This window comes from Euprymna scolopes, chromosome 21 (assembly GCF_053919585.1).
Source record: "Euprymna scolopes isolate OS-2025 chromosome 21, ASM5391958v1, whole genome shotgun sequence".
In the NCBI taxonomy this organism is placed as follows: Eukaryota; Metazoa; Mollusca; class Cephalopoda; order Sepiida; family Sepiolidae; genus Euprymna; species Euprymna scolopes.
The window spans coordinates 87,028,579-87,172,757 of record NC_136502.1 but is presented as its reverse complement, the minus strand read 5'-3'; the positions used below and the strand labels follow the sequence as shown (position 1 = coordinate 87,172,757).

The 144,179-nt window shown below is 33.4% G+C and overlaps 2 protein-coding genes and 1 long non-coding RNA gene across 3 annotated transcripts in view; all 3 read left to right on the top strand.

Moving 5' to 3' along the window:
- Window positions 1-33,224, top strand: part of LOC145242551 (uncharacterized) — a 34,376-nt gene extending 1,152 nt beyond the window's left edge. The window contains exon 2 of the long non-coding RNA XR_013862764.1: window positions 32,709-33,224. This is a non-coding gene — a long non-coding RNA (uncharacterized LOC145242551). The remainder of the gene's footprint in view (window positions 1-32,708) is intronic.
- Window positions 33,225-36,801: 3,577 nt separating this feature from the next.
- On the top strand, window positions 36,802-45,551 carry LOC145242549 (uncharacterized). Its single transcript, XM_080105634.1, has one exon. It carries the CDS (start codon window positions 38,195-38,197, stop codon window positions 40,856-40,858), a length of 2,664 nt encoding a protein of 887 aa, XP_079961760.1. The 5' UTR covers window positions 36,802-38,194; the 3' UTR covers window positions 40,859-45,551.
- Window positions 45,552-67,338: 21,787 nt separating this feature from the next.
- LOC145242543 (uncharacterized) lies at window positions 67,339-119,030 on the top strand. The gene is made up of 3 exons (XM_080105629.1): window positions 67,339-67,462; window positions 113,268-113,335; window positions 113,822-119,030. Exon 3 carries the CDS (start codon window positions 114,050-114,052, stop codon window positions 115,751-115,753), a length of 1,704 nt encoding a protein of 567 aa, XP_079961755.1. The 5' UTR covers window positions 67,339-67,462; window positions 113,268-113,335; window positions 113,822-114,049; the 3' UTR covers window positions 115,754-119,030.
- The last annotated feature ends 25,149 nt before the right edge of the window (window positions 119,031-144,179 follow it).

Below are 144,179 nucleotides of genomic sequence, written 5' to 3'. Positions count from 1 at the left end.
ATATATATATATATATATATATATATATATATATATATATATATATATATATATATATATATATATATATATATATATATATATATATGTATCTTTTTCCAGCTGACGAATCTGGAACGCACACAATAAACTACCTTACTCATCCCCCTGCCTCTCCCAAATTTAGCCGTACATCTTTTTTGTAGCCGTCTTCTTCCTCCTCCTTCCACTCCCACCAATCTTTTTAACCGTTGAACCAAAATGAGGGTCAAATATCTGGAGAACAAAAAATATATGGCACTGGTTTCTTAAAATGCAAAAATCAAACCCAACTTTCAAAGGTCAACCACCCTGTATAATTGGACGCTGGGTGTTCTGTTGGGTCGGGAATTATTCCTGACGTTTGAAATTATTTTTTTTTAATTATTTTTTCCTTTTCTTTTTTTTTTTTCCTTTTTTTCTTTTTAACTTGACCTGACCATTGTTTCTACCAGGCATTGCCCAATGCCCCACCTTCCTTTAAAACAGCTATGTGACATACCTCCACTTGTGGGGAGGAGACAGAGCAAATATAGCATGGGAATTTCTTCAGACAGTTATAATAATCGACCTCCAGGATAAAAGGATTTTTTTTCTTTTTTCTTTTTATTCTGGTTTCCTTCTTCATTTTTTATTTGTCTTCTTTTCTTTATTTCTTATTTTACCAACGCTATTTTTAATCATTTCTTTACAACCACCCTCCCTCTCTTCCCGTCCTTCATTCCCATTCTTCTCCTTTCTTTCTTCCCTGTTTTCTTTTCTCTTTTCTTCCTTCCCTCTTCCTTCCTTCTTTCCTTCCTTCCTTTATCCCCTCTTTCCTTTCTTCCTTCCCTTTCTTTCTTCTCCCCTTCCTTCTTTTTTTCTCTCTTTTTCATTTTTTTCTCCCTTCCTTATTCCTTCCTCTATTCCTTACTTATTTCTTTACTTTCTTTCTTTCTTTCTTTCTTTCTCCTAAAACCGGATATTTCCTCTTTGATTATTTCTAGTTATAATATTCTTTGAATTTATATACCAGTTTCCATCGGCGAAAATCGCTGGGAATCAAGTGGCAACAAGTCCGTTCAGTTTCAATGTATTTTTTAGCTAAACAGCTATTTTATGGTGTTATTTGTAATAATAGCATTTACAATATCATTATCACTAGTAGTATTTCATACTTTAAACAATAGTCTTATCAATAACTAGTGAGATCTGTGGAAATTCCACAGTGATATCCTTCATCTATTGTATATTGCTGCCGAGTTAAAAACTATTCCCTTTCTACAAATATCCAGTGCAAATGCAGACCCCACGATATTATAGTACCATTTTTGTTCAAACTGAAACATACTTATGTAAGTACTCTGGTTGATATAGTTTAAGAACGTTTCTGAATTTTTGAGATGAGGATTGGTTATCCATATTATTTGAATTCTTCGAACTACTGTTCTCATATTAAGTATCATTTTCACAACATTTCTCAGTCAATGCAACCTCTGACCTTCTACGAGTGTATCTTGTTGAACTCGTGAATTTGGACAGAATTTCGAACAGAACCCTTTATTTACTTCATGGGAGTACCATGTTCTCATTCCATCAGCCATAATTGGATAGATGTTATAAATGATTAACAATTGTATTTTTTGGTCGCACACTGAGAATTGAACCTTCAACTTTCAGGAGAATATCACTTTTACAATCTAACCACTACACTACGAGTTCTTGAAAAAACATTCCCGAATTTGACAAGATACATCTGAAGGTCAGAGGTTACATCGACTGAAACGTTGTGAAAATGACACTCAAGATTATTACAGTAGTCTGAAGAATCCAAAAAATACAAATACTTTCAGAGTAAATTTGGTTATGGGATTCTATCTCCAAAACTTATGACATGTTTTGATTCTATGAATATCCAACATGAATGCAAACCTCACGATATTAGCGTACCATCTTTGAACAGGAGAGATACTACACTTTGAGGCAGATGCACTAAATCATGGCATGAGCCTATTGCAAGAAAAAAACATTCTAAGTAGGCATTAAAAATTTTTGTTTTTGTTTTTGTTAAATATTATTACATGACGAATCTTTCTGAGTTAAAATCTTGTGAAGAATACACATTTTGTATTGAGAAATCACACCTTAATTATGTAAACATTAGCTAAAGAATAACAAATTATTCAAAATGGCCGTCCATTTGGGCCATATTGGATAACTTTAGTTAATGCTTACGGGGTTCCTTCAATAAGTTTCCAGACTTTTTTTTTTTTTTTTTTGTATGGGTACTTTTATTGATAGCACACACACGAAACTAGTCCTTTTTGAAGTAATTTCCTTCAGCTGCAATGCAGTTGTACCATTCCAACAATGTCTGAAAGGCCTCATCATAGAAGTCATCTTGTGTGAGTGTGTCAATGACCCACGGTCCTGGACATGACCTTAAATTATATTCGATAATGAGGCCCAGCTTGCAGGCTTTGGAGAGTGTGGAGCCACCCTTTAATTGCCATTGCTCCCAGGTCCACTCTGACTGGGAGTGGTAGTACCTGTTAGTGTCCCAACTATGGGTTAAATAGAAACTGACTTGAAAAAAAAATATATTCTATTAATCATTTTTCTTCAAAATCACTGGATTCGGCATTAAATAACCTGAAAAGGGTTGATATGCCATAAAACAAAAACAACCAACCAACCAAAATCAACGCCACAAACTCTTTCATCTACCCAAGTGTCTTATAATGACAGCTTGTAAGGTTTTCCTTGAGCTTAGAGAATAATTAAAAGTCACAGAGAGCAAGGTCTGAACTGTACGGAAGGTGACAAACTATCTTGGTCAAATAGTTTGTGACAAGGATGGAGTTGTGGTCTGCACCCTTGGGACAAACTTTGCATAAATCTTCCGCATCTTCAGTTCCTCATGAATAATTGTGTGTACAGTTCCCACACTGACATCAAACTTTGCACTTATTGTCTCTATAGACACATGACGGCCATTATCCATAAAATTCTTTATTTAGCCAATCAACTCTGATGCTCTGACTTTCTTACTCCTCCCATACCTCTCATTACCCTTCATAGACTTCCTGCCTTCCTGAAATCTATCTGTTATGCCACTCAAAAACTGATGTTCGATTCATGCAAGATGGTCCAAAAGCAGTCTGAAGCATTCCATACATTTCTGTGGTATTTTTTCCAAGTTTAAAACAGAAAGTATATCTTAGTTTGAGTTATGACACAAGAGTGACATCAGATTAAATAGTTAAAAGAATTAACATTTTGTATTAAATCTTCAGCAATTGGACGATGCCATCTTTTAAAAAAGGGGTGGAGGGTGATGACGTAGATACAAGCATGAAATTGCTTTAGAATATTATGATATAGATTTTAACAATAAAATGTGAGGTATGCGTGTGTTAAAAAGATCATCAAATAATAACTTAAGTCAACATGGAATTGCATCCATTGGTGGGTGCTTTAGGGAGTGTGGAGTCATCCCTTAGTTGTCCTTAGTCTCAGGTTCATTCTGACCTGATCCAGAGTCATGGTTGCCTGTCATAGTCTCATCTATAGGTTAAATAGAATCTATCATTTACTATTTATTAAAGAAACCTATGCCTATAAAACAAATTAAACTATAACTCTGCAATAAAATTTTGTTCATTCTATTCATCGTTTTCAATCTTCTCATAATATTCTTCATGATTTAACTTGGAGCACAGTTGAAAAAGACACCAACCAAGTATGAACTGATTGTCAGGATCAAACTGGTGTTCAAGCATTTCTCTAAGGGCATTGTGAAGTCAGTGTGTTTCAGGTTAAAGTCCTACTTGGAGACAGCAGCAGTTTTTTTTTTATTGAATGAGCTGTTTCTGGCAAAAGTACCACCTACAACACCAAGGACGATCTGATTGTCAGGATCAAACTGGTGTTCCGGCGTTTCTTGACACCATAAAATGTTGTGTGCTTCCCATTCACATCCCACTTGAGGGTCGTGGGAAAGCTTAGGTCAGCTTCTTCAAGTGAGCTCTATTTGGCAAACGATCTTCTAAGAGATGCACTTTGATTTGTGAAAATGTATCAATTATTGGCCAAGATATGACGCGTTTCCTTTCCTCGCTAAAGTCTCTGATTTGTCATGAACATTATGTTGAATTTTTTTTTTTTAGGTGAAGATTCATAATTTCAATAATTAGGCTTATTCTTGGATCTTATTCTCTTAAAGTTCTGGCCAATTTATATCTCCAATCTTCTTCTGGTGCATTTCATCATACACTAAGAATAGGTTTAAGGTTGCCAGCTTTTTTGAAGGAGCTTTATTTCGCAAAAGATTCAGTTTTTCTTCGTTATTGTTGCAAAATTTGAAAATTGAAATATTGAATTTCAAGTGAAACCAATGGTATCTATTGCACTATCATGCCATAGTAATGAACATATCGAAAAATTACGAAAAACGATAAGATAGAAAATTAATTATTAATGGAAACAATTTTCAAAAACAATTAGCAAAAATTGAGTTTTGCTTAAAAAAAATAAACAGGAGAGTTTGAATCGTAACAAAAGGGAGGTAAATCTTTTCTGAAACCTGAAAATCTTTGGCCAATTTAGCAAAACTTAATTTTCACTAATATTGTAGATACCATTAACTTCACTTGACACTCAATATTTCAATTTTGCTAAATTGCTACAATAACAAAGAAAAACCAAAGATCCTGAAAAAAATGTAGTTTGAATTTTGAGAAGGCATCATTTATTGCCACAGATCCAACGTTTTTTTTTCTTTACTTTCTAAAGGATAATTGTGCTCAAAATAACACCAATTCGGGAGCTTTGAGGAGTATGGAATCATCCCTTAGTTTTTGTTATTCTTAGATTCACTACGACCTGTTAGTCCTATTTCTCTAATCTATCATTATTTCTATGGAAAGTGGTCGACTGAGCTTCAATCTCGGATTCCTCCTTATGAAACATTCAATACAAGAACTCGACTTACTACCAACATTGCAAAGAACTTTCCTTTATTTCTTTTATCAAACAGAATTTCCATGAACAAAGTTACTTTCCAAGAACTTCCCATTTGTGGAACACGTTGCCACAAGATTGCTTCCGTGAGGGATGCAACATGTTTAGCTTCAAATTCAGTGTCAATAAACGTTTGTCAATAAACGACCTTGTAAGTCATAAATTATTTTTCTGTCCATTATTTTTGATCCTCTCGTAATATTCATCATCATTCAACTTTCTAATCTATCTATCTCATTAATGATTATACTCGAGTGGTTTTTAGCCTTGATAAGTTGTGAATCACTAGTAAACAAAAATAAATAAATAAATAGAATCCACCCTGAATCTGACCTCAAGCTACATCCATCAATTTACATATTAATTTATATTATGAATAGTTATGAAGGCTTTTTATCAAAACAATTGAATTAAAAAAAAAAAAGGTTTATATGCCATGAAATAAAAACGCCTCATGCAAAATGAAAGAATTGTTTGAAAAAAAAAATTAAGTACATACAATAATATCCTTTATTATTTGTACTACTGTTCGCATTTTGGACAATGTTTCGGCTAATGTAACCTCTGGCCTTTTGTAAAAGTAAAGATTGATGATTTAAACAGAATGCTGAGGCACCCCTACCAGGTAATGCTGACGGGGCTATCCAGGCATATTTTGGTCAGCCAGAATTTTCTTCCTCTAGTACACTACTTTTTAATTTCCACTTTTCTAAACTTGTGCCTGATCTTCCCCACTATGGGAGGGAGATAAATAAAATAAAATGTTTTGGTACTTGTGCAGTTTAATCAAGACATTAAAAAATGAAAATATCAAAAAAAGTTTAAACTGTGCGTATCTGTTATGGAATGAAGTTCTCCGAAAAAAAATTTCACTTAATTTCATCAAGTAGTTTTTTTTACACCGAAAAAAACAATTTGTTATGATAGCGAGCAAAAGGTTCAATTTTTAGGAAGAAAAGCTAGTATTAAAGATGGGGAGGGAGTGTCGGCGCTTTAACTGGAGTTATCTCCCCATGGCGTCTTCTATTATTCAAACAAAAATTAAAACAAAATCCTTCAACGCGCTTTCATAAAAACGTGTTTTTCCGCTGTAAAAAAAAAAAAAACTACTTGATAAAATTAAGTGAAATTTTTTCGGACATCTTCAGTTCAAAATGGATACGTACAATTTAAACTTTTTTTCGATATTTTCATTTTTTAATGTCTTGATTAAACTGTACAAGTACCAAAATTTTAATGAAATTGCTATAGTGTTGGCATTTGTCTGTCTAAAATTAGGTTGTTGACGAATTACAACATCTGCTGTAATTGTGCAAACCTATCCTGCATCGACAGGTTCTGTTGCAGATCCTACAGATGTGGTGGTGTCTGGTAGTGAGAGCTCCGTTTCAACCCGCTTCCGTCTCTGCTCTCTCTTCACTAAAATTACTAATTTTAACATTAAATAGCAAAAAAAGGGAGTCGATGTGCAATAAAAGAAAAAGAAATCATAATAATAAATGAAACACTTTTTTCAAATGACTTTCTAAATTATATTTCAAGTTTTCTATTTACATTATATTAAAATTTTTCTTAGTTATGCTTAAAGTTTTCTAAATTATATTCAAAGTTTTCTACATTTTATTAAAAATTTTCTAAGTTATATTTAAAGATTTTTACATTAAATTTGAAATTTTCTAAATTATATTTAAAATTTTCCAAATTATTTTTTAAATTTTCGAAATTATATTCGAAGTTTTTTACATTATATTAAAAATTTTCTAATTTATATTAAAAATTTTCTAAATTAAATTTAAAGTTTTCTACATTTTAAAAAAGTTTCGAAATTATATTTAAAATTTTCTAATCTACATTAAAACTTTTCTACATAATATTAAAAATTTTCTAAATCATATTTACATTTCTTCATTGTATCAAAAATTTTCTAAATTTTATTTCTAATTTTCTATATTAAAATTTTTCTAAAACATATTTCAAATTTTCTACATTTTAATAAAAATTTTCTAAATTATATTTCAAATTTTCTATATTATATTAAAAATTATCTAAATCATATTAAAATTTTTTAAAATTATATTAAAATTTTCTAAATTACATTGAAAATTTTCTAAATTATATTAAAAATTTTCTAAATTACATTGAAAATTTTCTAAATTATATTTAAAATTTTTTTACATTATATTAAAAATTATCTAAATTATATTTCAAATTTTCTAAATTATATTAACAATTTTATAAATTACATTGGAATTTTTCTAAATTATATTCAGAATTTTCTAAATTAAATCTAAAATTTTCTAAATTATATCAAAAATTTTCTAAATTATATTAAACATTTTCTAAATAATAATAAAAAAAATTATCCAATAATTGAAATGAGGTGATTTCACAATTTGTTTAATATATGTTATGTCATTGAGAATCGATAGTATTATTTGATATTTTCCTATTGGCTCATCCTTGTCCGTCTTTGTTGTTATTCTCATATCCCTAAATGATAAATAAATTATCCAACAATTTTTCAAATGATACTCTAAAATTTTCTAAAATCATTTCAAAATTATTTGGACACTTCATAATACTGTTCTCATCTAGAGTGTTATATTCAGAACATTTTGGTTGATGTAATCTCTGACTTTTTTGGGTTTTTTTACATGGAGGTCACCATTTATCAAGGCCCGGAAGCCATTCGGGGATAAGGATTATTGCGCATACAGTAATCAATGGGATAGTATCGTAGTAATCATTAGTATTGGAGATTTGATAGAGTGTCTTACTTAAGAGGGCGGTTTGTCAGGAATTTTTTTATGTTGGATTTGAAGACATCCAAGTTGTAGTCAGGTGGGAAACAGGCAAACGAATGTGTCATACTCAGGTGTATTCTGTCAAACTCAGAAATCTGCACGGAATTTTGAATGGAGCTCTTTATTTAATCCATTAAAAAAAAAAATTCATACTAGAATTGTCTGCAAGGACCCATGTCATAGTAGGTAAAGTTCTTGGTAAAATTCAGTTGTAAGTTACACTTTTCTGGAGGTTGAAGGTTCAATCCTCAGTGCAGACGACACTCAAAATATAATTGCGAATTACTTAGGACTTCTATCCAAGCATAGTTAACAGAAAAAAGCATGTTACCCTCATTAATTAAGTAAAGGGTTCCATGCAGATTCTCAAGTTCTACAGAAAAATTCCTTAAGTTCAACACGCTACACCTGAAGGAGGTAGGAGGTGACATCAACGGAAATGTTGTGAAGATAACTCAAGATGAGAACAGTAGTCCAAAGAATTCAAACAATATGAATAGTCAATCTTCATCTCAAAAATTAGAAACATAATTTCAAAATGTTTTAAATTATAAAAGAAAATATCAAGATGGAGTACTTCTACCACATCTGGAGATATACCACATAGATTACTCTTCTTTTTTTTTTTTTTTTACAAAGAAGTCACCACTCATCAAGGCCCAGAGGCCACTCGAGGATAAGGGTTACTCTTTCTTCTCCTGACAAAATATAAAATGGACTTTGAAATCTAGTGGGGTGTGAGCTCTTCCAACAGAAAAGACTTTGCTAGTCTATCATTATTTCCATCAAAAGTACTCGACTGAGCTCCAATCTCTGATTCTGTTTTATAAGGCATTCACAGCAAAAACTTACCTTCCTACAACAATGGAAGATTCTCTTCCTTTCTTGCTCCATGTGCCTAGCGCCAGACGTAATTTTCACAAATAGTGTTTCTTTCCCAGGGTTCACCCCCCCCACTGTGGAACAGATTACCACGTTACTGCTCCCCTGCTAACTACAACTTGGCCATCTTCAAATGCAATGTCAACAAATACTTGTTGTAAACTGTCCTAAGTATTCAAACTTTGTTCATTCTATCAATCATTTTCAATCCTCTCATAATAGTTTTCATCATTCAACTGACAGTGCACCATCTCATTAATCCTTATTCTCGTGTGGATTTGAGTCTTGATAAGTGGAGATCCGTTAGAAAAAACAGTTTTTAAAATAAATAAAATCAGTTGATTACATGATCTGTCTGTTATGTGTTCTCTAATTGCAGATCGATTGAGTTGTCAATCAATCAGACTCGATCATGTCATTCATGCATAAACAGACACTCTCCTATGATGTACTAGCAGGACTACCCAGTATTGCCTAGGACAAAAGTGTAACATATTTCAAGAATATACAAACTTGTGGCTGTTTGTTTTGTAGTTTAGGACTTTTAGCTGGACATAAAGTTGAATATCAAAAGGTAACAAAATACCAAGGTCTTATGTACGACAAGAAAAGAAACTGGAATCTTAGGAAGATCTCTATCCTTCCAGTTATTATAGGAGTTACTGGACTCATGAAAAAGAATTTCAAAAACAACCTGGCAAATATACCCAGTGAACCAAGTGTAAGAGAGATTCAAACAATTGGACTTGGGACGGTCAGAATCTTAAAACAATCTTTCGTTTGGAATACCTGAGTTAGAGGGTGAATGTTTGGCATCTGGTAGGATGCCCCATCCTCAGCTTGAACAAACTGATATGAAAATTAAAAAAAAACAACAACAACAACTTGAATGCCTACTAGACACTATCCTCGACTGTCTAAGGTCTCTGTCTGGACAACCTGGCATAATTAGAATACTTTTCCCTATAAGTAAACGCTGACTAAATATTCAAAATCACATAGTATTTGCACAAGTCCTCTGTATGACTACTGAACACTGGCTTTTACAAGGAATAGTGTCCCTTCTCTAAGTGATGTTACCTCAAGTAACAGCACGAAGCTGGATCCTCCACCAGACTAGATAAATTCTTGCCCTGGAATCCAGTAAAACCAAGAGACCACAAGAAATGTATACTATAACATATTTAAATGGTTAATTGCGGAGAGGAAAATTATGTTCCAACTTTTTATTAACTCAGTGTTTGAGATGTATAGAAATATTCGAATATCTATGTATCTCATATAGAGATCCAGTGTTAGCCCCCAAAAGGGGCCCCTTGATTTTTGAGAACTTTGACTGAAGTAAAATGAAACAAAGAGAGAATACACAGGCAACTACCATTTATATAATAGCCTGGGTGCCTGGCGTTGCCCAGGAGTTTGGAGGTGTGTGTTGAGCAAAAAAAAAAAAAAAAAAAAAGTGGCTGTAGGCAGGCAGGCTTAAACCTCAAAGTGCGCAGTTAAGGATGAAGGAATTAATGTTTTTAGCCAATTTTTCGATATTTGTCGTCTGAAGGGTCAAGCTTCAAAATGATACTGGTTTTGTGAAAATCCGTCACCTCTGTCGAAAGTTTTAGGCAAACATACAATCGTACAGACATACATACATACATACATACATTTAAACAGACAGGTGAGATTTATATTATAGACTAGCCTGGGTGCCTGGCGTTGCCCGGGTGTTTGGAGGTGTGTTGAGCATAAAAAAAAATGGTAGTAGGGAGGCAGGCAGGCTCGAACTTGTACTGCGAAAGAGGAAAAGAATGTGAAAAAAAAAATGAAGTCTTTGCCGTTGCGCCCATCGCCCAACCAGAAGTGACAAAGGTTGAAGTTAAGACAAGTCAATCAAAAAGTAGGGATGATTTTTAAAAATATCAGCGAAAAAAGCAATCCCTCCCTGTAGAAAAGTGCTTAGTTGAGGATGAAGGAATAAATGTTTTTAGCCAATTTTTCGATATTTTTTGTCCGAAGGTTTGTGCTTCAAAACGATATCTATCTTGTGAAAATCCGTCGCCTCTGTGGAAAGTTTTAGGCAAACATACATATATACATACATGAATACATACATGCATGCATTTAAACAGACAGGTGAGATTTATATTATAGACTAGTCTGGGTGCCTGGTGTTGCCCGGGTGTTTGGACGTGTATGTTGAGCAAAAAAAAAAGTTGTAGTAGGCAGGCAAGCTCGAACCCGTGACGTGAAGGCAGAAAAGAAAGTGGAGGTGTGTGTAAGGGTGTTGGTTGAGCAAAGAAAAAGGGACATTGTGAGCCAAAAAAAAAATATGAGTAATAAGTAAGCTCAAACCCGTAACACGCCAGAGGAAAAAGAGGTGAAAATGTGCCTACTGTGATTGTGACGTCACAGGCGAACAAAATAATGCCTTTTAAGTGACGTTGTGAACGTGAGGGTTGAATGATTTGCAAAAAATGTTAGAAAGAAAATCGACCCTCCCTGTGGAAAACTGCCCAGTTGAGGGTGAAGGGATAATGTTTTTGGCCAATTTTTCGATATTTGTCGTCTGAAGGGTCAAGCTTCAAAATGATACTGATCTCGTGAAAATCCATTGCCTCTGTCAAAAGTTTTAGGCAGACATACATACGTACATACATACATTTAAACAAACAGGTGAGATTTATATTATAGATTACATATAACTTAGTAGTCATGTGCTTTTGAAGTTAAATGTAGATATCTACGATGTTTGGAAAACCGATGGCATGACTTCAGGATCATGTTCTCCATGTGTAAAGGAGCCTCTTTGTATGGAGGTTGTAATAGCACTTCATTCATTAATTCATCATCAGCAGCAGCAGTATCATATTTCATTTAACGTCTGTTTTGCATATTTGCATGACTTTTAAGAAATTGACTTTTAAACTAATATATCTCTGGCCTCTTTCTCTCTAGTTCATTTTTTTAGAACTCCTTTTCAGAATGGAATTTTCTTAGAGCAATAAGAGTGAAGAGTTAGCAGATAAAAAGATTTCTGATGACTGGAAATCTTGCATCCAATAAAAGATGCCAATGCTATATCTATCAGTCTGTGATTGGTTGACAAAATAGGCAGAGTACATTTTAGTAAGACAGTAGTTTTTACAATGTTAATATCAATATTTTACAATGTTTTAATCTCTAATGTAAGTCTAGAGGATTTTGGTAAAACTTGCGGAGTACGCTCCATTTTACAGTTGTTTATAAAAATGGAATGGAAATTTAAATTTCGTTCCGGTGCATTATTACATTGTGTCCAACTCACCGTTCACATTCAACATGTCAACTTTTATAGATTTTCGGGTATGCTGACAAGGTTGGGGATGTCTATTCCAAAAGCCATTCTTAACATGGGAAGGTTGGGTATGTCTGTTCTGAAAGCCGTTCTTAACATGGGAAGGTTGGGATTATCTATTCCAAAAGCCGTTCTTAACATGGGGAGGTTGGGTATGTCTGTTCCAAAAACCGTTCTTAACATGGGAAGGTTGGGATTATCTATTCCAAAAGCCGTTCTTAACATGGGGAGGTTGGGGATGTCTGTTCCAAAAGCCGTTCTTAATATGGGAAGGTTGGGATTATCTATTCCAAAAGCCGTTCTTGACATGGGGAGGTTGGGGTGTGTCTATTCTGAAAGCCGTTCCTAACATAGGGAGGTTGGGAGTGCTTATTATATAGTTGCGCCACAAGTCTAAGCATATTAAATAAATGATTCAGTTAGAAATTTTGTATATATTCCCAAGTTTGACATAAAGATTTTGCTGTATCAGGAACATCATGATGTATGGCAATAAACGCTGGGGCCTCGCCCAATCCTGTCTCACCTGACTGCAGCACAATGACAGATCCATGATTAGATGAATCTGCAATTTAAAATCTGACCAAATCCAACAAATTGTGTCAGAGGATTTACTAAATGCGCTACGTTTTCCCAGCATCGAGGTTATCCTAAAGATGAAATCAATTACGTTGGCATAGTCATGTGGGATGTTCATCCTCCTTGATAAACTATTGCAGAAGCATGGATGTCTTAAATCACAGGCAAGTTGGCTGACCAAGGAAACTTTATGAGCAAGTGATCAGACAATACCATACAGAATTTGGAAGCAGCTAATCCACTGAACCGTAAGAATTGGAGAGTGGGCTTCTATTACTGTATTTGATCAGTGAATCAGTTAAAGGTATATCATTTTAAGGGTGTGTCACTTTTAAACTGATTTGTACAGTTCATTCTGGGCTGGAAGGTAATGTCTCGTATTATAGATATGAGCTTGACCTATTACAATTGAAGAACTTCCAGCCAGTGCATCATCAAAATGTCTGGGATAAAAAACACTAACCTAAGTTGGTTAATGATAAGAGAAAGAAGCAGCTCTTTGATATTGTGTTTGACAGACAAGCAGTTCTTGGAAAGAAACTCTGCACATGGAAGTTCTGTTTAGTTTTAGCTACACAGGGAGAAAAGGAAAACTGTTTACAGTGGTTGTAGCTAGACTAGTTTTTGTTGTGAATGTTTCATGGACCATAGACTGGAGCTCAGTCGAGCACCTTCCATGAAAATGTAACATAGTGCGGATGCACATATGCAAATGCATTCGAAGTTATGTCACCGGTAAAGAAAAAAAAGACGATAAAAAGTAGGAAGAAGATGATCACGTTAGAGACGTGAATAATGTTCAAGATCACGTGGGTGACGTCACGTCCATAACAATAAGAAAATAAATTTAGTTACAAAGAAAAAATGAATTGAAGTTCTTTCCTATTCTTTCATTACTCTGCGACTGAGGATACAACGTGTTGGTTCCGGGACAGCGTGACAAAAATAACGATAGTGTAGAGAAAGATTAGCGACCTCTCTTCTGTGAGAAAGAGGCTGCAGGGAAGAGACAAGGACATCCACGACTCGATTTCAAAATCAGTTTTGTACAGTGCCAAGATAGGAAAGGGTGCTCTAATAAGCACTTCCTCAAATATGGCAACTTGACTTTTAGGGGTAAATCATGACACATTCAAATATCTAATTTTTTTCAAGGACTTCACAAAGAAACAGGCATTCATTCACGAATATTGAACAACTTAGAACAGGGCCCTTGATTTTACACTTCATAAAATCACTGAAGAATGTCAGAAAACTATAAATTACAAACACAAAAACATGAATTGAAGCAAAAAATAGTTTTTGATGTAAGCTGTTTATGTTAAAATAGAATTTCTATTCAGCAGAATTTCTATCTATCTATATATCCATAAAAGTGAAAGTGTGTGTGTGTGTGTGTCTGTCTGTGTAAACTTCCCTACCAAATAACTCTGTCAATTTTTAGTCTAGACTCGAGATTTGACATAAGGGGTATTGAGATTTGGGAAAATCTTTTAAATAAGTTTTCAGTCAGAAATTTGGCTGTCAAGGAGTGAAAGTTCAACGATTTGACATTTGAAAACTATCAAACTCCTCCACCAATTTTGGGTCTAAACACTTGAAATTTTAGACATAGGTTACTTGGACATGGATCTAACTTTATAATTTGATTTAAGCCCAAAACAATAAATGTTAAGGGGTCATAATTGGGGTCAAATTTTTTTTTAAAAATTGGATTCTGCGGTCTCTACCAAATTACTCAGCCAATTTCTGGTCTAAATTTTTGAAATTTTACATAAAGTGTATTTAGACATAGGGTAAGCCTTTTAATCGTTTTTATTGCTGAAAATTTGGCTTCCAAGGGGTCAAAGTTCAAAAGATTTTACCTTTGCGGTCTCTAGCAAACTATTCAGCCAATTTGGGGTCTAAGCATTTGAAATTTTACAAAAAGGTTATGTAGACATGCAGCTAGCTTTTTAACCAGTTGTTGGGCGAAAATTTGGCTGTCAAGATATCAAAGTTGAAAGAGTTGATCTTTGCAGACTCTACCAAACTCCTCCACCAATTTTGGGTCTAAACACTTGAAATTTTAGATGTAGGTTACCTTGACATGAGTCAAACTTTTTAATATATATATACATATGCACATAAAGTAATAAAAGCCGTGCTGAACTGCTAGTTGAAAAAAAAAAGAATTCTTTCAAAATAAATCTGCATTTAGATTGCTTTTCATTTTATATATTTTTCAATGATAACAGTTGGTTTCTTTGTGGATATTTTTTTTTTCACGAGGGAATACCAGTTATCAAGTCATGAAGGCCACTCAAGGATAAGGGTTAAAGAGTTGCCGGTGGGCATTGGTACAACAGCATAGTAATCGTTAGTGGTGAAAACTGAGTATAATTTGATTATTTAAGGGGAGTGCTCAAGAACTTGTTTATATTGGGCTTGAAGACGACCATGCTGTAGTCAGCCAGAAAGTAGCCCAGTGGAACAAAGTTCCACAGGGGGGGGCAGCTCTAGGAAAGAAGCTTTATATATGATTCAAATTATCCAATGCAGTATCAAACTGAAAATATGTTTAACTACTTAAATATGTGTAAGGATTTAAATTCTGGGTTCTTACTGAGAAAACAGATTTAGAATCTGAATGAAACTGAGATTTAAAAATAATAATAATAATAATAATAAAGGTCAAGGATGATGAAAAAACCGAAGAGAGAGCACTGACCAGACCTCCACTGGACAAGTGCGAAGAGAACTGAGACCTGGGGGGGGGCTTATTGCCACTCAAATTTCAGTGGAGACCAATGGCCGCTGCTTACGAGAGATTGATGGTAGGTGGCTGTTGTGATAATGCAAATCCATTTGCAAATGTTATCAGAAGAGATGGAGAGCACTGAAAAACTGAGAAGACTTGTTGTCACTTAGCTTCCAGAGAACACCACCGGCTATTTTCAAGGAGAGATCCTTTATGACCTGTGTGAAAGCTCCTTGTGAGCCAATAATAATAATCATAAATTTTTATCCAAACTCTTTCTTGCCAACTCTCGATTTCAACTGTAATCGTCACCGACCGTTCTCACTGTCTCTATCTCTGTCTGTCTGTCTGTCTCTGTCTCTCTGTCTCTCTCTCTCTCTTTCTCTCTCTCTCTCTTTCTCTCTCTCTCTCTCTCTCTCTATCTCTCTCTCTCTCTCTCTCTCTCTCTTTCAGCTGTCCAAAAAAAAAAAGATTACCCTGTGCTTTCCCCTTCATTCTTTTTCACAGTAATCATTGTCCTCATATGCAAATTAATGCCATATGTATATTAATAAACCGTCTAAAGACGAAAATTTTTCCTTTCTCTTTCCTTCCTTGATTCCATTACCCAACAAGGATAGACTGGCCCTGTCGGTGGGGCATTAGAATACGCCGACTGCCCCCCTGCAGAAGGTAAAAGTCCCTCAATGGGGGTCCTGGATATGACCTTAAACTATATCCAGTGGTGAGGCCCCAGCTTGTGGGCTTTGGGGAGTGTGGAGCCACCCTTTAATTACCATTGCTCCCAGGTCCACTCTGACTCGGAGTGGTAGTACCTGTTAGGGTCCCAACTATGGGTTAAATAGAAAGCAATGTGAAAACAACAAATATATTCTATTAAAAAAAATTTCTTCAAAATCTTTGGATTCGGCATTAAATAACCCGAAAAGGGTTGATATGCCATAAAACAAAAACAACCAACCAACCAACCAACCAACAAGGATAGACAGAGGCACCATCGCTTGTGTTAATCACATTTTGCATTACTTTTGCCACAGAATCTTCTTCCCATATTTTAATAAGGTGTTACAGATAGAAATGAAAAAGCAAAACACTATAAACGCAATAAAAAAAATGAAGCAATAAAAAAATAAAGCAAAACACTATAAACGCCATTTTCCAAATTACGAAACTATCACTAAAAAAAGTGTTGCATTTCAACACTGAACCATAACCACAAATCATGTTTTATATAATACTAGCAAGGGTGCTCAGCATTGCCCGGGTTTTTGTAGGTGTAAAAAAAAAAAAAAGTTTGAGTAGGGAGGTAGGCTCAAACCTGAAGCCTTGAGGCTAAGGCAAAAAAAAGTGTGACACATTACCGCGACGCTAAGCGGGCAGAGAAGTGAGAATGGGTGAAATTAAACGTTTAAAAATGCAGGTGGTTAAACGAATGTCAACCTCTGGTTTTCTCAGTCAAATATCACGCCATAGAGAAATGAAATCACAGTGCGAATTTTGTATTTTGTAACATAGAAGTCGCTGAAATAAATGATAGAGATGACCTTGTTTTGTAAATCGGAGATATTATAATCTAAGGAGTATATAAAAAGTTCTAAGAAACAGTGCCCCCCCCCCGAGCGCCCTTCCTCTGAAAAAACCTTTGGCGGATATACAAAAAGAATTGCACAAACACACACACATTTTTACTTTTATGTAATAGATGATACTAACATAATTTAGTCAATGTCTAGATTTTATATATTTCTTCTTTCATGGTTGAAGATCCTACTTTAAACTAATTGGATTTATTGCATTTCGCATTCGAACTATTTATATATAACAATAAAAACATGGCCCATCGTTGTGCTCAGAATTTATGAACCAGATAAGAAAGCTTTGGATTTCCTGAAAATTGGAATGATAACACTTTTATAAAAAAAAAGCATTCATTTCAATATTTCTTGTTATAAGATTCTATCTATCTGGTCGGGCTCCTTGCCTAGATCAATGTGACTCTCTCTCCAGACTTCCCTGTCTTCCATTAGCTGGCTCAGACCTTCAGGATCACAATTAGGATCATGTGCAATTTGTTGGATAAACATAGATATAGGTCGTCCTATGCTCGTGCTCACCAGCTCTTGTTGCTCCTTTCGCACTCACCGGCAAATTGTAGGCGTTGTATAAGATTAAAATTTTACAAGACATGTTCTATGTTAGCCAAGTTGTCGATTACCCTAACGCATAAAGTGTAGTTACCTCTTATGAACTTTATTTGCCTTATAAATTAAGGACCAGCTCTGCTATCTGTCCTGTAGTAGCAATATCTTTGATGGTTTGGACATACGTCTCATTACACGGAGGGTGAGCTTATTTATAATGTAATCCTCCCTACCCCTCTTTCTGGGTGGCGCAAGCATGTTATTGGACAGCAAAGGATATCGATAACAACTATCAAGGAGGACAAATGAACTCTCAGGTTTACAGGTGGTCAGAATTGTAAGTGGCTAGCTAGCTAGCCTCTTACAATTCTGACCAATTCTAGCTAGCTCAACCACCCTTGCTGGGTTGCGATGATTCGATATGTAATACAGGTTAGGGGAAAAGCCGGCTCAACTTGATCAGGGTGAATACCGTCGCAACAACAACCAGACAAGAGAGACAGGAAAACTGTGAATTATAATTGAAATTCGATTTATTTCAACATGTATTTATGATGCTTGACACGTTAAAAAGTGATGTAATGATGTAATGTTCCTTGTGGAAAGATAATTGAGGTTATATTCTAGTTCTCCAAGCTAATGTCTACGCAACCATAGATAACTTAAAGTTGGCTTTAATTTTCGCAGAACACTAATCTTCCATGAAACTGCGATGTCCTCTTTGTTGAGGCATTCATTTGTTGATGGTCACCACAAGAACACCCCACTATTCTTTGTAAGTAAAGAAAAGAGAGACTTTTGTTCAAGGTTTACTCCTCTAGATCTGCCGTGTTCTATCTATACTCACGCATGTTGACAGGTTAACCTCATGAAGGATACAACTCTTCACTATGCATTAGGGATTGGACAATTCTAATATTTTCCCAATTCCAATGCAATTACCGATTTCGTACTAAAATTACTGATTCCAATACAATTACTGATTCTGATTCTTTATAAATCTCTAAATATTTAACTAAAAAGTTGTTATTTTTTCCCAATTACCGTGAAAACACGTTAAATGTGCAGATGTTTTCTCAAATGTAAAACACACTCGTGGAGGGGGGTGGGGGTGATCTAGGGATTTTAGCTTTATTGGTAATTTAAAATCAATAATTATTTATCATTTTATCAGTATTGCCAGCAAAATAAAATAAATAAAGATTGTTTTTTGCACTGGAAAATAAGCGCAAATTTTTCTTCCGATTTCAATTAATCGTCCAAATACTACTATGCATGGATGGTCATTCATTGTTGAGAGTGCTGGTATACATGGAGACAAATTGACAATACCATGAATAGGCAATCTCAGAAAGGAACTACTCCTATACAAACTATTAAGTCTTAAGCTGTTGCTTCCAGAAAGCAGTAACAAGTATAAGACCCTGAGTTATAACACTTCAATAACTCCTGTGCATGACAGATGATTCCACTAATAAAAAAATAATTTTTGATTTTTATAAAGTACTAACCTTCAAATGATATGTATAACTTTGAACTCAGTCGGATTATTAGTTTACAAATCCCAGTTATTTAAATAAAGCTATTGTTGTAAATTTTTAAAACAATGGAAAATATGAATTTTGGGTTTTGATGAAGCATTGTTTTCCAACGTAAAAATATACTACTAAAGCAAAGTAATGGTTTGATAAATGTTATTTGGACTCTGCTCTGTCAGAACTGATGATTAAAAGATGGTAAGCTGATTTTAAACGCAGTCGTACAGATACAAATGATGCTGATAACTTAAGTTGCCAAAATTCAACAGTTGTCCTGGAAAAAAAAAATTAAAAAGTCCACAAATTCAATTTGTAATGTTATGTTACATGGCGTTACACTTTGCTTTAGTAATTCATAAAAATAAAACTGGAAAGAAATGAATAAAAATCCGAGTCGGTACTTTTTTCTGTTTTAGGCATTTATTACAATTACTTTCCAAACAATGACGGCTTCTTTTTTTTTTTTAACTGTTCATTTCGTCCGCCATGAGATTAACAAAACCCTGCCGTCTCCTGATCACACACTGGTCGTAGCCAGCCATTTTTCGTTTCCGACTTTATACATTCATCTGCTGCGGTGTGGACTTTTCTTCTCCCCCCCCCCTGACCACATGGAGTATTTTTTCTTTTTCTTGCTGATGCAAGTCCGTGCGCACTTTCTAATTTGCATATGTGCTCAAACACTGACGCTGCTGCTAATACCTTCAAAGCCAGCTCTCCTGCAGCTCCTGCTTATATTTTCCCACATGCACATACGCACTCTGTTATAATTTGGCTTATCGTGAATTGAAGTTATGTGAGATAGCAGAGGAATTGGAGATATCAGAAGGCGGTGTATTCACCATTCTGGTATGAACATTTGTCAATGAGAAAGCTGTGTTCAAAGTGAGTATCGCATTTGCTCAAAGTCGATCAACAACAACAACGTACTGACAATCCAAAGTGTTGTTTGCAAGTGTTGCAACACAAGAAAAAAGAAGTTCTTGCATCAATATGTGACAATGGACGAAACATGGATCTATAATTTTATTTACTGCCATCTCGAAAGACGGTTGCCCTCAATTCCAACGTAAACATGCTATTGATGAGCCGTCCCCTTAGGTAATCCAATTTACTAATTTTCCACTACCAACAATTACTATGATATTGTCCCATTGACTACTGTACAGTCATTAACCCTTATCCTCAAGTGGCTTCCGGGCCTTGATAAGTGCTGACTCCTTTGTAAAATTATATATATATATATATATGTATATATAACTACTTCATTTACTCACATAAAATTAATATACGAAAGTATAGATTTATGTGTAAACTTTAAGTATTTACTTCAAAAGTGCTCACTTACGTAGGTAGAGCTAGTTAGTAAGTTATAAAATATATATGGCGATTAAGCTACACTGAATATTCGGCGTTTCATCCACTCTAGGATTCGTCAGGCTTATGCACGAATTCGCGAGTGGATGAAACGCCGAATATTCAGTGTAGCTTAATCGCCATATATATTTTATATATATATATATATATATATATATATATATATATATGAATAAAAAAGAATGCGAAAAGTATAAAAGCTTATAACTTTTCTTTATTCGTTTTTAATTGGTGACGTGCAGGAATACAAAATATATATATAATTTTACAAAGGAGTCAGCACTTATCAAAGCCCGGAAAATGATAAGTGCTGACTCCTTTGTAAAATTATATATATATATATATAATTTTACAAAGGAGTATATATATATATATAATTTTACAAAGGAGTCCGCACTTATCAAGGCCCGGAAGCGACTTGAGGATAAGGGTTAATGACTGTACAGTAGTCAATGGAACTATATATATATATATATATATATATATATATATATATATATATATATATATATATATATATATATATATATATATATATAGAAAGGGAGTGAAATTATCAATCAAGTTTTCATAGGCGGAAACATAACAAAATCATATTTATATGTATGATCATTTCGATGGTTTTATTTGTAAATATCTAACAAATAAAAGTATATCGTTTCCGGAACGATCGTACGTATAAATATGATTTTGTTATGTTCCCACCTATGAAAACTTGATTGATAATTTCACACACTTTCTATATATAGTTCTAGGTAATTACACATATTGAGCTTATCATTACTGCAATACTCAGAGCACAACACCTTTAAATATATTTTACTGAGACTTTGCTCATTTAGACCCTGTCTATTACACTCTAATATATATGTATATCTATAAAAACACAGAAAATAATTAAAAATTGCATAAGAATCCAATTTTTCACAAATGTTTACAAACTTTTGGGACAACTTGATAATATTTCTTTATTATTTTTTCTTCCCCACTTCATGTGGAAGAAACTTTATCTAAATTTATCTGGATTCAATCCTCACAGTATATGACATAATTACGTTGACACACCAGTTCTTGTTAGATCACCAAAGTTAAGCAATGTTGAGCCTGGTCATGTATGAACATTTGTCAATGAGGAAGCTGTGTTCGCAGAGAATGGCATGTTTGTTCACAGACTATTCAAACTAACAACACGATTTAGAGCATTGCTGCAACTGTTTCAATGCAACAAATAATTTTTTGTGTCAATGGGTAACAATGGATGAAACATAGATCACCATTACATTCCAAGGTCAGATCATAAGGGGACAGCAGAAAGAGAAAGTTATCCAAAGTGACCAAAAACGCAACCATCATTGATTATCTTGCGAAACTGAAGAACAATTAATAGGATAGCATGTGTGTTATTTATTTTGTGTGTCATGCTTACATCCGAGTGACTGTCGTTTAATTGTTATGGATTTTCATTTCCTGCAATAAATAATTTTACCAAAAATTCCTCATAAGTTTTGGTTTCGTTTATGATTATAGCTGATGGCACTTAAGTCATCTAATTTTTTTATGAATAATTTTACCAAGAATTCTACATAAGTTTTGGTTTCGGTTATAACTATAGCTGATGGCACTCCAGTAATCTATTTTTTTTATAAATAATTTTACCAAGAATTCTTCATAAGTTTTGATTTCAGTTGGTAGCTGATAGCACTTAAGTCATCTAATTTTTTTCTAAATAATTTTACCAAAAATTCCTCATAAGTTTTGGTTTCGTTTATGATTATAGCTGATGGCACTTAAGTCATCTAATTTTTTTATGAATAATTTTACCAAGAATTCTACATAAGTTTTGGTTTCGGTTATAACTATAGCTGATGGCACTCCAGTAATCTATTTTTTTTATAAATAATTTTACCAAGAATTCTATATAAGTTTTGGTTTTGGTTTCGATTATAGCGGATCATACTCTAGTCATTTATTTTTTTATAATTTAGTTTTATTATTATTATTATTATTATTATTATTATTATTATTATTATTATTATTGTTGTTGTTATTTTAATAATTACAATACTTAGTACATCAATACTGAATATTATATAACATTATTGTTGCATAGAAAATATCTACAAATGGAGAACAATAAAGTGCTCTCACACCAAGACAATGCACCATGTCACAAGTCGATCACAACAATAGCAAAATTACATGAATTGCACTTTAGATTGCTTCTGCATCCACTCAGTTCTCTAGACAATGACTACTGGCTGTTTACAGAACTCCAAAAAATGCCCCAGGCAAAGAGATTTGGCTCCAATGAAGAAGTGATATCGGAAACTGAAACATATTTTGAAGCCAAAGGCAAATCGTTCTGTAACGTGGCCGTTTCACTCCATCCATGTTGTTACATTTCAACCATTCAGACCCACATACTGTCTGATTCTTCCTGTGACGTCAGCGCATGCACACTTGCTTAATTTGCATATGTGCTAAGATGGCTGCTAATATTTTCGCTAGTCAGCTATCATACGGCTGCTGCTGATTTTCTCACATGTACACATACGTGCTATGTTACCATAAGAGCGCACCACTTCATTTCAGCTCTACAATCAGCATATGACTCCTGAAGGAGACTACGTTGATGAATAATGTCGAATTTTGTCTGATTTTGATCATTTAGGCTGAGGTGATTGGTCATTCTTGCCCCTTTTGAGTAGAGAGGATGAGTTGTATGGAAGCACATCTCCGATCTCACTCGTTGAACATTGTGTCACTTTCAGACATGAGAGAAGGCTTCTATTGCTCTTGGGATTTGTACACAACTGGCCTACTATTAGATGGACTACAACAAATAAAGAAAATAATTGTTTTTCATCAAATGAAAATGGAATCATGTCGTCTTTTCTAGGGCGATAATTTTATTGTTCCACCCTGTACAGTAATTTTACTGAATAATCAAAATAAGCAGTACTTATGCAGCATAACGACCATGCTATCATTAGAATCGTCCAGGTGATTTACAGAAAAACTCTGGAAGGTGCCGAAACATTGAGTGCCTTAACTTTAATGCAAGAAATCATAAAAAAATATTTGTTTGCTATCATTAGTCTCTTATATACTAGCAGGGCCCGTTTCTCGGCATTGCTGAGGAGATATAAGAAAATGTTAGGTAAAAAAATATTATTAAGTATTCTTTTTGAATTGCTAAGTACCTGTGGTGTCTTAGGTATTTATTAATCAGAGCATGTAATTTTCGAAAAATAGATGACAATTATCAACGGAATTGTTTTGCTGAAACAACTAAAAACAAATGGAAATGTGATTATATGGCACAAACAAAATAAAATCATAAAAATAAAATTATCATACAAAACATGTAATTTTCGAAAAATAGATGACAATTATCAATGGAATTGTTTTGCTGAATCACCTAAAAACAAATGGAAATAATGATTATATGGCACAAACAAACGTATGTATTTCTGAAAGATAGCTATTCTTAAGCTGCTTTATAATTATCATTAATGAAAAGTGTTTAGATAATATAAATCTGATGATAATCTGATATTATAGAGAATGTATTCTTGAATAGTAGATCTGAAAGGCATATATATAGAATGTGTGAAAAAATCTATCTTAATTTGAGCAAAAAAAATCATAAAAATAAAATTATCATAAAAATAAAATTATCATAAAAATAAAATTATCATAAAAATAAAAGTATCATGAAAATAAAATTATCATAAAATAAAATTAACATAAAAATAAAATTATCATAAAAATAAAATTATCATAAAAATAAAATTAACATAAAATAAAATTAACATAAAAATTAAATTATCATAAAATAAAATTAACATAAAAATAAAATTAACATAAAATAAAATTATCATAAAAATAAAATCGTCATAAAAATAAAATTATCATAAAAATAAAATTAACATAAAATAAAATTAACATAAAAATAAAATTATCATAAAAATAAAATTAACATAAAAATAAAATTATCATAAAAATAAAATTATCATAAAAATAAAATTAACATAAAAATAAAATTATCATAAAAATAAAATTAACATAAAAATAAAATTATCATAAAAATAAAATTATCATAAAAATAAAATTAACATAAAATAAAATTAACATAAAAATAAAATTATCATACAAATAAAATTAACATAAAAATAAAATTATCATATAAAACTTTTTCAAATTTGTATGCTATCAGTTGTTTGTTATTCAAAAAATAAATTTTATTCATGAAACTTACCTTATAATGAATAAGACATCAGGTAGTTATGGAAGGGACAGCAAGAAAGTTGCAAACATCCCAAGTGAAAGTGATTTTTGTGGAATGAACTAGATTCGAACCTGGGACACCCAGGTCGTCAGTCTGTGTCATTAACCACTAGATCACCGTCACCTTCTAACAATAACAAATTAACCGTGACGGGATAGGACTGCTGAGTGTTGTAACTGAATCCCCAGTAATTACTGCCTTCCATAGTTGTTGTTGTCTCACTACGTTTTGGTCACCTAATCATCTGGCCTGCTTGGGTAGGATTGAAACCGCTATCTCCAGACAATACTCACCTGGAATCATACGGATTCAACACCTCTATCTACTATGCCATTGGCCCTGAAGGGCGATCAAGGTTGGGTTTTTTATGGTGTTATAAATTCAATTTTGTGTTCTCATCTGGTTTTCCATTATCGGGTCTGTACTAAAAAGCATTATATAATTTTTGGGGTGGGGGGGTGGGATTCTTTGAGACAAGGTTTTGTAATTTGTGTATTCATTTTTTGCGGACTGTTATCCTCCATCTTCATAGTTGTTGTTTCGGCAGAGGTATATTTGGATAGCAAAGTTATTGAGGTTATCAAGTTTTGTTACATTAGTGATACCATTACAGCATAGGTAGAAGCTAATGCTAGTGTGATTACAAGAATTAGAAGTGAATGAATAAGTTCCTCCTCAAAGTTAAGGACACCGTCTGAATCCAAAATCAAGTGGCGCCCTACCCAAACAAATGGGACAAAACTGGGGTTGTGATAAAAGTTTGTCAATTCCATCAATACGTCATACGAGTTGACAGTTTAATACTTAGAAACAGGCTGTTCCTTTGATACATGCCAGTAGAGGAGAAGGGCCCAATCATCTCGTCTCCTGGCCCTCTCTCACTGCCCTACCTCAACCCAGCTGGTCCTGCATCCCAACATAAACCTACACCAGCTCCGCAAGGCAACCCAATTTAGGCTTGCTCGTCGCCACAGCACGTGACAACCCCAACACCCACTCAGCCACATAATAAGGGTCATCTTCTCTCTGGCTCTCCAGTGATATCACCAGATATCCTCACGGAAGAGGGCATTACATCGGAGAAGGAAACCCCCAAGAAACTCCCTCGGTCTTTGGCCAGGTTACTTCCCCATAAAAAGGCTGATCACAAAGAACTTCAACTCCTTTGTCCTCGATGGCGTGACCCGATCATGTGACTTTTAAAGATAGATTGTCTGTTGCACTATGTTTCCATATTGAAAAGTGATTAGTTTATCAAAGACTGTAACTTCAGTTATTTGTGAAGTACATTCACATGTGTGACAGCCATGATAATCTCTCACACACTGGACAATGACTGTAAATTTGCACCAGTGATTTTCATGCATTTATTTTTCTCCATCCAGTCTTCACCATTTGCAGTACCAAAGATTTAGGGGGGAGGGACGTAAAGGACTATTATTCATTTTGTTGTAATACTTGTAATGTTTCTTGCTATATGTATCTTCACTATGTATGAAAAACACGCTCTTGTATTTCTTATTCAGGTATCCAATAAACCCTTGGTCATTGCGACATGCCAAAAAGTAAACTGTACTTATCTAATTTGATACAAATAAACTTCAGTTTATGTCTGAACCAAGTTTTAATCCTTAATGTTCAGCAGTCTTTATTTTATCATGATTCAATGATAAGGAGGGGACATTTTAGTGATTGAGAGAATAATTGAACAGCAATCTTTCACAAAAAACACCCGTCTAGCTGAATCCACTGTGAAAAATTTCCCCCACTCTATATCTGTGCCTAAATCAAAACGCGGATTCCATGAACAAAACTTCTTTCTTAGAACTGCACGCCTGTGGAACTCTGTTCTGTCTGACTGCTTCCCACCGGACTACAACTTGGATGTCTTCAAGTCCAATGTTAACAAATTCCTAATGAACCGCCCCCTTAAGTAAACACTTCATCAAATCTCCACACTAACGTAATGTACTTGCAATAACCCTTATCCCTGAGTGGCTTCCGGGCCTTGATAAGTGGTGATCACTGTGTAAAAAAAAAAAAAAAAAAAGAAGTCAAACAAGCATAGATGAAACACAGTTTGGTTTCATGCTATATTTAAATCCACAAAATATAAAACTTTTCTAAGGTTATGACTTTAACTGTGTTAGTTCTATTTTCACATACACCTTAGCATTGCAGTATATCCTTTCATTACATTAAAGTAATTTGTGGTCTGATCTCTTGACATTCATTAAAGGGTTCAAGGTTGTTTCAATACAGGATGATCCTTCCCTCCCCCAAAAATAAATGCCACCCATGGAATCATTAATTCACAATCTGTTCTACAATCTAACCATAGTTGATATAAACTTCAATCTATGCCTGACTTGTACATGAAATTTTAATTATGAATGTCTAACAGTCTTTGTTTTATAATCATTCAATGATGATGACGATGACGATGATGATGATGTTCGTCCATCATTTGCAAAGATGACTGTGATCATGCAATTGTTCTGTGAGTTCAAAGATGGCTTGTTAGACCGATTTCAGCTCTGAAGTATCTCTCGCATGTTGGACACCTGTGGGATAATTCTGTATCAGATGTGTTCACTTCTCTGTCTTTTCTAATGTCATGTTTTCTTTTGCGTTCTTCATTGCGAGCGAATTCAGTAATAGTAGCTCCTTTATGAGTTGTGGCACACCGGGAACATCTGTCTTGGGTTAGTTTTTCCCATGAGTTAGAATACAAACCAAACTGTTTTAGGGAGACCTTCAGATTGTTCTTGGACCGTTTCTGCTATCCTCCTGTGGGTCTTTTTCCTTTGGACAGTTCACCATAAAGAAACTGTTTTGGTAGCCTTGAATCAGGCATGCGGCATATATGACCATATAATCAGTAGAAGGTGTGATCCTGAATGGAATTCATATTCATCGGAACTAACCTCCCTTCTCCAGATTTTTATGTGTGGAGTCATAACCCTGGCACTACTGTAACAAACAAACAAACCTGGCACTACTGTAACAAACAAACAAACCTGGCACTACTGTAACATGGTGTGTACTGACAAGGTTTGACTGGGCTAAAACCTCTGTGTACTGGTATCTTGTCTTGCCACTTGATTTTCAACAATCTACAGAGGCTGGTTATATAGAAATGGTTCAGTTTCTTGAAGTTTGGTCTACAGTTTGGTCTATGCTGATCACTGAATGGTCTTTGGACCATTCAGTAGTTCATTGGACAAAATGTGCAAAATTGTCAATAACTCTGGCATATATTTCTCTTGTCGTTGCCCGGATTTGGTCTGTGATGAAACACTTCAGTTTAGACATAGTCTGGTGATGGTGGTGATTTTGATAAGCATTATCTTTGAGATGACTTCACACATAAAAATCTAGAGAAGGGAGGTTAGTTCTGATAAGTGTGAATTCCATTCAAGATCACACCTTCTATTGATTAGACAATCATCAAAGTGTCTTGGTGTTGTATATTGGTATCCCGGAAAATGCTGGATTACCTAAATGAAGTGAAAATAGGCGATTATTAGTGTTATAAAATACAAAATATTCAGAGAGAATGTTTCAATAACAAAAAAAAAAGAAAGAAGAAAAATGTTATTGAAATGGATTAGGTATATTAGAATAATAAAATATTATGTTAAATATTTATATAATTTCTTTGGAAGTTTAGAAACACAAACAAATAGAATCTAATTATCAAAATAATGACCAATGGAATAAAAACTGATTTGGTTATGTGACATTAGAGAGTCAACTAACAAAGGAGAGTTATAGACTGATTTAGCCAGATGGAGTTTTAAGCTCCCAGTTTGGTTTCTTGATGCACTGAGAAGTTAATGGAGGCAAGATAGCAAAATGTAGACAGTAAGAAGCATTACATTCTCGGAAAAGGATCCAGGCCAATAAACATTTATGAGACTATTCAAGTCTCCATGAACAAGTTTTTCTCACGTGAAGCCAAAATTATTTTCTGGTACCCTTCACAAGCACAGACCTAGGCAATAAGTTTAGCTTTCAAAATCATATAGGGTTTACCTACTTCTAACTTATATTTTTGGAGCTAGAGCACCATTTGTGTGAAAAATTAACAAAAAAATGGGCCTAAATTTGTGACAAAAAATTTTTAAGGCCGTCAGAAAAAAAGTCATATTTCAAATTTCACTTAGCCAAGACACAATAAGGCATTCAAGCAAGAAAGTACCATATGTAGATTGAATTCAGCAAAAAAAAAAAAAAAACTAGACCAAAAATGCTTATTGGGGATTTGCCATGCAAGAATGCGCATTTTCGTCTGTGATAATTTTTGTTCAATTTTTTTCCAAATTTGACATTTTTTTAGCTTTAAAGGCCCACAGAGTCTGTAATGCATACATGAAGTGTGAAATATTAGCAATTTCAATACAACATACAATCCACTGAGCAGAAAATCCAGTTTTATTAAAATCTGATCCAAACAAGAAAAGTTACGACTAATTTTGTAGAAAACATTGGCTTTTGAAGCTGAAAATAATTTTTTTTTTGATAAATTAAATCACAGGCTCTAAATAAGTCTAAATAAAAAATCCAACTCATAGAAAAAATTTCTTACCGGTATTTATGAGAATATGTATGAGCCAGTTTTTTTGTTTTTTTTGTTAGTATTGAAATTCAGACTGCACATTGATTTATCATCAAGGTCAAATTTTCAAAGTGCACTTTTCATGGTGTGTATGCTAGGAAAATGCTGGAATACCCATGAATTATATCCCAAAACAATTTACCCAAAGTATACAATCACAGAATTGAAGCTCTGGAAAATTCACACAGTATATACTACTTAGACATATTCTACATTTGTTATGATAATGACGTTAGATTGTTTAAAGGAACTGTTTTGGGAGCCTTGAATCAGGCATGCGGCATATATGACCTGCCCAACAAACCTGGCACTGCTACAACATGGTGTTTAATGACGGAAGGTTTGACTGGGCTAAAACCTCTGTGTCTGGTATCTTGTTTTGCCACTATTTACAACAATCTACAGTTTTACTAAATTGAACACAAGAGTTGAATTGTTGTTCCCTTTACTTCATGCTGTTGTGGTACAACATTATCAAAAAGCCATTTTGATGGTAGTTCACATTCAAATATCGTATGCAGTTCAATGGGATCAATTAAGTGGCACTTACAACAATGCTTCTTTGGGTAGAGAGATAAACTGATTGCGAAATGGGTTGGCAAGGACAACTACAATCAGAAACCTGTTCATCATATCCAGGAACTCGGTGAAAATTTAAGTGATGCTGCACTGGCTTCAAAATCGCAGCATATCATGCAACAGTATAACATTGCCTTAGGGATGAAATTGTCATACACTGCTTGATTAACGGTTTTTCTTTGCAAAGTGACTTATTTTGTTTGCCATCTGTATGATCTTACATATTATTTCTGAATTTAATAATTAGTAATAAATTAGCCTCTTTAAAAACGTATCTTATTTTCAATTTCAATTTTAGGTTCCAGTACAATGACTATGGTTTTATTATGTTTGGGAAAACGGTCAAAATACTAATTTTCAATTTAGCCATCTGACACACTTTGAAAATGTTAGAATATCTATAAAACTAGGTCAGATTTTGTATTTTTGGCAGTTTTTTTTTTTTAATTCCCCATTAAATTTTGATCCGGAAAAATGGTATGATAAGCCATATAACCTTACTTTAAAAAATGACCTAAATTGGTCTTCATGGGAAAAACTTCTTCATGGAGACTTGAATAGTGTCCTATATATAAAAAAAAATACAATTTGAGTCTTAATGTTTTCCTTTTGGAGAGAAGAATTCCAGCAACTCAAAGGGGAAAGAAAAGGAAACAAGGTATGTGTCTTATCTCAGTACCTTGAACCAAGAATATATGTATACGTTTTGTTAAAAGAACTGTCCCGCATTAAATGAACTGCATTTTATGTGTATACACTGACATCCGTGCATTATACATACATGAGTTCACACTAGACGATCACAGATACACTGTTATAAATATATATATTAGTGATGGGATGATGCCAATATTTTTTCTGATTCCGATTCAATTACCACTCCCTAACTAAATTCATTCCAATACAATTACCGATTCCAAATGTTTTTTTATAAATCTCTAAATATTTAACTATATAGTTCTTATTTTTCTCTGATTATCATAAAAACACACGTTAAATGCGCAGATATATTTTCAAGTGTATAAATACACTTGTGGCGAGCGATCTATAGCTTTTAGTTTTACTGGTTGTTTAAAATCAATAAATATTTATTATTTCATCGTTACTACTATGGTTGGAAAATTTTGCTTTAAACAAAATCAAGTTAAAAAGAAAATTAAAAGAATCGTTTTTGGCATTGGAAAATCGGCACAAATTTTTCCGATTCTAATATCGATTCTGACACCCCCAAAAGTTCTAATTTTTCTAATTCCTGATTCTGATTACTCATCCCAACACTAGTATATATATATATATACTAGGTTTCGCAAAAGTCTTCAATTTTAAAACAGAATTTAACTACATAAGGATGAAAAGAGAAAACCTTAACTAAAATTTTGATATATATATATATATATATATATATATATATATATATATATATATCCAAAGCAGCTACATAGTAAGCAGCTGATGATCCCCGTTTTCTATTTTCAAAATTTTAGTTAAGGTTTTCTCTTTTCACCCTTATGTAGTTAAATTCTGTTTTAAAATTGAAGACTTTTGCGAAACCGGCTTATGTAAGTGCTAAGTCTATTTCCATTTAACAATTTTAGTTAATGCCTTGTTTTCTTTTTCTTTTCTTTTTTTTCATCCTTATATAAATGAATTCTCTTTTGTCATTATATACTTTTTAGAAGTCGGATTATGTAGATGCTAAGTCTGCGATAGGTTAAAGTATTTTTTTTTTTTAACTGCATTCTTTATTTTTATTTTTGCACTTTTTTTATTCAAAGTTTCTTTAGACTATATATATATATAGTCTAAAGAAGCTTTGTATAAAAAAAAATGTAAAAATAAAAAAAGGAGGCAGTTTAAATTCCCGGTAAAAAAAAAAAAAAAAAAAATAAATTTAACTTATTGCAGACTTAGCATCTACATGATCTGACTTCTAAAAAATTTATAATCATGAAAGAAAATTAAGCTATATAAGGATTAAAAAGAAAAAGCCTTAACTAAAATTGTTAAATAGAAATAGACTTATGACTTGCATAAGCCGACTTCTCAAAAGTCTACAATTATAAAAAAGAATTCAACGATATAAGATTGAAAAAAAAAAAAAACCCTAACTAAAATTTTCGGGTTTGTATTACTGTACACATAGATTCGAAAAAGTTGTCAAAAAAACAAATATATAACAAATAAATGTTATCAAAGGCAAGATGAGTTACTTTTCTACCTAACTGGATATATTTTTTGTGTTTTTATTCAGTGTAACATGTTTATTCAGCTCGAAAAACATGCAGTGTTTACCGATGTATTGGAAAATTCAAAATGGCGCCCGACTCTCTCTCGGAGAGGGTAAGTTTGGGAAAAGGTATTATAAATAATAAACTAGACAAAATACTGTTAGAAATTCGCTCAATATATGTTACCGTGACATAAGTTGGCATATATTCGGTTGTTTTTTAATAGTATTTTGTCTAGTTTATTATTTAATACAAACCCAAATTTTCAATTAGAAATCGGGGATCCTCAGCTGCCTACCATGTAGCTGTTTTGGAGATTTAAAAACAGGACAGCTGTAAATGTATGTATGTATATATATATATATATATATATATATATATATATATACACATGCATTATATAGACATGTATATATACATATATAGTCGTTATATAGACGATACACACAATTACATAAACAGATGCATCATTTATACCCACGGCTATATAAGATCGGCATGATTTTTGTACAAGGTTTTTTTGTTTTTTTACACCGTTCCCATCATAGCAATAATGCATCACTTTTTTTTTTTATTTACAGATCACCACTGCTGGATTTGAACCTGAATGTCTTCCACTGAACCTACTAAATGCATTGATAAGAATGAAAGCAAAAATTGCACAACCATCACAGAAACAGAAGAATTACAAGAAAAGGAGCCTGATTAGAAGATTCTTTATAGTTTTGGCTTCATCATCCTAATTGCCTATCATCATCTGTGATGTGTATGCAACAAGGAAAGGCCCGAGTTGAATTAGAGATCAACTTTGATTTTATTTTACTCCACAGTATTATTTTTGTTCTTTTGCAGTGTGATTCTCAATTTGTAAAATTTGTGACTCTTTAAAATTTTTCATGTTTTCCTTATTGCAGGAAAACTTTTTCTCGTATAAGGACAGGATCAAAGTTGGAAAACAAGTTGTTTATAACTGAATGATCAGGTCAAAATTCATGAAATAGTTTTCGACTTGAATCACTTTGCCACTGATAGAAACCTGAAATGGTGATCAAAGAATAAGAAGACGGTGAAAATCTACACAAAACAAAAAAGAAAAATTGGATACCGAAGTGAGGGTAAACATTGACATTTACAAAGCAAACTATTGAATTCATGAAAACAAGTCTCCTGTTTGATGAACTAAGACAACAAAACGTCGGCCATTTTTTTTTTTAAATTTCTTATCAACATTGTTCTGAATGACTGCTATGAGTTTTTCTTTGTTATTTAAAACTTTAAGATTTTTAATTTTTTAATTGGTCATAGATGCCCAATCACAAAAATATCTGAAAATTAACCTAATAATTTTTATCTTACTCACTAGAAATTTCCACACCAGTTATTAGCACTGATTGTTCACTGAAAATAATCAGTGGTGTTTTCTGGAGTTTAAGTGACAACAAGTCTCCCTAGATGTCCAACAATCTCTGCCTTGTGCATTGCAAATCATTTTGCATTATCACAACAGTCATTTACTATTGATTTTTCTGCTGGCGCCGGCTGTTCATCTTCTTTGGAATTTGAGTCGTGACAAGTCAAATAAAGAGTTATATTATTTTTGTAATTAATTTAAATATGTTTGTGGTGTACGCAGACACACATCTAAATTAGATGACTCATTCTTTCTCTAAGAGACATTAAGAAATATTAGAGAGTAGTTGGATCTATATAGTTGAGTAAAAAAATAAATACATAGATAGCTAAGAGAAAGATGAATGACTTACTCAGTTAATTATAATTTGATTAACCAAAACAACAAAACGTCGGCCATTTTGTTTTCCTATCAACGTTGTTCTGAATGATTGCACTGATTTTTTTCTTTGTTATTTAAAAACTTCAAGACTTACAATTTTTTTAGCCGCTCATAGATGCACAATCACAGAAATATCTAAAAATTAACCTAATAATTTCTATCTTATATTATAATAAACGCTGGAATTTATTTCAGACAGATTTTCGCAAAACCTGAGCGATGATCTATTTGTACAAATTCAGCCTTCACTGATCGTTGAGCTCGTTAGCCTAGTGGTTAAAACACCACCAGCAAAAGGTGGTCTCGCTTTCTTGAGGCACCGGCTCGAATCTTGTTTGAATCTCACTTTTCTCTTTGTGATTTTCTTTGTTTACTCCCAGCTCTGTGGATTAAATAAACCATTTATTTAAATGTATTACCTATACAGAGTGCCTACAAAACTGCAGCAAAAAAACATAATATATTATACTTTTTTATTATTATTGCTAGATATGGCTTAGATTTTATTCAGTTTTTACTGCTTATGATTAATTAAATAATGATTCCATTTCTTTAAATTATTTCATCAAAATTCACAACCCGAGATCTGCAAACTTGTTTGTGCTTCCTCTTCTTACGTGCTATATAGGTCCAACTTTTAAAATCAGACCGATTTAACTTTATATAATAGATAAGAGAAAAATCGCTTTTCTTAAATAGGCTTCAAAACACATTATTATGTACAAGAAGATGAATAACGAAAAGAAATTCTAAAAACTAAACTAAACGGCAAGAAGTCTAGAATTGTCTAGCATATTTTTAAGTGTTAATATAATATTAAATATAAAATATTAATCCCGCAAATTAAATTAACTTTTTATTTTATTTTGTATTTGAGATTAATGATAAAAAATAAACTTTATTCAATTTATAAATTTACATTTATTTCATGTATTCATGATTACATATATTCATGATCTATAAGTTGATTGGCTTATGAGAGAGGAGTTCCATTATTTAAAGATTTTATTCAGTTAAATATATATTTTTTAATCAAATATTATTTAAAGTAATTAATAATAATAATAATAATAATAATAATAATAATAATAATAATAATAATAATAATAATAATAAAATTTATCTCATTTTATACCTCTTATAACCTTTGACCGACATTCAATGTTCTACTTTTACTAAGTTATTTTCGGCTAAATTTGCTTGAACAACTTTTTAAATAAAACTTCTTCTCTTGGATCAGCCTCATTCTGAAATCAGAACTGCATAGTTTTTATAGCGCACACATTTAAATATTTAAAAAAAAGTATAAAAAGTCATTTATAATATCTTTAAAAGCTTGTTCATTTTATATTTTCACTTCTGATAATAAATAAATTTAAAAAGTATATAGAATATTTTATACAATTTAATACATTAACAGTGTTAAAACATTATTTGAATATTTTATTAGTGGTTAGAATACGGAGTATATTATAAAATTTAATACATTAACAGTGGTTTAATTATTTACACATTATTCTAACAGAAAACTATTGTTAAGAGTACTTAAAACATTTATCAAAGTTAATACTTTCATAGTGTTTTGAACATTTAAAATATTACTTTAATACAATATTAGTGAGTAAAATACTAACAACGTTATTAATTTTATACATTTATAGTGTTTTAAACACTTAAGCTATTACTTTCATATATTATTAGTGTTTAAAATATGAAAAACGTTATTAATTTTATACATTCATAGTGTTTTGAACACTTAAGTCATTACATTAATACATTATTAGTGTTTAAAATACTAAAAACGTTCTTAATTTTATAAATTCATAGCATTTTGAACACTTAAGTCATTACGTTAATACATTATTGGTGTTTAAAATACGAAAAACGTTATTAATTTTATAAATTCATAGCATTTTAAACACTTAAGTCATTACGTTAATACATTATTAATGTTTAAAATACGAAAAACGTTCTTAATTTTATAAATTCATAGCATTTTGAACACTTAAGTCATTACATTAATACATTAGTAGTGTTTAAAATACGAAAAACGTTTCTCATTCTCGAAAATTTTCTCATTATTAGTGTTTAGAACACTTAATACATAATAAATTCAATTAACATTTAAAACATTAGTTGAATACATTTTTTAGTGTTTAAAATACTTAGGACACTATGAAATTTGATACATTAATAGTGTTTTTAACACTTAATGCGTTATTCATTTGAATAAATTATTAGTATTTAGAACACTTACTACGTTATCTACAACATTAATTGTTTTTAGACAATTTATTTATATATATATATATATGTATATATATATATGTATGAGTAATTGAAGAATTTAAAACACATTGAAATTGTTTTTTTAATAAAATGAAACAAAAAATATAACATAAATTTCAGATTTGTTAATAGACATTATATTTAAATATTTACATATCAAATATATATATACAAAGTATATGCATATTGTATGTAAATAAATATATATAAATATATATATATATATATATATATACAGTCAATACATATTTAGAAAAGTACATAAATGTGAGAGTATAATTATGTTAACTCCTAATTTAATACAAATAAAACATATGTATGTATAATACTTATCTCTCAGATAAATATAAATAAATATATAAAAACAGTACGTTTATTTGCCTGTTGTACGAAAATGAACACTTCAAGTTAATAATTTAAAAATAAATTCATAAGAATCATTTCCTTATAAGGAATTTAATGGCATCGTTTGTTTTATGTTAATTAGTTTTGTTATAATAAACTTCACCAAACATTAATTAAGCAAAGACAACGTTTAAAAGATATACAAACACATCTATCTATCTATCTATCTATCTATCTATCTATCTATCCTCATCTCTTACTATCTATCTATCTATCAATTTATATATCCTAATCTTTTACTATCTATCTATCTATCTATCTATCTAATCTAGTATTTTACTATATATCTATATATCTGTCTATCTATCTAATCTAGTCTTTTACTATCTATCTATCTATCTATCTATCTATCTATCTATCTATCGTTCTATCCTAGTCTCTTAGTATCTATCATAAAATAACTTTGTAATAGATTCCTGAAAAAAAGAAGAGAAAAAAACTAAGCTATGATATGTGATAAAAAATTACCTATTCTAGTCTCTTAATATCTATCTATCTATCTATCTATCTATCTATCTATCTATCTATCTATCTCTAGTCTTTTGCTATCTATCTATCTATCTATCTATCTATCTATATCTTTGTAATTGTCCGTCTCTCTCTCAAACGTTTCTTGATCAGTTCACTATATGAAAGGAAATACTGGAAGTTATGTCATAAAATAACTTCATAATAAATTCCTGAAAGAAAAAAAAAAAAGAAAAAAAACTAAACTAAGATATGTGATAAAAAATTACCTATCAATTTCGAAGTTATCATTACCATGTAACGTTGGGTATATTACCTAGTACATTTAACTATATATGTGACAGTGGCTAAGTTGTTAACGGCACGAACTGTAAACCTGGGGGTGCAAAATTCGAATTCAATTCAATTCATTCCACAGAAATACTTTCATAAAACTCATGCTTGACCTTGTGTCTAACCTTCTTTCAAGGAGGTTAATAAAATAATTAATATATGTATAAACATTAAATTTCAACAGATATTTTTAGGTGCTATCAACCCAAACGAATATATACTTATATACTTTATATATGAAGTAAAGTAATGACCGAAATAGCTTATTAAATAAAAGTTAAGTAAAAAAAATCTCATTCATCATTCCTTTTGGGCATCTATTGTTTTGTGTTCTAAACAAGAATTTTTAAAAAAATTTTTCAATCGATTAAAAAGATAGATTTAATAATGCATAATGTAAGTATATAACATATGAAATAAATCAATAGATATATATCATATAGAGGAACACTAAATTTTAACATATATTTCTTAGATATTATCAACTGAAATCAATATACAAACATTACCTAAATATATAATATATAATATAAATGTATATAAATATATTTGGAGGGTTAATATTTACACGGAAAGACTTTAAGCCACATTATATCTCATAAATTCAGTGAAGTTTTAGACACAATTTTTTTTTTTTTTTTTTTCAAAATCAGGGTATAACAATTTGTTTCCACTCATAAAGACAACAAGGAAATATGTACGCAGGTATTACTCATTGTCGTGAACATACAAAATTAACCACTTTGGTCCACAAGTATAATTAGCCAACAACTTCATACCATGTATCCAATGAAATCAATGTACCCGATGGGGGGTCAGTTTAACTTTGACCTTCACAACCCAGCGGGCATGTTCTATCCGACGGACCACCATTTCAAGTTTCATGAAAATAGTAAAGGCAGCAGCGAGGGTCCGGCTGTGGGTCACACGGGAACCAAATCCTGCAAATGCGATCTCTGTCACAAGGGATACATCCTTCCCCCACTCCCCACACCACCACCACTACCACCACCACCACCCCAGCATCAACAAAGACTCACCCCTAACAATAACAGCAGCAGCAACACCAACAACAACATAATGAACTCTCACCACGGACCACCTGCCAGTCATCATCCTTCTTCCCTTAGCTCTTCCCCTTTACCGAACCCCGCTGCTGCCTCTCCAGGTTCTGCTGCAGGCATACATTCTTCACCAAGTCATACCAATTTGGGAAACAGCAGCGGAGGTGGGAAAACAGGCAGCAGCAGTGGTAACAGTTCTGCTGTCTCTCCACTGCTCGTTCCGACAGCTCCGATTTCAGCAAAGTGTTTTTTCTGCACGTTTTGTAAAAAGGCCTTCAGCCAACAGATCCACTTAAAGAACCACGAGCTAACGCATACAGCGGGGGGAGAAGGCGAGGGCCCGAATAAGCCCTACTCGTGCGAAGTCTGCAACAAGGGTTTCACGTTGCAGGTCAACCTGAAGAACCACCAGCGGACCCATTCGGGCGAGAGGCCCTTTGCCTGCGTGGAATGCGGGAAGGCGTTTAGCCAGCAGGGGAACCTGAAGATCCATATGAGGACTCACACAGGGGAAAAACCATACCAATGCGAAGTCTGCCCGAAGGCATTCAGCCAGCGCACGAACCTCGACAACCACCGGCGAATACACACAGGCAACCTGTTCACGTGTTCAACATGCTCAAAGACATTCACTCTACAAATAAATCTCCGAAATCATGAAAGGATTCATACTGGGGAAAAGCCATATCTTTGCGGCTTCTGTCCAAAAGCGTTCAGCCAACAGACAGCACTCAAAAATCACCGAAGGACCCATACGGGTGAAAAGCCATATGTTTGTATGACATGTGGGCGTGCATTCAGCCAGCAGGGCAACCTGAAACTGCACATGCGAAACCACACGGGCGAGCGTCCCTTCGCCTGCGAGACGTGCGGGAAGGCGTTCAGCCAGCGCGTCAACCTCGAGGACCACAAGCGGCTGCACACGGGGGACATGTTCTACTGCCGCTTCTGCAAGAAAGCGTTCGCAAACGCATTCTTTCTACAGAACCACGAGCGTATACATACTGGTGAGAAACCGTTTAAATGTTCGTTCTGTCCGAAGGCGTTCAGCCTGCAGATCAACCTGAAGAACCACCAGAGGACCCACACTGGGGAACGTCCCTTTAAGTGCATGACGTGCGGGAAGGCTTTCAGCCAGCAGGGAAACTTGAAGCTGCACACCAGGACACACACAGGAGAAAAACCATATCGATGTGAGCTCTGCCCGAAGGCGTTCAGCCAAAAGACAAACCTGGACAACCACCTGCGTGTGCACAACGGCAACCTGTTCAAATGCTCGATGTGTTCGAAGGCGTTCACACTTCAGATTAGTCTGCAGAACCACGAGCGCATACACACAGGGGAGAAACCCTATTATTGCTCAGTGTGCAACAAGACGTTCGCCCAACGGGGCAATCTGAAGACGCATCTCCGCGTCCACACAGGGGAAAAGCCCTTCCAGTGTGATGTGTGCGGCAAGAGTTTCTCGCAGAGGGCCAACTTGAATAATCACAAACGTACTCGGACTGGCTGTGAGCTCTTCTCAAAGCCGACTATGGTAGCATCATCATCGTCGGCGTCAGCGGGATCATCATCATCATTAATAATAGAGTCCAAAGAGGGGATAGACAAGTCAAAGATCCTCTCACCAAATAGTCCCCCGCCACTACCTTTTAGCTGTTGCAACATGGACAGGGATTCGCCGTCGATGAAGGATTATGTGTTGAAAGGCGAAGACTGTGTCCCGCATTCGCAAGGTAGCAGCGGTAACGGCGGCGGTGGAAGTAGCAGTGGTGGTGCTGATGGGAGTGGAGGAGGAGGAGCTGCGGATGGCCAACAGCATCATCATCAGCAGCAGCAGCATCATCATCATAACTCGTCCCAGCAGCAACATCACCACCACCACCACCACCACCATCACCATCATCATCACCACCACCGCCCATCTTCTCCAGGGTATCAGAACCACCTGCAACCACCAATGCACCACCATCAACAACACAACACCAATAGCCAACATCATAACAGCAACAACAACAACAGCATTAACAACAGTATTAGCAACAGTAACAACAGCAATAGCAATAACAGTACCAATAATGGTTCTCATAGCCACACCCTAAACAGCAACTTGCATTCAAACTACCAAAGGGACACGAAAACTCCCAATATGAGACTTCAGACGTCAACCATGCCGTCTAGCTGGATGCCCCCACCATATCTCCATGAGATGCCATCGAACTGGGAGAACAATTATTTGTGGTCAAGGGGTTTCCACATGCCTCCGATTCTAGGCACCGGCTGGGCAAACCTACCGAACGTGTCGAGTCCCATATCAAACGGTCATAAACAGCCGTATCCAACTCATGAACAATCGCTTAAGTTGAAAGACATGAGTTAACTATTCTCTCTCAGATCTATCTCTTGAACTATCTATGTTGAGTCAATTATGGCCCTTGATTCTCAATAGGGGTAAATAGTTAAACAACAGCAAATCCAGATGCTTGTAAAAGCATAAATATATGACCATGTTGTCTTGGTTTCGGCTGTATTTTCCTGTTTGGTAAGAATTCTTTTCGGAAAGGGTGTTTTTCTGTTTCTGTTCCTGCAAATATCTTTTCTGGTGGTTACACACAATTCTAAAAAACAAAATGAAATGAACTTTTTTTTGCAAAAAAAAAAAAGAAAAAGAAAAGAAAAATTAACAAATATATTTAAACTACAATTCTTTCTTTCTTTTTTCAAAACCTAACTTTCATCCCCAAAATATGAATAAAGAATTTGAAGTTATGAAAGATGACAAGTTACAAACAGGGCCGGTGTTACCCACTAGGTAATCGCCTGGACATCCCATAAATCCAAGACAAACTTTGATAGAATTTACATAAATAAATGAAAAAAAATATGTAATTGAGAATCAGAGCAAGATGTTAGAAAGGGGATGAAATGGAGCAGTGCTAGGTAAAAAACTATATAATTATTGTTATTATACATACATTAGCTTGTTATAAACTTCCAAATGGGTGCACATCTAAAGGTTTGCCCAGAGGATCAAATTCACTTGTACCGGCCTTGGTTACAAATGTTTTTTGTTTTTTTTTTTGTAATAGAAACTTTGGACCCAGAATAGAAATCAAAATAGAAAAAAATATTCAATTGAAAACTCAAAGAAACCAATTCCATAGTAGTGACGAAAGAGAATTTTGAATTAGAATTGGGAACAACAGTTTCCCAAAAACCATAAGAAGAAAAAAATATATTCAGCCTGACCAAAAGTCAATTCTGCACCTTGTGAATTCAAGTTGGTCATTCTCTGTCCTTTTGGGTTTATTCAGGATCCATCTTCCAAAATATCATCTCCCTTGATAACTGAAATTAATATTTTTCAATGTCAATCCAAGATGAATAAAACCCGAAGGTTCTTACAGGAAAACTCCTTTAGTCGGACACTCACACTTGCAGCTGTTAACCATGAAGTCAAGAAAAATGCTGCAAATTTCTTATGAAATGTGAAGGAATTTAATCATTCAGAAGTCAACAATTATATCTTCCAAATTATCAGGAACATTCTACCCACTCCATCTTTTTCTCTTGTGTGTTCTCAGTTAAACTCTTGCTCATATACCAGAAATGTTATACCAGAAATCAAACTTATGGATCGCAAATTAGTGATATAATAATTTACTAAAAAAAAATAAATAAATAAATAAACAGATAGACTCATGATCTCAAAACTGTTTCCTTCCTCCAGGAATCTAAAACGATGCCAATACGAAAATTATATTTTATTCCAAGAGTTATTCAGATTTGTATCCTCATTTTTGTCGTTTGTACTCCGATGTTTAAATCAATGTGTTCTTCAGTCTTCCTCAGGGGAAAATTAATTTGGTAATCGTTTGGCATTGAGATCTATCAAAAAAAAAGAAAATGATCTGCAGTGGACAGAGCATGGAAAAGTAAAGGATGCTGGTTATATGAGCTTTGATAAAGGATGAGATAAGCAGATGCAAGATGAACTCTCATGCTAAGTTGGACACTCAAATAAATAAGGTCAACCATAGTTGAGAAGAGATATTGTTTATCTTTTACATGTTTATTGAGAAAACTAACATACATTTTTTTTATATATATTGCTGAACGCATAGATGGAATTTAACGGGATTTTGATATCTGTTAAATGGATACTGGAAATCTATTATTTGGACAGCACCTCTTCTGAAACGTACAGGTACTTTTGACCAAAACAAGCCTTTGCTTTGTATCTATCATTTGTGGCTACACAAAACAAATATTTCTTCCACCTTTGGACAAGCATGGAATAATCCCAAACGGAAGAGGAGGCTAGTCATCCATTATGCAGTACCTCCCCAATGTGCAAAGCAATGTATATCCTGATGTCAGAAGCTCATAATAAGGAGATTAGGTATTTGTTGTACCTATCCTACGTCAAAGATATTGTGTGCCATATTTTGAATCGAATGTCATACCAAATAAATACCATAACTTACTTTTATCCCCCCCCCCAAAAAAAAATCCCCGCTAGTCATACTCAGCTAAAAAACAAAAACAAAAAAAGTCTGAAAGCTTATCTGTGACCCTGAAGAAGAATGAAGAACACATTGAGTAAAATAACAAAAACCAAAATAACAAAAATGAGGATACTCTTCTATGGATAACTTTTGGAATAATGAGAACCCTTTATCAGAACTTTCAGACGATATTGAAATTTGTGTAATAGATTCTTTGAGGAATGACTAAGATGAAAATGCTTACATTACAAAGAGAAATATATTTTTTTATAAAATGGCTGAAAAGGCAACTCACTTAAAGTGTAACTAGCCTTCATTGGAAGCAACCCATAAGGGTTCTGCATATTCTGGTTGTGCAAAGATATGGACTTTATCTGACATTACTAGTCCAGGCAGAGTTGGCTAGTATCAAAAACGAATTAATATGCTCAGATAAGACATAAATAATATTTGGAATAAACTGCACCAAAGAATGAAATTTCTCTTATAGAAAAAAAAATGGAAAATTCTACTGTGACAGAAACTTTTCGGAAACTTGGATTCCATGAGGGGAAATAAAAAGAAGGTTAGTGAACTTAACCGGAAGACCATTACTGGTTTGTGGTATCTTTCACAATCACTACATGCTCAACACTTAGTGACCTTGAGCCAAACATGTTGCCGTCATACTATTGCGCCCAATAACCATGCAAAGGATATTTATCGTGGGATTTATTTGTACGCACCTTCCAAAGAATTTCTCAATGGAACTAGAAATGATTTTTGAGCTTTGAACTTTTATTGCTGTGAAAGTGGAAATGTGGACCGTGTTCAGAAAGAAAGATTTTGCTGAAGAAAAAAAACCCAACAAAAAAAAATAGACTCTTAAAAACAAAAACAAAAAAAACAAAAAAAAAAAACAGACAAAATGGTCAAATGACAGATTTGGGTCAATTCTAGCCCTCTATACTCCACCCCATTATCTTTTATTTTGTACAAAAATTTCGAAAGCTTTTTTTTTAGAAAAAAAAAAGAAAAAAAAACACAAAAACTGTATATATCTTTCTCTCTATATATGTATATGTGTGTGTGTGTATATGTATGCATGTGTTTACAGATATATGTATATATTTAAATATATGTATGTGTATATATACATATGTATATAGCTTATGTGTGTATAAATACTTGTCTTACTATCTATCTACATATGTTTGTGCATATATATTATAAACAAATTTTGTTGGATGATGTCAAACCAAAAAATAATTATTTCTAACAGAAATAATGTGTTTTTGTAATTATTTCTTTGAGTCAATTGGCAGTATTAAAAAAAATCTCCCCCTACTCTCTCGTGTGTGTGTGTATGTGCGTGCGTGCGTGCGTGCGTGTGTGTGTGTGTGTGTGTCAGTGGCAACTCCAGCAGTACAACTATTTGGGTTGAACTCTATTTCTAAAAAAAATTGACTGGGAATGACATATTCGCCCAACTACTCAAGAATAAAACAATCCAAAATAAAATTAATTATACTTTCTTCTTAAAATATAAACGATTTGATCCCAACTTCATGACTTAAAGTGTTGAGTCAAATGTTTGATCTTAGTGTCTATAATAATATTGAAGAAAAATTCATACTGCTATCTAGGTTGGATGAACAAAGGTTTGCATAATGTAACAAACACTTTTAGTAAATATGGTATGCTAAATTAAACACCTACTATGTTTTTTTGTTAAGCTCAACCAAGATTTATTAGCAAGTAAAACTTTTGTCTTTGGCTGGCAGGTTGATCAGATTCAGATGTCTTTTTAGAAGCTCTATCTCCGTCCCCCATCCAGGGAAGCAGTATATATTACGCTATGTGCTTCATCCTACTGCAAATTCCACCAAACATCCTATTCCAAATAATTTCATAGAAGCTTATGTGTGTATAAATACTTGTTTGTGAAAATGAAGTGGCATATAAGTCATTTTTCCAAAGTGTCAGGTACTGGTAATATTTTTTAAATATCAATTTATACCAGAAAGAATATATATTTTATTATTAGCAAGTAAAACTTTTCTCTTTGGCTGACAGGTTCAGAAGTCTTTTTAGAAGCTCTATCACTGTATCCCATCCATATTTTTATATGAATTTATACCACAGACATATATATATATATATATATATATATATATAGAGAGAGAGAGAGAGAGAGAGAGAGTCTTGGAAGTTTTTTAACCTTTAAAACTATACAAAAACTATTTGATTTTTATTTTTTATCATTCGTTCAAAAACTATTTAGTCAGCAAGTCATTTAATAACCTGCAATCACTGCATCAACTTGCTCTCTCGAATTCACTATAGTACTAATGGTAATGTAAGGGATCATCAGTTGTTTACCATGAAACACTGTTTAGTTATTAAAAATTAAATTAAATTTTGAAAAAAACATAAACCTGTAAAGAAGGTATATAGAATTTTTAATTATCCGACAAGAAGTACAAATAAACTTGAAAGACCTTATTCCACACACACACACACACACACACACACACACACACACACACACACACACACACACACACACACACACACACATACACACACATACATACACACACATACACACACATACATACACACATACACACAGGTTGAGTAATGTATTTAAAAACAGATTTATGTATATTCAAAAATAACAAGATAAAAAATGTCTTTTTACTAAAAAAATAAACGTTTTTGAGGATAAGAATAAATATATTGTTTTGTAATTAGATCTATTAAATTCTCCTTCAGCTTTGATAATGTCTTTTACATGAGGCACGAATTGCATACATGCTAGAATCAAGTGATCCTTGTCCATACAAGATATTACTTTATTTATGGAAATTTGGGGGGGATTATTTAGTGTTATGCCAGTGCTCATTAACCAATTACGTCCCATTTATCATTGTCCAAAAGATTCGGATCTGGTGAGCTATATGGTCAAATGTTAGGGGTCATGTGATCATGAAAATATTCTGCCATTATCCGTTTCTGCATTCTGGAAACTTTTAGGGACTATTATTATGAAGATGCTCATGAACCTCTTTCTCAACTACGTTCCATATATAGTAATTCATATTGAGATCTTGGGAGCTAAGAGGTCAAATGTTAAGGGTCAGATAAGGATGAAAATGTTCTGCCATTCATTTCTGCATTCCATGAGTTTTGTATGAAAGTTTCTAAACTGACTTTTACTCATCACATAAGACCTGTATCAGATGTTCTTGCGGATAACATTTCAGACTGTGCCTTATGACAAACAATGTTCTTTTGTAATTGCCCTTATGGATCTTCTAGGATTACCACCAATGATGTGCTGTATTTGCCCAATAAATTCTGGTTTTATAATATTATCAGTCTCTCTAGACTATCTCTTACATTTTGATAATAGAGACACTTTCCATCTTTAGCCTTTAACTATTTGAAGATTAAGTAACTCTTAGAAATGGTTGCATTTATAAATAGCAAATTAGCATCAACCTTCATAGTTACAATAACTTTATGCGCCTCTTCATTTGTTGTGTGATTATAGATATTGCAATCGGTAATTGTGACATATAGAAACTATGATCTCAAATACTATTTCTACAGCAGTAAAAATAACTTATGTCCTCAAATATCTTCCGCACCCTGTGTGTTTCTTTAACTATTTTTCTTGTATATATCTATGTAGAAAATATAAAGTCGGATAATACTTTCGAAATAGTAAAACTAGTGCACCCTCAAATATCTTCCATTGTGTGTGTGTGTGTGTGTGTGTGTGTGTGTGTGTGCGCGTGTGCGTGTGTGCGCACGCGCGTGTTTCTTTCTTTCTTTCTTTCTTTCTTTCTTGAAACTTCAAAAACCTGGTCGGAGAATATTTTATCTTAATAACTGATGAGGCATGTAGCGGGCAGTCTTGTTCTCTTCAAATAATGGTAGAGGAGGAAGATCTGAGGAAGAGGATGAGGATGTATTTCTCTCTAGGTATAAACACATGCATATTGTTTCCATTTATCTGCCTCCCCAAGAGGGAACGTTAGACACAACGCCAGTTTTTTAATATGGGGCATATCCAGCTCCCCAAAAGAGGGCATTCTGGGTTGAGAAAGAAGAAAAAAATAGCTCAGTTAAGGAGAATCTTCTTCTATGACAAAATACAGGGCAGATACTACACATTGTCTTCTTTAATGTGTTTATGGTAATAAGGCGAGTGTATTCATTTAGTCATGAGTTCTATTGCACTTCATTATTCATTTGATAAGTGCTTCTGATATATATATATATATATATATATATATATATATATATATATATATATATATATATATATATATATATATATATATTTTTTTTATTACATTTTCACCCCAAACAAGGCACATTGCCACTCAGGTGTAGGGGGCTACTATCAGGGTCAGCAACTACGGGGGCACTATGTAGGGATTTGGGCAGCAAGATGTCGGTTCACGTTGCACTTGAACCTCTGCATGTCAGTACAGTTAGGGAAGCATGATCCTGGAATGGAATTCCAGAGTCTAGCGGTTCTGGGGAAGAAACTACTGGAGTAGAAGGATCTTTTGCATCTAGGGATCTCTACTGTGTGGGGGTGGGATTTAGCTGCCTGTCGGGTTTGTCGAGGGTGTCTGCGACGTGGGGGCACAAGTGTCTGCAGTTCGTCAAAGCACTCACCATTAAAATACTTGTAGAACAAGCAGAGGGATGCAACGTTTCGTCGATGGGACAGAGGCTGAAGCTTAGATGCCAGTTCAGGGCCTATCAGATTGGCAACTCTTTTTTGAACCTTGTCTAGGAGCGAGAGACTAGTAGTAGACGCACCAGCCCAGATGTGACAACAATACTCCATACATGGGCGAATGGTGGCCTTATAGAGGTACAGGATACTTTCAGGTGTCAGTAGTTTTCTAGCACGGTAGAGAGAGCCTACCTTTTTTGCAGCGGCCCTAGCAATGTTTTCAATATAATTGTTCCAGCTCATGTTTCCTCATATATTGCTGGTTATGTGAAAATTTTCAAACGCCATAATGCTTGAAATTGTCCGACTGGTATGGAAACAGTTCTAACTTAAAAGGAAATACATTTCTGTTGATATCAATTCATTTTTTGAAGTCTTAGTTTTGTTAATACAGTATATTAATGCTCAATCATGAAATATGATAATTTTGTAGCTTACTTTTTAAGTCATCTCTCTTTGGCTTAAAACTTATTGGTTTATGAAAATTTACTGAATTATACAATCCCAGTAAAACTCAGTATATTACAAACAACTCTCTCTCTCTCTCTCTCTCTCTCTCTCTCTCATATATATATATATATATATATATATATATATATATATATATATATCATAATTTAGGAATTGAAAATTTGTGATTTGAAAAAGTTACATTTCAAATACAGCAATTTTATCGTATGCAAGACAAAGAATACAGTATAGTAAAATATATTTCCTTAACCCATGAGTTTTCGATATTTATACATCCTCTCGGAGGAAAATATTAGCAAATATTATAAAAGGTTTGTACCTAATTTGCTAAAGGTAATAAACATAGAAAATTAAATTAAATGTTTTTAAATTAAATGTTATATATATATATATATATATATATATATATATATATATATATATATATATATATATATATATATATATATATATATATATATATATATATATATAAATTAGATTTTGCAAGTGCTGAGTCTATTTCTATTTAACAATTTTAGTTAAAGCTTTTTTTTTCTCTCCTCTCCTTATATAAATGAATTCTTTTTTGTAATTATAAACTTTTTAGAAGTCGAATTATGTAGATGCTAATCTGCGGTAGGTTAAAGTTAGTTTCTTTATTTCCGGAAATTTAAACTGCATTCTTTAATTAGTTTTTTTTTTTTTTTATTCAACGCTTCTTTAGAATATATATATATATATATATATATATATATATATATATATATATATATATATATATATATATATATATATATATATATATATATATACTAGCTGTACCTACTTGAGGTTGTTCGGGAAAAGAACAAATAACTGAATTTTTAAATGAAAAAAAATGAAAAACGTGTTTTTAGATATTTATTTTTGCAGAAGTCAGGACTAATAAATCATGGCATGCATAAGAAATTTAATGCATAATGCATTGAGAAAGAAAATGAAAAATTATATATTAATACCAATAACATAGTGGAAAGAAAGAAAATGAAAGAAACAAATTCGAATCAAGTGTTGATATGTTAGATGATTTACTATTCAAAAGTCTGACATTCTGACATATATATATATATATATATATATATATATATATATATATATATATATATATATATATATATATAAGAAGAAGTAGTTAATATAAAACATGTTAAAAAACACTTTGAAAAAGAGTTAAAAACATATTTAATTTTAAAAAGGAAACACTTATGACTTGTAGTTTCATTTAATACTTTTGCAAGCAAAACACAATCCCACATTTTGCTAAATCCTACCCTCTGATGAGAAGGAAAGTATTTCTTTGAAACTCCGCGGATTATCCATTTATTTAGTCTTTCCTTTTAAGATTAAATATGTTTTTAACTCTTTTTCAAAGAGTTTTTAACATGTTTTATTAACTACTAGTTCTTATTATAAGCTCTATCTCCTATTTGGTTTTATTGAGCTTTTACATCTGGTTGAGATTACTTTATAAATATTAATTCTTTAATATTTATAATTTACTTTAGTTTTGCCATCTGGGATCATTTTGGTAACCTTAACTGTAATTCTTATTTTATATATATATATATATATATATATATATATATATATATATATATATATATATATATATATATATATATATATATATATATATAATATAAAGCTGAACGTTTGTGTGTGTATCTGGTCACGAATAGGGTCCTATATGGTTGACTATTATAGAAAACTGATCGCATATAATGATAGATGTATCGAGACACAGGAATGGGCATGTTTGATCTGGCATAATGATGATTCATTAAAATTGTGAGGTCTGCTGCGTACGCGCCTGGTCCACAAAGTATGGAAATAAAAAATTTAAAAATTAAAAAAAATCGTTTACAAGTGTTTTTGATATAGATGTACATAATAATACTTTGATAAGTATGTTTTAACTTAAATAGGGATGGTATAATAAAATTGTGGGGTCTGCGTTCGCGCCTAGCCTCCATAGAATGGAAATAGGCACAAACTTTAATAAAGACTTTTCATATCTATCTGCGTAAGTATACTTTGATAATTATGTTTCAGTTTGAAGAAATGTGGTATAATAAAATTATGGAATGTTCGTTCGCACCTGACCTCCATAGAATGGAAATATGTCACAAAGTTTAACAAGGTTTTTTAATATAGATCCACAGAATATTGTGATAAGTGTTTCAGTATGAACAGGTATGATATAATAAATTATGGGGTTTATCTATTTTATTTTACTTTCATCATATTTTGCTTTAGTTTTGATACCCCCAAATTCGAAGTTATCTCTTTACAACCCTTCCTTTTCATAACCTATCATACTTTCATAAATCAGAGTCCATTTTCTGTAGGCTGTTTTTGAACCCAGTCAACGACGGGTACTTTTGCTAGTATATATATATATATATATATATATATATATATATATATATATATATATCTCGGAAAAACCTCTGAAGAAAGAAATGTAGGTAGATCTTTTATCACATAGTTTTCCTTAAAAAGGAAATGGATTCCATATTGTTTATTAAAAAAGTGTTTTTTCATACCTCTGATGAGAGGCTGTTCTTGTGAATATTTAGAAACGAAATTAACATTTGTAACGAACAATGAAAATACGCTACTATCGCTATCAATCCAACTTTTGTTATCTTGTTTTTGTGAAAATAATATATATATATATATATATATATATATATATATATATATATATATATATATATATATATATATATATATATATATATATATATATATATATAGGGGATGATGTAGGTCCACAGCACATACTGCTGAGTTGCCACTGTCTAGAACTGAAGGCGTTAAAATATTGAGTCTACACGTAAAATATAAAGAATGGATTATTTTATTTGAATATTATGTGGTATGTATAAAGAAAATATCCTCCTCACTTGATCCCAAAATCGAATGTTTGTTGTTGTAAGAATGTGTGCTTTTTAATTTTTCACTGTCGTACAATCATCTTATATTTGTTTTAGTTTCTTTTTGACAAAAATCTTTTGTTTATTTTTGGAAAATTTTCCTGACAATTCAGTTTTTTTTTTTCAAAGAATATTTTTTTGAATTTTGTGAAATGTTTTCACCCAAAAATATTGAAAAAGTTCTTTCTTTTAATCAGTTATTTGCACTAGAAGTAGATTGTGTTCCACACAACTCACAAAACAAAAATGACAAAGATAAATTTGTTCTTCACATTATATCCCCCATAAAAAAAAAATATTCACATTATATCCTCCATGAAAACACAGATAAACAAAACCTTCACATTATATTCTCCATGAAAACCAAAAAACAATAGCTTCACATTACATCTTTTACGAAAACCAAAGAAAAAAACAAATTCTTTTCATTATGTACTCAATGAAAATATGCAAAAACAAATTCTTCAAATCATATCCTTCACAGAAACCAAAACAACAAATTCTTTACATTGTATACTCCATAAAAACATGATACAAACAGATATTTCGCTGTATTATTTTAACCTTAGTAAAATAAAAGAAATTTAAAAAAGTATAGCATGAAAACGTTGTTTTTGTTTTGATTATAAGCATGATAATGATGAATGTCGAAAAAAGTGATTTCACATTGGAAGATCTTTCTAACTTGTGGCATTGTTTGGGGTCATTAAATACCGTTTATGAAATATCCATATTTACCTGCATAATCACACAATTGTACTCAAATTTTATTTAATCGTCCAAAACACTATATTTAACTAGTAATTGATGTTAGAGCGCTAGTGCGCATGCGCACCAGATGTTTACAAATAGAACGAAATTGGCGCCTTTTCCCAGCTTAGTCGTTCGTTACCGACCATGTTGTTGTACCTGCTGAATTTTATGTTGAATAAAACCTTCCTAATATCTTAAAAGGTCTTTATTTTTCATTACAATTTATTCAACATAAAATTAAAAATTAACAGCAACAATGGATGCTATACTGAGACCTGGTAAATTCGAAGGATCGTCAGATACAACCGCTGACGAATGGAATCATTAGTATCGTACCCTCATCAACTGCATCGACTCTCTCACAGTCGCTCATCCTCAAAATCCTCCGAATAAGTTAAGTATTCTGATTAATTTCATCTAACCGAAGGTCTATTCTCTTATATCTCACTGTTCAACATTCGAGAGGGCTATTAGCATCCTTCAAACAACCTATGTAAAACCGGTAAATTCTGTGTTTGCTCGTCACCTTCTCGCCACTAGGAAACAAAATCAAGGTCAATCTATTGATCAGTTTCTCCTAAAACTAAAGAATGTTACTGCCTCTCAACATGCGGAGCTAGCGATACGTGACACATTTATCACAGGTCTCACTTCCTCAACTATTAGGCAGAGATTACTTGAAAGTTTTGAAATTAACCTAGATCATGCCGTAGCAACTGCACGAAGTCTAGAAATGACCTAACATAATGCAGCAGCTTATGACACATCAATTGTAGCAAAGGCATCTATTCATGCAGATGAATCTGAAAATAACTCTAGTTTGGAACTAACTAATGAATGTGCTGCTGTTTCCAGAAATAATCAGGCGACTCACTTCGCCAGATGCCAATTCTGTGGACGAGAAAATCATTCTCGAAATATTTGCCCAGCTCGGAATGCTGACTGCCTTAAATGCGGAAAGAGGGGCCACTTCTCTAAAGTCTGCCGATCTAAAATAAAACAAACAACTTATAATACCAGGACTAGTTCTGCATATATTGCCCTCACTGCGTCATCCCAATGCACTCCATGCACACAATATTCTGTAGTAAATGCAACAATTAATAGTACCTGTTTGAAAGCTATGGTAGACAGTGGAAGCACTCATAACTTTATACGAATGAACATCGTGAGATCACTCGGCCTTAGTATATTACCTTCTAATGATACGGTAAGCATGGCTTCCTCGAATCTCACAAGCAAAACCTTAGGACACTGTGTTGCGTCCATCGCTGTTAATGGACAAATTTACACTAATATGCATCTATCTATCCTTCTCAACTTGTGTGCTCCAATTATACTAGGACAAGAGTTCATGCAATTGCATAACCGGGTGGAATTCCGTTATAACGGAAAGATACCATCTTTACAGATTTGTAACGTCACTCAGATGAAAATCGAGCCACTGTCTCTTTTTGCTAATTTAGCAAAGAATTGTAAACCCATCGCAACAAAAAGCAGAAACTACTCAGCATCGGACTGCGAATTTATCCGGAATAAAAAAATTATTAAAAGAAGGTATCATAATCAAATCGAATTCCCCATGGAGAGCCCAAGTACTAGTAACTAGAAATGAAAGACATAAGCGTCGCATGGTCGTTGACTATTCTGCAACTATAAATCGGTTTACACTTTTGGATGCTTTTCCGCTTCCCAAAATTTCGAATATCATACGCCAACTATCACAGTACAAAATTTTCAATAAGTTGGACCTGAAGTCTGCATATTATCAATGCCCTATATGTAGAGACGAGAGACGAGTTTTCTAGGTTACCTTTTGGGCTAACGAACTCAGTAGCTGTGTTTCAACGTATTATGCATAATCTGATTCAAGAACATGAACTCCAAGGTACATTTGCCTACATTGATGACATTGTCATCGGAGGAAGAAATTTGAAAACGCCCTTCTTCGAGTCAGATTGTTGCTGCTGCTCTTCTATTTCTAAACACTTTGTTTTGTTGACTGAAGAGAAAGACTCTCCATTTGGTGAGGTATTATTCTTTGGGGTTTCCTGTTGATCAATCAACTCTGGTTCGCGGATGTTTGATGGGGTAGTAGAATCTGGTGATGTACCATGATGAGGGGAGACAGGAGATTCCAAGTTTGTAGAGGAGGGGTCAGTGACAGGAGTGGGGGCTAGGTCTTCTGTTGAGACTGTTGACTGACGGCCGTCAGGGAAATGAATTCTGGCAAAGTTGGGAGTTGCAGACATTATATCTACTGGTTCCACTAGGAGATCTGACTTGTGTTGGCGGACAAACTTCCTAAGGAGGGCCGGTCCTCCTTGCAGCCACTCAGGTAAGGTATATCCGGTGCCCGACCTTCTGGAAAAGTTAAACATTCTCTCGTGTGGGGTTGAGTTAGTTGCTGTACAAAGTAGCGATCGAATAGAGTGCAAAGCTATGTCAAGTACTTCATGCCAGTGATTATTACAGTAATTATGTCCCTTGCTTCTTGGAACTCGCCACACAACAAAGGAAAATTAACTTTTTATATGACAACCCCCTAAAACACCATTAACATCAAAGAATCTGATAGAAAATAAAAAGGAGGGTAAGTACAGGGTAAACTTTTAAACTAATGAATGGATAATTATGAATTTTGGGATATATATTCTAGGCAACATGGGCACTTTATTTTTTTTTATAAGAGTTTATATACAGGAAGTACATATATATGAATTTTTTATGTTTTATTTTTTTTTTTTTATAAACGGATTATTATGAATTTTGAAATATATATAGTCTCAACAACCCAGTGAGTAAGAGTATATTTGTTTTTGTATATTTGTTTTTTAAATTGTCGGTTGGGGTCAGGCACCTACTCAAACTTGAACCTCTAAGAAAACCTTCGAAATAAGTTAGATATGAAGTAATTATATCCTTTGCTTGCCAAAACTCTTCACACAGCAAAGGGAAGTTAACTTTTTATTTGACAACCCCTGAAGGATCTTTAACAACCAAAACTCTTAAAGAAAACCTTCAAAATAAGTTATATATGAAGTAATTATGTCCCTTACTTGCCAGAACTCTTCACACAGCAAAGGAAAATAAACTTTATATATGAAAACCCCTAAAGGATCTTTAACAACCAGAACTCTTAAAGAAAACCTTTAAAATAAGTTAGATATGAATAAAGTAAGTAGAACCAAGAATTGTTCTACATGAAACTGAGTTACATTACGTAATATATATTTGAAAGAATGTAGAAATTTTATTTTCTACCTTCTGTCTTTCCTTCTCTCTCCCTCCCCTTCTTTACCTCCCCCTTTCTTGGTGTATCTTGTGCTGCTACTGCTTGTTATATCATGTGTTGAATTCGTGCCTTTCGATTGGTCAAAGGAGATGTGTGCACCATTTTGTTCCAAGTTTGAACAAGAGAAAGAGAAGTCGACTTGCTATCCTGCATCAAGAGAAAAGACGTTAAAAATCGCAAGTTTGAACAAGAGAAAGAGAAGTTGGCTCGCTATTCTGCATCAAGATAAAAGACATTAAAATCGCAAGTTTAAACAAGAGAAACCAGCGATTTGGTTTCTTTTTCTACAATTGAGATATGTCAAGGAAGACAACACAGAATTAGCCAGAAAAGACTGTTTAAAAAAATCAGAGTTGTAAACGAAATTACAATGACCTCTTCACCGAGGAAGAAAGAACTATTTTAAGGCCTAGAATTGGTCTTGTAAAAAAAAGAACACTAACTCCAGTGAGGCGTTAGAATTCACAAGTCAAAAGGAATCAAGAAATCTTCAATAGACATACATTACACCACAGAAGATTTGGATTATTTTCTTGGATTACAGAACCAAGAGGCTTGGAATTTTCTCGAATGAGAACATTTAAGTTAATGGCGCAAGGGGGATAATTTACATACACCCTCTTTTAAAAGGGTTAAGTGTTGACGTGTTTTATTTAAGTTCTTTGACACGCAGTAAGTCCTGACTACACTTATATTCTTATCCCTACTATCCCTTACAATATTGTTAATGGAGTTCTTTGAGAACCACCAGAGAGACTAATTTGGTAGACACTGTTATTGGTGAACATAAAACTGACTATACCTTTCTTTCCCTATTTACCTTCAAATGTATTAAAAAGAAGAAAAAAAATTCTTGTTTATCGTGGTATTCTTTCGTGTTTTTCCTTCTTGTTGTGCAATGGGATAACCTTCATTGGACGTCATGATAAAATTCCCGTTACTCTGCCAAATTAGTTGAATGATACTACATGTCTTCATGGATTAGTAGTATTCGTACCCTGAATGGTCTTTTACTCCGGTCTTTAACTAAGATTTGCGTAATGCCATTTTCGACTCAAAGTTAGGAGTTGTCTCTTTAAATATTTCTCTTTTTCACAAAATTATTTCACACAAAATCTTTAAATAGCACTGATATTATGTTCATCTGGCTGTTGCTGTTTTGTCCCTCTATTTTAGTTTACCCCTTTGCCTTCTTGAGTCGCCATCCTATCTTGTTCAGTTTTGGCAGGCTTTTGAAAAGCTATCTTATCGTTTAAAAAGGGGTCCCTGTTTCTGGTCTTTCTTCCTGAACAAATCGCTATTCTATTGTTTGGTCATTGTTCTGCTTAGATTTAGTGCACTAACATGGCTTCAGTAGATGTCTTGTTGAAGAAAATGAAGTATACCTGGGAGAGAATATTATTGATATTTGAGTCTCTAGGAGACTCAAAGGAAATAGAGGAATCCAAGTAGTCATTGCATGAGACCATAGTTAATGAACAATTGGTGTGTCTGGACCTTCTTGAAGAGAAGTTGGTCGATGCCTACTTCGGAGAAAATATCGAGGATGAGATAGCGGAAGCTTTCAACAAAGGAGAGCACAGTATTTAAAATACAGACTTTACAAAAATTAGCAGGACTTTCTCCTATTAAGTTGAATAGTGACACCGGTCTTAAGTCTTTGAAAAAGGACTAAGGGATTAATTTAACCCCGACAATAGAATGCCCTAAATTTAATGATAAGGATCTAGAATCAAATAAGTTAGCCTTCTTGAGCTTCCATTGGGAGTTCTTGAATTGTGTATCTAATTTAGACAACGATGCCTTGAAGTTGGTAGTTTTAAAGAACCATTTATCCGGGTATGCATTCCAACTGATAAAACATTTATCTGTTTCTGATGAAAATTATTCTGTGGCTATAGATCTACTATGCAAAGAATTTCTAGATGAAAACTGTATAGTAGAGTCTATATTCTCTTCCTAGTTAGACGTGAACTGTCTGTATGGCAGTTCTGCAGTGAAGAAATACTTGAATGATGTGAAAACCCAAGTGTATGAATTGAAAAATTCTTTCCGAATGAATTTTCTAGAGGGTGGTTCACCAGGAAATCGTTTGTTGAGTTTTATCATATTTAACAAGCTCCCTACTTCGTTTAAATCTGAGTTGAGTCATAAATTGGATACTAACAATCCCACCCTTATACCAATTTCGGATAATAGTACCGATATCCTTAGAACTCTGGAGTTTTGTAGGGACGACTCCAAAAATCGTAAGGTGGTGGATTGTTCTAGAAGAAAATCCTATCCTAAGTTTAATCCTCCCTTACAAAATAAGAGGCCCTCTACTTTGGAAAATTTTCCCGTTAGTGCGCCTAAAATTAAATATGGATACTGTTTCTGTCAATCTAATAATCACAGGGCTTGTACATGCAACTCTTATCCTACTTATACCGACAAGTTAAGAAGATGTAAGAATTGAACATTTGTTCTAGGTGTACTAGTACTGTACACATGGATAATGTCTGTCCTTTTAAGGAAAAGGAATCTGAGTTCTGCTGGTCGTGTAATGGGCCTGGGCATCTTAGTGTTACATGTCTTGGATCGATTAAACCTATCATCTCTTCTAATGCAAGCTGGTTGACTAGCGGTTTGTCTCTATTACCTGTAGTTAACATTTCAGTAGATCTGTATGGCAAAGAATTTACATTTACCTGCCTGTTAGATACAGATAGTGAAAAATCTTACTTGTGTAAGGAATTGTTGCATGATTTTTTGATAAGAGACTCCCCTTGAAAAATCGTAAATTTAATGTTAAAACATTCCTAGGTAATGAGACAAAATCTTTAAGGAGATAAATCTCAACGTCAGTTTTCCAGATAAGTCAAGATCAGTGCCTGGAGCTGTCCTTTCAGATTGAAGGACTCAGTAAAATGGCCGCTGACTTGGAAAATCACAATGTAAAGTTGACCACAGATTTTTCTGGCATCAAAGATAACGTTCTTCCAGTGCATGGTCTGGTGGGTATTGATATCATGAAATATATGGGACCCATGCAGATAATTAAATTTAGGGACGGATTTACGTTTGAGTTATCTCAATGAATAATCTTGTTTGGTGACATTGATAACTTTAGACTCTGTCGGTCAGTGCAAAAACAACCAGAGCTGAATTATAGTCGTATTGTGGGAGAATTTTCTTCCTGTGACATCACGCACATCTACTTTGTCATGAATGCGAAGTCCGAATATGTTGATCCTTGGAACTGTTTTGACAAAGCTGCGGTAGAAAGAAACGTCGATAAGATGTTTAGCTTGGAAACCTTAGGTATAATCGACGAAGTAATCAGCGATTACGATAAGGCAAAAATCGAGACATTTCGTTCTTCAATTGAATACCCGGATAACTGTTATTACATTAGTTTGCCTTGGAATTTGGACAAACTTAGCTTAGTTTCTTTTAATTATCAGGTGTCCTTGGCTGTTTTGGATAGAGTTGTGCACAAGTTATCAGGCAGAGGATTGTATATGGATTACTGCCAAGAGTTCTTAGAACAAGAAAAAGAAAGTATTATAGAGAGAATCAATGAATCCCCGATAGACTTTAGTAAATATACATGGATACCTCATCGTCCTGTATTTAAAAATAAGTTACAAAATACGACTAAAATAAGGACTGTCATCAATTGTTCGCTGAAAATGGGAGGGCAGCCATCCCTGAATGATAGTGCATATTCGGGCATGAATCTCTATACTGATATATTAGAGATCTTGTTCAAATTTAGAACAAACCGTTTTATCCTCTTAGCTGACATTAGGAAAACGTTTCTGATGATCAAGCTGAAGAAATAAAAAATGCCCAGTCTGTTAAATCCAAAGTAGCTGATCAGCGGCTTGGTTCTCACCAGTTTTGGCAAATAACAAATAGGATCCTGAACAGAAGTGCGCGTTCTATCCCAACCATTATCAATGGACCAGAAGTCATCTTGTCAGCATCAGACAAGGCCAAACTATTTGCAAAGAACTTTGCAGCTAATTCTACCCTATGCGACGAAGGCCATCAACTCCCCATATTTCCTCCTATAACACAGAACATGCTAGGTAACATACAAATATCTGTGAATGAGGTCGCCAAGCTAATCAAGAACCTTGATTCCAGTAAAGCAACTGGCCATGATGGCATCCCAATTATAGTGTTAAAAAAGCTTCAACCAGAACTTGCTCCCATACTTACAAAACTGTTTAAGCGTTGCCTTAACGAGAAGTGCTTTCTAACTCCCTGGAAGACCTCATTAGTATGCCCTGTACTTAAGAATTCAGGTGATAAGTCATCTCCCTCTCAGTACAAACCAATAAGTCTCCTGTGTGTTATGAGTAAGTTGCTGGAATCCATATTAAATAGAGAAATAGTCAACCACCTCAGACGAAATAACCTTCTTAGTGACACACAATATGGTTTCCGTTCTGCAAGATGTGCTAATGTGGTTATATCTCACAGGATTAGTGAATCTCTTGACAAAGGCTTCCTTTCTAGGGCAATTGCTCTTGACATATCAAAGGCCTTCAACAACTTATGGCATAAGGGCCTACTTCACACGATTTCCAGCTACGGTATAACTGGAAATGTTTTCTCAATCATTAAATCATTTCTCTCCGATAGACTCATAAGAGTATTGGTCGATAGACAAAAATCAGAGGCCTGCAGTATTAATGCTGGAGTCCCTCAAGGGTCAATCCTGGGCCCAACTCTCTTCCTGATCTACATCAATGATCTCCCTAAACACATACTTAAATCATTCGTTGACATCTATGCTGATGACACGACCATCTACGGCAACACATCAAAGGCTGTAAATGACAAAGTTCTCAAGGATTCTCTCTCCTCTGATCTCGAGCGTGTGGTTCAGTGGGGGAAGATGTGGCTGGTTACCTTTAATGCATCCAAAACCAAACTCCTATCCTTACATCATCAACGCTCTGATCCCCATCTGGCATCAATTGTGATGGATGGCTCTCATCTAGGAGAAGCCCCATGTTTTGATAAGCTTCTGGGTTTGTACTTTACTCCTGATCTGAAATGGAACACGTACATCAAGTCTGTTGCCAAGGTCGCTGGAAAGATGGTGGGATCCTTCTATCGCTCCAGAAGATATCTCACTACTGATGCAATTCTCTATCTATATAAAAGCCAAGTACGTCCAAGGATGGAATACTGCTGCCATATCTGGGCAGGAGCTGCTAAAAACAGCCTATCCTGCCTTGACAAAGTACAAAATAGACTTTGTGGCTTAGTGGGGGATGCCCTTTTCTCTTCCCTGTAACCTCTCTCCCACAGAAGAGACGTTGCGAGCCTATCCTTATTTTATCGTTATTTCCATGGCAGGGGCTCGTCTGAACTCCAATCTCTTGTCCCCCCTCGCCAATCTTTCACGAAAAACACCCGTCTAGCTGAATACACTGTGAAAAATTTTCCCCACTCTTTATCTGTGCCTAAATCAAAACGTAGATTCCATGAACAAAGCTTATTTCTTAGAACTACATGCCTGTAGAACTCTGTTCCATCTTCCTGCTTCCCACCTGACTACAACCTGGATGTCTTCAAGTCCAACGTAAACAAATTCCTGATGAACAGCCCCCTTAAGTGAACACTTCATTAAATCTCCACACTAATGTACTGTACTTGCAATAACCCTTATCCCTGAGTAATCAAAGTCTTTGCACTTACAGGTTTCTTTTGTTTTCCCTTTTTCTTTTCTTTTTTTTTTCTTTTGCTGGTATGTTTCATAACTCGACAATGACGCAGTTAATCCAAGATATTTCCTTCGGCGTGGAAAAAGTTCACATAGCCATCTCACGTGTTTTCTTTTTTTGCTCGCACATCTCTTTCGTGAGGGATAAGATATCACATTGTGCATTCGGCACATCCATATCTCTTTCGCATGATGGGAAAAAGCCATTGTCTATTTCGTGAGGAAGTAAATTCATCGCATTCTCTCGCATGACTGGAGATGATCGCGTTGTTCATGCCTCGTGTATCGGTATCTCCTTTTCGCATGAGGGGAAGAGGTCGTCCCCCTCCTCCTCTCACGAGGAGAAAGATCTCTCAACAGGTCGGCGGCCCAAGCCGAAAAGAGCGACTTGCGCTAGTGTCCTGTTAAAAAAAGGGAAAAGGGGAAGTGATAACTCTTCCGGTCTCCTCTCTTCCTCTCTGCTTCACAATCCAGTCTAAAAATAGACTTAACAAAATCTCCAGCCGATAAAGTCTCTACAAGTTTTAAAGGGGTGGGGGGTACATTAGTAGACTCTTGCTCAGTTTCAAAACGACTACTGCACTAGCCTATTTTGTGGGAATCCTGTTTTATTTTATCCCGGTGACGAAATATGAAAAACAACAACGATATATCTTGTCAGCCTAAAATTAAGTATTTAAATTTTGATTTAAATACATAGTCCAATTTAAAGATCATGTCACAATATATATATATATATATATATATATATATATATATATAATGATTAGTTTTTTTGGAAAAAGAATTCCAGCAGAGTGCTCAATTAAAAGGAAAATCCAATTTTTTAAGAGCGTACTTATATTTTGTGTACAGAAAGTTGTTAGTTGAGACAGTTCATTGGTACCGTCGGTTTCAAGCCCGATAATAAGGCCCGTTTAAGGTATCCTTATCGAGCTCTCTTCAGCCAATATTCGTCGACGAATATTGGCTGAAGAGAGCTCGATAAGGATACCTTAAACGGGCCTTATTATCGGGCTTGAAACCGACGGTACCAATGACCTGTCTCAACTAACAACTTTCTGTACACAAAATATATATATATATATATATACTAGACTACCTGTGACCCATTGGGTCAGTATGTTATATCAGCTATGGAATTAATGTATGAGTGTGACACTTGTGACATAAAGAAAATAGTTTTTTGTGGCATAGCACAAACATTTTTATGAAAAAGTATATTAAAATGAAAAAAGAATATAGATAGATTTCTATGAGTCGTTCTGTTTATAATTGTTTATTTTTAAAAAAAAAACAAATTTACAGCCATTGAATTATAAGTGGTTTGCCATACTTATTGGTAAATGTGTACTGAACAGATACCATAATAATTAAAGTTAAATTCAAATTTTGATATATCTCTTAATTTATATGCAAAAAATAACAAAAAAAACAAACAATTGGGACGCTGAATACGTACACAGTAAAACAATACGTTTTATTGTCGCGTTGATTATTTATTTGTAACACACTTAAAAAAACATGTCTTTGGGGTTATTTATGTTGGTAGTGTAGAAGAAAATGCATGAATGTTTTTTAAGAAATGTGTATAAAAAATGGAGAATAAATTAAAAAGAAAGGGAAGGTAATGGTTAAATCGCCATTGTAAAATGCTCTTATGGTTGTCAATGGGTTAAAGTAGATTTATTTGTAAAACAATTGTGTTAAAATAACTTAAATGTAATACAGAAATGAACGATGTAAAAAAAATGCAGAAAGTATTAACAATTGTTTATTTGGATAATTTAAACATGAAAAAAACAAAAACAATTGGGACGCTGAAAACGTTCACAATAAAACAATACGTTTTATTGTCACATTGATTATTTGTTTATGTACGCATACGCAACCAGAAGTCGTAAACCAGATGTTGGGTTACAACACCCGTTACAAGGTCATTTGAGTTTTATTTATATATATATATATATATATATATATATATATATATATATATATATATATATATATATATATATATATATATATATATATATAAAATAAAATAAAATAAACTTTGCGGATTAAGGACTATCCACTTATTAAGTGTTTCCTTTTCAGATTAAATATGTTTTTAACTCTTTTTCAAAGTGTTTTTTAACATGTTTTATTAACTATTTGCTCATATATATATATATATATATATATATATATATATATATATATATATATATATTAGGTTAGTGCAAAAATTAAGTTCTTTTTTTGACGCTCAAATTCGTGTCAAAAAACAACATCATTTTTGCAAGATTTGTTAAGGCATTTATTCAAAAGTTTGGAGAGAACTTGAGCAACCTCAGTGGAGCATTTTTTAATAGTACAGCGGAGATGAGATTAGGTGCACATGCTTTTGAGGTGTCTGGGTTTTTTATGATATCATGCACGTGAGAAGAGGTGATTTTCAGATCATCTAGTCTGGTTTCTGCCCCCCCCCTCAAAAAAAAAATCAGGGAGGGAGTGGTTTGCTGGGTTCAAAGTAGAGTTTGAAGCAAAACGACAGGCAAACATGTTAGCTCTCTCGGTTGCCGTGCAAAAACAACCTGATGATTGTTCTATAATTAGGGTATTGTTGATTGCCCATTATTTACTACACTGTTGTAGATATATATATATATATATATATATATATATATATATATATATATATTTGTTTCACATAAGCATTTATATATCACTACACATTCATGAACATGTTTCAGTCAGCCAATTACAAGCAACTAGACACCTCTTCAGGCGATGCTGCTTATACAGTTGTAGAAACTTTATTATGTAATTATGGTTTCTACCATTCTATAAGCAACATCACCTGAAGATGTCACTAGTTACTTGTAACTGGCTGACCGAAACATGCTCATGAATGTGTAGCGACATATAAATGCTCATGCAAGATAAACAAAAAGTATATTTTGTTGTTCTTTGGTATTGAGCACTCTTGTATGAACTTTGTTAAAAATTCATTGGTTGTTTCATCTCTGGAAAATATTAGCCTGGAATAATAATTATATAAGCGAAGCCCACTATTTATTTGTTTGTGAACATGAGATATTTGCATGCGGGTATTGTGTTCTTTTTTTAAAAAAAGTTCACTTCTTGTAAGTAAAAAAAAAAATACTCGAGTTAAGATCGAAACGAAACCCTAAAGACAGTGAGTCAAGTACGATAACCATTAGACCAGCTTGATACGACTTTAAAAAGTGTTTTCAAACCTACTTATTCTTAACATAAGTAATCCGTCATATGAACGATTCACACATGTGCATTCATGAAACAGTTAGCAAACAGATAAAAATCTGATGATCCCCCCCCACCCCAAGAACCAATTTTTTAATTTTGACCCCATAGCACTCCTTTTTTCAGGATGAACACCAACTAAAAAGTTTTCCACAAGTCTGAAACCCTATATACCAAATTTTAAGTCTGTAGATCAAAAATTCGTTGAGTATATAGGTTGAGAAGTGTTCTCAGACACACATTCTCACTTTTATAGGTATATAGATAAGCCAATGCTTGTGTCCTTAGCAATCACCAAAACAACATGGACAGTGGGATTTGCAAATTACGTTGTTGTAATGACTAAACCTATGCATTCATGACCTGAAATTTCCTTCGCTCCGTTGCAGATATTGATGGTGTGAGAATCTAAGAAAGAGACCTCTTTCTCATGGATGTATGTTGCATCAGAATAGATCGTCATTGTATGCCTTGCAAATGTGCATTGAGAATGGTGGTGGCTATGTTGAAAAATAAATTGCGAAGCACAGAAGATGAAGGAGACAAAAACCATGGCATACAAACATTGGGAGTGCAACAAGTTGAAGGAAGCGGCTTAGATAACCTTGCTAAACCACATGTGTTGACAACAAAACAAAAAAACAATTAACCCCATAACTATGATGGCAAAATTTTGTTCTCAAGCATATGGGAAAGCTTTCCGGAGTATAGGCAAAAAGAATTAGTCTTTTAGTGAATTCTGTAAAAATAAAATATTGCAACCAACATCTTTTTTGCTTTGTTCTAGCCTTTTTCCATCCTAACCATTTAAATTAAGTAAATTAGGGAACGGACATTTGCATTTTGCCAGAACTGTAACATTCCACATGTTTTATACATGTTTTAAGTTGTTAATGCGTAGAAACCCAACACGTTGTAGACTCCATCACAAGGAACATAAGAAAAGAATAACTCAACTCCTTTTCTTCCTTAGTGAAACAACTGATATTTATAGGCATCAGCCACCATACATAACACATCTATCTCTGTCCTTCTCTGATGTGATTCTTGAATACCTCTCGAATACTGCTTCCATCTCTGACGTGATTCCTGGTCTGTGCACATGTTCTTCATTTTATAATCTTTTTCCTTTTATCTGGCTGTGATCTCATCTTGCACCCAGCTTGGTCATTTGCATACAGCTGCCATATATATGTCTGCACTCTGTTAGTGAATAAAATGTGTTTAGGGTAATTTAAAACTTTTTTTTTCTATTGCAGGCGTAATACTAACTTGATTTTAATGCCAATACATTAAACATATCATAATCTTTAAAAAAAATACAATTTTTGACCTATCACTTCAGATAAAGTTACATGGGCTGGAAGACAGCATACTTACCTTATTAAAATACATCTCTAGGAAAGTGTTGCTTAAAGTATATGATAATAATGGAGATATTGCTGTGGGCAGGATAAGAAACTACTGCTGGTACCTGAGGACAGGATCACTGCTACTAGTTGTAGATAAGAAACGAGAGATGAAGATGGCAGTATTGAAATGGCACTATCTTGAAATGGATTAAGAATTTGTTTATTGCAAAGCATGATAATAATGATTCATGGTATTCACCTTTCTCCCACAGTGAAAGGATACGACACAAGGTCGGAAGGTGGGATAAGGGAGCCAGCACCCCTAAAGAAGAGACACTCTGTTCCTGCAAAAATAAATCTGAGTAGACCTGTCTGCATTCGCCGGTGAGGGCATCTCAGACAACGAATGATAAACTTGTTCCTCCCTGAAAGTCAGGGAGAAAGGCCTGAGTGGGTGGACTTCCTCGGGCTAGCCAGAACATTTGTCTCCGTCAGACAGCTAAAAGGTCACCAAAATGGCCCAGTTTCTGTCAGACTGATTGTCGTAGCCGGAACCTCAACTGATGAGCCACTAATTTGATGGTAATAATTCATTGACTGCTAGCGCGGTACCTATTAGATTTGAGTTTCTGTTTAAGACCATGTCTAAGAGGCAGAAATTATAAGAAGAAAATCGTCTGTTCCTTTTCTTTATATTAAAAAGCGACACGTGTGCATTTTAATATTAGCGTGCAAATTTAGAAAGCTATTCTTAATATGAGAGGATAGGAGACTTTATTAACTCTACCTTCCTAAATCTAATTAGTAGTAACACGAATTTTACAAAAAAATTCTCAAAGGTAATAATTTTCTGAAAAAAAAAAAAAAAAAAAAAAATTTTTATTTTCATTTTTATTTTGCATGCAACTGTTCTTGGATTAATACCGGACATTAATAATATATGGATGAGGTGAATTAATGATTAATAAATTTGAAATATTGGATATATGAAGCTTGGTAAAAACTGAGAAATAAAACCCAGAACTTTTCCCTTTGTGTGTGCTGCGGGGAGAACAATAGGTGGAAAACCGGTCCTTTCGGTGAAAAGTCCCAAGAGATAAAAGTTCCAATTAGACTTTCTATGATATATATATATTTTTTTTTTTCGTTAAATATTTATCTAACATAAAATATTATTTTGGAAAACAATTCATATTTCTTGTGAAATTATGGTTTGTTTATTATTTTATGACAAAAGTCATTAATTAGTATATTTGAATTCTTCCCCTTGTTTCGTTCAATGACGAAAAACGTGCTGTTTTTGTCTTTATTCTGCCACTGAACGAGTTGGGTTAATAGGGTTTTTCAAATATTTTAAAACTATTAATTGCTTTATAGTGATTTGAAGCCGATGTTTTATGAGCGTGTTTATTTTTAATGCTCGTGAAATAATAAATCAGTAATTATATTGCATTAAAAAAAAAAAAGAAAGAAAGAAATTCGTATCGACCCGCGCAAAAGTCCGTAATGAATAGTTTTGTTTTGTTTTTTTATATTTTCGCGGTTCTTACGAATCTGATTTTTTCAGAAATAAACTCAAGATAAATTAAATTACTTTATATATACAAAATAGATTTATATACTATGATTATTGACTTTGATTGGTGTTTTCCTTGCTTTTATTTATTTTAATTTTATATGTAGATATATATTTAAAAAAAAAAAAAAAAAAACAAGAAAGAAAGAAAAAAAAAAAAGATTTTTTTTTTTTTTTTACGCTAATTTTCTTTCCTGCCCGCTGTTTCTCTCGTCACTCACTTTACGCGTTGTTTATTGGGAAAAGGGAGTTCATATTTTTTTAAGTGGGGGACCAAAAATTAAAAACAAAAATTGGCCTAAAATCGTCAGAATAAATGATAATAATAGTAAGGTAAGTAAACTTTTATTTACTTATTTGACACTTTTATTTAAAAGTTGCATGAATCGAATAAGTTTTTTTGTTTGTTTGGAAGGCGCATTTTAGGAACTCTGCATTATTATTTCATTAAAAATATATACATATATAATTATTTATTTTAATACTTTTATTTACATCACTTTAAGTATTAATGTTTATTTTAAACACCGCTAAGAATTGTTTACTTTTAATTTTAGTGTTATGTTTTTAAAAAGGTGTTCTTAATTTTTTATTTTTAAACATTTAATATGCCTCCGTTTAAATGCGTTTTGTTTACTTTAATAAAAAAAGGTGCTTATATGTTTTAAAATAAAATTTTGTGAAAGAAAAATTCAATTAATATGTTGCATCTACATATTTTTCTCTTAATTGAAACAATAAGTTTATTATTTAAATAAATCGTTAAGATTTTGTATTTAATTATTTTTCAAGTACATTAACTCTTTAAGATCGTCAAATTTCTAAGATGTGTGTTGTAAATAATGAGTTTCTACAAAAAGAAAGAAAGATAAGCAAAACAAAATGAATTTTATTTATATTAAAATTCAAAACCCCCAACAGATCCCTAAATTCGAACCCTTTTTTTTTCAGCGCTGAAAAACGGGAGAATGTCTGATTTTAAAACCGTTTGTGAATTTACGACTTTCTTTAAAATCTAATTTAAAATGTTCTAGCGATTATTGAACAAATAAACAAAAAACAGAAAAAAAAAAGTTATTAAATTTCTAAGGGAAGGAAAATAATCTAAAAACTAATGTCTTGTTCATCATCGAGTTGTTTTTCCATATGAATCATCATAAAATCCGTTTCATTCCATCTTTTTTGCATTACTCCAAATTTCGGGATCCCTTTTTTTGTTTTTTTCCGAAATGTCCTTTTTTTTTAATTTTTTTTTTTTTGCGTGTTATCCCCCCCCCCCCAACAATTTATAACTTTTGATCGAAAATTTATTTTATTTTGAAAATAAATAAGCTAAGTCGAAAAAAAAATGTTTATTTTTTCTTTTTTTTTCCGATAAAAATGAATCAATGAGTTTAACATTTTAAAAGCATAAAATCGTTCGCAATCGATAGTTCAAACATAAAAAATAAAATTGATCTATAAAAAAAAACTCAAAAAAAGCGAATATATCGAGAATATTATTACTGTTATATTTTTATTTTAAAATAATTTCTTGTATAAAAGAAACGGAATTATCTGAAAGTTCGTTATTTTCCATCGGAAATGGAATGATGCTGACCCATATTTCCGATCCTTAAACAATCACGAATCTCTTACAAACTGAAGCTGAGTTGGTTATCAGTTTTGGGACGTCATCCCCCAGGCATTATCTCCTCATTCGGGAGGAGATTGGTTTATCTCATCTGAACCCCTTCCCACCGGGGAATCCCGACAGGTCTGATCAAGATAAATTTTACACTGATCCAAAGTGCCCCCCCCCCTTTTTTTTTTAGGGGAAGGGATGATCTGGATTCCCCAGTTGGGGGAGGGTAAAACTGATTTCCCCACTATAAATCGACCTCATGTCTAATTTTCCTCGCAGCGGGATGCAAGTTAAAGTAAACTGAAGCTGAAAGCAAATATTTATTTACTCTCGTTTGACACGAGGTCTGTCAATATGCAATAAACTAACCACAACAAGGATAGGGTAATAACTGAGAGACAAAACACGACCATGCTTGGTGTTTGTTTACATTGGTGATGATTTTTTTAAGCGTTTGTGCACTTTTGCCACCGCGCTACTTTTAAATAGTTTTATCAGGTTAAATTCAAGCTTCACAATATCTTTTTTTTTTTTTTAATTGTTAGATGGAAGCACAGAATAGTTACAAAACACCCTCCCCTCTCCATGTCAAGAATGGCTTTCTAAATATTATTTCAGCACGGTGGCAAAAGTGCGCAAGTACCCTTTTTTTTTTTTTTTTTTTTAATAAACGCATTTCAGATGAAAACATTACGTATTTACGTGTCATGTTGAAATTAGTATAAATTCCAAAAATTGCGAATAATGATCAAGTAGAAAAAATAATTACAAGTAAAATTAAAATTTATCGATCGAATTATAGAGTTTTAAAGTCGTGCCGTGCGTGCACACTGCAACTGCACATCTACTACTGGGTCATTTTTTTGTGTAATTTATACTAATTTCGCCGTGACACTTAAGTACGTAATAATGTTTTCACCTGAAATGCGTTGGTTTAAAAGATCACCGGTGTAAATAAGCACTCCAGACCATATATAAGTTATGCCATTTATTTAGTCCGAACGCTTTCGAACATTATGACTATTAATGAAAAAGCCATGCTTGCGTTCACGTGACTAAACACACCTCCCAGACCATGTGTGTGTGTGTGTTTTTAAACACATTTTAATCGTTTAAAGAGATTTTTTAAAAAGTTTAATTGACCAGAATCATTCTACCGTAAAAAAATAAAAAATAAAAGCGTTTCTTTTTTCGACATGGAAAAGAGAAAGAAAGACAGATCATTTTTTGTTAAGGTTACAAAGTGCATTTGCATTTTAAGAACTAGAAATGATGTTAAAAATAGAAACAGTCCCATACCTAAAATTTCCCCTCAACATCTTTAAAAGAGCTTGTACCCCAGTCGGCAGTCCCCAATATTAAAAAAAAAAAAAAAGAATGAACTTATTTATATATTATTTTGAAAATTGGGTGCTAATGCAGAGAGTGATCCGCGCTATTTTTTAAATCATATTTCCACATTTAATTAAAGTTTTATATGTTTGTTTTTTTATTCAATTGTAAGGTTAAAGTACAGAATAGGTACAAAACACCTCCCCTCCCCTCCCCATGTTAAGGATGGCCTTTTAAATAATAACGTTATTATTTCAGCACGGATCACTCTCTGCATGAGTACCGAAAATTGTTTAATAAAATTCTAATTTACTTATATGGTGAGAATTTAACTTTAATTTCAATGAAATTATTTCATCATTTAATCGGTAAATTTTTTACGACGTGCCCCTGCCCTGCCCCTGCCCCACTGTATTATAAACACTCCAATCTCTCCATGTTAAGAACGGCTTTCGGAATAGACATCCTTAACCTCGAAAGCCGTTCTTAACACGAGGAGGTTGGGGAGGGGGTTATTCCGAAAGCCGTTCTTAACATTACTACGCTGAGGCATTCGTAAAAAATACCATTTAATCTCTGGAGACCATTGATTATTATTTTATTTTATTTTTTTCCACTAAAAATATTTTGTACTTATGCAGATTACGAACCGTGCTGAAATAATACCGTTATTATTTAGAAACCTGTTCTTATTATGAGAGCGTTTTATAACTATGCTATACTTTCACCTAACAATTTAATAAACAAAAAGATACCGTATAGATTGAAGTTGGCTTAAAATCCTATCGTAAAAAAAAAGAAGCAATATTCTGTTTAAGAACCAAATATTTTTACTTGTTTAAAATTTTTGTACTTTTGCAGAATTTGAACCAAATTTTCGTGACCCTGAACTAAGTTTTTGGTTCAGTTCGGGAAAAGTCGGTTTGATTCGATTCGATTCAAATTCTGTAGCAGCACCATTATTTTATTTTTATTACACTCACAGATACGAAAACAATGTGTTATGTAAACAATATTGAATTTTTGATTTGAAAGAAGGATACTAGTTCATATGGAAAATTGATTTATATTCAACAATTGAAATAGACAAAATATTTCCCTTTTTTTTCTTTTTCTTTTTTTTTCTTAACATGGAGGTCACCACTTATCAAGGCCCAGAAGCCACTCGGGGATAAGGGTTATTGTGTGCACAATAATCAATGGGATAGTATCGTAGTAATAGTTAGTATTGGAGATTTGATAAAGTGTCATTACTTAAGGGGGTGGTTCATCAAGAATTTGTTTGTGTTGGACTTGAAGACATCCAAGTTGAAATCGGGAGGGAAACAGGCAAGCAGCACTGCAGCAGTGTTCCACAGGCGTGCAGTTCTAAGAAAGAAGCTTTGTTCATGGAATCTGCGTTTTGATTTAGGAACAGATAAAGAGTGGGGAAAATTATTGACAGTGGTTTCAGCTTGTCGGGTGTTTTTCGTGAAAGATTGGCGAGGGGGGGGGACCAGAGAATGGAGCTCAGACGAGCACTTGCCATGGAAATAACGATAAAACAGAGACAGGCTTGCAACGTCTCTTCTGTGGGAGAGAAGTTGCAGGAAAGAGAAAAGGGCATCCACCACCAAGCCACGGAGTCTATTTTGTACTCTGTCAAGGCAGGATAGGCTGTTTTTTGCAGCTCCTGCCCAGATGTGGACGTACTTGGCTTTTATATAGATAGAGAATTGCATCATTAGTGAGATATCTTCTGGAGCGGTAGAAGGATCCCACCATTTTCCCAGCTACCTTGGTCACAGACTTGGTGTATGTGTTCCATTTCAGATCAGGAGTAAAAGTCAAACCCAGAAGCTTATCAAAACATGGAGCCTCCCCTAGTGAGAGCCATTCATTTCAATTGATGCCAGATGGGAATCAGAGCGTTTATGATGTAATGATAGGAGCTTGGTCTTAGATGCATTAAAAGTAACCAGCTACCTCTTCCCCCACTCTGCCACGCACTCAAGATCTGAGGAGAGAGAATCAGAGAGAACATTGTCATTTACGGCCTTTGATGTGTTGCCATAGATAGTTGTGTCATCAGCATAGGTGTCAACGAATGATTTTAGTATGTGTTTTGGGAGATCATTGATGTAGATCAAGAAGAGAGTTGGGCCCAGGATTGACCCCTGAGAGACTCCAGCATTAATACTGTGGGCCTCTGATTTCTGCCCATCAACCACTACTCTTATGAGCCTATCAGAGAGAAATGATTTAATGAGTGAGAAAACATTTCCAGTTATACCGTAGCTGGAAATCGTGTGAAGTAGGCCTTTATGCCATACCTTATCGAAGGCCTTTGATATGTCAAGAGCAATTGCCCTAATTGAACCAGAAATCAAAAAAAAAAAAAACCCATTCCAAATTTAAGGTAAATTTTTACTTTGTTTCCACCTTAACAAGCATCCTTAAAATCACAACTTTTAAGTTTTCGGATATGTTGAAAACGAATATTGCATTTAAATTTGGTGCAAACAAGTAATTTGTTCGGATATTAAGCAATGTAGTTTCTCATGTTATCACTGGTGGCCATTTTGTATGCATGATGTTTTTGACGCTTAATATCCAGAAAAACTATGTGTTTGCGCCAAATTTAAATGTGATATTCGTTTTCAGCATACCCGAAAACCTTTAAAAGTCGTCATTTTAAAGGTAATTGTTAAAGTGGAAAGAAAGTAAAAATTTACCATAAATAATAATGATAATAAAGTTGCTTTGTTTGGTTTAAAGTGTGAAAAATTTAATCTCACACAAAACTAGAATTAACTGGCAGAGAAGAAATTGACACAACGAATTAAAGGCAAACTTACCCGGTATTATAAAACCAGTCGTCTTTCTTCTAAGTTGCAAAATCATTGCATCATTTTGTATCTCGGATGAGTCTGGTAAGTGATGCTTCATAAGAAGTGTTAGTTAAATCTCTACTGAGTAGAGTTTGAAAGTTCTTGGTAAAAGATCCATTTAATTATGATTCCAATAGAGTAGGCGGTTAGTTCTGTTGAATAGTTAATTATGATATCAACAATATTAGCTGATTTAAAGGAGACTATATTACATCAAGGGATGAAACCTAATTAGTTGGGTAGAAGTCTCTCAGAGGAGAGAAAAAAGGGCCCCAATCGCCCTTAAATTAAATAGTCCATAAATTCAAGGAGGAGAGATGCAAATCTGGTCCATCCTCTAGAAAATATATGCATGAGCTAAAGTTTTTCGGCCATTATATTGGCATAGCACAAGTAATTGTTGTGCCATATCTTTAGGAATTTTTCAATATATCTACACTTGTGCCCGATATTATTCATACCCCTCGGATCTTTGAGATTTCTATAAGAATATTGCTCAAACCAGAAGGTAGACAATATTAAAGGGATTTCAGACAATAAATCAAGCATAGGCATTTAATTTAAACTCAACAAATAAATAAATTATGCAAGTTTGAAACATTATACAAAGAAAAACAATAATGGCACTAGTTCAAAATTATTCATACCTCTCTTACTAATAGTCAATAGCATGCCCTTTATTCTTAATAACTGCCTGTAACCGTTTTGGATATTTATCAACAAGGTTTTTACAAGCATCAACACTGATTTTTGACCATTCTTCAATGCAGTAGTTCTCCAAATCCCTCAAATTTCTAGGTTTCTGCTTTTTAACCTCAGTTTTCAATATGTGCCAGAGGTTTTCGATAGGGTTCAGGTCGGGACTCTGGCAAGGCCATTCCAAAACATTAATTTGATTATCCTCAAACCATTTCTTGACTATTTTGGCAGTATGTTTTGGATCATTATCCTGTTGAAGGACCCAGTTTGGTCCTAAATGGAGATTCTCCACATCCTGTCTAATGTTTTTCTGGAGTATCTCCAAATATTGCTCCTTCTTCATGGTTCCATCTATCTTGACCAAACTACCTGGACCACTAGCCGAAAAGGAGCCCCAAAACATTAGGCTACCACCACCATGTTTCATCGTGGGTATGGTGTTCTTTGGGTTGTAAGCTTCTCCTTTCTTCCTCCAAACGTAAGAAGCATCCATATGGCCAAACAATTCAATTTTTGTTTCGTCAGTCCACAAAATACTTGAGAAAACGGACTCTGGAGAATTCACATGGGTCCTAGCAAACTTTAGACGTGCTGCAAGGTGTTTTCCGGTGTGCAATGGAGTCCTTCTTGGTTTTCTTCCTTTCAGACCATTTTCATGCAGAGTCCTTTGCAATGTTTGCCTTGATATTGTTATGCCAGAAGACTCCAGATTTTCTAAAATGTCCTTAGTAGTGGTGGTTGGATTTGCATTAACACTTCTTACAATATTCCTGGTGGCTCTAGCAGACAGTTTCCTTTTCCTTCCTCTACCAATCAAGTTGTTTGTTGTGTGGTGGCTCTGGAATTTTTTGATGATGCTCTGTACTGTTGCTGTAGGGACCTCAAATTTCTTGGAAATTGACTTGTAACCTAAACCATCCTTATGTGAATTCGCAATTTTAGTCCTAAGATCATTACTAAGCTCTTTTTTCTTCCCCATTCTAATAATTTTTATTCTTTTATTGGTTTTCAGTTGATATGATTTTAATTTCTGAAAAATGCAAAAAACGAAATGAAATTAATCAAAGGTTGTATAAAAGCATTCAAAATAAGAATCAAACAGGAAACAAACAGTCAGAAATTCGATTAATACTGAAAAAATAAGGGGGTATGATTATTTTTGAACATTGCAGATTTTATAAATAGCTGTATATTTCTTTTATTACAAGTATCCCGAGATTTTAAAATGATGAAAATGATCAGAAGAGGTTTATTAAGAATATGTATCAATATGGACGTAAACAATAAATTCTTACAAAGTTACACATAATAAACTCAATTTTCAAGGTGGGGTATGAATAATATCGGGCACAAGTGTATGTCTCAATTCCAGAGACTGCAAAAGTTTAGCACGACTGAGAGGATCAGGACACAAATCGTCTGATCCATAATTATTTATCAACAAACAAGGATTGGTAGTATTTGCGACCCAGTTTGTAGAAAATGATTAGGGGTTAAAATATTGACCCCCCCTCCCTTTCAGAAGCAGTAATATTGGTTAGCGGTCGATCATTTTCACATCGGTAAGGATAGTTAAGAAGTCGAAATAGCAGATTTTCTTTTTACCTATTAATTTCTTTAAACATTGTTTGATTGTCTTTATCATCCTCTCCCATGCTCCTCCTTGCACAACCGAATAAAGAGGAATGGTGAGATGACTAATGGAAGTCGACCTGAAATTTTCTTAGATTTCGTCTGAAACGAATATTTTGGATAACAAGATACCAGACGCCAAGAAGGTCTTTACATTGTCCAAATAAATATGTGTAGGGACACCAAACAGATTGGTACACCTAATAACCACTAATATAAAGGATCTAGTACTCATATCCGGTAAAAGCTCCAGATGTACGGCACGCAGAACAATAAGATGAACAATAAGACGTACATTTTTACATCATCGTTATTGTGCTTTACCAAAAAATGACTAGTAAAGTCAACACCCACTTGTTGAAAAGGGTGGAAAAAATTAGCAGTTGAGAACCCGAGGAGGTCTTATATGGCATCGAATTAATTTTTCTAGAAATAATGCAATTGTATAGAATTTTCTTCACTGATTACCTCCCTTAGGGAATCCAAAATCCAGATAACCTCAACTTTGAAAGAGTTGAATTGGTTTCTAGATGGCAAAAATTTAAGTGTCCCTCTTTGATTACTAATTTGGTCAAACGATGATGTTTCCTTAAAAGTATAGGGAATTTAACATTTAAGGGGTGGATGTTAGAATTCTGAATACTACACTTTGTTTGCATCAGACCGTCCTTATCGATAAACAAGCCAAGAGCAGATACCCTTGGAAGAACAGCCTTATTAGTTGGTTGACTCAAGTATTCCAATTCATAAGGAAATTCTTCCCTCTGCATATAAGAAAAGAGCAATAATTTAGCTCTATGATTGATGTCTGTGTTTCGGTGCTTCAACTTATCTCACAACCTTAACACCTGCTCGAGGACATTAATCATCCTGGTCAAAGAAGAACATTCAGTGATATTTATGGGTAAGCTGTGCTCATCAGTACAGGGACTATCGAAGAACATACATGATATGATTTTTTTGTTCACGTCATTAAAATAAGGCAAAGGAGACACTGGCCAGTCAATGGTATGTCGATTTAACCAATCGGGGCCGTGTACCTAAAAACTGAATAATTGTTCAAACTTAGAGGTCGTAAGGCCTCTAGTTAACAAATCTGCAGGGTTTTTGGACGAAGGAACATATTTGAATTGAGGGTGGATTTTGAATTCTAGATTGAAATCATCTACCATTTTTTTACATGTTTTTTTTAGTCCCTTTTCTATTTAAAACCCGAGATAGGGCCACTTGGGAATCAGATACAAAAAAATGGAATGAATATTGATTTACCCCAAAGCCTTTAGCACATTAAGGGCAACTTTAAGAGCCAGATAAATAACCATAAGTTCTAAGGTAAGAAGGGTCTTACGTTTAATGGGAGCCACCTTCGCTTTAGCAAATAAGGGGAGCATTTTGTTCTTTATTTACATAAAGGGAAAAACGGTTTGCAAATTTAGATGCATCACAGAAGCATATAAACTCCGCCGGGAAGTCGTCTATCATCACACGTCTGAGGAACTTGAAGTCACATAATTTGTTTAACTCTTTGACAAGAGTTTGCCAAACTGTAGTAAAATTTTTAGGAATCTCCTTATTCCAGATTCCAGGACAGGCTGCTCTTTCATAGTTGGCTAACCAGGATCTTGCCCTGAATAGTAATGGGGAGCAGTAAAGATAAAGGATCATAGATACTCGAAATTTGAGAAAGAAATCCACATTTCATGTTGACTTCTGTGTCTATCACGGTAAGAGCCAGTCTAACTGTGTCTAGACTAGAGGAATAACGATACTCCAGGACCTTTTCAAAGGTAGGAAGAGGGGAAGTGATAGACTCATCTTCTATCATTTTGTTCTGCAGTTCTGTGCAGTTGGGATTACAGGACTGAAGATCGAACCCTGCATACTTTAATCTTTCACATACTGTATTATACACCGCAAGGAGGGATTCATAATCATGCCCAGTGGTGACCAAATTATCCACATAAAAATTGGTCACTACGGAAGAAAACTTATCAGTCATATTTCTCAGTATGACGTTTGAGTATGGAACTCAAGATGAAGGGACTGGCATTGAAGCCAAAACTGATTGAATTGCACCTATAGGTGCACAATTTCTCATTTATTTGGAGAAAAAAAACAATTTACTTTTATTCTGCTCAGTACACAGGCGAATTTGTAAGAAAGCCTTACGGAGGTCACTCAAAATGACAGTTATTTTTTCTGAAGGTCAATAATAAGTCAACCAGCTGTGCTATTAAGTTCACACCAGTGTATGCTGCATTGTTAATTGAACCCTCCCTCCCTGTTTTTTTAAAGAACAATTCAAAACAGGACAGCTTTTAGTGGTAACCCAAAGGCCCTCCTTAAAAATGGGTCTATGAGGAATCCAACAGCATTTATCATACTCATCAAGAGTAACAGAAAGGTTCAATGATACGTTATTTCCATGGCAGGTGCTCGTCTGAACTCCAATTTCTGGTCCCCCCTCGCCAATCTTTCACGAAAAACACCCGTCTAGCTGAATCAACTGTGAAAAATTTCCCCCACTCTGTATCTGTGCCGAAATCAAAACGCGGATTCCATGAATAAAGCTTCTTTCTTAGAACTGCACGCCTGTGGAACTCTGTTCCGTCTGCCTGCTTCCCACCGGACTACAACTTGGATGTGTTCAAGTCCAACGTTAACAAATTCCTAATGAACCGCCCCCTTAAGTAAACACTTCATCAAATCTCCACACTAACGTAATGTACTTGCAATAACCCTTATCCCTGAGTGGCTTCCGGGCCTTGATAAGTGGTGATCACTATGTAAAAAAAAAAAAAAATACCTATTTGTTCATAATCTTCGAACATTTGTAAATATTCGTTGTATAAACCTTGTTTCTCTAAAGAAACGCCCACACTCTGCATAATCTTCAGGGAAGGCACGTAATTAGAGTCTACGCAAGCAAACTTTTCATAGTCCCAGGGCAGATCCACATAATATTTTCTATCTTTTAGTGCGATGGTTATTTTTAATTCAGCTATTTTCGCTTCATCATATGAAGACAGTTTAGCATTTTCATTGATTCCAATAGAATCTAGGGAAAGAAAACTTTCTGTTTCACGTTCTATGGAAGATTCTTAAAAAAAAATGGACTAAGAGTGTCCGAATAAGAGGGGATAGGATTTAATACACCTTCCACCAAATATGAAGAACAAGCAAGTAATGATTGGGAAACTTGATGAAAGGGAGGCAACTCATTCTGATTTCCCTTATTTGATTTGGGTTTCAAAAAATTATGCTCATCCCCAAAGGGGATAACTATTTGAAATTTTCCAGACGGTCCCATAATGCTGATAATCTGGAGCTCTTTCATTTGACATATTTTGCTGAACTATGTATATCTCATTCTAAGCCTGTATATTTCAATTGTAAGCTTTTGTTTAGAAGTTAAGTAACTCTGTTTTCAGTGGTCAATTGCTATTAGCTTAACTCTCTCTTGTCTTTCTTTTGAAAAGCAGACCATCAGTAAAGAAAAGTGATTTTCCTTTTATATATATTACAATTTGTGTATTATTAAAATTACATATTATCTATATAATTATAAAACTCAAATGACCTTGTAACAATGTATGTAACCCACTTTCCGGTTTACAACATTCGGTTGCGCATGCATGCATGACCTGCGCACTGAAATATTAATGCTATTATTTCGAAATTATTATTTAACATGGGAAGAGTAGGGTTTAAAATAAACAAAAAACAAAAAAATTGGGACGCTGAAATATTAACGTTATTATTTTGAAATTATTATTTAACATGGGAAGAGTAGGGTTTAAAATAAACAAAAACCAAAAGAACAATTGGGACGCTGAAATATTAACGCTATTATTTCGAAATTATTATTTAACATGGGAAAAGTAGGGTTTAAAATAAACAAAAAACAAAAAAATTGGGACGCTGAAATATTAACGTTATTATTTCGACATTATTATTTAACATGGGAAGAGTAGGGTTTAAAATAAACAAAAACCAAAAGAACAATTGGGACGCTGAAATATTAACGCTATTATTTTGAAATTATTATTTAACATGGGAAGAGTAGGGTTTAAAATAAACAAAAAAACAAAAAAATTGGGACGCTGAAATATTAACGCTATTATTTCGAAATTATTAGTTAACATGGGAAGAGTAGGGTTTAAAATAAACAAAAAACAAAAAAATTGGGACGCTGAAATATTAACGTTATTATTTCAAAATTATTATTTAACATGGGAAGAGTGGGGTTTAAAATAACTTAAGCGTAATACAGAAATGAACGATGTAAAAAAAAAAAAGAAGCAGATATATCAAAATTTGAATTTAACTATAATAAGTATTATGGTATCTGTTCAGTGCACATTTACCTATAAGTATCGCCAACCACTTATAATTCAGTAACTGTAAATTTTTTTTTCAAAAATAATCAATTATAATAAACAGAACGACTCATAGAAATCTATCTATATTTTTCATTTTAATATACTTTCATACAAATGTTTCTGTTATGTCAAAAAAAAAAACTATTTTCTTTATGTCACAAGTGTCATGCTCAGACATGAATTCCATAACTAATACAACATACTGACCCAACGGGTCACGGGTAGTCTAGTTATATTATAAAACTCAAATCGTCTTGCTTGGGCATCGAAACCGTTCATCTGGTTTACAGCTTCTGGCTTGAAAATTTCTGCACATGCGTAATTAAATAAAAACAAAGCCCTGAAAGTTTTTTTTAATCGACAATTTTTTTGTGTTTAAAATATGAAAATAAAAACAAAACTGTAAAATCTCTTTTTTTTTCTTTTTTTTTTTCTTTTACATCGGTATTTTATGAATTTTATTTGTATTTTTAATGGCAAGTTGGAATAGTTCTCAAACAAAAACAAAAACAAATATGTTTACGATTTAAAGTCTTTTATATATTCTGTAACTGACGGTTTAAAGATGTTAAAATTACTCAGATCAGCATTGAAACCTTGTTAATAAAAAGAAATTACTTAACTATCAACGCATGATAACATCTAACTTTTTTTTTTTTATAAATGGAACATAACAAAAAATAGTACAATAGGTGACTGTTACCAAAGGCAATAAAAGTAACATCTCATAGTTAACTGGTTGGTTAAGAAAAAAACGAAGAAATTAAAATCATTTAACCGGTAAATGTAATAAGTCCCCAGATTTACCTCTCCATCGTACAGTATATCGATACACTAAGGCTGACTAGGATAGCTTCTGTACATTTATATCGGATCTACCTCTGCGTTCCATGTTTAAAAAGGATGTGTCCTCTATAGTATCAGACCTGACGGAATGGTTAATTGTAGGTATAGACCGTTTCATACCCTCGAAAAAGTTCCAGCAAAAACCTAACAGCCAGCCATGGTTCTCTCCAGAATGTGCTGCTGCCATTGCGCACAGAAATCACTTTTTCCACTGCTTCCAACGTAATAGATGTATGGAAACTAAAGCCGCTTTCAGGACTACCAGCAACCATTGTAAGAAAGTAATAAAGAACGCAAGATAGTTGTATGCTCAGTCCGTCAAGTCCAAAGTAGCTGAGCAGCGGCTTGGTTCCCACCAGTTTTGGCAAATAGCAAACAGAATCCTGAACAGAAGCGTGTGCTCTATCCCAACTATCATCAATGGACCTGAGGTAATCTTGTCAGCATTAGACAAAGCCAAACTCTTTGCCAAGAACTTTGCAGCTAATTCTACCCTTTGCGACCAAGGCCGTCAACCCCCAATATTTCCTCCTGTATCAGAAAACACGCTATGTGATATACATATATCTGTACGTGATGTTGCCAAGCTAATCAAAAACCTTGATTCCAATAAAGCAACTGGCCCTGACGGTATTCCAATTATAGTACTCAAAAAACTTCAACCAGGACTAGCGCCCATACTTACAAAACTGTTTAAACGTTGTCTTAAGGAGAATAGCTTCCCATTACCCTGGAAAATCTCATCAGTATGCCCTGTATTTAAGAATTCAGGTGATCGCTCATCCCCTTCTCAGTACAGACCAATAAGTCTCCTGTGCGTCATGAGTAAGTTGCTGGAATCTGTGTTAAATACAGAAGTAATCAACCATCTCAACAAAAATAACCTTCTTAGTGACACTCAATATGGTTTCCGTTCACTAGATCTACAGCAGATGTGATTACAGTTATATCTCATAGGATTAGCAAATCTCTCGACGAAGGCAACCTTTCTAGGGCAATTGCTCTTGACATATCCAAGGCCTTTGACAGGGTATGGCATAAAGGTTTACTTCACAAGATCTCTAGCTATGGTATAGCTGGAAATGTCTTCTCAATTATTAAATCATTTCTTTCTGATAGGTTCATAAGAGTAGTAGTTGAGGGGTAAAAATCAGAAGCTCACAGTATTAATGCTGGAGTCCCTCAGGGGTCCATCCTGGGCCCAACTCTTTTCCTGATCTACATTAATGATCTTCCAAATCACATCCTTACATCATTTGTAGACATTTATGCTGATGACTACCATTTATGGTAGCACATCTAAGACAGTAAACAACCAAGTTCTCTCCGATTCTCTCTCCTCTGGTCTTGAGTACGTGGTACAATGGGGAAAGGAGTGGCTGGTTACTTTTAATGCATCTAAAATCAAGCTTTTCTCTTTGCATCATCAACATTCTGATCCACATCTGGCATCAATTGAAATGAATGGCTCTTGTCTTCAGGAGGCCTCAAGTTTTGACAAGATTCTGGGCTTGACCGTTACTCCTGATCTTAAATGGAACATGTACATCAAATCTTTTGCCAAGGCCGCTGGAAAAATGGTGGGATCTTTCTATTGATCCAGTAGATATCTACCTACTGATGCAATTCTCTACCTATATAATAGCCAAGTACGTCCAAGGATGGAATATTGTTGCCACATCTGGGCAGGAGCTGCTAGAAAGGACTTGTCCTGCCTTGATAGAGTTCAAAATAGACTTTGTAGACTTGTAGGAGATGTCCTTTTCTCTCACCTGCAACGTCTATCTCACAGAAGAGATGTTGCGAGTTTGTCTTTGATGTATCGTTATTTTCATGGAAAGTGTTCGACTGAGCTTCAGTCTATGATCCCCCCCTCGCCAAACTTTCACAAGAAACACTCGTCTAGCTGAAAACACTATCAATAATTCTCCCCACTCTTTATCTGTGCCTAAACCTAAACGTAGATTCCATGAACAAAGCTTCTTTCTTAGAACTGCACGCCTGTGGAATTGTCTTCCGTTTTCCTGCTTTCCAGCTGACTACAATATATGTAACATGTGTCTTCAAGTCTAACGTAAACAAGTTCTTGATGAGCCGTTCCATATAAGTTAACAAATTTACTGAATGTCCATTACTAATGATTGCTATATTGCCCAATTTCTACTGTACACTCTTTAACCCTTATCCTCGAGTGGTCTCTTGGCCTTGATAATGTGATTCTTGTGTAAAAAAAAAAAAAAATCCTTTTTCTCACTGTAACTGTAACCAAATGCAATAGCAGTTACTATTTTATGTATTTGCTTTACTTTTTGATTTAAACTATTAAGTCTTCTTTATTGCATTAGATTCCCTAATTGGCAGTTTAAAGACATTAAAATTACTTGCAAATGTTTATTATTACTTTGAAGATTATGTAAACAAGACATTTTAGTTTGTTAAAAACAGGTAAAAGGTATAGCTGTTGATTTATGATAAGTGACTCGTGTCATACTGGTTTTCGTTAAGAGTTGCACTTCTTTGTTTATAACATCATTCTAATGTAAACAAAACGATACAAAACCAAAGAAAATTAAAATCATGTACGTTTTTTAGCGTCCATGATTTTTTTCAACGATTATTTTGATTATAATTTCATTGCAAGTTGGATTCGTTTCCAAACAATAAAACAAATGTTTTTCTAATGTAAAAACAAAACGAAACTACTTGATCAGTTTAAAAAAAAATATTTGGTATTTTTTTACGACCTAACCCAGCATAGTTTACCTCCGAAAAAGAAATCAAAATCTACTTTCTTTCTGGCTAATACGTTTCAACGGCCTTTAAAGATAATATAAAAGAAAGAATTTTACAAAAATAATTAAAATTTAACATCTTAGAATGGGAGATCACTTTCCTATATAAATTTAAAGTGAAATGAGTACCCACTTCTTGGCCACGTAGTGGTAAACGAAACATGTAATAATTAGCATTTTTTCAAGTTTGGTGGCGGCGGAGGGGCGGAAAGAGGGAACGAGGATAGGGGATATGAGTTTGAAACATTTTAAAAATGCATAGAAACACTTCAAAATGCATGTGTATGGGATGGGGACTTTTAATTTTTTTTTTTTTTTTTTTTAAGATTTGCTTTAAACAGGTCTCACTGTTAAATATTAATCAATTATTATTTCCTGATATTTTTAAGGCTGTTAACATGCAAAATAAAACTAGGGTGGACTTGTACAATGCACACTCCCTCGTTCTATTTATTTTTATTTTTTGTCTTTTTTCAATTTTTTCTACGGATTACTACACTCCTCTTATATAAAGGATTTTTCATTTAATTAAAGGGCAATGATGGTAAGACCTTTATTATCCAATTTATTCTGTATTTTCGCTGACCACCATGTTTTTTTTTGTGCATGCATTCAATTTTTTGCGCGTTTATACATTAATTCTGTATACTCACTATTCTATAGCTAGCTATAACATATACTGACCCAACGGGTCACGAGTGGTCTAGTATTTATTAAAAATAAATGATAATAAAAAATGTATTAATTTTTATTTTTAATCCTATTGAAGTCGATACCAATGACGCTGATGCATACAAAGCCTGTCTCTTCAAAAATGAAATATCCATTGGATTAAATATGAAAATCAGTAAAAATCGATCAAAAATTTATTGATGTAGCGTGTTAGGTAATGATTTCAACAATCACTTGATTACTGAGGTAAATGCCTACTAGACAATATCCTTGAGTGTCTAAGATTTATCAAGACAACCTGGTATAAGAATACTTTTCCCTACAAAAAAATCCTACCAAATATTGAAAATCAAATAGTATTCGCAGCCATATCTGGACAGGAGCTGCTAAAAACCACCTATCCTTCCTTGACAGAGTACAAAATAGACTTCGTGGCTTAGTGGGGGATGCCCTTTTCTCTACCCTGCAACCTCTCTCCCACAGAAGAGACGTTGCGAGCCTGTTTCTGTTTTATCGTTATTTCCATGGCAGGTGCTCGTCTGAACTCCAATCTCTTGTCCCCTCTCGCGAATCTTTCATGAAAAACACCCGTCTAGCTGAATCCACTGTGAAAAATTTCCCCCACTCTTTATCTGTGCCGAAATCAAAATGTAGATTCCATGAACAAAGCTTCTTTCTTAGAACTGCGCGCCTGTGGAACTCTGTTCCGTCTGCCTGCTTCCCACCTGATTACAACTTGGATGTCTTCAAGTCCAACGTTAACAAATTCCTAATGGACCACCCTCTTAAGTAAACACTTCATTAAATCTCCACATTAACGTACTGTACTTGCAATAACCCTTATCCCTGAGTGGCTTCCGGGCCTTGATAAGTGGTGGTCACCGTGTAAAAAAAAAAAAAAAAACCCAAATAAAATTTATTTGGTTTGGATAACCGACACTGGCTTTTATGAGGAACTAGCGGGGGTGTCCGGTGTTGCCTGAATGTGGAGATAATGGTATTGAGTAACCCAGCCTGGAAAAAAAAAATACCTACAAAACAAAAAAAACTTTGCTGCAGTAGCCAGGCTCAAAAATGTAACGCTAAAGGAAAAGGAGGTGAGAAAAGCAAACGGTTTAGTCGTCTCGCCCACGCGACTTGTGACGTCATGGGCCTTCAAAATAACGTCTTTTATATGGACGTCGAGATTGCGAGGTGTGAATGCCTTAGCAAAAATGTTGACGCAAAAACTGACCTCTCCTCGGAAAATACGGCCCAGTTGACGGTCAAAGAATTAATGTTTTTTGGCCAATTTTTGGATATTTGTCATCCGAGAGATGGATCTTCCGAACAATACCAATTTTGTCAGTGTTCGTTGCGTATGTCGAAAGTTTTTGGGAGACATGCAAACATACACACACACACACGCATACACACACATTTTACCCTGGTGCACCTTCTCCAAGTGATGTTACCTCGAATAATAGCACACAGCTGGATACTCCACCAGACGAGATAAATTCTTGTTCTGGAATTCAGTTAGACCAAGAGAACATAAGAATGATATGCTATTATTACATATTTAAATGGTCATCTGAGAACTTCAGCTGAAATAAAATGAAACAAAAAATAAATTTCAGTGGAGATATAGACTTTTTTTACATTAATGCCTATTATGAGTTCACTGTGCGGCATTGCTCAGGATTGGAGAGGAACCCTATGTCTGCTTGTTTTTTTTTTTTTTTTGTTTTTTTTTAGAACTACTACTTTTCCATAGCTAACAAATTAGTTTTATTGCACAACTGTTTTTCCACTTAATTGAGCACTTTGTCTTCATTGTGTGTGTGTGTGTGTGTGTGTGTGTGTGTGTGCATTTAGGTAGCATTTTTTATAAGCAAACATTGTTAAAAATAACAAAGTTTCTGTTTAATTATATTAATTAATAAAAACTGATTAGTATATATTGACCAATAATACTTTAAAATGCTTAGCATCATACAATTGTATCTTGTGACACTAATTCTGGCATCACAGAATTTAAATTGTCGGCAACTTTCCTGGAACAGTGTGAAAACGTTCTCCTGATGTCTAACTGACTTCTCAGCCACCTTTTGAAATTCTCTTTTCTCCAGCTTTGTTTTTTTTTTTTTGTTCATTTGCTTTTTTACCTGATGATAATTCGACAAAGAATCGAAAACGTTCATGATTCATACGGAGATTCTGTTATTTTTTTTTTAAATTCAAATAGAAAACATTATCATAATAAAAATTGAACAAATAAGAAAAGTTATGATTAAGCAGAAGCTTTCTGTTATTTTTAAGAATGTTTGTATTTAAAGAGTTCTCTCTTTCTCGCTCCTAACACCTGATAGGGTTCGATGTTATCATGGCATGTTTTAGTTCTGACTCCAGTTGAAAAATTCTTCCTTATTTTATAACACCGAGAATTCGCTTATGCAAAACAATAATCATTTGCATAAGCCCACTCTTGTCATAGCCTAAAAAGTAAAAATTCTCTCTTGTAAGCAGTCTGCTCTAGATTAAATCCTGAGTCTCTCCCCAATGAACGACACACCGCGTGGCCTTATTACTCTGTTCTTATGAACCCACAGGATAGCTATAAAAGTATTATTAAAAATTTTTCTAACAAGGCTTAAAAGTCTAGTATTTTTTATTCTATTTATAGCTAGGAGGGAGGAAGCAAAGGGTTCATACCTTTCTCAAAAGTATTGCTGAAAATAATTTAATCTTAGAATTTAAACGGGGGCATGCCAAGTCCACCGTCCAAATTATTTCCACTTCCTGTTTTTGAGTTAAAACTAAATAAAAAAGGAATCGATCATTCAGTCCCTTGAAACTGCCGCAGCTGCAAATTAATCAATAAAGGAATCAATATTCAGCTAATGAAGAATGAAGTCTTTCGTATTGATCAGCATTTTTTTTTTTTTTTTTTTTTTTTTTTTTTTTTTTGATGCATTTTTCTGTCGTTAACGATTCCTCTACATTATGCTGGAAAGTGTGAATTGGCCCAATGGTTAGTGATTTAAAATTTCAGTAAGGTTCGGAGTAGAGGTTGGAGGTCAAAACTGACAATTTTTGCAAGAGTGGTGGTGGGGTTGGATTTGTTGGTTTTTAAAAATGACTTTGGAATTAAAAATTGATTTATTTTCTGCTGACATTTTTTTCTCTACCTTGTTAAATTGTTAAAAATTGCGCATTTTAACTCTTTGTACAAGTTACTTAATGTGATTGAATCAGTACAATACCCCCCCCCCTCATCTCCACTCTCTGTGGGTTAGTTATATTTTTAAAAATAACTTTGTTAAGGATTAAACATGACACTTTTTTGGATTCTCTGGACTACAAACCTTGAATGTTATTTTCACCTATCAATCAATGTAACCTCCAATCTTCTTCAGGTGTATCTTATCGAACTCTGGGATCTTTCTGTTGGACTCTGGAATCTTTATCTCGAATTCTGGAATCTGCACCAAATTTCAAATTGAACCCTTTATTTAATCCATGCTTTTGTTCAGAAGAGTATAACTTATAACCGAGTTTTATCAAGTACTTTATTTTTCAGACAACTTGAATATGAATTTTAGGAGCCTTAAACCTATCGAATTACTTAGTTATGGCTGACAGAACGAGAGCATGTATTAAATAAAGAGTTCTGTTCTAAATTCCATGTAGATTGCTGACTCCGACAAAAAGATTCCCAAATTCAACAAGATACACCTGAAAAAGGTCGGAGGCTACATCAATTGAAACGTGAAAATCACACTTAAGATGAGAAGATTAGTCCGAAGAATCCAAATGATTCGAATAAACATTGAATTGTTAAAGAAGCATTGACATCAGTGTATCATCTGAAAAGGAGACTAAAAGTTGAATGAAATCGATTTTGACTATAATTTGCTGTTTTATTAGTTAGATCGGAAATTTTTTTTTTTTTATGACTTTTAATGCTGATGTTAAAAATTTTTAACAAATCGACTAAGTCTGTTTATTATAAAAAACATTATTGGTTACATATGTGCATACATGTTTCAGTGGAGTCCCAATTCAGGGACAACACTTCAGACAAAAAAAGAATTGATATTGAAATGGGTGTTAAGATTACTTCAGAAGTACCCCACAAAAATTTATTATATATATATAATACATTTTTGTGTGGGGTACAATTTTTTACAATGCCGACTACATGGGTCGACTGACGTAGAGATTGGATAGAAAGGCCAACAACACCTACCTGGAAGAATGGCAGGAATGGTATCTACCTACCAACGGACGTTCTTAGTAACACATCTGGGTCTTCAATAGCTGATCATTTGCTTAAAAACCCGTCATGTGCTACAAATATCGTTATTTCCATGGCAGGTGCTCGTCTGAACTCCAATCTCTGGTCCCCCTCGCCAATCTTTCACGAAAGACACTCGTCTAGCTGAATCCACTGTGAAAAATTTCCGCCGCTCTTTATCTGTGCTGAAATCAAAACGTGGATTCCATGAACAAAGCTTCTTTCTTAGAACTGCACGCCTGTGAAATTCTGTTCCGTCTGCCTGCTTCCCACCTGACTACAACTTGGATGTCTTCAAGTCCAACGTTAACAAATTCCTAATGAACCGCCCCCTTAAGTAAACACTTCATCAAATCTCCACACTAACATAATGTACTTGCAATAACCCGTATCCCTGAGTGGCTTCCAGGCCTTGATAAGTGGTGACCACTGTAAAAAAAACCCAAAAAAAAACAACAAACTTCAGCATTGACTCATTAGCCATTTTAAGTTGTGCTCATTCGAACTTTCATTTGAAGAACTTGGAGATCATTCATGTTCATATGAAGCGGCGTTCTCTTTGTAAACAGACGGAATGTCTCTTAGGTCTGAATGTGATTAGCTTCTAGGAGATTCTATCATTGTACATAGATCAAACGTAGGATTATTTTAGATATCTAATGTTTCCTCTGTTTTTATTTTTCTCCCCATTAGTACATTTTATTATAACTATATTTTCCCTTGTGGGTTTCTATTGTTTTTATAAATAAAAAATTCTTCGATCCAGCTCTAGGAGAGTGAGTGCAAAACTGATCAGCTGGCCTTCCATTTATAAAAAATTTTTTTTATACTTTTAATCATGAATATAAAAACATTTATTCCCTTCATAATTGTAATATATATATATATATATTTAAAAAAAAACTATATATGCATATTCCAAAGACAAAGCAGTGGTTTCATTGTATTGAATCAGCCATCTGTGGCTGATATGAAATCAATACAACTCATCACATCAGCATTGTTATGGCTGGTTCAATACAATAAAACTATTGGTTTGTCTTTCGAATATGTATATATAGTTTTTTAAATAAATATTTGTATTTTCAGCTCTCACCTTTGCGATTGAGCACTTTATTTGATTTCATTTCATCGCTTCCTGACAGGCTATATATATATATATATATATATATATATATATATATATATATATATATATATATATATATATGTGCCAACAGCATTCACCCGTGGCAGGTTTAACTGGCTCCCTTCAAAGAAGGAAGTTTCAAGGAAACATTAAAATTCACAAGCAGTCCCAAGTTATATGTATATCAGGGGAGATAACAGTGTTAGATTTTTGCTGGGAGATGTTGATGTCCTCCTTCATACAGCACCTGGTATCCGAAGTGGTCACCCATCTGGTACTGACCAGGCTCAACGTTGGTTAACTTTAGTCATTTAATGAGAATTGATGTGTCGATGTGATTAGGTTGTATACTTATAATTTTTTACACACAGAATACTGACAATTATACTAAGGATCCTTTTTGATATAAAATGTTAATGCTATTTTAAAAAGATAAATAAATAAAAAAAATAAAAAACTGCATAGTTAAGCAAATTAGAGTTTGGCCAGTGCCCTGTAGGTGACCATTTGGATATGGTAGGTACTATATGTCATCTTCTCATGACGTGACTAGGGTATGCATGTTGCTGGGAACAGCTTGTGAATTCTATATTCCCTGTAAACTTCTTCCTTTGTCCAGACTAGATATTACCAGTTCATCATTTTTTTTTTTTTTTTTTTTTTTCAAATTCACAGCTTATGTTTAGTTGTTCTTGTTTTTTGTTGAACATTATTTTATTCTCTTAAAAGAACTAAATAAGGTTTTTAAATTTGTGGTCAGCATAATGAAATGCCCTTTAATCAATGCGCTGGAATAATAAAATGTTTTATTGAATCTTTATGAGCTCATTTTATGCTCTGTTATAAAACAATTTAATGAGAATAAAATAACATAATTTTATTAGTCAAGTCTGGAACAACTAATAAAAACTTGGTTTCTTTTATATATATATATATATATATATATATACACACACACACACACGGCATAATCGCATTGACACACCGGTTCTCTCGTCAGATCACCGAAGTTAAGCAATGTTGAGCCTGGTTAGTCTCAAATGGGTGACCATTTGGGAATTCTAAGAGCTGTATGTGCTCTCTGCTTATCTCGGCATTTGTTTCCAGTCGTCCTGTACTTCACTTGCCACTGGTATTTAACAATGTCGTCTCAGGAGGGGTGTGGTTAGGGATTGCACATCTCCTGCCACAAAAATTTCATGCGCAAACAACCGTTCGTGGGTATCCATAGTCTGTCCAAGACTGAAGAAGCCTGCTTTCTTATATATATTAAAGTAAAAGTGTCTGTCTGTGTGTGTGTCTGTTTGTTTGTGTACATTTCCCTACGCAATAACTGTCAATTTTCAGTCTATAGACTTGAAATTTGATGTACAGGGTAGTGAGAATTGGGAAAATCTTTGTAATTCGTTTTCAGCCAGAAATTTGACTATTAAAGGTCAAAGTTCAACGATTTGACCTTTGAGAGCTCTACCAAACTCCTCCACCAATTTTGGGTCTAAACACTTGAAATTTTAGATATAGGCTCCTTGAACATGGATCTGGTAATGGGTATATTTCTATGTGTGGTGTAGCAATCGGCCTCCGAAGATTAACAGGGGCACCACGTGAAGGTTTACTACTTGCTGAGGTACAAACGATGCACCACCTTGGGGAAAACTGCCGATTGGGTCCTCATTGCTCAAACCGAGACCTTAAGGAGGCAAACAGCACCGCCATGCGATGGGTTGATTTCTATTGCGATAAGATATGATAAACATGGATCTAACAATAACTTGATTTGAGCCCAAAACAATAAATGTTAAGGGGTCATAGTAGGGGTCAAAGTTTTAAAAAATTTGACCTCTGCGGTAATTTTTGGTCTAAACATTTGAAATTTTACATAAAGGGTATTCAGAGATAGGGCAAGCTTTTTAATCGGTTTGGGTCAAAAATTTGAGCTACCGATATATAAATGTATGTATGTTTGCATGTCTGCCTAAAACTTTCGACAGAGGCAACTGATTTTCACAAGATCAGTATCGTTTTGAAGCTCGATTGTTCAGACGACAAATACCGAAAAATTGTCTAAAAACATTAATTTCTTCACCCTCAACTAGGCACTTTTCTACAGGAAGAGGGGTTGCTATTTTTCGCCTATATTTTCGAAAGTCATCCCCTCTTTTCAATTGTCTAGCCTTAATTTAAACCTGCGTCACTTCCGTTTGGTGGTGGTCGTAACAGCAAAGACGTCACATTTTTTTCCCCGTTCTTTTCCTCCTTCACGGTACGGGTTTGAGCCTGCCTTCCTACTACCACTTTTTTTCTTTTTTTGCTCAACACACACCTCCAAACACTCAGGCAACGCCGGGCACCTATGCTAGTATATATATATATATATATATATATGTATATATATATATATATATATATATATATATATATATGTATATATATATATATATATATATATATATATATATATATATATTTGTCAAGAACTGTTGGTCCATAGTTGACAGATACAATTTTTTTCTTTTATTTTGCGGCTCAGATTTATTACTTACTTGATATACACATGTGCCTTTAACCAAGTCTGGCATAAGGCTATTACGCTGGATATATGGGGTATTCCAAAATTAACCAGGCTTATTTTGTGTTTCTGTCTCATTTGTAAGACAGTCTTGTCCAATATGTTTGGCCAGTTTCGTGATGAAGATTGTACTGCTGGCTCTTGTTTCTTCATGTTAATGTACCATCATGTTTGGATTTTGGGAGCTCATAAGGGATGGATTCTGGGTAGGTGTTTATTTGCTACCTGCCACAGCAACACGTGACACAAGGTCAGAAGGCTTAATATGCTCATATGCCTCTGACCAAGTCTGGCATAAGGCTATTGTTGCATTAAGAAAACAACTAAAACCTATGGCAATTTTCTTCTTTTTTTTTTTAAGAAACAAATGTTAGATGCATTGCTAAAACACTAATATTAAATAAACACATAATTACGTCACATTAGAAAAAAACTATATCGATAAATAAGAACAGTAATATCATTCATCACCTTGCAACAATGTGGCACAATGAAGAGTGCCCCTTTTGGGGGAATTGAGGGATTTTACATTAATGAACCTTGTGCCTAACTTGTCTGTACTTGTGAGGTGCAGATGTGTTAAGCAGGTGCTTGTGATTTTGAAAGTGTTCTGGCATGACTCAAGCCAAGAATGACAGTTTGTTTATAATATTGAACCAAGGCAAAATGACATAAGACCTTAGAATTTGAAAAGTCAAACCCGAAAGAACTCATGGATACAAAAACAAAACAATGTTTAAACGTTATGTATGAATGTGCCTCCCTCTCCCTCTCTCTCTCCCTCTCTCTCTTTCTCTTTCTCTATTTCTCTCTTTCACTCCACTTATCTCTCTTTCTTCATTGAAAGAGAGAATTAAATATAATTCGATTGTTTGAAAACAGTTGAAGCTTGCACTCTGTACGCATGGGATATAGTAGTTTGGTGTGCACGCAATGGGTCGATCAAATATGCTTCCTACTTGTTAACTGTTAAATAAATTATATATCTTTTATAAAAATGCATTTGTTCACTATTTTTGTACAAGCGTTCGATTTATGCCTGTGGTTCCTCCCATTAATGCGATGACGCAAAGCTGCCTGTAACGACACACTGAAGACAAGAAGTGACCTATGCCAGCCAGTTATAGCTGACGACATATTGATCTGTTGTGTTGATGTTTACATGTGCCTATCGTTCGGGGAGCTGGTTGCATTCCCAGGATGTTCCTTAACCAAGTAACTCTCCCCGGGGGAGCAATAGTGTCATAACAACATATCCAACACTATTGTCCAAAGCAAGGTTTTTATCTGACCTCCCTCCCTTCAAACAAAATGATATTTCTACAAAAAATAATTGATTTTTTCCAATTTTTCGATATTATGTGTCTAAGAGATCACTCTTTCTGATGGTGCCAAGTCCATGCCTGTCTGATGCGGATGAGAAACATTTTTAGCGGACATACAAACACACAAACATTTGCTCTTTATATTATAGAAGATGGGGTGTCCCAAAATTAACCAGGCTTGTTTTGTGATTCTGTCTCATTTGTAAGATAGTCTTGTCCAAAATGTTTGATCAGTTTCGTGATGGCGATTGTTCTGTTGGCTCTTGTTTCTTCAAGTACCATCATGAGGTTTTGATTCTGGGAGCTCATAAAGGATGGATTGTGAGTAGATATTTACTTGCTGCTCTCCACAGCAAGATGTGACACAAGGTCAGGAGGCTTTATTTTTAGAATGGCCCTTATATGACAAAATGCGCTTCAGACGTCCATGCACAGCCATCGCTCATCACTGGCAAAAGTGCATTGAGAATGGTGGTGACTATATAAAAAAAATAAATTTTGAAGCACAAAAGGTCAGTCTTTTTAATGGTACTACTCCCGTTTTCATAGCTCTTCTTTTTTAGTTTAAAAAACAATAGGAGGCTTTATTTTTGGAATGATCCTCGTCTCATATATATATATATATATATATATATATATATATTGTTTACAGAAAGTTTTTTAGATGGGACAAGTCATTGGTACCATCGGTTTCAAACTCCGATAATTAGAACCGTTTCAGATACCCAAATTAAGCTCTCTTCAGCCAATATTCATCTCTCCTACAGAAGTTTGAAATCAACGGTACGAATGACTTGTCCCATCTAAAAACGTTCTGTAAACAAAATATAAATATGCTCTTATTTTATGATTTTCCTTATAATGGAGTACTCTGCTGGATTTCTTTTTCCAAAAAAAACTAATTTTATATATATCATGTAAAATAATCCTGTATATAATATTTTGATTGCAGAAATTCCCCTCTGGACCATATTACCGTAGATTTGCGTTAATAGATGCCACATGCAAATTTATTATGTCTAAACTATTACCCACCATCTTATGTAACTTTTGCACACCGTTACATACACATTCAGTTGTGATATTAAAATAGTAGATTCCATTTGTGCAGAACCACCATCACACTCGCAACATTATAAAAGGAAGAAGCCCCTACTTTTCTCTCTATATATTTAGTCATACCACTGCTACCGATTGTTACCGGTACAATTTTGCATTTTTCTACTACAGTGCGATTGCACCCTTCATAACTGCAAGATTACATACATAGACATAATATATTCCTTCTGATTTCTGCATTAAAATTACTAACTTCTTCCCAACAGTGTTCCGGCTTTTACGATTGGCTGAAACCGGACATTCTCATATTCCAAAATGAAATGAATTTCTACATTAACGAGCACTTCTAAAATTTGACAAACATGGCGTCGCCCTCCACAGGAAACACTAATGTTAAAACAACCAACATTTACCAATTATTAATCATTCGGAAACAGACATTTACATATTGCTAACCTCATAATGCCACAGACATTCACAGATAAAAACTTGCATGAATACGGTCCGATTTTCCTACATCGATTATCTACACTTCTGTTGCTATTTGCAGGACACACTAGCAAGCACTAAAAAACAAATAAAAACTATTAACCGCTCATAAACAGACAGTTAACTACTGATAGCCTTATTTCATGGAACTAACTTGCGCAAGTTAATTCATATACACATACAGTCTTCTCCGTATATGCTTGCAACTATTAACAAGCAATTAAAATTGCTTTGTTTACACAAAAGAAATGAAAGAGGTAAAGCCTTTAAACTGTCAAATAGGAATTCACAGCTTTAATATTCTTATCTAATTCTCATTTATTATTGGATTACCGTGGCCAAATCCATGTTAAAAATTATCATCCGTGTCCATACAACTTAAACATCGAATCGGAAATTCGAAAACCAAAATGGAACAAACTTTATATTTATTATGACAATTTGCTAAGAATTTTAAAGCCAGGACTTTCTATTCGACAGTTTAAAAGCTTCTGAGGAGTCACAAAGTAAATATTAACAAGCGATTAAATTTGTATTGCTTACAAATAATAAACAAAATAGGTAAAGCCTTTAAACTGTCGAATAATAATTCATGTCTTTAAAAATCTTAGCAAATTCTCAGTTAATTTAAAAGATTGAAGGTTTTGGGAGAATTTTGTTCATTGGTCTTCAATTCTTATTTATTACTTATTTGTCGTGTTATTTGACCAAGAGCATCATGTTATTTATTTCTTACATATTCTTATCTAATTCTCATTTATTATCAGATTACCATGGCCAAATCAACACTAAAAAATTATCGTCTGCGTCCATAAAATTTAAACATCGGATCGGAAATTCGAAAACAAAATGAAACAAACATTATTTTTATTATGACAATTTGCGAAGAATTGAAAAGCCATAACTTTCTATTCGACAGTTTAAAGGTTTCTGGGGAGTCATGAAGTAACTCTTAACAAACTATTAAAATTGCTTTGTTTGCAAAACATAAGTGAAATGGGTAAAGCCTTTAAACTGCCAAATAAAAATTTACGGCTTTAAAATTCTTAGCAAATTCTCAGTTAATTTAAAAGATTGAAAGTTTTGGAAGATTTTCATTCCCTTGGCCTTTGAGCCAAGATCACATAATTCTTGTTTATTACTTATTTGTCGGATTATTTGATTAATTGTGTTTTGTTATTTATTTCTTACATTTTCAGTCAATTTTATTCAAGTATGCATGGAAAAAAAAAGATAACGAATTAGCAATTTGTTCTTACTAAAATAATAACAGGAAATACAACTTCTGGTAATAATAAAAAGTAAAGTTTGTTTCATTTTGTTTTCGAGTTTCTAATTCGATGTTTACATTTGATGGACAAGGACAATTTCTTTCACGGTAATTTGGTCAGGGTATTTCGATATCAATATTTACCAGTATCGCCTCCATCCCCTCAAATAAAAACCTGCCATGAAACAAATACATAAGTAACTATTCTGTGCTTCCACCTAACAATTTAATAATTGTGAAGCTTGAATTTAACCTGAATAAACTATTTAATATAGCAAGGTGGCAAAGATGCACAATCAACGAATACATGTTCTCTTTTCCTTATTTTTTTGCTTTCGTCATTTACTAGTAAGGTTGCCGATTACATTTTTTTACACACGCACACGTTAACATTTGGGGTTGGGGTAAGAAACACATTACGTCCACCTCCACACTTTTTGTTACAATTACAACTTTTGCCTTTTGCTAGTACGGTAGATGGTTAGATTTCTTTTACAAGCGCGCACGTTAACATTTTTGAGGTGGGGTGGGTGGGTAAATTTGTACATACGTCCACCTCCACATTTTTCGTTACAATAATCACTTTTATAGGTTTTCATCTATACTGATTACGAAAATCTCATTCAAATTTTGTTCAGACTAGTACTTCTAGAGATATAAACACATGTATTCTGCACTGTAATTCAATGCCTGCTAGATTTGTACTCGCATGTGCAATACAAAAATCCACTTCTCTCCTATTGACACTGTCAGCAACCATATCGATTGCAGGTGGGTATGCTGCCTATGATTTTCACAGTTAAATTTGGTGGATTTATTTATCTACCACCCCCAACTAAAAAGGGGGTGCTCTGCTCCGATATACGTTTTTTACATAAGGATATTATGATTCAAGGGGAGGTTGGTGGTATCTATTCCGAAAGCCATTCTTAACATGGGAAGTTTCTATCAATCTAAACAGTTCATATACAGTAGAATTCCTAAATTCTAAAAAAATCTGTTTATACTTTCTATTCTTATTCTAATGGACCTATATTCCTAATTTTATTATTGCATACAGATTTAAGCATTCCCTTATTTGCTTTTTTTCAGATTCAAACAGTACCTGCAGGTTATCAACAACCGTAGTTTAATTTTTTGCAAGGGGAGTGGGCTTCTACAGGGCAATGTCGGTTAACGGTTCCTGCTAGTATAAAATAATTGTAGGTGTGTCTCTTTTATTCCTTAGATTTTTGTGGATGGCTCTGCTCTTAATGAGAAATCGACTCTAAAACTTCTTGGGTCTTTCTTTCTCATCAAATCTTTCTTGAAGTTCATATACTAAATCCATTGCTCGGCTTGTTTCTCGTAAAATCGGTTCTGTCTATCGCTCTAAACACTCTCCCACACCTGAGGCTATTCTCTATCTCTACAAATCTAATATCAGACCATGTATGGAGTATTGTTGTCATATTCGGGCTTATGAATTTGTGTTCCATATGAAGGTTTTTGATAAATTGCAGGAACATATCTGTAATTTGATTGGCCTCACACTTTCTTCTCCACTGCAACCTCTCTCTCTCTCTCTCTCTCTCTCTCTCTGTCTCTCTCTCTTTCTCTCTCGCAGACATGATGTTGCTAGTCTCAATTTTTTTTTTATAAATAAAATTTATGGAATGTATTCTTCAGAATTGTTTAATCTATTCCCTGCTTCCTTTGTTCCAGCTTGTTTGACTCGTTGGTCTAGTGGTCTCCATCAATTTGCTGTTTTAATACCTCATTGTAATACAGCTTCCTATTCCAGTAGCTTCTTTCCATGAACAGCAAGGTTGTGGAAATTTCTTCCTGCTCACTGTTTTCTTTCTACCTACAGCCTTAGTCTGTTCAAGACTAAGGTTGATAGGCATCCCCCTGTCCAGCAATAATTATCTTTCATTCTTGTTAGTTCTTTACATTAAGTGGTGCTATGCCTTGTCTCGAGCAATTTCCAGAAAAATATTGAAATATTAGCGAGATCCATGGAAATTTCATGATTTTATTTTTCATCTGTTGTATATTGCTGACATGTTTATAGGGATCTCCAAAAATAAGAGTTTGTGACATATTCCCAATCTATGGACGCTCAGCACAAATACAAATCCCATGATATTATACCGTCTTTGGGTAGAACAGGCATTGTATTAGCTTGAAGGCCAGAAAAGTGTGTTCTAGTTAGTTTCATGTTTGTCACAACAGTGACATCAGATAGAAAAAAACAACTAAATTACTTTTTTTTTTTTTGAGAAGCGAGTTAGTTAATCGTTAAAAAATGTGTGGAAAATAACATACGTACATACAATCATCTTCACACAGCCATTCTCAGCATTTCCTTCACCATTGACCCCTCAGCTTTATCTATCTCTCCATTTGCCTCCCTACTCCTTTACAAAAAATTCATAGCCATTATAAAGTGACAGAAAAACAAGAAGGTTAAAAAGAATCTTTTGGTGTTTAGGACTTTGTTTTGTATCAAAAATAGTATTATACATTATCCACAACAACAAAGTCAAAGTTGTGTCGGACATATAAAGCCAGGTATGTACATTTATTAGACATGAAACCGTCTGAAAAGAAATAATTATTTTTAAATTATCTAGTACTTCAATTATTTACCCTTGACTATATGATTGTTTTTTACTCCTTAGTGGTAAATTTACCCCTGGTTGAAAACCTGTTTTAGCATATAATTGTATAGATTATCAAACCTTACGAGGAGTCTTCAATAAATTTCAGGACATTTTTGTATGGTCACTTTTATTGATAGTACACGCATGAAACTCTAGTCTTCTTCAAAGTAATCTCCTTTGACTGCAATGTGCTTGTTCCGTTCCAAGACTTAGAAGGCCTCTTGGTGAGCGTATCAATGACCCTTGTCACAGCCTCTTTCATCCCCTCAACTGTCTAATAACGATAGCCTCTAAGGTTTGCTTAGGGAATAACCAAAAGTCACAGGCACCAAGGTCCGGACTATAGAAAGGGTGAGGAACTGCTTTGAAGCTCATGACGTCTTTCTTTCTGATCTTCTCTGAGCAACCCCGGGGCAAACTTTGCGCAAATCTTCTGCATTTTCAGTTCATCGCGAATAATTGTGTGTACAGTTCCCACATTGACATTAAACTGTGCACTCATTGTCACTATAGACGCATGACCATCCTTATCCATAAAATTCGTTATTTGGCCAATCAACTCTGGTGTTCTGACTTCTTCACTCCTCCCACACCTCATCATCCTTCAGACTCCTTGCCTTCCTTGAATCTCTTATGCCGCTGAAAAACTGATTCTCGATTCATGCAAGATAGTCCCAAAACAGTTAGAAGCATTCCATACGTTTCTGTTGTATTTTTTCCAAACTTAAAACAAAATTTTATTGCATATCGTTCTTCTAAAGTGTCCTTATGTCCAGATTGCATTTTTAAAATTCATCAGCTGTGGACAATCAGGCTTTAGTAGGGTGTATTCCAATTCCTGCTGTAACTGTCCATTTGAACCCGAAATCCTAAAAATTGGTGAGTCATCTCATAAGATGTATACCAATAACATACTGAATTTTCAAGAGTCTACGCCAATTTTAAAAGCATATACAAAAAAGTCTGGAAACTTATTTAAGGCACCTCTAATGCTATTTTTTGTTAATACTGAATTCCATCAACATGTTTGACTTACTATGTATTATTCACTTTATGAAAATATTAGTGGCGTTGCCAGGTGTTTGGAGGTGTAAAAAAAAGTTTTGGTAGGCAGGTAGGCTCGAACCCGAAGCCTTGAGGTATATAACCTGATAACTTACCGCAACGCTACGAAGGCAGAGAAATGAGAATGGTTGAAATTAAACGATGAAAAATCAAGTGACAGATGCGTAAATAGGGGAATGAAATCCCGCACTTAACTTTGGCTGTGGGGCAGTTTTTTCAGTTTTGTTTCCCCAAGATGTTGGAGGAAAACCAGCTCCTCATAAAAAGGGGAGTGCCTAAGTGAATAGCAATTGTCTGATATGATGGTTTTCACCGCATTGATCAAAGCTGATTGATTTCTGGACGTCCCGGGCAGGAAGGGCAAGGAACTGCATTCGTTTCGATTGGTTTCACTTTATTTATACTAAAAAGCCGAACAAACATGTGACAGAACGGAATAGCGCAAATTTTATAAGTCATTCAAAATAAATCTAGAGAAGACGTCCGTTCGCAAATCATAGATATTATGACCTAATGGGTTGTATATAAAAAGTTCTAAGACATAGTAACGCCCCTGAGAACCCTGGCAAAAAAAGCCTTTGCTGGACATACAAAAATTCACACGCCGCTTTTGCCTTTTATCTAATACTAGCGAGGGGTACCCGGCATTGCCCGGGTGTTTGGAGGTGTGTGTGGAAACTCTGGGGGTGGGGGAGTGGGGGTTAAAAAAATGTTTTGGTAGGTAAGTATGAGGATCGAACCTGAACCCTTGAGGCAAAGTTGTAAATTAACGTGTGAAAAAAAAAAAAAAAGTGCGATGTTAACCATTGCACCACCACGATATGCTAACGGAAACACATTTGAATTTATTTAATTACTTGGATTTGGCAGGTGCCTGTTTTAATGACTTAATGAGGTCAAGTTTGACTGTGGGATAGTATTTCATTTACTGCCGGAACGCTGTTTTTTATTTTTATTTTCCCAAGATGTTATAGGAAAAAGACTAACCCACATGCGGCGAGCGACAAATGTTGAATATTTATCTTCCTGAAGTCGAGCAAATTAAATAGACAGGCGATCTCCGTTGTTAACTTTGAGATATTACGATTTACATGTGATATAAAAAGTTTTAAAAAGTTGTTAGGCGACCGACCGCTTCTCTGAAAAAAGCCTTTTGTAGACATACAGAAAAAGCGAACACACATACACACATACATTTTCGCTTTTATATTTATAGACTAGTGGGGGAGGTACCCGGCGTTGCCCGGGTGTTAAGAGCTGTGTGTGCTCGGGCAGGGTGTTAATCAAAATATAAGAATAAGCGAAATAAATATTTTAAAACTTAAAAAAATCGAAAAAAAACACAAAAAACTAACGTAAGGCAAACAAACGATGTTAAATGTAAAAATCGGAAAAACAAAAGAAAACACGAAAAAGAAAACAGAAAAACGAACATTAAACTCTTTAAAAAATCGGGGGAAAAAAAACACGTGAAAAATGGCTTAAATAACCCCGGAAGGTACCCCGCGTTGCCCGGGTGTTTGGAGGTGTGTGTGCTCGGCGGGCGGGTGTTAATCAAAACATAAAAATAAGCAAAGTAAAAAAAACTAACGTAAGGCAAACGAACGATGTTAAATACAAAAATGGGAAAAACAAAAAAAGAAAATGCGAAACAGAAAAACGAACGCTAAAAAATCTGGAAAAATACACCCTGAAAAAAAAAACGTGAAAAATGGCTTAAATAACCCTGCTTCAGTATTAAAATTTAAAAATTCAAAATAAAAAAAAAGACATCTCACACCACGATTCGAACCCAAAACATTTAGATAATGAGGCAATGCTCTAAGACGACGTCGACGAAATTGTGTTAGTTTTTCAAATATTTAAACTAAATCAGGTTACGACGTCGTATGACGCATGCGCAGAACCGAACTTGTCATGAGAGGACAGTTTTTGCTGCCCCCACCCCCACCGTAGAAAACTGCTGATTTCAGGGTGAAGGAATTAACGTTTTTGGCCAATTTTTCGATATTTGTCGGGCGAAGGTTGGAAGTTTAAAATGATACCGATCTGGCGAAAATCTGTGACCCGTGTGGAAAGTTTTTGTGAGACATACAAACACACACACATACATACATACAAACAAACAAACAAACACGGGTTTGTATTACTGTACACATAGATTCGAAAAAGTCATCAAAAAACAAATATAGAACAAATAAATGTTATCAAAGGCAAGATAAGTTACTTTTCTACCTAACTGGATATATTTTTTGTGTTTTTATTCAGTGTAACATGTTTATTCAGCTCGAAAAACATGCAGTGTTTACCGATGTATTGGAAAATTTAAAATGGCGCCCGACTCTCTCTCGGAGAGGGTACGTTCGGGAAAAGGTGTTATAAATAATAAACTAGACAAAATACTATTAAAAAACAACCGAATATATGTCAACTTATGTCACGGTAACATATATTGAGCGAATTTCTAACAGTATTTTGTCTAGTTTATTATTTATAACACCTTTTCCCAAACGTACCCTCTCCGAGAGAGAGTCGGCCGCCATTTTGAATTTTCCAATACATCGGTAAACACTGCATGTTTTTCGAGCCGAATAAACATGTTACATTGAATAAAAACACGTAAAATATATCCAGTTTGGTAGAAAAGTAACTTATCTTGCCTTTGATAACATTTATTTGTTATATATTTGTTTTTTGACAACTTTTTTGAATCTATGTGTACAGTAATACAAACACACATACATACATACAAATTTTTGCTTTTATATATATATATATATAGAAAACTAGCGGGGGTACCCGGCATTGCCTGGGTGTTTGTAGGTGTGTGTATGGAAGGGGGGAGGGGGGTAAGTAATAACCCTGCTTAAATATTATAAAAAAGATGATGTTAAAAAAGTCGGAAAAACCAAAACCAAAACGGGAAAAAAATGGCATAAATAAACTTGTCGGATCGAACCTGCAATCTTAAGATAACAACGCTGTGTGTATAGGGGGGGGGGTAACTAAAGAGTAAGCGAAGTAATAAAAAAACGTTGCCCGGGTGGTTAAAGGTGTAAAAGAAAAAAAAATAGTTTTGGTCAGGAGTCTGGATTGAACCTGGAAGCCTTGGTGCGGAGATGGAAACAAAAGCCAACAATTTAACCGTCTCGACCACGAGTGAGAGTAATTGATTAGCGTGTTAAGCCAAGGCTTATAAAGCGAGTGAAAGTGGTTTAATTGATAGGAAGATGCTAAATGAGGTCATCGCGGGATCATTACGATGACGTGGCAGTATTTTTAGTTTTTGCTTCCCCCAGATGATGGTGAGGGGGCAGCTCCCCATTTAAAGGGGATTGTCTAAATCGAATAGCAATTGTCTGATATAAGGAGAAACTCCACATTGATCAAAAGCTGATTGCTTTCTGGACGTTCCGGCGTGATGCCGAGAACACGCAACGATCGAATTTACTTTTACTTTATTTATACTAAAACGCAGGACGAACAGGCGACATGGCGAAATAGCGCAAATCTCATAAAAGTCGACGTAAATAAATCTAGAGGCGACGCGCGTTCCCTAATTGTAGATATTATTATCTATGGGTTATATAAACACTTCTAAGCGATAGTAACAACCCCCTCCCCTCCCGGGAACCGTCGGTGAGAAAAGCCTTTTCGAGACATACAAAAATGCACGCACCACATTTGCCTTTTATATATATAGACTAGCGGGGGAACCCAGCATTGCCCGGGTGTTCCAAGGTGTGTTTGCTCTTAAATCAAAAAGAAACATGGGGGGGGGGAGGGGTATAAAAGAAAAGTTTTAGTAAGTAAGTAGGATCGAACCCGAAGCCCTGAGGTGAAGTTGGAAAATAAAATGTGAAAAAAACATGACACATTAACCGCTCGGCCAGCAAGAATGAGTTACTGAAAGACGTTTGAATTTATTTAAGTAAGAAGAGAATTGACAGGTGCCTGCACTTAATGACATCAAGTGGAAGCCATAGAGTTAACATTTTGTGCGAGCGTTACGACAACATAAGCAATAGGTATTCAGCAGTTAACATTTTCTGTGGGACAGTTTGTAATGTGGTCAATAACCCGGTTTGTTTGTTTTTACCCAACTTTGGAGAAAACCAGCTCCCCCGTTTATTAGAGGAGTGTCTCAAAATGAAAGCAACCCTCTGATATGACGGTGATAAGCCAACATTGACCAAACGTTACATCGCTTTCTGGAGATCACTGGCTGTGGACCAGGGATTCGAATCGAGTTTTGCTTTTTTTATACCGAAAAACGAAAGCAACATGCGGTTATCAGAATATGTGGAATATTTAACGTTTCAAAGTCAAGCAAATCAAATAGACAGGCGACTCCCGTTGTTAACTCGTAGATATTATCATTTAGACAGGATATAAAAAGTTTTAAGAATGAGCGATGACCCCCCCCACCCCCCGGAAAAAAGCCTTTAGCAGACATACACAAAAAGCGAACATACATACATACATACACATTTTTGCTTTTATATATATAGACAAGTGGGGGTACACGGCATTGCCCGGGTGTTTCGAAGTGTGTGCTCTCAAATCAAAAAGAAACACGATTGGGGGGGGGGGGTTAAAAAGTTTTGGTAGGTAGGTAGGATCGAACCTGAAGCTCTTAAGCGAGGTTGGAAAATAAAATGTGAAAAAAGCATGACATGTTAACCGCTCGGCCAGCAAGAAAGAGTTACTGAAAGATGTTTAAATTTATTTAAGTAGGAAGAGAATTGACAGGTGCCCGCACTTCATGACTTAATGAGATCAAATAATGAGGTCGCAGTTAATATTTTCTGCGGGACGGTTTTTAATGTGTTCAAAATCCGGTTTGTTTTTACCCAACTTTGGGGAAAACCAGCTCCCCCGTTTATTAGGGGAGTGTCCAGATGAAAGCAATTGTCTGATATGACGGTGAAAAGCCAACATTGATTAAATGTTTACATCGCTTTCTGGAAACTACCCAGCTGCAGGCCAGGGAACTGCCGATTTGAATCCAGTTTCGCTTTTTTATACCGAAAAGCGAAAGAAACACGCAGCAATCTAAAAAAAAATCTGGGAAAAATAGGGTATGAAAATCGTGCAAATTAAATATACATGCGACCTCCATTCGTAACTTGTAGATATTATCATTTAGATAGCATATAAAAAGTTTTAAGGAGTGAGCCGACCGAGAAGCCCGTCGAAAAAAGCCTTTTGTGGACATACACAAAAAGCGAATATACATACACACACACACACACACACACACACACATTTTCACTTTCATATATATAGACTAGCAGGGGTACCCGGCATTGCCCGAGTGTTTGGAGGTGTGTCATAATGAATAGCAATTGTCTGATATAAGAGGTTCCCCCGCATTGATCAAACTTTATTGTTTTTCTGGACGTCCCTGCCACGAGTGCCGGAAACTGCTGATATAGATTCAATTTCACTTTTTTATACTGAAAAGCAAAACAAAGACGCGGCAATTGAAAACAATCTCGAAAATAGCGTGTAAAAGTCCGGCAAATTAAAGATAGACGTGACCTCCGTTCGTAACTCATATATATTATGATTTAGACAGTATATAAAAAGTTTTAAGAAGGAGTGACTTGACCGAGCGCCCCCCCCCCATCCTTTGCCAGACATACAGAAAAAATGCACACACACACACACAAGCACACATTTTCGCTTTTATATAATAGATATAAAAACGAAAATGTGTGTATTTTTTCTGTATGTCCACCAAAGGCTTTTTTCAGGGTGGTTCTCGGCTTGCTCGCTCATTCTTATAACTTTTTATATGCTACACAGATCATAATATCTCACACTTACGAAACGTGGTCGTAAATATATTTTATTCCGGCCACTTTTATCTTACGATTACAACAATATTTGCTTGGCCTTCGGGACAAGATCAAAGTGTAGTATCTGTTCTTCAGATGCTGCACTTCATTTTCTTGTTCTCTTTCGTTAGAGGAGAAATCCTTCACGGCTGAGACAATTTTTATTTTTGTACCTTTTCTCCACGTTAAAAAACGACCCTGGTGTCTAACTCTGTCCCGTGGGGAGGCATAGTAAATAGGTACAACAATATTTGCATTGTGAATTCGTTTGCTGCTGCTGCTACTATGGCATAAGATTTGACCTAGAAAAACCACCTTCAATTTTTTAAGTGTTATTTTCGACTAATCAAAAGTCCCTGGCTTCCTGGCCTCATGGTATGTCATCAGATTATTAACCTCAAGACTTCAGGTTCGAGCCTACCTCCCTCCCAAAACTTTTTTTGCTGTTTTTTTTTTTTTGTTTTTGTTTGTTTTTTAAATTAAGCCTTCTTTTTTTATCTACTACCCCCCACCACCACCACCACCACACACACACACACGGGTACCCCCAACTTTTTTCGCTGTTTTTTTTTTCTTTTTCTTCGTTTTTTTAATATTTGTTTTCGAACCTACCTTCTACCAAAATAGTTTTTTCTTTTTTGATCTAAAAACACACACACAAACACCCAGGCTAGTATATATAGAAGATTGAAAAAGAAATTAGATTTGTGTTAATCCTTTACATAATTACTATTCATAGAAAAAAAGCTTCTGGCAAGAGAGGTTAATAGCCTGATTGAGATATTTCCTTATTCTTTTTACCTAACTACTAACCGCTAACACATAATCTTTTCTCTATCATGGGGATAAAACAAAGGAAGAAGAAATCCTTAAAGGACAGGATTTCTTTATGTGACAGCCTAAAGTCAATCTATAAACAGAACATCCCGATCTATGACCTACAACAACAGCGATTTGATAATGACCAGCTTGGTCTCTCATGTCAGTACAGGCTAATGTCTAGCATTGTTAGAAATCTTACTACTATACCACTATATTTTCTACTAACAATAAGAGATTATAGCACAGCAAATTAAGAACTCTGTTCTATATAGAAAAGTGATGCTTCATGCTAAATTAAAATCATTATTTCTTTCTACTAGAGAGCTCAAACTGTTGATAGGAACATACACGCGCGCACACACACACATATATAAAGTTGGTTACGTCACTGGAATTGAGGTCAAGAGGTTGGGAAGTTTAGAATCGAAGAGTTGGAGTTTGATCATAAGAGTAAACACACGGGAGAGTTGGAGCTTAGTCAATTTATATACTCAATGGATTTATGATCTACAGACTTGAAATTTGGCATATAGGATATTCAGACATGTGAGAAACATTTTAGTTGGTTTGCATCCGGAAAAATGAGTTGCTAAGGGGTCAAAATTAAAAAATTGGTACGTGGGGGATCATCGGATTCTTATCTGTTTGCTAATTGTTCTGAATGGTTTACATGACAGATTCATTATGTTAAAAATAAGTAGCTTTGAAAACAGTTTTTAAAGATCATGTTAAGCCAGCCTAATGGTTGTCGTACTTGACTCACTGTCTTTAGGTTTTGGTTTCAATCTCAGCCTGAATATTTTTTTTCTTACAAGAAGTGAATTGTTTAGAAAAACCATAATACTTACATGCGTATGTTTCCGTTTCTGTATGAATCGACATCTTTATGCATATTGTATGACTGGGCAACACCAGGTGGCCTGCTAGTGTATATATATATAAATTTGGTGTTCACTTGCTTGATTTCTATTTGTGATGTTACGAAGGGCACTTTTTGAAATTCTCCAAAGTATAAAATAAAATATTTCAAATCATTTTAGAAACGATCGTACACAATATTTATTTTTTGAATTATTTGAACTAATATAAATAATGTACTAATTTTTTTTTAACTCAACCTACTTTTCTTAGTGATGGGACGATTCCAATATTTTTCCCGATTGCGATACAATTACCAATTCTGATTTTTATGAATCTCTAAATGTTTAACAATAAAGTTGTCATTTATTCCCAGTTAGAGTAAAAATGTTAACAATGCAGATATTTTCTTAAGTGTAAAAATAAATGTGTGGAAGATGATCTGTAGATTTCAGTTTTACTAGTAGTTTAAAATCAATAAATATTTATCATTTTATTATTAGTACCAGCAGTTGAATGTTTTGCTTCAAACAAAATCAAATAAAGAACACAACCAAAAGAATCGTTTTTGGCATTGGTTAGTAGGCACAAATTTTTCTGATAATTATTCCGATACCCCCAAAAGTTCTGATTCCAATTAATCATCCCAACACTAATATATATATATATATATATATATATATATATATATATATATATATATATATATATATGTATATAGGCTGTTCTTGTGAAAATTTTCAAACAACATAAGGTTTGAATTTGTCTGAATAGTCTTGAAACAGTTGTAACTAACAATGAAATACACTATTTGTTGCTATCAATCTATTCCTTAATGTCTTGTTAAAATATGTTAAAACTATAATGTCTTGTTAATATATGTTAAAACTATATATATATATATATATATATATATATATATATATATATATAGAGAGAGAGAGAGAGAGAGGGATGTTATTTGTTTTTGTTTTGCAATACTTTTTGAATGAATTCAATTATTTATATGAAAGTGCATTTTTACCTAAATGTGAGTTGGGAATAATTTTCCCTTTAACCAATTTTGGTACCCCCACATGGGGAGCAGCATATTTTAAAAATTATATATATATATATATATATATATATATATATATATATATATATATATACCTGTTGTATAGAGAGGTGGGAGATATTAAAACAGTCATATTTCATAGTGAGGTGGGATATTATTTTGTTCTTTTATAACTGGATCAGATATAACCATATAAATTGTATGTATTGTTTAACCAGGGGATATGATATCGACATATAAACTGAGTCATGTTGTATCAGAGTTATCACATGGGTATAATGTTACAATTCATATTTGATATCATTTTTTTTTATAAGAAGAATAATATATGCTTCATACCTTCTTTCTTCGAGAGTTCTTCTATCTTCCTGTTGAGCTCCATGACAAAACATGAAATGACCAACATCATAACCAATTGAGACATCTGTTCTTCCTTCGTTTGTGAAACCACAGAACAACACTTTATATTTTTATAATATAAATTTATTTCAGTTGTCTCAAATGGTCCTCACAAGAGTCTGTATTTCTTGTCTACATGTTTATTCTTCCCAGCCTCGCTTCCTGGCTTCAAATATGTCTATTCACTCTCGTGACTAAGCTCCAACTCTCCCGTGTGTTTACTCTTATGATCAAACTCCAACTCTTCGATTCTAAACTTCCCAACCTCTTGACCTCAATTCCAGTGACGGAACCAATTAAAAGACCCGTCTCCTTAATGTGACGTCTCATGTAACGTACGCCTGTTCAGGGTTATTTTGTTTATATTTAACCTAGCTAATTTATATAAATATCTTCAGCTAAAACCCATTGCTACACTTAATTCTATAAACAATAAATAACTCCCAATATAAATTATTTTAAGAATATCATTGAATAGATAGATAAATAGATAGACAGATAAATCGATAATAACTAATTAACTTTTAACAATGTTAATTATTCAACATACCTAACTATCAAGTTGAGTTTTTTTTCACACTGACATTGATATTAAAAGTCTACTTTTTCTATTTTAAAATTATTAAAACAAACTTCTTAATATACTCAGTCGCGGATGATGTGACTACATGAAGGTAAACTAATTTGCATGTTCCTTTAAAAAACAATTAATAATTCATTTTTTATAATTTTTTTTTTTTTTTTTTTCACTATTATGCTAAATTCTATTTCTGCATGGTTCCTACATTTTACATAATTACATAGGATTTAAGATGAAAACGTAGCACACGGAAACGTATATATATATATATATATATATATATATATATATATATATGTGTGTGTGTGTGTGACAGAGTTGAAATTTGATATAAAAGATATTTTGATCTGTAGCACACTTTCGATTTTGTTTTTAGATGGCAAAAATTGCTGCTAATGAGTCAAAATTGAAAACAAAATAGTTGACCATGGCAATGGAAGTCGAATAAAACATTACTCCTGCTGTTACTTTTGCACATGCGCAAAATTAAACATTCATAGCTCAAAGTTGCTTAATTTTTAACCTTTCGTATCCATCTATCAGTAGCTCAGACAGTTACAATGCTGGAGAGATAAATAATAACTAAGGCTAGAATGCTAAATGTTTTAGTTTTGATTCTAGTGGATGGTACCCAAGTTTTATAACTTATGAAATCATTACTATATATTGGATAATAATCAATAGAGAATTGGCTCTATAATAATAAATACGAAATCTGCATGAATTAAAATATAATATTTATGTGTACTTTATGACGGGGCAACGTCAGGCAGCCTGCTAGTTTATAAAAGACAAACTTGGTTTATATCAAATCACTATAGCCTCACCCCTCTATTTTTTGTTGCTATTTGGTTGGATTTTATTCTCTATTTACAACTGAGAGAAGAATTACTAATTAGTTTAAACATATGAATTGATGAGCGCTGTGTGACATGTCCAATTCAATATCTGTTCTCTGGAAAATAGCAGAGACATAACTGACAATCTTTTTGGAGCAAGGGAGATAACCAAGGACACATAATTACTTTAAATATAAATTATTAATTATTTTCAGATGAAATCAGTTTCATCTGATATACTTTCTCTGCTTTATCTTTCTTTCTCCCTTTCTTTTCATTCCTCACCTTCCTTTTCTCTCTTATGATACTTCTTCTCTAAAAACTGAAAATATAAATTTTGCTGTGAAAGCTAAGACTTCAAACTATTCAGTTTAGAGAAGTTAGATAACTTTTGTTTCATAAAAGAATGACTTCCTGTCTCCTTCCCCCTTCCAAACTTATTTTCATTCTTTTAATTTTGAGTTTTCTTTTGTTGAAATTGATTGAAATTGTTAAGGAAAGACAAAACCAAGGCATAATCAGAAAAACAGGCCAATCATCAGCTCAATCTGATCATTAATTTATTTGTAAATTTGCCTCCTTTTTTTTTTTATCCATGAATGCTTCACTAATTAAACATTTCTTAAATTATTTGAAATGTGATTTTGCTATTATAATTATCACACCATCCAAATTATTTTTAGTTGTTTTTATGCTGCCTTGTTCGTGCACACACACATACAGGGAGGTGGGAAGTGCAATTGGGAAAACCATCTCAATTTCAACTTACGTTGCCATTAGCTATTTGCATAAAAAAATCAGCATGAAAGCACACACGTTATATTTTCAGAAATATATTACTATGTTGTGTATTTTGCTTGAAGCAGTGTGTATAATGTGTAAGTTGTTTGCAGTTTTGTAGAAAAATACTGTTGGATACGAATCATAATAAAAATAATGAATGACAATATTCAAAGATTTTGATTATTTTCAATTGTAAATGATTATTTTTCAGGCCCTTTTCGTCTTTTTCTATACTTCTTCACCTTTTTTGGGCCTTCTTCGCTTGTCAAGGTCTGAAGGGTCTAGTCCAAAAACGGGAATATTTTGACATGTAGGATTATAATATATATAGAAAATAAGCCTTATGGAAATAAATGTTGATTAGCTTGGCTTTAATGTACCACACACATACATAGAGTGAAATAACAAATTTTTTTTTTTTCTCTCAAAAGTTTGTCTATTATATAATATGCATTAAACCAGGATGGTATCAGTGATGTTATGTTCTGAATTTTTTATTTATACTTCATCTTAAAAAAAAAAAAAAAACTAAAAAAATTAAAAAAAAAAAAACTATGCAAGCACTTGATGGAGGTTTGTTTATATATTTATTTATATCCAGTTCTCTCCAAACTCTTCAACAAATGACTTAACGAATCATGCTTTCCTGACGGCTGGAAAACTGCTTCTGTGGTACCAGTTTACAAGAATTCTGGTGAAAGGACCGACCCATTAAATTATCGCCCCATTAGCTTCCCCTCTCTTTTTGCCAAAATATTTGAGTTCATAAGTAATCAAGCTCTAGTCCACTACCTTACAGTTGCGAAACTTCTGTCCGACCATCAATATGGATTTAGGCAAGCCCGTTCTACTGCAGATATTCTAATTGTAATCTCTAGGATGCTATCTTCACATTGGATATTACCCTCAAGTCACTTGGATTTCAATCTCTTTTTGGACTATATCATATGCATCTCTGCATTTGACTATCCAACTTTTTCATTTTCATGGATTATATCACGCTTTAACTTTTCTTTGTCTAGTCTGGACTTCATTGGAATATCCTTTTAATTTATGCCTTTCTACATCAACTTTTCATACAAATATGATTTCTTTCATAAGTTTTCAATTTATGTGCTAACCATCAAAATTTATTGACTGCCTATAATATTATTTTGCTAACTACATTTCCTCTGAGCTATTCGTTGAAACTCCATGGAATAAGAAAAAAATTTAAACTTTTATTTGTATTCCTTGTCAAAAAATAAATTTGTTGTAAATTTTAATTTAACGATTTTAAATGCAATTTTCTTATATATTATAATGTAAGTGGTCAATAATCAATGCAGTATTGGCTCTATAATAATAAATATGAAATCTGCATAAATTAAAATATCATATTTAAGCGTATTTTACAACCAGACGGCTTGCTAATATATGTTAAAAGTTAAAAAATATTGTACTATCTCCTCTGTATGTGACTGTAAAGTGCTTGACCATAGTTGAGAGCAACTCATAAACTCCTTTTTCATTGGCTACTACACTGAGGTGAAGAAAAGGGTTCAGAATTACTCCACTTACCCTTGATCTTTTACCTTGTAATGCTGAGTGTTTAACAAGGGGTCATAAAGTACTTTATTTAGTAGGACTCCACCAAGGATTGAACCCTGGTCTCCCTGCCCATTAGCAAACACTGTTCATTATGCTAAATAGGCTGCTTGAGTTCCATAATAAGAAGGAAATAGGTTTTCACAACGTCATTCTAAAATTATTCAAAATCTGGCTGGACTTTTAAATTAACTGACACAGACTGACAAACCTTGAAACTCATTGTGGGAAGAAATTATGACGTTGACCACCGAAATAATTCTCTTGATTTTAAATCATCTTAAATGGATAAGTTTTGACACAATTTGTTAGCTGTAAGCACAGTAAATCCAGATATGAAAAATCCAGCATTAATTATAAACAAATCTTCCAATTATTTTGTCTGGCCTCTACATAACTGTCTTATCTGTAGGGCTAGGACAACAGCATATTCTTTTCATTATTTTTACTCTTGAGTGTTTATCCGTTGGTGTCTTATGTTTTTATATAGAGTAATGTGGTTCTCGGTTGATTAACTATGTCAAACTGTGTCGGATATATACTTGAGAGTCAAAACAATGATAAGGATATTCTGTTGACATAGCCCTAGTTATCTGTCATTATAATAGTGTTAGTAGTTTTAATTAATACAATCAAAATAGATTTTTTTTTTTTTTCTTATTTTTAAAATGTCTTTATTTTCTTTTTACAGGATTTTTCTAAAACAGACGTAGCATTTAGTGGAATTGAAATATTCTTTTTAACATTTAAAGACAACAGGTAAATATGATTCTGGTTTGATTTCTTCTGCCCTTTTTAGAAGTTGATATTAATAAGGTTTATCTCTATTTCGTCCTCATTTTCACTTTTGGACCCTCTCTCACTGACTCTCCCCTGTCTCTCTCTCTTCCTCATTGACTTTTTCTTTTTTCACTTTGACTCTTTCCTCTCACTTTCTCTTTGATTCTTTCCTCTCTCTCTCTTTCTTTCTCTTTGACTTCTCTCTTTCGCCAACTTCTTCTTTTCTCTTTCTCTCTCTCTCTCTCTCTGACTCTCCTCCTCTTCTTTCTCTCTTTCTCACCAACTTTCTCCTTCTTGATGATCTCTCTAGATGGTTTCTCTCTATAGTCTGTCTTTATGATTTCTTTCTATTGTCTTTCTCATCACCTCTGTTTATGGTCGCTCTTTCAGATTTCTCTCTCTTTTCACTTCATTCCCTGTTTTGCTTTTACTTATTTAAATGTTCTGTTTTCTTTCCTTTCCCAGCATGCAACATCCAAGCCAGAAAGTAACCGGTCAACTCCTTTCTTTTTCCTGGAATAAATATAGCCGTACACATGGAAGTGTTACAAATTGTGAATCCACCTAAAATTATCAGTGGCTTTCAACAGATTTTATTTTTAATTTTTTTTTTTTTTTTTTTTACACACACACACACATCATTATTAAGTTGCCTTAAAAGAAAAACAAGGATTTAAAAAGTAAAACGAAAACATGTATTCTGTGCCGTCATCAACTGCTTCATGTCCACCAACCGAAAGGACTGAAATATTTTTGAAGCAAGAAGTCTACGCACACCAACCAAATGGTCACTTGACTTCAGGAGAGATGCTAACTCAACAGCCGCCCCAGCCCCAGCCCCAGCCCCAGCCTCAGCCCCAGCCCCAGCCCCCAACCCAAACCCAACCTCAGCAACAATCACAACAACATCACCATCATCATCACCACCACCACCATCATCATCAACAGCAGCAGCAACAACAAAAACCACAACAACCATTACAACAACAAATAAAACAACAACAGGGTAATCTCATTATACAGCAACAGCCTAAGCAGATTTTCGATTTAGGAAGCTTTGGCAATAGTAGAAAGCCGTATAGGTGCAGTATATGTCGTAAAGGTTTTACCTTACGAGCATATCTTAATCGACACCAGTTGGCCCCTGAAGAGGAAAAGCATTTCTACTGCCAGGAGTGTGGTAAAGCATTCTCCCAACGTGACAAGTTGAAAAACCACGAAAGAACTCATTCTGGCGAGAAGCCATTTGCATGTACGCACTGCGATAAGGCCTTCTCGCAACGTGACCGGATGAAGAACCACGAACGCACTCACCACGGTATTGGGTTAGATGCAGGAGCGCCAAACGGCATTCTCAGTGCCAACGGTGAAGGTCAGAACGGTGTCGTCTATTTGCCCCGGGAGAGACCCTATCTCTGCGGAGCGTGCCATAAATCTTTTGCCCGAAAGGACCACCTGCGCAAGCACCAGCGGACACACACTGGCGAAAGACCGTTTCAGTGTGGGGTCTGCATGAAAGCGTTCTCTCGGCGGGACCATCTGAAGAAACATCAGAGAACTCACAGCGGAGAAAAGCCATATGAGTGCTTTGTTTGCTCTAAGGCGTATTCCCGTAAGGACCACTTAAACAAACACGAACGGACACATACGACTGGCGATATGGTCACAGCTGCAAATATGTTGAACAATAATAACAGCAATTGCAGCATCAATGTTTCTGCTGCTAGCGCAGTTTTGGCCCCATCCAGTTGCGCACAGCAGGACCATCAGATTATCGATCAAAAACCCCCTAAATGTAAATACTGTCCGGAGGTATTTGCAACCCAAAACCAACTCGATTTACATGAATTGATACACAATCAACCTCAAGAAGAACTTCAGATCCCCATATCAATCAATCTAAACCCTTCAAGTGCCCTTACGCAGCAACCACTTCAAGCAGCCCCGCAACATATCCAGTTGACCAACATAGCTCCCCTCCAGCAGATCTCCCTCCAGCCAGCACCAGCGCAACAACAGCAGCAGCAACAACAACAACAACAACATCAGCTGCAGCAGCAACTCACTTCTACGGCATCCAACAACGTGCACCAGTTGCTATCGCAACCGATTGTCGCTACCGCTCTACGGCAACCACTCCTACAGACAGGGCAGGGCCAAACTGCTACGATCACTATTAACCCTGGGGCATTAGCGTCCGGAAATTATACCTCACAGCCAATCACACTTCAACAACCCTTAACCATGGCCACTGCAAATAACTATGCTTGGACTAACAGCTTTCCAGTCAGTTCAGCCTGGGCAACTGGCTGGGTTAACCAAAGTTTGTATACACTTGACCAGCAAAAGTGTGATAATCAAGAAACCACTCATAATATTCAAACCTTGTTGCAATAAATTAAAAGGTACAACTAGGCATGACAGGTATAACAAACAGCTACTGCTTCTTTTCTACGGCTGTTGTCATTTGTTTCTGAAATATTTCTTGCGGTATTATTTAAAAAAATAAAACCGATTTATGTCAACTTTTAATCCAAAATATTAAGTGGTCTCCAAATACAGACCTAAAAAAGTATTTGCGATAAATTCTCGATAGTTTTGTTTTGATTTTTTTTTTTTTATCCAGAATTCCTTCCATGAAAAAAACAAACAAAAATAAAAAAAAATATGTATGATGTACATACACATGGCGGAAAGAGAATATCATCTTCCAAAATTCACATAAATTAATCAAGTAGTTTTATTTTTAAATAAGAAAATTTAATTTTGTGGTTAAACAAGCAGCAACGCGTCGTCATCTTGAAAACAGGCTAACGGAACATGAGAAATAACTCCAAATAATTCAAACTTGCAAAATTTAAGAAAGTCATTCTTAACATGAGGATGGGATGTAAGGGAAAAATTAAAATTCGTTTAAAAATGATTTTCTTAAAAAAAAATAGTCATACCTGACCACACATTGCTGTGGCTCAGTTTGTTTAAAAAGAAAGGCAAAATTTAAGTTTTTTATAAGAAGGAATTAGTGTGACAAACTGTTTTTTTTTGTTTGTTTGTTTTTACATTATATAAAAAATATCCTTAGAGAGAGAGAAAGAGTTGGAAAGAATATATATATATATATATATATATATATATATATATATATTCTTCCAACTGTGATGCTCGGCGCTGCCCGGCGAACAATGGAAGCCGGCAGATTATACCGAGCATATGAAAGTCATTAACCAAAATGACCATGAAAACAACCTACCTTAATCAATTCATAATTTTTACTATTTTAAAAAATTTTTTTTTTTTTTTTTTTTTTTTTTCAACGAAAACCATCTGTTTATACCAAGCGGACAGACTTCATTAGAAAAACGACCAAAAAAAAAACTACCTAATAAATTCATAAGTTTTACTATTTTTGATTATTTACTTTTCTTTTCCTACTTCTTTTTTTTTTTTTTTTTTGTGGTTTTGTTTTTAATTTTCTTTAAATTGACGACTTTTACAGGTTTCCAAATACACTAATTATGAAAATCTCGATTAGATTTTGCGGAGACAATTAATTTTCTACATATAAAGATGTGTGCATGATAAACAAATCTACTTCTCTGCGGCAGATGTGTTTTTGTGTCCTTGTGGTCGTCATCTACCTAAATTTCGACATTAAAAAATGAAAATATCGAAAAGAAAGTTTCGATTGTACGTATCTGTTATGTTCTCAGAAAAAAAAATTTCACTTAATTTCATCAAGTAGTTTTTGTTTTAGAGCGAAAAAACAATTTGTTATGATACCAAGCAAAAAGTTTGATTTTTAAGAAGGGAAGCTAGTTATTAAAGATGAGGATGGAGTGTAGGTGCTTTACATGGAGTTATCTCTCCGTGGCGTTTATAAACTCCAAACAAAAATTAAAAAAAAAAAACAAGATGTCTGCCTTCAGCGCGCTCTCATAAAAACGTGTTTTTCCGCTGTAAAAAAAAATACTCGATCAAATTAAGTGAAATTTTTTTTTTTAAATCTTCAGTTCAAAATGGATACGTACAATATAACTTTTTTTTCGATATTTTCATTTTTTAATGTCTTGATTAAACTGTAAAAGTACCATTTTGCCTTGTAGCAGTAATTGTGAATAGCGGAAATTCATGTAAAAACGAAAAGGACCAATGTATTTTATTTTGTGTATTAAAGGTCCGGAGTGTTTTGTTGGCATAATCTAAGAAAAAGGAATGCAACAATGTACTCATAGGGGAAAAATAGCTATCATTGCGATGCCATATTTGAATGGTAGGTTAGCATTCATTTATGATGAGAATACCGTTAATCACGAATACAAGAATGGTCAGAGCTTAGCCAATCACAATGCCCGAAATAAGGCTAGGAGGATTTTATTATTTGTGAAACGAAAAATAGAAAGAGTATATTATGTTTATGTATGTATGTATGTATGTAATAATCAGTTAATGGTGGTGCAAGCACAATATCGTAGGAAAATATATAATTTCTCCCGGTGTCAACAGTGAGCGGTAACAGCATTGAATATTAAAAGGGAAAAATAGGAACTCCTTCCTCTGTAGATGTGGCGATTGTGATGGTATTGCTCATTGGATGTAATGTATTTTATTATCATGAGTGAATGTGCTAGAAATGGTGGTCATAAGATAGTATAGTGGCTATCAGGGTAGATGTATTGAATTTGTATAAGTCATCTCTTGTTGAAAACCTACGGTACTTTGGTCCATAGAGGAATTTCTGCAATCAAAATATTATATATGGAGATAAAATTATTTGATAAATTTACGTGATTTTGGATGTTTGATATTTTCTTTCCCTCACGGGTATGTATATCTTACAGGTTTTTTTGCTTTTTCATAGGGAGCAATTTTGTACAAGCGCCATAGTTTTATTTTTTTTTGTTTTGTTTTTAATTCACTTTTAAGCCTGAAAAATACAGGCTCGGGTTAATTTTATTTTAAATATGTTAACTCTGGTAATTTATAAAAATTATGAAAATTAGAAAATCGTAAATAAAAGCAAATTCCTGTTTGTGTATTAATTCTTTTGCGGACTGTTATCCTCATCTTCACAGTTATTGTCGTTTCACCACGTACCAGTCCGCAAAAAAGAATAAATACACAAATTATGAAGCCTCATCTCAAAGTACCCCCCCCTCCAAATAATAATATATGAATTCCTGTTTTCCCTAAATTTTAAAATATTCTTTTTTGTTTTGTTTTATTAACGCAAAATAACAAATCTGCAAAGCATAAAATTGTGAGAACTATATTTACAGTAGTTTTCTAGAACCTTTATATCAAAAAGCAAGCATCCAATTTTAGTTTTGATAAGCTGGCAGTCTGGCATGCTGGGTTTTTGTTTCAGAAAATGTTTTTGTAAAAAATCTATTTTTATTTTTTTCTCAGACTTGAACGGAAATATTAAAAATAAAAAAAAATATTATCAGTCAGACTTTAATACAAAAAAAAATGTCTTATAAATAAAAATGGTGGTTTACTTTTTGAACACGGATTTAACATTTAAAAACATAAATGATAATATTAATCTTGTCATTTTATATAGCAATGCGCATGAAAAAATTTAAATGGCTTAAAATATATCAATATTGGTATATATAGAAAGAGCTTGATAAGCTAAGAAAGAATTTTTAAAAATTTTTTAAATCCAATTAAAATTAAGAAAGTCATGACTATTTTTATACCTTGCACGTTTGGATATTTTTCCCTCTTTAAGACCATATGCGTTTTGTCACATTTTTTACACTACTTTTTCAGTAAAAATGTCATATCTTTGTTAAAACACAAGACTAAGCAATGAAATTTACCATATAAGTGTATTTTTTTGCAAGGAATCCGAATATGCTACTGAAAATCTCCAGAAATGAATGGTTTCCAAATAATCTGCAGTAAATGCACATAAATATGCTGCGATTCCTTAAAAATGCCATGTATTCATTTAAAAGAAAAGTTAGAGAACTCAAAGTCGAATTGTAATGCATTTTATGTGCAAAAACTGAAATTGAAATCTAGGACTGTTTAAAAATGAATATATTGCAATATTTCTTTTGGTTACCCCTCCCCATCTGACCACCTCTCCAAAATATATGATTCTACCTTTAGAGACATGAAAAACTTTAATAAAAGATACACAAAAATTATTTTAGAATTTAATGTAAAATGATTTCCCATTTTGAATCATTCCAGCGTTTTAGGACAGTTACCCCCCCTTTCCTATGATAGATAAATCCTGGGTGTTTTGTTTTTTTTGTTTTTTTTCTAAAAGGTAATTATGTGTGGTTTTTAAGAGTGTTTTTGTGCAATTATGAGAAGGTGGGGAGGTTGCGACTCTGACTTTGGGTTAGGGCTAAGGAAAATGATGTGTGAACATCCTGAAGACTTGATAGAAATAAAACAAAAACAATTTTAGAATTTAGAGGGCAGGGGGGGTTCACATAAATGTAAAATAATTCACCATTTCAAGACTATCCTAGCATTTTAGGACAGTTGACCAATTTATTTTTTTATGGGAGATTAATCATATACACTCTTCTTAAAACGTTTTTTGCACTTTTTTTTATGCTTATATGAGCTTACAGTGGAAATTTGTTTAGTGGGGAGCTCTGCCACTTGTACTTAGCGTTATTGTTAAGGCTAAAGATTTTAGGAGGAGGCTTGCCACTCGTACCTAGGGTTAGACATAGGATTAAACGAGTTTTTTTTTTTTTTTTTTTAGAGGGTGTTTAATGCCCATTGTGAAACTTTACAAGAATTATGACAAACAGACAAAAATAAATGTTATTTAAAAAAGTGACGTCACTCTAACAGAAAACATGACGCTTGGAAAAATATTTTTAAATTTGACTACTACCCAATTTTCAAAAATATTTATATGGCTGATAACAAAATAGCTCTATCTAAACATGTACGAAATTTCTTTTATAACCAGATTTTCAATTAAAAAAAAAAATCGATCTGGAATAAAAATCAACAACAAAAAAAAAACATCTGTTTACGCCATGCTATCGCTGCTGCTGATGCTATTACTAATACTAATACTGCATCAGTCTAGATTCAGATTCATAACGATTTTTTTTTGGATATCATGTTTTTAAATTGCTGCGTACCACTAGAGAAAAAACTGTCCAATTATCTTTTTAACAAATAAACATAGTAAAAAGATTGTTTCATTTGATAGTGGATGTCTGAAGAAAAGTTTTTCCAAAATTTTCCATACTCGTCATTTTGAAATCTTTTTTTTTTTAACACAAGAAAAAAAACAAGTGGCCAAATGAACTTCGGACACTCGAAACTATTAAAAATGACATCTCTTATGGCTAATTTCCAAATTTCATTAAAAAACGTGGTACGAGCGTTTACAAATCGTGGAGGTGGGGGGTCGTTACTAAATCTTACCGAAAACGCTGTTTTATGATGTTCAGATTTTTATCACTTTATTTACTTAAAACACTAAAAAATATATAATGTACATTATTATTTACTAATTCATTTGAAAGTATATTCATTTCCGAACAAAACGGTGGTATTTTGAAGACATAAAGTGCTCTGGTTTGTAAAATATGACTATTTTAGCAGAAACCCCTTGAAATCTGTTATTATCCAAAGCATTTTATCGGCCATGTGTATTGCTATTTTATATCGATTTTTCCTTGTTCCAAAAGTTAGACATTTTCTTATATTATCATTTTCTACATCTCACGGTTCAGCAAATCAGTCGTATCCAAGTTCCACTCTGTGCGGTCTGATCCAATAACTTACTTCCAAGTTTATCTTGAATAACCAACCTTCCTGCAATTTAGGACATTCATGTTGCCACAACGATTTATCGAAAAAGATGAACGCTCCACGTGATCATACCAGTGTAGTTGATTGATGAATTATTTAATTCTCAAAAGATCAAGAATTTATTTTGGCAAATCTTTTTTTTTATCCATATTCCAATTTCATTATAACACTTAAAGCTGTTACTAAATCATCAATTTTATTTATTTATTTATTTTTATATATTTTTTTTTCAAACTAGCAGAGCTATCTGGCGTTGCCCGGGGCTATATAAGTAAAATAGGACTAATTAAAACATGCGTGTAAAATCTTTATATTAAAACTTCTCTCAATCCGTCTTGCTCTCTTTTCCTCTTCTCCGTTTTTCCACACCTGTCACTTCCATCTCTTTTTCACCTCTGCCCATTCCTCTCTCTTGTATTGAAAATGATAATGAACCAAAACCATTCACTTTTTTTATACAACAGAAAACATAGGCAATGGCTGAAAAACACATTCCCTGACTAAACATGGCCCGGTTGACCCCCCCCCCTCCCCCAAACAAACAGCTAATTAGCTTTTAATTTTAGACATTATTCATCCAGGGCAATGTTAATGAACAATATACAAACTTTGTTGATGTTTCTTGTATAGCTTTTGAGTTATAACTGGACATACAAACACACATACATGCAGAATATCAAGGTCTCATGTATGATATGAAAAGAAACTGGAATCTTAGGGAGATATCAATCATACCAGTTATTATAGGTGCCACAGGGCTTATGAAGAAGAACCTGAAGTCCTACCTAACTAATATTCCTGGTGAACCAAGTGCAAAAGAGGTTCAGACAATTGCACTTAAGAGAACAGCGGGGATACTAAAAAGAGCTCTAGGTTGGTTTCAGTAAAAAGCAGGGCAATGTTGGCAGCTGGTTTGGCTGGCCCATACCCAGCATTACAATCTTCAAAAAAAGCTGATAACTGCCTCTTATAAAGGATACTTCTTTTTTTTTTTTTTTTAGAGGTAGTGTACTTTAAATTTAAATAAATCATTGAAAAATATTTTTGTTATACAAATATGTAGTTTATTCCAAAGATTAATTTTTGGCATATATAATTTAAATACAATTTCAGTCATATGCCCCCAATTCTGGCTCACACATATGTGCAACAATCCTTTATTCTTTATAAAGATCCAATTTTCACAAACTCTAGGCATTAAATTAAATGGAGTTGGCACAAATGAGCTGGCCAGTTGACATGTCCATTTTGTGAAGTTATTCGTTCATCAAATGTTTCTTTCAGTAAATTAATCATATCACGTGGCTCTGTCCTAATAAAGCCACATAATGAATTGCCAAACCAAGCTGAACTAAAAATAACCATTAGTTACCAAACCTGCAATTAAAGAAAACAGTTGTTAATTTGAAGTTTGTCGCCTTTAAATAAAACACCTTATATACTGCAAAAAATATTTCAGGATACTTCCGGCAGATGGGTCAAAATTGCCTGAATGTTGATTGAAATCTGAGGTTGCTTGATACAAATTGAATCAGCAGTTGGCATTCCTAATCATGACAGCTAGCACACGCAGTTAAACCCGATGGAAAACATTTTTTTTTTTTTCAATTCTGCTTGTCTTAAGAATAAAGATATTTTGTGCTTCCCATCACATTTGTCTTAAATCTGTGACAAAGAAATAATTACAGTTAAATCAAATGAGTCTTCATTTAGACTTAAAATTATTCTATATATTTGTCTTCGTTAGTCAAGGAGATGTTGGTTTTGACATTATTCTGTGTTTTGGGATCCCAGAAATTCTTAGTTTGTCATTTTGGTTTGCAGGAGTTGCAGATTGAAGTAGTTTATTTTTATAACTGACTGAAAGTTTTACTTCTTCCTAGCCATCTTAGAGGAAAAACTGATGCTTATGCACTTATGTGACCATTCTGTTTTTTTTTTAAATAGTATTTTTAAGTTAAATTAAAGTTTTATGATATCTTTTTTTATTAAATTGTTAGGTGAAAGTACAGAATATTTACAAAACACCTTCCTCTCTCCATTTTAATAATGGCTTTCTAAATATTAATGTTATTAGTTCAGCACAGTAGCATAAGTACTGAAAAACGATTAAATCAATCATTTATATATATATATATATGTATATATATATATATATAGTCATCCACATACAGTACTGTTTTGTTGTATCACAACTCATCAGTGCGGCTAGACTAGCACCTCTCCCTAGCTGAGGATTGAACCTAGAACCATTGCGTAGATAGTCAGCAGTTCTACCCATTGACCCACGGGAGTGAGATATAATGTATATAATAAAGTTTTTCTAATTTGCCACAATCAATTTAGCTAAAAAAAAAAATGAATTTACACTTTCTGAGCATATATATTGGTAGTAAACATTTCAAAGCCACAGATGTATTTATTTCATATTCATATTGTTTTATTGTTGCGTCTTACACGTGTTTCATTGAATGGTAGAAATTTGCCAAACAAATTTTCAGAGACATAAGTCCCTTGGAAAGTTTTATTTTATTTTTGTTTTTGTTCTTTGAATTGAAAACGATAAATGATGGTTAAAGGAAATGGGACTTTTTAACACGCAACATATCAGCAATAAAACAATATGGGTGTGAAATAAATATACCTGTTGCTTTGGAATTGTTTACTATCAATATATACATTAATGAACCGCCACTTATGGTTAAAAGTTACTCAAGGATAAGTCTTAATCAAGTAGATGAATATCAGTTGAATAATGAATGAAACAGATAAAAATTTGCTTAAGGGGACACTATGACAAGTATTTATAGACCTTATTAGGTAATTTTTTTAAAAAGGACATTGAGTGATGTCATTATAAAAACATGACAAATGGCATTGAAAATATATATATATATGTTAGGGTTTGTGTTCCTTTTGTAGAAGCGTTGGTTGAATTTGAATAAAATGAAATACATATTAGATACATTTGAAACCGAAACAACACATTATTACAAAATAAACAGACATTTATCTTGTTTGAAATTTATATTGGAATTCATAAATATATTTCGAAGGTAAACTTCATCTTCAGTATGTCTTTTTTTTTTTTTTTTTTTTTTTTTCCATGTTGTTGTTGGAGCATAAAATCAGCAAGTAGAAGTCCGTTTGGTGTTTTCACAGTAGTCTTTTCAAGTGTCGGTTCTGTAAAAGGAACACAAGCCCTAACGTAAATTTTGCGTGACCAACGTACCGTTCCGACACTTGAAAAGACTACTGTGAAAACACCAAACGGACTTCTACTTGCTGATCTTATGCTCCAACAACAACATAAAAAAAAAAGATGTACTGAAGATGAAGTTTACCTTCGAAATATGCCTATGGACCATCCAGGCATCCTTGCTTGTTTGTTTGAATCTTTTTATTCAGAATTTTTGGCACTCGGATTATAATATTTTTATTTTGAAATCACTACTATATATATTGGGTACAATATATATATATATATATATATAAAAGACAAAACGGCCGCACGCATTTTTGTATGTCCAGCAAAGGTTTTTTTTGCCAGGGTTCTTGGGGGGGGGGGGGTACTATTCTTTAGAACTTTTTATATGCTCCCTAGATCATAATATCTACGATTTGCGAAGGGGCGTCGTGTTTACATTTATTTTGATCGACTTTTATAAAATTCGCACTCTTCCTTCCTCTTGCGTGTTTGTTTGTGTTTTCTCGGCCTTTCGTATATCCAGAAAGCAATCAGCTTTGATCAATCTGGGAGAATCCCTCATATCAGACAATTGTTATTCATTTGAACACTCCCTTTTTGTGGGGAGCTGGTTTTCCCCAACATTATGTGAAAACAAATAAATGAAATGGCGAAAAGCTGAATTGGCCTCCAGCCAGCGTTTGTTTCTGCAAGTCAACTTTTTGATTAACATCGCTAAATTTCAATGCTTTTCACTTCCTATGGCCTTGTAGCGTAGCAGTAAAAGTTCACGTTTACTTTCACTTTCTTTTCTGCCTTTGAGTTTTTTTGTTTTTCTTTTTTTTTACACCTACAAACAACCAGGCAACGCCGGTACCTCTGCTAGTATATAATGGAAAAGAATTGACACTATGATAATATATATGAAATCTGCATAAATTAAATTTTTATATTTAAGTGTATTTTACAACCGGGTAAAGCCGGGCGCCTCTACTAGTAAATATTTTAAAATATAAAGAGTTTAAAGCATGAAAACTTTTATTAAAATGACTGGATTTGGCATTAAATAACCTGAAAAGGGTTAATATATATATATATATATATATATATATAAAAGCAAAAATGTATGTATGCGTGTTCGCTTTTTCTGTATGTCTACAAAAGGCTTTTTTCAGAGAAGCGGTCGGTCGGTTCACAACTTTTTAAAACTTTTTATATCACATATAAATCGTAATATCTCACAGTTAACAACAAAGCTCGCCTGTCTATTTAATTTGCTCGATTTCGGGAAGATAAATATTCAACATTTGTCGCTCGCCGCATGTGGGTTAGTCTTTTTCCTATAACATCTTGGGAAAATAAAAATAAAAAAATGCGTTCCGCAGTAAATGAAATACTATCCCGCAGTGAAACTTGACCTCATTAACTCATTAAAACGGGCACCTGCCAAATCCAAGTAATTAAATAAATTCAAACGTGTTTCCGTTAGCATCTTGCGGTGGGGCAATGGTTAACGTCGCACGTTTTTTTTTTTTTTTTTTTTTCACACTTCAATTTACAACTTTGTCTCAACGGTTCGGGTTCGATCCTCATACTTACTTCTTTTTTTTTTTTAACCCCCCCCCCATCCGGGAAACGCCCAGTACCCCTCGCTAGTATATCATAAAACAAAACAACCAAACCAAACATCATGAATAAATATTTGAAGATATAAACAACTTGAAGTGTAAAAACTTTTTCCAAAACTACTGAATTCAGCATTGAATAAACTGAAAAGGGTTGATATGTCATGAAACAAAATGGCCAAAAGCATCTTTTGTAAGTCTTTATAGGAATCCATAGCTTAACCTCAGGTGAAAATAGATAAAAATTTTAAGAAAATTTGAATAAGGTTGTTAAATTTCGTGAAAAAATTTAATCCTCATTAAATTAAAATTTTCCAACTGTTAACATTGATTTCCATAGCAGCAAAATGTTCTCTTTAAACATATGAGGACCATTCCAAAAGTATAGCCTTTTTTTTTTTTTTTTTCAAAAAACGTTAAAGAACTATAAAGACGGGAGTGGTACCATTAAAACGAGCAAAATTTTGGTCTCCAAAATTTATTATTTCTAAATAGTCACCACCATTCTCAATGCACTTTTGCCAGGAATTCAATGATTCATCTCTGTTTCTGATGTGCTTTCATAACAGGAGTTGCTTTCTTAGAGTCTCACCCCGTTAATATCTGCAAAAGTAAGATGAAACTTTCAGGTCATGAATGCATGAGTTCAGTCATCATAACAATGCAATTTACGATCTTCTCTGATCCATTCAGGTGGAATAAATATAGGAAGCATTAATTTTGGAATGCCCCTCGTATAAGATAGATATGCAATAAATAAGTGCCTTAATCCCTAAGTGCCTGACAAGTAACGAATGGCGGGGTAGCCATTGTTGTAGAAGCTAATGGTAATCAGAAAGGTTTTTTTTTTTTTGTTCAGATAACTCGGATCACTTCTATAAATCCGTGAATGGTGTAACAAATGAAATATTTGTTCAAAAAATAACGATAGTGAAAAAATTAAAGAATTTTATTTATTATCGATTTAGTCAAAAGTTGACTTTCTCTTCTTTAGAATATTCACCTTCACCCACTCTGGGAAGTCGAACTTCAAGATGATGACTTTGTTACTGTGTAATGAGAGTTGTGCAGTAGAAAGGTCTCATGACTGACTGACTCTAATGATTCCAAAAGTTCCACCTCCAGACTCTCAGCATTCTTATAAGTTCAACACTTCCCAAAACCTCTGACTCTGCGACCCTGCTGTCAGCAATGCTGCAAGTTTTCAACTTTCTTGTCCCCATCTTCTCTCCTGGTGCAACCAGATCATGGCTTCCTGACTTAAAATGCACCAAACATGGATGAATGAAGCATAAGAACTTTTATCAAAATAATTGAAGCCAAAAACGGTTGATATGCCGTAAGACGAAAGAAAACTATTATTTGAAGATATAAAGAACTTGAAGTGTAGAAACTTTTACCGAAATGGCCGGCTTCAGCATTAAATAACCCGAAAAGAGTTGATCCGCTGTAAAACAACCAAACCAAAGATCATGAATATTTGAAGATATAAAAAACTTGAAAAAGATAAAAAATTTTACCAAAATGATTGAACCTTAAGAGTTGATATGTTGTAAAACAAAACAACCAAATCAAACAACCTTCTCTCTCAGTTGTTTCCAAATAGTTAAAAGAATTTGCGATGGTTATTTATTATATGCAACAGTTTTTTTTTTGTTTTTTTTTCAAACAAATCAATCAAGCATTGAAAAATAGACAACATTTTTAATATTAATTAATTTTGCCATATTTCAAGCGATTCATGGGTAGTGGAGGTAGAAGACTTTTGTTTCATTAATGAATGTCATCCTGCCTCCTTTATAACATATCAGTCACTGTTTTCAATATGAAAAAAAAATTATTGTAGATTAGTACCCTTCGCTACCCTTCTCCTCAATAGGATTCTACTTTTTTTTGAACGATTATGAGTGAACACCCTAGCTCCCTAGTTTGGGAAATTTAGGTGGGGGGGATCTAAACTGAGAAAGTCGCCTCAATTTCATTTTTTTTTTTTTCCATTGGCCACTCATCTCTAATATTCATTTTCTTGGGATCGCCGTGGCCCAAATTATTGCATTCAGAAGGAGATGGAGGTGTAAATTACTTCTTTCTTTCTTTTTTTTTTTTTTTAATTTTCTCCAAATGTTAATTTTGCCATGCTTCAAACGATTCATGCGTAAGAGATGTAGAAGACTTTTATTTCATCAAAAAACATACTCCTGTCTTCTTGAAACCGTACCAATCAATGCTTTCAGTATAAACAAACAAAAAAAACAATGTATTGTAGATTAATACTCTTTGCTAAATCATCCACTTCTCCAAACGAGATTCTATCTTTTTTGGCAATTACAAGTGAACACCATGGCCTCCTAGGTAGGGACATTGGTGTGGAAACCATAGCCCATCCCCTCTCCCCAAGTTGAGAAATCCACGTTCAAATCATTTTGCCATTTGCCACTCACATTCCTACAAAATATATTATTTTCTTAGAAATGAAATATTTTTAATTAAAGCTTATTTTAAATTTAAAGACACTCATTTTTTAACTTAAAAAAAAAATGATTGAATTCAGAGGATCCATAATTTTTTTGTTTTTTTCTTTAAGTCCATTTGACAAAATCAGTAGAATGTTTTCCATGAGACTCGGGTCTACTCTGCAGTTTAGTCATACCAAAGTTTAAAAAAAAACTGGTACTTGATGCCTTCTTGCTAAACACTTTCATTATATAAGAATCAAGGATGAGTGGAGCCATCTAGGGAAAGGAACGGTGCTCTTCCCTACACCTTAGTGTAGAAGCCTATGAAAATAGCGTTTAAGTCTCCTTGACTATGATCAACACATATTATTTGTACTCTTCGGACTATTGTTTTCTTCTTGTGTGTTATTTTCAAAACGTTTCAGTCGATGTAACCACCAACCTTCTTCAGGTGTATCTTGTTGCACTTTGCCATCTGTACAAAATTTCGAACGAAACCCTTTATTTAATTCATGGGAGTAACATGCTCCCATTTCATCAGTCATAGCTGAGTAAAGGTCCTAAGTAATTTGCAATTGTATTCTTAGTATCACCTGCACTGAGGATTGAACCTTCAATCACCGGAAGAGTGTAACTTACAACTGAATTTATCAAGTACTTTATCCACTATGCTTCATCTCAAAAATTCAGAAACATATGAACAATGCATTTATTTTTTTCATACAAACACAACTTGTTTAAGAAAATAAGTAACGCTAGAAGTTTCACTCTTAGTTGCCTATTAAAAAAAATAAAAAAATTAAGAACCTTCCTATACTCCTGCTCCAAGCCCTGAACTCTATATTATTCTGCTGTTGCCTACTACTTAAGTCTTTACCATTTCTTTATTTATGTCATTTATTTATTTTCATTAACCTCTTGTTCTCCTTTTGTTCTGCTTCTGTTACTACTAATTTAATCTTTACCATTTCTTCTTTATTTATATCATTTATTTATTTTCATCATCCTCTCGCTCTCGTTTCGTATTGCTACTACCTCTACCCATTCTATTCCCTTCTACCCACCGCTTGTCATCTCGTTCACTCTAACCCTAACACTCATCCAAAACATACTATGTGCAAACAAGTAAGATTATCAGAGTTTTAATTATCATAAAGATGGCACAATATTAAATCAAAGACTTGAAATTACTTTTTGTTATAAGCATTAATATTCAGGCAGAATTTCCATCGACAGTTTCTTTATGTGAAACAATGCCACAAAACTACTGATTGTAACTTGTTCATCTTTAAAGCCAATATCAACAAATTCTTATCATAAACTAATAAGTAATTAACCACAGTTCATGTTATCGATCACTGTTAGTACTTCCATAGTGATCCCCATCTTCCGTCTGACAGTCATTTGTCTCATTCTTATCCTTTAGTTGCTCTTGACTTTGTTCAGTGGTGACCCAATTGAGTATGTGTGTGTGTGTGTGTATATATATATATATATATATATATAATTATTCTTTATGTAAATACAGTCATATCTTGCTATGACATGCAGACCGTTTCAGTCATAAATGATCTCATTGGGCAAGAAGATTTAAAAATTCAAAAATTGAAAAGGGTTCAAGACCATTTTCAGTTTTAGAGGAGAGAAGATATAACTTTGCCTTGACTGACGTGAAATATTATGGATTTAAATTTCGTAGCAAGATATGACTGTAATTACATAAAGAATAATAAAAAATATAATTTGCTCTCTTTGATTGAGCACTATCAATGACCCCTGTTGAAATTCAATTATTCTTAATTTTTGGATATCTATCTACCTGGAATATATATATATATATATATATATATATATATATATATATATATACTTCAGAATAAAATTATCCAACAATCAGCTGGTATGGAAACCTGTGATTATAAGATTTAAAAGATATTACTGGCAGTAATATTCTATAAGTATTATCCCACCTCTGAAGAGATGGTAGACATCAAAATCCTATAGGATAAGGAGTTAAAATATTTCTAATGTATCCTTTGTCTTACATAGAATAATAAAAATCTTTTGATCTGAAACATTTCACGTCATAAATTTTTGAATGACTAAAAAAAAATTTGATACATATATGAGGGGTTAAAATTATGTAAATTATGATTTACAGACATTTATTGTTCATAAAACAAGGAATACAAAATAAAATGAATTATCTCCTTATTCCATGTAGTTTAGAATATTTTAACAAAGGAATTTATACTTTCCTTTGCTAATCTTTTTTCTCTGCAGAAAAGAAGCCAAATCTTTGAAACTCCATGGAACAAGGAACATACTTTATCTTGTATTCCTTGCTTTATGAAAAATAAATGTTTGTAAGTATTAATTTTAACTCCTCTCATATATTAATGCTCAATCTCATATAATGAGCATTTTTATCAAAATCGGATTAATATATAAATATCGATATTTGTCTTTCCTTTAAAATATTTTAAAAAAAACTTATACATATTAGTGATGGGATGATTCCAACACAATTACCGATTCTGTACTAAATTCCAGATTCCGTTTTTTTAATTTAAAATTTTTTTTTTTTTTTTTTTTAAATCTCTAAATATTTAACTATTGACTAGTAATTTTTCCCCATTACCTGTAAAAACACATATTAAATATGCAGATATTTTCACAAACGTAAAAGAAAAACTTATGGGAATAATTGATAAATTCGGTGCAAGTCTATTAATGGGCCACTAGTAATCTTTTTTACTAAAAATATCTGAAAAATATCTTTATAATGTACGTACTTGTCACTGCATTAAAATGTCATATTCCAAAAATCACGTAAATCGATCAAGTAGTTTTTTTTATTTAAGAAAATCAAATATTATGAGAAATTTTTTCGAAGAAAAACTTCCATCATCTTGTTTTTGAATGATACACTGCTAGCGACACCTATTGGGATTATATAAGATCGGCAAGGGGGCAGACAATCAACTTTCCACACTATAGAAAAAAAAATTGGAAAATTAAAACATTTATAAGTTTTTGAGGATGTTGAAAACGAAAATAACGTTTAAAATTCCAGCAAACGAGTAGTTTCCAAGATATGAAGAATTTTACGTAAACTGAGCACCCAGACATGTAAAACTTGAATTTAAGCCGCTGAAATACACATTTGCCGAATTTTTGTTGGAGGAGCGTCAACGTGTGGGTGCTCAATTTACGTAAAATTCTTCATATCTTGGAAACTACTTGTTTGCTGGAATTTTAAACGTTATTTTCGTTTTCAACATCCTCAAAAATTTATAAATGTTTTAATTTTCCAAGTTTTTTTTTTCTATAGTGTGGAAAGTCGATTGTCTGCCCCCTTGCCGATCTTATATAATCCCAATAGGTGTCGCTAGCAGTGTATCATTCAAAAACAAGATGGTGGAAGTTTTTCTTCGATAAAATTTCTCATAATATTTGATTTTCTTAAATAAAAAAAAAACTACTTGATCGATTTACGTAATTTTTGGAATATGACATTTTCATGCAGTGACAAGTACATACATTATAAAGATTTTTTTCAGATTTTTATAGTAAAAAAGATTACTAGTGGCCCATTTATAGACTTGCACCGATTTTACTATTACTGGTATTTTTTTTTAGATTAAGGCAAATATCCATTGAATAGTTAATTAATGATTATTCTGTTTATGTGTTACTCAAATATAAGTTTTTACTGGATTAATTAACGCTTTTAAACGCCAATAAGCAAATATATTGTTTGTAACAAAGGTATAATAGGTGGAATTATAAAGAATAAGTACTTTGTAAATATCTATCAAATATATATATCAGTGATGGAACGATTTCAATATTTTTCTCCGATTTCAATATAATTACTGATTCTGCACTAAATTCCCGATTCCGATGCAATTGCTTATTCCGATTCCAATTTTTTTATAAATCATTAAATATTTAACTATAGATTACCATAAAAACACATGTTAAATATGCAGATATTTTTTCAAACGTAAAAAAAAAATTACACTTATAGAGATGATCTATAGATTTTACTATTACTGGTAATTTTAAAATCATTAAATATTCATTATTTTATCATTATTACCGGCAGTGGAAGATACTGCTTTCAACAAAATCAAATAAAAAATGATAATTAAAAGAATCGTTTTTGGCAACGGAAAATCAGCACATATTTTTCCAATTCTCTCAAAAGTTCTGATTTTTCCGATTCTTGATTCCAAGGGAGATAATTAAAATTAGAATTTCATTTATATGTTAAAAAAAAAGGTGAAAGCGGGTTATGTAAACCATGAACTGTTTGGTGAATTTTGTCTTGTAATAACTGCTATTTCATGTGTGAGCTTATGTTTTGAGAATTTTGTGATGAGGATTGATAATTTGGATTATTCCAACAATTATTTTTATTTTGTAAAATTTCAAACAGAACCCAGTATTTAATCCATAGGGATAGCTTGTTTATGTTCATGGCTCTATGGAAAGAAAATCATGTTATAGTCAAAATAGTTTGCTCATTTTAACTTCCTGTTTCTGCTATCCATTTTGCTGGATAATCAGACATGGTCGTGGACAAGAAAGCCATTCTTAATATGGAGCATGGAGAAGAGTGGGGGGGGCTTTCACGTTACCTCAAAGTAAGAAGGAACTCGATCTTTCTTGTCACTGTTGTTCCGTCTATGGAGAGGAAAATGAATGTCGAAAAGAGCAAACAATTTTGACTATAACTGAATCATCTATCTCTGTAGGTTAAATAAAGCGTTCGGTTTGAAATTCTGTTTAGGTCCTCAATACTAACATTGTATTTGAGGGTTTTGCGGGAGGCTGGAGGTTGAACAAGACAATGAAATATTTACTGATCTCTTTGTATGATTATATGCTTGCAGCAATATGATAGTGCTATTTCATGTTTGATTTTGGATATATATATATATATATATATTTTTTTTTCTTAAGGATATTTCTGAAGGGACTAATAAAAAAAAAAAAAAACAATTTCATACCACCTAAATGAAAGAGTCATTACTTGCAGTACAACTGTACAAAAAAAAAAAAAAATATATATATATATATATATATATATATATATATATATATATATATATATACCCTTTCTTCAAGGAAGTATTGGGTGATTTTGTTGGATGATTAGACAATTGCATTTGTACTTGTGACGACATTCACTTAGAATTGGTTGAGTTGTCTTATGTAGAATACGGATCGTGCTATTTTTTGGATAGGATTTTCAAAAATTCAATTTTTACAGTATCTTTTGTTTATTAAATTATTAGCCGCAAGTACAGAATAAAGCCTCCCCTCTCCTCATGCTAAGAATGGGTTTCTAAATAATTACGTTATTATTTCAGCATTTTCCATATTCTGTATAAGTACCATATATCCGTTTAATTAAAAAATATATTAATTAACATTTTAAATAGATTAAGAAGGCAGCTATTAAAACAAATGCATTCCAAATGTATGCGTAAAAATGCGGTTTATTTTAAATGTAATGAATGAAAATAATTTTATTTTATTTTTTATTTTTAAAGTACTTTAATATATATATATATATATAATATGTTTATTATACAAACATTATTGGTTACATATGTGTGTACATGTTTCAGTGGACTCTCGGTTCAGAGATAATAAACATACTATATACTTGCTCCGTCCTCCATAGAGCACTCTTTAATAATCACACAAGTTTCATTGGATCTACATCTAGGAAACCAATCGATACAACCATTATTTATATATATATATATATATATATATATATATATATATATATATATATATAAGCCTATGTATAGTACTTATACAGAATACAGATCATGCTATTTTTTAGATAGAATTTTCGAGTTAAATTCAATTTTTGCGATAACTTTTATTTATTAAATTATTAGGTTACAGTACAGAATAGTGTTTTTTAAAAAGTCCCCCCCCTCCCTGTCCATGTTAAGAATGGGTTTCTAAATAATGACATTATTTCAGCACGGTCTGTATTCTGTATATATACTCACTTTTATTATAAAAAAAATATATATGTATTCCTTGGCTTTATTTTTTTCAATCCAAACTGTTCAAAATTATGACTCGTATATATTTCAGTGTGCCAAAGAATTGTACATATTCACATCGAAAATGTTTGCAAACAAATATTTGTCCTCCTATTAAATGGTTTTGTTTTTCTTTTTTATATGTATTTGGAGGCATGACCAATATTTTTTTTATATATTATCTACCTCTGTCTTATCGGTGTACAGTTTAATATTGATCTAACATTACCACTTTGAACATTGCCTTATTCCAAAGATTTCATAAACCTATACATAGACATACTATAATACCAAACAAATGTTAATGGCAGATTTTTTAAAATTTATTTATTATTTAAATCTTTAGAATTTAATCTTCTAATTTTCTTAAAACTACAGCATTAACTTAACTTAATGTTGTAGTTTGCCTGTGCATGGAGCATTGCTGTAACATGAATTGAAACAAATGCATAGTAGATACTGCCAAGTCTGCTGCAAAGAAGGTAAGCTCCCTTTATCAGGTCTAGTAGACTTCTCGGTATCCTTTACATAAAGACACCATTTCCTGTGAATTGAGTACTGTTCCATATCTGTGCTGGTGCACAAACCACCAGTCTCTCCCCTTTGGACAGGGTACAACATAATAGTTCTCGCACTGTCTACCATGCACCGACCCCTGTCTCATCGCCACAATGTTTCATCCCTGTGCTTGTTATACAAATACTTCCACAGAATGTGCTGTGACAAACTTACTATATTTGTAAACCCTAACGATTAGCAGCAAAATCTCACCCCTTCACTCTAGAGGTCTCCAGATGCTGGAAAACTTTCTACTGTAATAGCTTTTTTTTCTCTGGCGACTTGTCCTTGGAATTCCCTTCCTGTCTCCTGTTTCCCCCGACTGTACTAATGTGCAGAAATTTGAATATGTGAACTTCTTGCTTCCCAACACCCCACTTAGGATGCCTCCTATAAGTTTGGACCGAAATCACAGTGGAACCTTATGTCTCAGCGGCAATGTGTCTTGTTTTGGGTGAATAAAAGAAAAATAAATGAATAAAAAAAAACATTACATGGAGAGTTCTTCGATCTCCAAGTGGCCTTCTTTGTTGACAGAAAACAGCTGGGTTTCCCATTGATATGTAAATAGTTGGCTTAATGGATAGTAACATCCGGTTGTACAGGTTGGCCAAATTTCAGCCATAAGGCATAAAATATACGGCAGAATCATGTTAATTACCAAAGTTAAGTGACGTTGAGCCTGCTCAGTTCTAAATGGATGACTATTTAGTAATACCAGGTGCTGTATGTGATCTCTGCTTATCTCATCATTGTTTCCAATGGATTTCTCTTTGCAACTGGAATCAAGTGGTGCCTAATCAGGAGAGGTATGTTTTGGATTGTGCAACCCTTGCTTCGTAATTACATGCTCAGCCGTCCTTACAGGGGGTGTCCATTGTCCCTTGAGACTACATGGTGATCATGAGTGATCAGGGATTTAAGTTCTTCACTTTTTAGTGGGATTCTATATTTTTTTTTTTCTTTTTCTTATGACTATTTAAAAAAAAAAAATTTAGTATGAAGGATTTCTTCCAACATTGGTCTGACTTTCTATTTGCTTTCTAGCTTCCTCTCACCATTTAAAATAAAAAGGGCACGTTTTTTACTTGCTAACTTTTGTAGAATTAGATAAATCTTCCATTCTTTAATAAAGAACAATTTCTGTGTGTGTGTGTGTGTGTGTGTGTATATTCAGAGGTAGAAATGGTAAAAAAAAAACAAGACAAAAGTGCTCAATACGTTAGTAGAGCTAAATATTTTTTTATTTTACAATCTCAAGTATTGACTTAATCCATTACAATTGTTTCCATGGACAGAAAATTTACTGTCTGCTTCGTCAGATGGCAACAGTCAAAAAGCTATATATATATATATATATATATATATATATATATATATAGTCTTTGAAGTTTTTAACCTTTAAAACTATACAAAAAAATATTTTTTATCATTCGTTAGAAAACCATCCAGTCAGTAAGTCATTTAATCACCTGCAATCACTACATCAACTCGCTCTCGAATTTACTATAATACCAATAATTTATTTTTCAAGGGATCATCAGTTGTTTACCATGAAACACTGTTTCGGGGATTTAAAAACAAAACAGTATATTACATCATGGCTCCCCAGCAGTGTTGATCAAACACCACCACCCTTAATCTTAGGAAGAAGACATGTTACAAACATTTGATCCAATTTCCTATTCTTAATTGCAATTACTAACCTTTTCATACTATAAAAATGAATTTCTTACATAAATTTCTTATATATATATATATATCACAGTTTCTAGATTATAAATTATTCAATCGGAAGATCCTATTTATTAAAAAGGAAAACAGAAGGTAATAACATTACAAACATTAGTATATAGATATGCCAATTTAATACCCATAGCATGTTATCACCTTTTTAATAAATAGGGTTGCCGGATCACCGAAGATGCAATGTAAAAAAATCTTTTTAAATGGTCGCTTTTGGGCCATACATAAAACTAAAATGTACCTTCTCGGTCTTCTGATTAGGATTCAAGTGTAGTATCTGTTCTGTCTAAAGATGGCATAATGATATTGTGGAGTTTACGTTTGTGCCAGGCGTCCATACAATGGAAATATGTCACAGACTCCTATAAGGATATATATAATAACCCAGTATATTCTGACACCATATTAAGCAGATTACTTAGATAAATACTTTTACAGTATTAACAAAAGTGCTAAAATAGTATTGCAGGGTCGCCATTCACGCTGAACGTCCACAGAATGCCCAGCAGCAATATGTTATATCATGAAAGATATCGCTGTGGAATTTCCACAAGTTCCACTAGTATATATATGTGTGTATATATATATATATATATTTGTCCTGTCACAGGAAATGTACTAAGTAAAAAAAATTAAACAAAAACTGCTGGATAAATCTGTTTTCATAATAAACGTTTTCCTTTTCTTTCTTTCTTTTTTTTCTGCTTTCTATATCGAGTCATACGTTTCTTTTTTGTCCTTTTCTTTTTTTTTTTTCTTTTTTTTTTTTTTACATAGGCGTCACCACTTATCAAAGCCCAAAGACCACTCAAGGATAAGGGTTAAGAGTGTGCAGTAGTCAATTGAACAATATAGTAATTGTTAGCAATGGAAATTCGGTAAATTTGTTAACTTAAGTGGAACAGCTCATCAAGAACTTATTTACGTTGGACTTGAACACAATCAGATTGTAGTCAGCTGGAAAGTAGAGAAACGGAAGACAGTTCCACAGGCATGCAGTTCTAAGAAAGAAGCTTTTTTCATGAAATCTACGTTTAGGTTTAGGCACAGATAAAGAGTGGGGGAATTATTGATAGTGTTTCTTGTGAAAGTTTGGCGAGGGGGGACCATTTCTAATTTGAAACATTTTTTTAAATGTATTTTTTATTCTGTACTTTTTATGAGTTATTTACACTTGTATCGTTTATTTGTATAAAAATGTACAAATAAATACACATTGGTCTTTATTATAGAGTGATGGGTAAGCTTAATACCGCTTGATTAAAATCAATAAATCTGCCTATAACATTTGGTGGTAGTCCAGAATTCCCACAATATAAAAAATACAAAATGCTGAAAAAATTTTATGATATACATACCCATGACAGAACGAAAATATCATATTCCAAAAATCACAAAAATTGATCAAGTAGCATTAATTTTATGAAAATCATTTTAAAATGATTTTAAGCAAATTAATGGAAAATTGTAGCTATTACAATACTGATCTTGCAAGTTTGAATCATTGTTGAGTTAACTCCCATTGTTTCTTCAAGACAGCCCCCTCCTCGCTTGCACATAACATTTGATTCTCTTAGTTAAAAAAATAACTATTTCATCAATTTACATGTTTTTTTGGAATTTGACATTTTCGTTCCATCATGGATATGTATAACAAAGATTTCTTTTTTATAATAATATTGGGGGAGTTCTACACAAGAAACTACACACTTCTCACAGACACATACACCTGAAAGACTATCTAGGCTTACTATCCATCTGTTCCGACTCTGATAAAAAATAAGAGCTAAGCTTAGTAAATACTTGGGTGCCTTGTTGTAAAGCAGTTGTCAGCAAAATAACCAAATGCTCTGCACATGACCTTGTACCAGACTTAGTTAAGATATTTTTTGTAATAAATGAAACTGATTTATATTTTTTACTAAATTTTTACACAATTTTGAAATACTCATATTTTTTTTTTCTCTCTTGAGGAAAATATTTTTTGTATTTGCATTATTTTTTTGCTATTTTCAGCAGAAAATTTTTATTTTATTTTTTTGGTTTTGTTCAGGTTGAACCTTAGTGTGAAGAACTGACCTTTGATTTTGGAGAAATGGAGATGTTACATCCCTTTTTTCACTTTTTTTTTTTTTTTTTCTGTGTATACAATGCTTAAAATGTCCACTTGTAATTTAAGTTGTTTTTCAAAAGCTCATCGGAAAAAATGAGCTATGTCTATTAATATATATATGATGAGAATAATGGAAATAGTATTCCGACAAAATAGAGAAATAAAAAGGAACCAACTGGGTTATATGTTCATCAACGTTTTGTCTTTATTTCGAGACTTCCTCTGGTTGAATGAGATTAAGAAAAAAATAAAAAAATTAATTCAGAGGAAGTCTCGAAATAAAGATGAAACGTTGAACACATAACCTGGTTTGTTCTGTTTTATTATTCTCTCTCTCTCTCTCTCTCTCTCTCTCTCTCTATATATATATATATATATATATATATATATATATATATATATATATATATATATATATAATATAAAGCTGAACGTCTGTGTGTGTCTGGTCACGAATAGGCTCCTATATGGTTGACTATTATAGAAAGCTGATCACATATAATGATAGAAGATGTATTGAGACACAGGAATGGGTATGTTTGATCTGGCATAATGATGATTCATTAAAATTGTGGGGTCTGCGTACGCGCCTAGTCCACAAAGTATGGAAATAAAAAAAATTTAAAAATTAAAAAAAAAACGTTTACAAGTGTTTTTGATATAGATGTACATAATAATACTTTGATATGTATGTTTTAATTTAAATAGGGATGGTATAATAAAATTGTAGGGTCTGCGTTCACGCCTGGCCTCCATAGAATGGAAATAGGCACAAACTTTAATAAAGACTTTTCATATCTATCTGCATAAGTATACTTTGATAATTATGTTTCAGTTTGAAGAAATATGGTATAATAAAATTATGGGGTGTTCGTTCGCACTTGACCTCCATAGAATGGAAATATGTCTCAAAGTTTAACAAGGTTTTTTAATATAGATCCACAGAATATTGTGATAAGTGTTTCAGTGTGAACAGGTATGGTATAATAAATTATGGGGTTTATCTATTTTCTTTTTACTTTCATCATATTTTGCTTTGGTTTTGAAACCCCCAAATTCGAAGCTATCTCTTTACAACCCTCCTTTTTCATAACCTATCATACTTTCATAAATCAGAGTCCATTTTCTGTAGGCTGTTTTTGAACCCATTCAATGACGGGTACTTTTGCTAAAGCCCCCCCCCCCCCCCCCAAAAAAAAAAAAAAAAAAATTAAGCAGTGTATTGTTATTCTACTTGCTTGGATGGCCATTTTTTTTTTGTAAAAGCTACTTAAGTAGTGTTATGGCAGTTTGAAATGAACCTGAAAAATAACTAAAATTATATTAGCCTACTCTTTAGGTTACAAAAACAGAAACGATTAATTAAATCATTGATTTTTTTCTTTCTAAATTCATTGGAAATTTTTTTTAAAGAAATTATGCTTATCCAAAAGTTCCCTATGTTCTTGTGATTTTTAGTTTCTGCTAAACAGTTTGCCTCACAGTGAACGCCTTGGAATAGTTCCTTCTGTAATCAGAAGGAACTATTCCAAGGCGTTCACTGTTTACCAGCTTCAAAATAAGCAAACAAACTTGGTTGTTTTATTTTAGAATGATTTTATTTTTAATTAATTAATAATTGTTTTTTTAAAGAATGGTTTTATTTTTAATAAAATGTTTATAACAACATTTCCTTTTTACTTTTAAATGTTTTTTTTTTTCCAACTATTTTTTTCATAAAAACTAGTTTCCATAAAAAATATTCTATACTTTGAATTTTCTTTCCAATACTTAATTGAAACAAGATTTTTTTTTTTATGTGCAAAAGTAGATAGATATTTTTCTTATAACATATTTTATTAAAGAAATAAATATATATATATATATATATATATATATATATATATATATATATATATATATATATATATATATTAAGAATAAAACCATTCTGAAAAGTGGCCCAGTTTGGTTGCTTATTTTAAAACTTGTAAACATTAAGGGATTTTTCCAAGGCATTCGACATGAAGCAGAACCGGAAGTCAAAAAAACATGCAGAACTTGTGGATAACTGAAATTATTGATTCAATTTTTAGCAGTAGGTTCAGTTTTCTACTTAAATTTAAAGTTTGCAAGAAAATCTTGCACCCATTATGAATAAGCATTTTAATTACAGTCCGATATATTATCAGGATTTTTGTTTAATATGAGAATCAAGTTTCATTGGGTTTTTATTATCAAATTACTTTTTAATTTTTTTTTTTTTTTTTTTTTATAATCATTTACTTATTGGTTTTTGGTTACCATTTTACTGCTAAACTAAAATTGGACCATTAAGGTTGTTTTGTTCTGGCAAGGGCAGTAAGCCTACAAAAAAAAAATGTTGAAAGTTTAGCAATTATTGATCCCTTTTGGAACCAAATTACAAATTCCTACAAACTTTTATGAAAATCAGATCTTTTAAGTTACAGCCTTTTTTAAATTTTTTTTATTTATTTATTATTTGTGGGTGTCCAGAATCCAGCTTAATTATAAAACAAAAAGTACAGAAAAATCTTTAAGATATATGTACCCGTTACAGAACAAAAATATCATATTCCAAAAATCATATAGATTGATCAAGTATTTTTTTTTTTTTTTTAACTAAGAAAATCAAATTTTTTGAAGATGCACAGATTGTGAGTCTCACTCCACCACCTTTTAAAATTCATCACTTTAACAACCTCTCCATAAATAGAGATCAAAATCAGCTTTGCATTAATTTCCTATTTATAAAAATACTTACTTAATCAATTTATGTGATTTTGGAATATGACATTTTCGTTCTGTAACAGGTACATACATCATAATGATTTTTCTGTACTTTTTAATTTTTTTTTTAATTAGGTTGAATTCTGGGCAACGTCTATTTTTTTTTTTTTTTAACTCAATTGAACAATACTAAACACTAAATACGAAACACTAGTCCAACCTAATAACTTTTTCAGGAGTAAGAATAGCATATGCATATGCTTTCGATATCCTTTTAACATTGGTACTGTTCACCATTGGGGGGTGGGTAAGAATGAGTCTATCTGATGTAATTATGAATGTCTCACTTGTTTAAATCTACATTTTGTATTTAATGTTCGTATACCTATTTTCACTGCTGATAATAATAATATTATGGGGGCGGGTTCTTCATTCTCCACAGAATTTTTTCTATCAACAGAAATAGCTAAATAAATTGTAAACGTGGTCGCAGTGGTGATAAGTTATTAAAATAATTGGAAAAAAACAACAAATGATTCCATTATTTGCTCTGGGTTTCATTTACTTCTTATAGTCATTTGAAGCAAGTACACATTGATGAACTGCACCCTTCTATTTCAAACATTATAAGATAAAAAGAAAACTCTAGACCGGTATCTGTGTGTATTTTGATGCCTAATTTCTTGGAGGGATGAATTCTCCAGCTTTTCTACCCCACACTTCATCCCGTAACGTAACTATTAATACATGTCAGCCTAACTGTAAACCTTTTTTTTTTTTAATAAAATTTTCCACTCTCCACTTAAGTTTAATCTTATGTGGAAAATGTAATATTTTGTGTAAATGTAATGGGTTTGTCTACAGGCACATATTGAAGCTTTGGTGACATATTAGACAGCACAGGCTTTCATAAACTCTTCAGAATTTGGCCGTCCAAAAGTGTCCTGCTAATCCAATCCAACCTTCAATGCATGTACGTGTGTATATTCAGAACGTAAGTAAAATCTGTTTTGATACTATGTTTTTAGATTTTGATTTCCAGAAACTTTTTCAAGTAGACAGCAATATCATTTTTTATAGTTATAAAAAAAAAAAAAAATTTGCATATGTATGAAAAATTGTTTGAATTTTTTTCTTTGACTTTTTGAAAAAAAAAACATATTTGTAATAAAAAGGAAAAAAAACTACATTTTTTACATAAAATTCGAGTTGTTTTACTTTGAGTAATTTTTCTGTTTTTTTTTTTATGATTGCAGTTATTTTTTCTTACTAAAAATAGACAATAATATTTGTTACCGGAACAATAGCAGAAACTCACATTGAAGCAAGTGACCAACAGAAAATATTGTGTATTTTAATTGGAATTCGTTGAGATGAGTATTATTTATTGATTTTATTTATTGCTGAACATTATCCTCATCTTTTTCTTAAAACGTGGTGAGACGGCAACAACTACGGAAGGCAGTAATTGCAGTGAATGCAGTCAGGAGATTCAGAGTTCCTATCCGTCGCAGTTATCACCTGAGCAGAGAAATAGTTGGCTGAAACGTCGTGAAACAACTAAGAAAAAGATAAGGATAATGGTCCGCAATAAATAAAATTAAGAAGATATTGTTGTTTGGAAGAAACAGCTTACCTTGCAGACATGTATATAATCAAGTTTATCAGCTGTTTTATCTTGTGGGGTATTTCATTCCGGGTTTTCAGATAAGGTTGGGTAATCAAAAGAGGATATGCGCCATTTTGAAACTTACCTCTCTCTGTAGACTTGCATGTAATAAAGTTTATCATAATTTTTTTCTTTTATGGGTAATCCATTCCAGTATACAGATAATTTCTACTGGAAGTAGACAGTGTCTATTTTGTCATCCTGTGACAATAATAGACAAATTTATTATTAGATGATCTTTACAACTGAAGCAACCCATCTAATAAATATTGGCAATCATTTTTTTTTTTTTTTTTTTTTTTAGAGAATATTGAAACTCTCCAAATGACTGCCTAATGTCCTCCATTTCTTTTTTGTTCTAACTGACTCAGCATTACTTTTGTTTCAAATTAAATAAACACTTTAAAATTAGTTAAAACAAACAAAAAAACTTATTCAAGTAAGTAGAACAGTAACTTGTCATGCCTTTGATGACATCTATCTATACATATAAACTTGTATTCTTGTCTGTCTGTTTGTTTGTTTGTTTGTTTGTTTGTTCACAATTTGATTAATATATACAAAAGTCTTGTTACTTTACTCTTCCATTTCTATATATAGTATGATTCTTACAAGATTAAGGGGTCACCTCATTTGCATATTACATTAAGGAAAATTGATTTTACTAAATAGCAATATGTTAGTTAATGTTTCTAGTGAGAGAAGTGTTTTAATTGTTCTATTTAAAATTGTTATTTAATAAACTTTAAACAACAATTATATTGATAACATATTTAATTTAAATTATTTGGAATTATTATTTCCAACATCGATTTTTTTTTTTTTTTTTTACAAACTGGTCTAGAGTTATTTCCCCCTG

What these genes read in the sequence shown, in the direction of transcription:
- LOC145242543 (XM_080105629.1), top strand. Translation starts at nt 114,050, where the DNA reads ATGTATTCTGTGCCGTCATCAACTGCTTCATGTCCACCAACCGAAAGG.
- LOC145242549 (XM_080105634.1), top strand. Translation starts at nt 38,195, where the DNA reads ATGTATCCAATGAAATCAATGTACCCGATGGGGGGTCAGTTTAACTTT.